Source organism: Callospermophilus lateralis, chromosome 6 (genome assembly GCF_048772815.1).
Source record: "Callospermophilus lateralis isolate mCalLat2 chromosome 6, mCalLat2.hap1, whole genome shotgun sequence".
NCBI classification, from domain to species: domain Eukaryota; kingdom Metazoa; phylum Chordata; class Mammalia; order Rodentia; family Sciuridae; genus Callospermophilus; species Callospermophilus lateralis.
In genome coordinates, this window is record NC_135310.1 from 13,124,343 (window position 1) to 13,268,521 (window position 144,179).

General features: G+C 43.6%; 1 protein-coding gene across 1 annotated transcript; it reads left to right on the forward strand.

The window, feature by feature from the left end:
- Positions 1-25,366: 25,366 nt before the first annotated feature.
- On the forward strand, positions 25,367-115,789 carry Cnksr3 (CNKSR family member 3). Its single transcript, XM_076858105.2, has 13 exons — positions 25,367-25,911; positions 79,187-79,350; positions 87,370-87,572; positions 88,070-88,157; positions 92,901-92,942; positions 95,478-95,597; positions 97,454-97,513; positions 101,295-101,363; positions 101,605-101,751; positions 106,782-106,906; positions 108,013-108,206; positions 108,670-108,759; positions 114,401-115,789. Exons 1-13 carry the CDS (start codon positions 25,860-25,862, stop codon positions 114,688-114,690), a joined length of 1,644 nt encoding a protein of 547 aa, XP_076714220.2. The 5' UTR covers positions 25,367-25,859; the 3' UTR covers positions 114,691-115,789.
- Positions 115,790-144,179: the final 28,390 nt, after the last annotated feature.

Below are 144,179 nucleotides of genomic sequence, written 5' to 3' on the forward strand. Positions count from 1 at the left end.
CTCTTTTAAGTTCTGTTTTCATGATCACAACAGAATCAATGACAGCACATTAGCCTTTGTAAAGGACACAGACTTAGAACAGAAAAAAAGTGTGAAATAAAAGCACTAAAATTCAGGTTTTCTAGTCACTAGTAAATGAATTTGTTCTATCTGGTGACAAGAAGAAAATCTGTGTAGAAGTCAGGGTTAGGGAAGTGCTACATTTCTAAGCTATGGAGCGTCTTAAATTCTAATACAATCAAATCTAACTCTCCTATGTTTATAGATCAGGTAAGCAGAAGAAGAGGGAGGGGATGTGTCTGCACAAAACTTAGTAGTTACAGACAGGACTAGAACTGAACTCTCTAGCATCCAAACTCAGTGCTTTGTTTTACTCTACAACAAATCATGAGGTCAAGGTAGGGTGATAAAGAATTTTGTAAACCAGTATTACTGAGTTCTCTTTGCTGATTCCTGCCTTGATTTCAACCAGGTGTAGTTAATCAAGTCATGTCAAGAGAAAAAAAAAAAAACAGTTGGGATTTTCCTGTATGTCTTACACCTTTGAAGTCTGCAAACTAGAAGTATTGTAATTGAAGTTGAGATTTGGAATCTAATTCCACTTTTGACATTAACGATTCTAGGCAATTTGTTAATCTTGCAGGGCTTGGGAGACTTCCATTGTCAAATAAGAGGATTTGTCTGAATCAGTGGGTCTCATGCTTTAGCATGCACTGGAGGTACCTGAAGGGCTTGTAAAACAGTTGTCTGGGTCCAACCCCCAAGATATTGGTTCAGTTCACCCAGATGGGGCTTGAGAATTTGCATTTCTAAGTATGCATGTTATCTGAAGACCACATTTTTGAGAACTAGTGACCTACAGACTTTCTTCAATGTCTTTTCCTATGTAAAAAATTCTTAAAGTCTTCTGACCTTATTCTTTTTGGAAAAGGTTAGTTTATACTTCTGTGGCACTTGGAAAGGGTAGAGCAGGGAGGTATAGTCACGAAACCAAGTTTTGTAAGATCTTCAGATGAAAGACACAGTTATTTTTTTTCAATATAGTATTATGTTGAAAACCACAAAGTTGTTAAGAGGAATGTCTGATATTCTATGTATAATCTGGCAAAGAGAAATCATGGAAGAATGGGATTTTACTGAAGACATCACAGAGTTTTCAGGAGTGCCTTCTCACGGTAGCCCATCTCAAAACAAACCTTATTTATTTAACAAGGAGTCTGTGGGAGTTCCCAACAAGCAAAAGTAGTTGGAAGACCAAAGCACTAATGAAAAAATATGAAATAAGGATTTTATGTAACTGCTATCTAAAGAGTTCTTCTGGTAAAACTTTTCAACTACATTTTTTTTCTTTGATGTCTTTTGTAGTTAAAATGGCATGAAGCCATGTTTTTCAATTGCACTTTTCTCCTTTCTTGATCTTTAATACAAATATACTTGGTTGTCCTATTGAGTGAAAAGCAAAACATTATCAGAACAAAGAGAAATGGGGAATTCCAAATGTATGGTCAGTTCCTTGTTCTTATTAGAGATAGTTTTGCCTGGAGCACTCTTTTTTCAGGAATATATTTTGGGTGAGGTCAGCTGTGCCTGGGGGCTTAGATATTACATGTCACTGAATTGCTACCCGGGTGTATGGCTTACTTTTAACACACTGTTTATTTGTTGTAGGCCAGATTTTTTTTAAATCAAAATTCTCAAGAGTTAGAACATATCTTTTAAAAGTTGCATTTATGTTTGAAAAATATGTCCCCAATACATAATTTATTATTTTACATTTCTTTAATTCTAAATGACCCCAAATCTACTTTCAGCCACTTGGAAAGAAATGGCTTTCTTTCTCTAGTGAACCTTTAATGCGTTGGTGATCTACTTTTGTCTGAGTGAGTTATGACACTTGTAAAATGTAAATTTTTACAAAAGAAAGAGAAGGAACACATGCCCCTGGGCTGGCTTGCTGTTGTCCCATAACAGAGTTAGAGTTTTACCTTGTTTTTTTCTGACACAGCAGGGAGGAAGGGACTCTCCATGAAAAGGAGCCTGATTGATCATTTAAAGACCATCTGGGAAAGTTGTCCCCACATAGCTGGTGGGTGTCCTGGACACTGAGTGGCCGGCTGGGCTGGCCCATTGTCTGCGGAAACACAAAGGGGAGCTCTGCAGCCAATCAGCTAATCAGGGCTCTAAAATTGAGTACTTTCTTTTTTAACCTGATTGATTTCTTGTTTTGTTTTAGAGGATGTTACATCACATGTCAGAAATTTAAAAATGAAACTCGTTATGGCTTTATTAATTTTAAAAATTCAGATATTAACAAGGGTTGGTGTGCGTGTAGAGAAAGAAACGGAACACTTTGCTGGTGGGGTGTAAGGTGGTGCAGCCACTTTGGAGAAAAGATTGGCCGTTCAAGCAGTTAACCATGGAGTAGCCATAGAGAAGTCCCGTCCCTCCCTCCCCTCTCCTCACCTGCTCTCAAACCCTTCACCCTAGAGTGTAGGCTCAGAATCTAGGCCTGGTCTGTCTGGTCTCTCCTCTCTCTCCATCACCTGGAATAGAGAGGCACACAGCAATTGCTTAGCGTATTTTTCAATTGACTAAAATCAGTGAGGCCCAGGAGCATGGCGAAATGGTTCAGAGCCTGTGCTCTGGGGTTACCCTGCCTTGCTGAGAACTCTGGCTCCACTCTTCACTGTAGGGCATTTGAGTCTCAGTCTGATCATCTGTGAAATGGGATGACTTTGGCATGTGCTCAATTTTTGAGAGACAAGCGCTAGCAAAAGCTTGTTAAAAGTCAAGAAAATTAATTTAACAAAAATTTATTAATAATCGACCACATGATATTTTAATGCCCCAGGTAATACAGAGTATCAGCTCTATAGATGAGTAAGTTGTGACCCTGCACTCAATATCTGAAGGAACTTTCACCCAGTAGGGAAAAGATTTATAGAAGTTCCCCCTCCTCAAAGGCCTAGTCTATGAAGAATATACCATGTTACCAAACATCCAGAACCTACAGATTAGAAAAAGCTTAAATGCTCCTGAAGGTGAGCATGCAGGGCAAACAATAATTTTGAAATGAGTTCATTTTTCTTGAACATTTAGTACTATGTGTGAAAATATAAACTCCTATGTATTTCAAGTGGATACATTCTTGCCATCATGAGAAAAGTTTATTTCATTTCTGATTAACTTACCTCCTTAAAAAATCTAAAAATTATAACATTAAATATAACTCTTAGAATGTTATTGAAATGCAATTTTTCAATAGATTTGACTCTTTTGCAATATATTCAGTGGGAGCATTTTCTCCTCTGCTCCTGAATCCTAACTTGGGCAGGCCTCCTGATCTTGAGGCTCACTCACAGAGCATCACCGTCCTGGTAGGTTACAATCACAATAGCTCTATCAGGTTGTGCCTTTCTTGACTTGAGTTTCTTCTAGACTTAATTTCTAGAAAACCTCATAGTACAGAATTCACAGTTAAGAAACTTTATGCCTTATGAGGGAACAAAATAGAGACAGGAACGGAGACTATGATTCCGTATATTCTATCCTCATTCTTGCTGACCAAGCTGATGTCAATCTAATTAGGAAGAGTAATCAGATCAAAACCCTGCAAGCTTCTGTAGGAGCTGGAAGATCACTGATAGTCGGAAACTCCAGTTAGAATAGTTTACAGAGCTTCTCAGAAGACCACAGTGCTGTCTAGACGTGTTTGGATGTGGTGCAAAATGGAATCTCCACAGCACCTGCTGGTTGGAGTGCTCGATATCCCCTGGTGATTCTCATGGGAGGAAAGGGTGGGAGCAGGGGAGGTAGTGTCTTTCAATTCTTAGAAGATTAGAAACTTTCGAGGAAAAGTTCCTACAAAAATCACAAATGTGTTTTACCAGCGAATTAAAAAAAAAAAAAATCTGTTCTGGGAAATGGCTGCAGCAAAGATTGGTTATTGTTAAGAAACTTGCTTAACATCATAGAATGTCCTCATGGTGTGTGTGTGTGTGTGTGTGTGTGTGTGTGTGTGTGTGTGTTTCTTTACTGCTGGATACCAACATTCTGCTATCAATGTAAACAGTAGAGGTATTTTCACCATTATTCTGCTAAAACTGGATAATCAGTGTTTGCTGTTTATGTATAAAGAACCCAGAAATGGATTTTATGTAGAAAATTAAAATAATTCTGGGGAAAACAAATAAAGATCCAATTAGATAAGTCTTTGCGTGATAAGAACTTATTTAGAATTTACAAAGTCCTTTATGCGTATTTTTACATATAATAAAAATAAGAGTGCACTAAATGAAAATGGTTTTGATGGATCTTACATATATGAAGACAATGAGTAATGAACCACTCCTTGTCATGTACTATTTGTAGCCAAAGGTCTTTCTCTAAGTTCTTCAGTAAATTCCTTTTACTTTATATATATATATATAAAAAATAGATCCCAGAGTAATTTTCCCCTTTCTGTTGCCCCATGCATTGGTCCAGCGCCTCTCTGGCTTCCTGACCCTGAGCTGTTGGTGTCGATCTCTCAGGCTCCAGCCTTGTCCCAGGAGATGCAGATCTGAATGCCTAAGATGGGAAAAGTTCCGAGAAGACTTTACTTTGGCTGTTCAGTGAGGTTAAGCTTTTCCAGTTTCCCAAAGCCCTGTCCTGTGTTGCTAAGGGACACAAGGTGGTACAGCCTTCCTTCTGCTTGTGATAACTCGGTGCCAGCATCTCTCTAGCTGTCCTCATAAAAAGGACGATCCTTTGAATATCAAGTCCCATTTCTCTTGCATTCCTCCCAGGAGCTGTGTAGGGCTTTATTACAAAACTCTAGGCTTCTGTTTTACTATTTTCTCTATTTTCACTGTACCTACTTTTCTAATCTTTACAGAAGTGATTTCATGATTCATGAGTAATGCACCCATTTTTTTGTTTCTGTGTGAAAGTAAATTCACTAGAAGTAGGCATGAGACAACCTGTGGTTGGGAAGGAATTTAGTAACTAAGACCTAAGAGCAAATAAACATACAAAAAACTTACATAGCTTTTTAATGTAGTGTTCGCTACTTAAAAAATTTCTTATAGATTTTTGTAAAATCCGTACAGCAGATTTTAATAACATGTTGTAACTTAAGCATTTTCTTTTTCCTTCACCTTCTTTTTTAACAAAAGACTTTCATGAAAACACAAAAGCTTTTGTTCTGCAACTTCCTAGGCCATCCTTAAATGGGCAAAGGCCCTAACAGCTCCTAATATCACAGCGACAGTGTTCATGGCTGCCTGACCCTCGCACCGTGTTGTAATACCTTTGAAATTAGGGTTGAATTTTATTGATTTTTGTACTTTCCCTGGCTTTTAACCTGTCATATAAATTATTCAAGGAAAAAATCTTTCTCAGCTCTGCTTTTTTGTTCTTTTGAAAGATGATTTACAAAATGTATTAAGATCATTGTCTGCATATCCCCTCCAAAGGGAAAATCGAAAATTTATGCTGAATAGTCGTTTATTTCAATTTTATGAAAGATTGAGGGAAAAAATGAGCAATGGGAAATCAGGCCCACCTTCCTAGATTCCTTTATAGCTAACACATCACACAAGGCCCCCTTTGTTTAAGTGTTTTCATTTGCTGCTGCCTTCAAAGAACTCTCAAATCACTCTCCAGATGCGGTCATGGTGGCAGGCATTCAAAACCAGCCAGGGTTGGCTCTTCTTTAAACTCAAGCAGCTCAACAGAAGACAGAGATGGAAGAAGCCATGGAAGACACACACACACACACACACACACACACACACTGACAGGGCGGCGCAGTGTCTGGAATAGCCTTGCAGGCTCAGTCAGTGTTTTTCAGCCTCTGCTGGTCTTCCTGGGGACGGGAAACTGATGACCAGTCTCATGGGTGTTGTGCGCACCAGATGCAGCTGTTTGCTATTGTTGTCAAAGAAAACAATAGGGGTGAGCTCATACCTACCTAATAAGCTGCACCATCATCACAGAGATGCAATCACAATGGATGCATATATGCTTAGCATTTCGTAAAAATCACTGTAATTGTTATTATATTTTAACAAAATGACCCGCAGGTTTTTAATTTCTTGCTCTGGTGTATTTGTAGTCCGTCCAAATGTTCCTGGTGAAGTCTGCCACTCTTCTTTGTCATTGCTGTCACCATCAGCCCCACCACGTCCCACTCATCCAACTGCATTAACTCATAGGGTATGTGGGATCCCCATCTTCCATGACATTCCCCCATCTGCCAGACCTTAGTTCTGCCCTCTCACACCTACCCAACCTCCCGCACTACTCCACTACCCAAGCCCCAACACGGTGATCCCAGCCCCCCAGAATCACAGGGTGGACAGCTGCAGGCTGAAGAAGGTCTAAGAGTCGGGGTGTGGATGTCAACAATGGTAGCTAGAAAGTGATGATCCAGTGCTGAAAAGAGAGGGAAAGCCAAGTTCAGGGACTGCCACACAGGAATAAGAGGGTCCATCAGGATCAAATGGCTCCCCTGAACCCTTGAGCTGTGATCAGTTATGCTGAAGGAGACGAGGGAGGAAGGAGAGAGGCACTTTAATAACCCAGAATGTCCACCACTGACCCAAAGCCACTGGACTGCTCAACTGGCCCACCTTCGGGAGACGGAGTGTCAGGGACATCTCCGATGCCACCATGTAGTATGGGTTCTATCTCGTGTCTGTGTAGATATCAATCCTAGGGGCTTAATAATGGGCCCGTTTGGTCTGGAGCTATATCATTTGCAAAGAGCATTCTCCTTTGAGTCTAACGACCCTGTGAGGTAGGTGTATCGCCACCTTAGATTTCTAAATGAGTAAACCGAGGTCAGTGAGGAGGTGTGGTGTGGCTTGGGCCCTGCTGCCAGCTGGTGGTCAAGCCAGACCCTGACTCGAGTCAAGAAAGCAGAGCACCCTGGGGGCTGGGTAGGCAGTGAGCTCAGGGGTAGACGTGGGAGGGGTGGGGAGAAGAAGCTGCCGACGTTTGGGAAAGAAATGGGACAGAAGACCTGGAGGACAAAATGTGTCTTTGCCCATTTTGTTGCACTGGACAGTTTATGGTCTTCTCTCTGCACTTAGTTAAAAGCTAGGCACACAGGGATCTGAGCCCTTGAGGGGCTACTGTCTCAGCTCAGCAGGAATTATGGGCTGCCATTTTGAAAACCTGAAAAAAATCGACCCTACATTTGGACATCCCTTCATTCTTCATCCTTATCATCAAATTCTGTTTAAAATGAACTTGAAGGGATTTTAAAATCCTCCAACTGCACTGACGTCTGGCATCCGATGATGGTTCTCTGAGAAACCTTGGGAAGCCGTCTTCCTCTGGGAATATCTGAGTTCTGTGGTTTTCATCTTAGTGTCACCTATAAAATGTTCTGCCACAGATGACTAACATGGAAGGACTTCCCTGCTAATCCTCTTCTGATGCTCTGTGCTGTCCTTGGGTTGAAAGCAAATAGGTCAAGTGAGCAAAAGATGCTTTATGGGGCTTTCTAGAAAAATATATGTTAAAAAATGCCGGAGAAAGTGAGTCCTCTTAGCATGAAGACGAGGGAACAGAAAATCTGGTTTGGGGAAGAACGATTGTCCCTCATTAATAGTTCATGTTGTGTTTTATTTTGTTTTCCCCCCAGATGCATGTATTAGTTTCTCAATTAAAATATGTGGTGAATACAGGTTGAATAGCTCTTCTTTGAAATGCTTGATGCCAAAAGTGTTTTACGATTGTGGAGATTTTCATATTTTGAAATATTTTCATAGATTTTATTGGTTGGGTATCTCTAATCTGAAAATCCAAAATTTGAAATGCTCCAAAATCTGTCATATGGTCAGAACAGTTCAGATTTCAAAGCATTTTGGATTTCAGATTTCGAGGTCAGGGACACTCAACCTGTGTGTTATAGCTTTCCTTTGTCACATCTTTCCGTTGCTGTGACAAAATACCCGAGAAAACAACTTAAAGGAGGAAAGGATTTATTTTGGCTCACAGTTTCAGTTCATAGTTTGCTTGGTCCCATTCCTGTGGCCTGAGGTAAGAGGGTGTGGTGGAGCAAAGCTGCTCACATCATGTGGGTCAGGAAGCAGGTGGGAGGCTGGGGACAAATTATGCTCCCCAAGAGGGCACCCTGATGGGTCCATTACCTTCGAGTGGGTCCCACGGCCTTCAGTTTCCATCACCTCCATTAACCCATGCTGCGGTGCGGCCATCAGTGGATCACCCAAGTGATGGGGTGAGAGCCCTCAGGATCCAGGTCCCCACCTCTCAGCATTGCTGGATTGGGGACCGAGCCGTCATCACACGAGCCTTTGAGGGACACTCCAGACCCAAACCGTAACAACCTGTAATGACAAGAAAAACAACCACAAAGCCTTGGGAATCGGTGACTCAGGTGAGGGCCTTAGTCTGTCACCCCTTAGTCACATAACCTTTGTCTAGTTACTTAACTTCTTTAATCCCCATTTTTCAACCTTAAAATGTGATTATTGTTAGACCCACCTCATAAAAATATTGTATGAAATGAGAAAATGAAATAAAACAATGTTCTACTTATTACTATTGCTAGTCATAGTTATCATCACTTTGTAAGTCAAAGTTTCTTTTTTTTTATACAAAGGCTTATTTTGAAAGTCAATTATCATTTTCAAGTTTTCCTTTTCCTGGGTGATTCTGAGTGTTCATCAGGTAGATGGAGTAATGTGATTATAATCACAATCTGCTCACTGAGGTTTGCTCAGCAGGTCTAGATTATTCTGCCAGTTTTGACGATATCTTCTTATTTTTCTGCCTCACATTGTTTGGGTTGGGCTTCCATCATCCCACCTTTCTTCCTCACATCTGGTCATGGTCGATCAACCTAGGCTCTGGCTCCTGGGTCCGTGGTCCCTTCACAGAGGGCAGACTCCCTGGCTCAAGGTCAGCCAGTCTGAATTGGCCAGGTGTCCTGGCTTTTGTGTTTGTGTGGGCCCTTGTGCCCTGTCATTTCTTTATTGGATTTAGAATTATCAGTCTTCAGGAAACTTCTTATCTCTTGGATTATTACTCTCAGCTGGCGGGGATAGACATGGGCGCTGTGACCCTCACTTGGGTCCTGTGCACACCACTCCCCTTCCCGCATCCAGTGGCTGTGAGGTTGTCTACTGCGCGTCTTCTCTCCTCTTAGTTGAGTTTGATCATCTCAGGTCCAAAGGCTTATTCTTGGTGCTTAACAAATCCAAAGGCTTTCATCTCAATAAGTGTAGGTTCATGAGACACAAATTACTTAGCTGGGTGGACAGTGGAGAGCATGAAAATGCCATTCTCTGGTCCATGGGAGATGGATTCTGTACAGGGTGCTGTTGGTTGGATTTTGTGGGGATCTTCATACCAATTGTCATGAGCTCAGTTCTTACAGACAGCATAAAATAGTATGGCATTGTTAGGAAGACAAATACATTGGGTTTGAAATGAGAAATATGTGCTCTTTTCTATAAACCTGTGGGAAACAAATTCTAGTAACAAATTGATGCGTTCAGGCATCAATGTTCAGGTCCTTTTCAATGAGGAATGGTGATGTAGTATACTGAAGAAACAGCCTCTGTTTTAGCCTAGTCTGAGAGCCAGGGCACTCTTGCCTTTTGAATGGACAACTCTGTGCTGCTGAAGGCCTGTCCTGTGCTCTGCAGGATGACCTCTGTCCCGTACCACTACAGGCCGTCAACACCTCCTTAGTTGCGAACATTGGAAATGTCTTCAAACCTTGCCGAATGTTCTGTAGGGGGCATTATCACCCCCTATTGAAAACTTCTGATCCAGTAATTTTTTTTTTTTTTGGATGAGGGTGCCAGGGATTGAACTCAGGGGCACTTGAACACTGAGCCACATCCCCAGCCCTATTTTGTATTTTATTTAGAGACAGGGTCTCACTGAGACCTCACTTTTGCTGAGGCTGGCTTTGAACTTGTGATCCTCCTGTCTCAGGCTCTCCAGCCCCTGGGATTACAGGCATGAACCACCACTTCTGGCCTGATCCAGTCTTTATAAACTGATAACAACGTAGCCTGACTTTTGGTTTATTAGTGGAATGAATATATGAATATTGGTCTAAATTTCCTCGTAGATATTTAATAAATATTTATGGAGAGAGTGAATAAATGAATTCTTATGCTTAAACCAATAAGGCAGAAAATCATTGTTGATGGAGGACTTTGAAATCTGACTTGAATAAGAGTCAGAAGGTCTGAATTCTAGACTTGGTTCTGCTGTGAGAACTTTGACAAGTCTTTTACTTCACTGGCTCTTGATTTCCTCCAGGTTAAAAGACAACTAGGAGCTGGGCACAGTATGCAGGCCTCTAATCCCAGCGACTCGAGAGGCTGAGGCAGGAGGATCCCAAATTCCAGGTCAGCTTCGACAACTTGGTGAGACTTTGTCTCAAAGTAAAACTAAAAAGGACTGGGATGTAGCTCAGTGATAGAGCACTCGCCTTACCTGCAGGAGTCTTGTGCTCAATCCCAGACCATTGGGAGGGGAAAAAAAAGACAACTCATGAAAGATCTTGTATTAGTTTCTAGTTGCCTGGTTTGTCAAAACAAAGTACCAAAGTATGGATGGCTTAAAAGAGAAATTTACTGGGCTGGGGATATAGCTCAGTTGATAGAGTGCTTGCCTCACAAGCACAAGGTCCCAGGTTCAATCCCTAGCACCAAACAAACAAAACCCAGAAATTTACTGTCTCACAGTTTTGGAGTTTGGAAACAAAGTGTCTGCAGGGCCTACTCTCTTTGAAGCCTATAGGGTAGAGTCCTTTCCTACCTCCCCTAACTTCTGGCCTCAATCCTTCCTCAGCTTGGAGAAGCCTCACCAGGGTCTGCCTCCCCTGTCACAGGGCCATCTCTCCTGGGTGTTTCTATGTCTCTTTGTTGTTGTTGTTTTATAAGGACATTAGGACCCCCCCCCCCATGATCTCATTGTAGTTTGTGACATCTGTGAAAAATGCTATTCCCAAATAAAGTCACAGTCACAGGTGACCGTGGATTAGGAGTTCAGTCTATCTTTTGGGGGTATAAATTCAACTCGTCCTATTCAACCTTGACTGCCTGACTATTGCTATGACAGTGTCTGTCTTTACTATTGTTCTTAAATTATCAACCCCAATCAATATTCAGAATGGAATAATTGAATTTAGTTTGGCATCGAGAGCCTTTGAAAGCAATGGCTGAAGACTCACATGCCAGAGAAATGCCTGGGGAGAGACTCTGTTGAACTGTCACCTCTACTACAATGAGCACACCACATTGCTTTGCCCACATCCGGCCAGCACCAAGCTGTGGCCACCAATGAGACCTCCCTGAACAGCAACACTGGCCGGTGGCAATGCCCATGTGCTCTCTGCTGGACTTCAGGGCTGTCTGCAACGAGTTCCTCTAAACACTGAATATGAGAGAAGATTATAACAGTTAAGTTTATATGTCTGCTTGACTGAGACACGGGGTCCAAAATATTGGCTCAACATTATTTCTGGGTGTGTTTATGAGAGGATTTCTGGAGGAAATCGGCATCTGAGTCAGTAGATCTAGAAGACTGTTCTCTCCTGTGGGCCTCCTCCAATCACTTGCAGGCCTGAGTCGAATAGCAGGATGAATACGGAAGAATTCGTTCTCTGTGCTTGACTCTCACTGAAACTGACAGCCCTGGTCCTCCTGGTTGTCAGGCCTTTGGACTTGGACTGAAACTGCACATTGCTCCCAGGGTCTCTGGCTGACTGACTCCAGAGCTCAGAATTTCAGCCTCCATCACACGAGTCAATTCCTTCCAGAAAGTCTCTCTACATATAAATATAAGGAAAACACATATGTATATAAATATATATTACGTATTATATATTGTACTGCAATCTCCTATTGATTCTGTTTCTCTGGAGAACCTGGACCCATACGAGTATGTAATAAAATGTTACCTGACATAGTTACGAACCGTGTCTGAAATTGGACATGGTCTTGTCATTGGAGAGTTAAAACAGTGTTGAAGAGGTCAGGCTTTCTAAACAGACTGCCTGGATTTTAATTCCAACTCCATCATTTATTGTGTGGACAGAAGCAAAGCACTTCATCACACTAAATCCACTTGTAAAAAGGAAATAAAAGTATCTCCTCAAAGAAATTCTTTGAGGGCTGGGGATGTGGCTCAAGCGGTAACGCGCTCGCCTGGCATGCGTGTGGCCCGGGTTCGATTCTCAGCACCACATACAAAAAACAAGATGTTGTGTCCACCGATAACTAAAAAGTAAATATTAAAAAAAAAAAAAAATTCTCTCTCTCTCTCTCCCACTCTCTCTTTAAAAAAAAAAAAAAAAGAAAAGAAAAGAAATTCTTTGAGCTAGAGATGCTGCCAAGGCTCACTGAGCCCATGGGAAGAAGCTCTCACTGGCCAAAGGTGGGAAGTCTGAGCTTCAGTGACGATAAGAACCACAGTGGATTTGAACCTATAAAATGTGCCTTTGGAACCTGTGACTTTGGAAATGGGTATAATAAAAATGAAAGGTAAAAAAGTTAGCCACCCTGTGAGGATAACAAATACCCAACACATTATCTTGAAAACTGCACAAAAAGAAAAAGAGTCAAGCATGGATCCTCTCTTCTCATGCAAACTATACCACCGGGTATCTAAAAAATAGATGAGAAGAAGACTTATTTTGTTAAATTATTTCATTTAATAAATAAAGCAAGATGGTAGAATCAGAACATCACCATTTTGCAACCCTCAACTAATTAATAGATGTAAGCATTAAGTGTCAGTAGGTGCTTACAGAGTGAAACCAGATATTCCTCCTTTTGGAAACCCCAAGGTCAGCCAGAGAGGAGAGAAGGTCAGCTTTCACAGGGGAGGGAAGGATACGGGATAGAGTTCAGATTACTTGGGATGAGGACCTTCAATATTTTATTTTGTTTTTAAAAGGATCTTTCTTTCCCCCAATATTAAGATTGGGAGTGGTCTGTACCTGGTTTATGACGCTTATCAATATTTCAATTCCCAAGATACTGACCAAGAGAGACATGTGGTTGTTGCCCCTCAAGCCCCAGCGTAGTAACTACAGCCATAGCCTCCTCCTGCTGCCATTCCTCCCCACCCAAGACTGCCCAGCGATCTAGCTCTCTGTTGCCCCAGGGCCAATAATACATAAAGCATTCTCCGCACGGTCTCCATCACAAGTGGGACCTTATTTTTAATATTCAGCTTTTGTATTCTTTACTCACACACCATCATTTTCCTCGGTTCATTCTCTTTTTCTTTTCTTTTCTTCCTTTCTTTTTTTTTTTTTCAAGTTTTCTAGAGTGTTTCCCTCAGGGCATGCCAGCCAATCTGGTTTTAGCTCAAACAATGCACACAAGACCTGGCATTGATTTTTCTCCTGAAATGCTGACCATTTCTGATTTCCCTGAACTTCCACAGTTTCCTTCTGCGTGACACACTTCAGCCAGGAGGCTGAACCAGACATCATTCCTCCAGTCTCTTCACCCAAAACTAGTGTGATGATCAGGTTTCTGAAGGTAACATTTTCTGAAATGGGTTATGTTTTCTTTTAGAAAGATGTTCTAATTTTGAAAACATAATCATGTTTATCTCATTTGGGCAGGAGAAGCTGGTGGAAGACACGCACTTCCTTGTCAAGTAGCTACTGAGAGACGCACAGGCTTTTTGTAGTCGTTTTAGACCTGAAGGGTAAAACACAGGACAGCCACTTACTGAGCATTCTTTTAATGACCAGCGAGTACAAAGAGAGTCAACAGATATCGACTGCTGTGGGTGGACTCAGAGGAGATTGCTACTTGCATAAAGAATCAATTTATTCAGTTGGATGTGGCAGAAAATAATTAGATTGCGGCAGAAAATAATTAGATTGCGACTTTAGATGCAAATGAGGAAGCTGCTGAAAGAAATGTACACTACTGCTCTGTAGTGTACACAGAAAGCAACAGTTCTGTAAGGAATGGAATGTTCATTGCACTATTTATTTTGTCTTTTAAAAGACTTACCACAATGTACTCATGTTACAGTCTCAGCATGTGCAAGTTATCCATGGAGTTAATGGTGCCTGGAGACCATTTAGTCCATTCTTCCACACTGGATGCCCAGGTATTTGTGTGTTTGCACATGCACATGTGTGTGTGTGTGTGTGTGTGTGTGTGTGTGTGTCTGTGTGTGTGTGTGTGTGTAAGCATATGCACATGTTCATATGTGTATGTGTCCTTGGTTATTGTTTTGGTTTTATTTGTTTACGGCACTTTCCCTTTTCAAACTTCGTTGTTGGTTAACACCATGTGCAGAAATTATAAAATTTTATAAAAGAGTGAGCCTTTTCATTTGTTAACAAATAGATTTTACAGATACTTTATCTCCATAATAAAATTGTAACATTAGAATGGTTATTCCACCTTTGCCATACATATTGCCATTTAGCCTCTCCGCTGAAGTTTATTAACTTCACCTCGGGTAAAGCATTAGTCAAATGCTATGCACTGTTTTCCCTGTCAGTGTACAACTCTAAACAAGACAGAAACTTCCTGCCTTTGTACAGTTTACATTCGAACCAGTGGGGATGGGCAAGGGTGCTGAGAGCCATTGCCAAGTAGGAATGACGCATGGCAATTTCTTTGTCAGCCTGCCCCATGTTGCTTAGAGGAAGGACTTTCCATAGTGGACCCAGGTCATTTGCAGTGACTTTGCATGAAAGGTGACCTTGCTCAAGGACCAGGGCGGATCCGGGTTTAGGGTGGATCAGGGTTTAGGGCGTTTGGGTTTAGGGCGGTTCCAGGTTTAAGGTGATTCCTGCTGGGAATAGGGTGTATCCTGCAGCCTCAGGCGCCTTGAGTTCCCGTTGAGTTCTCGTGGGTTTCAGAGACTATTTGGGATTCAGAGCCCGGTGGAGAGTGTGGATTTTGCCCAGAACGTGTTTGTAGAGTGCCGGTGTGAATTCGGGAATAAAGAATTACTGTTTGAATCTACAAGGCTGTGAGTGGCTTGTGATTTTGTGCCCAGCCAGACTGCGGCACGAGGGATAAATTAATATATCATGTTTGGGGTGGTGTCTTATTGTATTTTTTAAAAAATTATTTTCTTAGTCATTGATAGATCTTTATTTTACTTATTTATACATGGTGCTGAGAATCGAACCCAGTGCCTCACACACGCCAGGCAAATGCTCTACTGCTGAGCCACAGTTCTAGCCCCCTATTGTATTTTTATGTTACAGAAATCTTAATGTAGAAATGGTTGAAATATTTTATATTAGTCACCTATTACTTCATAACTTACCCCCAAACTTAGTAGCTTATAACAAGAAATATTTGTTAAGATTTGCATCTGGAACGTTTCCACAAAGGCCCATGTGCTGCAGGCTTGCTCCCCAGCTTGGCACTATTAGGTGGTAGTAGTAGGAGATGAAGCCTAGTGGGGCATATTAGATTACTGGGGTGTGTCCTCCAAGGGACAGTGAGAATCCAGTCCCTTCTGATCTCTCTTCTTCTTTTCCTTCTTCTTCCATCCTGATGAATGGAAAGCGAATGGGTTGTTCCACCATACACTCCCCACCATACACTCCCCAGCATACACTCCCCACCATACACTCCCCACCATACACTCCCCACCATACACTCCCGCTCCACCATGATTTGCTGCCTCACCACAGGCCCAAAGCAATTGGGGACAATTGATCATGGACTGAAACTTCCAAAAATGTGAGCCAAAATGAACATTTCCTCTTATAAGTCCATCATCTCAGGCGTGTTATCATAGTAACAGAAATCTGACTAACTCAATCTTTTTTTTAAAAAAAAATCTTACCCTGTTTCTGTGATGTAGGAGCAACTTAGCTGGAGGTTTGACTCAGGCCCTTTCGTGGGCTGCAGTTGGGGTGTTGGCCAAAGCTGTCGTCCTCTGAAGGTTGACTGAGGTTGATGGATGCTTCCAAGGCTGCTGAGTCCATGGCTGGCCAATCATTGCTGGCCACCAGCAGGAGGCTTCCGTTGTTCACCGTGTGTCCTTCTCCCAGGACTTTACAACAGGGAGGCTGGTTTTCTCCACTGGGGGCTGATGCACGGGATACACAGGCAGGAGCTACAACACCTTTTATGACTTGTTCCTGAAGTCACATATCTTCACTTCCATATGTCACACACTCAAGGGAAGGGGGATAAGACTCTCCCTCTCAAAGAGCAGATATCAATAAATTTGTGGACACATTTTAAAACCACCATATTTATCCGGATACATTTGAAAAAAAAAATTAAATGGTATGCTTCAGAGAATTTAAGATTAGCTTTTCCTCCCCCACCCCCATTGTTCTTTAGTGTATCATGCCTTCTTTTATTCAGTTGTTTATTAACATTGTTGTTGGGCAAAGAATCATTAGGGTTTTTGAGCTTTGCCCTTCTTATTATTCTGTCACTGCTGTTTAAGAGTTCCCTGAATGAAAACAGGTGAGGTTTGTTCTTTCTCATTTCTGAGATTAGTTGATAAATATAACTTATCACTAACTCATATTTATATCAAACACGAGTTGCCTGAATGATAGGGATACTGTGTTGAGAGCCACAGTTGAGTCAGAATGACACCTGGCATTTTGTTAGAGGGAATGGTTGGAAGGTGACCCTGCTCCAGGAATAGGGTGGCTCCGGGATTAGGGCGGATCCTGCTGCCTCAGGCTCCCACTACTTTGAATTTCCCTTTGAATTCTCGCTGGTTCCGTTCTGGGAGAATTGGCGCTTGGAGCCTGGTGGAGGGAGTGTGTTCCTGGGAAGTGTGTGTGGAGTGCCGGTGAGATTTCGGGAATAAAGAGTTGCTCTTTGAACCTACAAGGCTTTGTGGCTGCTCCGTTATTTTGTGCCCAGCCAGACTGCGGCAATGCTGGAATTACATGATCTGGAGGTAAAATAAAATCTCCTTAGCTTGATTTAGCAATTCCACAAAGTGCTCAAATGTCAAAACATCAGATTGTACACCATAAAGATAAGTAACTTTTACCTGTCAATTGAAAAAAATCCCCTCTGGTTACCAAATAAGTTAATTCTGGTTGTGCATCTTCCATCATCTGTACAAGTAGAGCTCCTATGTGGAATTCACTACCAATCATTCGCACATAAATACTGTAAGATAGAAAGAAAACCTGAAAGTTTGGTCAGCTACGTTTTAACCTGACAATCGGTGAGAGATTATGCCTGGTGTTCAGGGAACATACATAATTATATAGAAATGTGGGTAGAGGAGTCGTTCTGTGGCCTTGGCTATAATATTTTTATGCTTGGCTGGAACAGATGAGAGATTCTTCCTCTGTGGCCTGGATGTGTTGACAGTCTCAGGGCTTATCTCTTAGCCTCTGAAATGGTACATTTGGAGTCTGTCAAGCTCAACTTTTTCTCCTAACTGGCTTCCCCTTTGAGAAGTTAGGGAGTCTTAAAGGAATGTCCACTCCATTGGAGATTGACACTGACTTAGCCTCTGAACCTTTAAAGATAAAGGACTCTTGTCAACCACATAGGGCTCCCTTTTCCCAGAAGAGAATGCTTTTAAGTTTTTTAGTGGATTAATTAGTAATTGAAGATAATACCATTCCTTGAATTGTTCCCATTTTTTTTTGTAACTAGTAACCACAGAATCAAGTTCTATACGAAAAAGGAAGAAAAAAACATAATGAAAAACAATCAGCCAACCTGCAGACCCTATCAGTTATGGGGAGAGTTTGTTTCTTCTAGATCCTGCCCTAAATGGAAGAAGCTGTTGATGGATGCAGAGATCAAAGAGAAAAGGGAGCAGGAGAGGAACTTTCTCTCCCTTCGCATGAGTGGGGGAGTTTCGCATCTTGGATTAATTGCTATGTTTCTAGTTAACCAGTGGCAATTGGATGGAGGAGGATGGATTCTCATTCTCTTAGAAAGACAATATTTTATAAAGTGATAAACACAAAGAAAAGGAAGTACTGTTTCAAGCCACGCTGGCATTCAGGAACTCTTTTGGGTAGCCTTAGATGTGTATGTTTGTGTTGATTTTTACGTAATGCTGAGCAATGCTGTCATGGTTGAATTTTTGGTGACATGAATCTATAAAGATTTATAGATGGTCTTATTCTGACTCAAGAGAGATTAAATGATTTGGTGAATCATTACTGGGTGAAGGATGCTGGTGGAACTACTGGAACCTTGTAGCACATTACTCTAGAACAATAAAACCAACCAATGATCTTGAATTTCATTGTGTAAAACAGAATTCAGTCAGAGGTCATTATGTGTGTGTGTGTGTGTGTGAGAGAGAGAGAGAGAGAGAGAGAGAGAGAGAGAGAGAGAGAGAGAAAGAGAGAGAGAGAGAGAGAACATGTTTTAATATGGAGGGGGGCATATAAGAGCCTCAGAACTAAACAGAATATAAATTTTAAAAAATTCACTGAAATGAAATTCAAACACCTTTCCTGGGCAACCTCTGGGTTGTGGTGCATGTAGAGGGCAGGTACCTGGAAGTGAGATAGCAGTTTGGGTCCTGTGTAAAATGAGGGTGCTTCACTGCACGACGCCAGCTGTATTGGTCAGGGTTCTTTGGGGGAAAGAACCTGTGGGAATTATGGCAATTGACTCCTGTGATTACGGGGGTCAAGGAGTCCTAAATATGTTGTTGGCAAGATGGAGATTCAGGAAAACGAATGGCACGATTCAGTCTTGATACAGAAGCTGGAGAACCAAGGGGAGCGGATGGTGTGACTCCTTGTTATGGTTTGATGTTTGTCCCTCAAACTCATGCTGAAATTTAATTGCAAATGTCACGGCATGGGGGGGGGGGAGTGTCCTTAAAAGGCAATCAGGTCACATGGGCTACATCCTCATGGGTGATTTTAATGCCTTAATGCCTCAGTAAAAGGGCTCTTGGCTATTCTTTATGGTTTTGGGGTGGTACTGGAGATGGAATCCACCAGGGGTGCTTTCTCCCTGAGCTATATCCCTAGCTCTTTTTACATTTTATTTTGAGGTAGGGACTTGCTAAGTTGCTAAGGCTAGCCTTAACTTGCCATTGCTTCAGCCTTCTGAATTGCTGGGATTACAGGCATGAGCCCCTGTGCCTGGAATAAAAACGTTCTTAGGAGGGGACTCTCAGCCCTTCTGCCCTCTGCCATGTATGGACACAGTCATCCTTCTTTCTGGAGGACCAAGGAACAAGGAGTATCTTGGAAGTAGAGAAACTGGGCCCTAACCTGCTGGCACCTTGGTCTTGGACTTTCAAGTCTCTGGAGCTGTGACCCCGTAATGTTTCATTTTTTAGGAATCACCCAGAATGTGGTGTTCTGTGCTATCAGCATAAGACACTTCTATTGTGAGACCAAAGGCCTGAGAAGTGGAGTGTGGAAGGCCTGAGGACCTCCCATATCTAAGGACAGGCGATGCTGGGTGTCCCAGATGACTGCAGGGAAATTTGACCTTCCTATGCCTTGCTGTTTCCCTTGGGCTCTCAGCGGAATATGTGATTTCTGCCCACAGGGCCAGGAAAGATCTTCTTTGCTCACTGTACTGATTTGAATGCTCATCTCTTCCAGGAAACGCCCTCAAGGGCGTGCCCAGAAATAATGCTTCACCAGTGCTTTGGGGATCCCTTAGCCCATGACACTGACACATAAAATTAACCAGGGGACGTTTCTTTTCTGGGGAGACATACCCTCAAGAAAGATCCAGTTTGCCACCTGATGGCTAGTGGTAGCAGTAAATGTGTGTGTGCGTGTTTAATACTTTTGCTTATTTTACTTTAACATTGACAGGAGTGAAATCCTTAATCTGATAAACAGGGTATGATTTGCTACTATTATATTTATAGCTTCTGATAAATTGCATATCTTCATTTTGTGTTAAAATCCATTTAAAAAAAAAAAACCCAAGCAGGATTTGGAGTTGTCTTTTTTCTCTCATGTTATTATGTCATTTCCTATTGTTGAGGCGAATACCTCCAAAACCAATTCAACAGGTGAGTTAATATGACCATGGCAAGCTAGGTAGACTTATGGAGACAGAAAAGCATTGTCAAGACCATCATTGAAAAAGGCCTTCTCCTCCGCTGCACCCAGCAATTGATATTTCACTGTTGGAAAGGAGAATTTTAAAGCTAAAAGGATCCGTAGCGTTCTTTTGGACAAAAATCCTCAATAGAGAGGCTCAAAGAGGCCGACTTGCTCAAGGTTACACAGCTAGCGATAGACTGGTTGAGGCGTTGGGATAATGAAGTTAGTCGGGATCTCATAAGAGTTCCTTTTTACAACTCAAGTTTTTCCAGGAAAGGGGCATCTTAGGCCAGCGCCACAGAGGAGACCAGGTTATCTGACGAAAGGACAAGGAAATGAAGAAGGTGGAGATGACTCTGGAAGAGAAGGTGAGAAGGTAGGACAACCAGATCTCCTCCCAGGTGAGGCGGGCCTCATATTTGGATATCATAGTCTTCGCTCCACCTGACTGGCCAGCATGTGACACCCATAGGGGACACAATTGGGGGCCTGATAGGATGAAGAAGGCCTGAGTTTGTCTCCACTCTTATTCAGGACACACCTGGATTTCTCTCCACCCTGCAGCAGAGCTTCCCTGGAAACCAGGCACCGAGGTTTGACCTCCACAGCGCTTTCCCTTGGCCCTTAACTGAGGCTCCCCCAGTTCCTAGAATCTCCCTGCTCCCACCAAAGCAGCTTCCTTGGGGCTAAGTCCAAGAAAAGGGGGGAAAAGTAGAAAAGGAATGGAGATAAACCCATTCCCCTGTCACTAAAGGCACAATTTATATGAGACTTATATGGGGGAAAAAAAAAACTGGAGGAATTTTTCCAGAATGGAGAGCACGTGGATTATAACAGTTACTGTTGCCATCTCTTGTGAGCTGGTTGTGGGTCTCAAGCACCACATTGCTGATTTTTTGGCAGCAAGTGTGAGTTCTCCTGCTCAATTAGACCTTTGGGAATACTCTCAAAATCCTAGGGAATTCTCTGACTCCTGAGAGTAAAACACTGATTGGTATTAATTTTAATCCTGTCCCTTCTGATGCTGGAGTAGACAGAAACCCTTGCTGCTTTTTTAATATGTTCTTTTTCTTTCCACTTCTCCCCAATCCTAAATGAAGACAGTATTTCTAAATGTAAGGGGCTATTTTGGAAAATTAAGGAACAGAGTCCTGTTACAGTAGGCTCTTATGTCTAAGGATCTGAAATGGGAAACATAAATGAGCTTTGGGTGCAAATCTGGATGTGTTGATTAGTAGTGGCGGCAGAATTTAAATACTCCCAGTGTAGCTTGAAACTAGAAATTTCTTGCTCTACATACAATTTTAGCTAAGCAGTAGGAATACAAGCAATGTTTAGACGGAACTCAGGGTTTGTTAAAGCTGCTTAATTATAGTTTAATGTATTTGAATGTATATTTCTATTGATATGAAATGACATAAAATATTTCCGATATGCCAAATTCAAGTTAGAGAAATATAAAAGACAAATGTAAACAGTCATTTTTATGTCTTTTTTGTTAATACTGTAGAGAACTGAAAACAATTTAGCTTAGTGTGTTTACTGCACTCAAAGCTGTGTTTTATTCTAAAACTTCACTTGGCCTAATTGAATGACTTTTAATTTTAGGTCTAGAATGACTTTCATTAATCTTTTTCCACTCAATCCTTTGTCATTATCAACACAGAACTCTTGGTATTTTATTTACTTGTTCAGAGATTATGAGTTCCATAAAGTTAAATTGAAACTATTAGAACAACTGATGGGAATAGCATTCCGTTCTTTCTGGACACTCTGCAACCTGATAGCTGCAAGAAGAGTGCAGGTCCCAGGTCCCGGGGGAGGGATGCAGGGCTGATTGTTCTTTCTTTGTCTCTGCTGTGTGCTCCTCAGCTGCTTTAGCACTTGACCCTTAAAACTCAACACTCTCTGTAGATATTACCTTCTGTGACAAAATACAGCTTCAGATCTTTGAAAATAGGATTGAACACGCCTGTGTTTCTCCTTTTATTATAAAAGTGTAATCAACTTCTGTAGGTATGATTTAAAATAGGCGAGATTTTGGAACTTTATCCAATTGACATTGATCTTTGAGTTGCAAACTCAGTAAAAGAAAGACAAAATATCAGTTTTCCTGCTGCAGAATGACTTCATTAAGGGGCCTGAATGATCAAAAGAATTCAAATAAGTAAGGCAGCATTTGTTTAATGAAAACAAGTTTGAGAGCTTCACTACCTGAGTTGTCTGATGGAAACCTGGTATGTTTAGGGAGATAACTCCATTACTCCAGCGTGAAGAAGCCAGACCAAATGGAGTGGAAGACAAGATCATCTGCAGCCTGGATAATTTAGTTAACTGATGACTTTGTAGTGAGGTAATGTCATAGATAAGAATGCTAAGCTCCAACTGTAGGATATTTCCCAGGCAGCAATTTGCAGAATCTGTTGGTATCTCTCAAGTTAAAAGATAACAAATGAGACATACGTGAGGCCATTTATGTGTGAAAAAAAATTAAATGATTAAAAATGTTCTTGAAAACAACAACAACAAGCAATACTGTGGGGAAAAAATGATCATCAAGAGAAGGGCCCTAGAGAAAACGTTGGCCATTAGAGCAGCTTACATTTATTTTATTTTTATTTTTTCATTCTGAAAAACATTGCTTTGCTGGGGAAGGGGCGAGGTCTTTTGCTATTCCTGTATATTTATTAAAAAAAAATTATAGTAATAGTCACTAATCCAAAAATGCTCCATTCCTAGTTCTCAAATAAAATAATAATAAATTTTAGACTGGCTCACATTGTTAATATCACGTCTGTCCTCAAAAACTTCTTTTCTGAATTTCAAGGCAAGGAAAATCAGATTTCCTCTGATTGAAGAAGAAACTGCTCCTCCCTCAGAAAGTCACGTCATCTATGAAAGCCACTGGGCATTCGTTTCTGACCTCCTTGTGCCCCGCCCCTTTGAGTAGATGCTTTACAGATCCTTACAACATATTTGATTGATTGAATAAATGACCTAAATGTGCAAGGAAGCCCAAGGTCAGAAAAAATAAAGCAGCAGGAAAGAGAATTCTAGGATACCTGGGTCCTAGCATTAGTTCTTTTATTCATACAACTAAAAAAACAAACAAAATCCCCCCCCCAAAAAAACCCTGCAAAACCCCAAAACCAAAAAACTTATGCCATTCTTTGTTTGTGCAAGGAATTGTGGTATCAAGGTGTAAAGCAGAAGAATTCTGCTGCAGAGAGGCAGTTTGGTACCATGTGCATATACAAGGTAACATTGTAACTATGATTATAGTTAGCAGAGGGGAAAAAATAGGCAAATTATAAATGATCATTTTTTATATACTTTAATTTCCAAATCTACTTACCTAGAACTCTGTCTTTATTGTATGCCTGTAGTGACTTTCTATATTTTAAAATTTGCATTTCATATATAAAGTCAGTCATCCCTAAAACTTTCACATGCTAACAGCTGTAATTAAGGTAGAAGTTCTTATTTAAATAATAATTAGCCTGCAGGACTTGAAGTGTAAACAGAATGTTAATTCATTTAGATAGTTAATTGGCTTTCCTCTTTAGCTATGCTGGATTGTGTATTGAGGGTAGACAGTGTGTTGATTCAGCCAGATAAAATCCCGAATTTTAGCCTTTTAACTCTTCAGTAAAGACTAGTGTAAATGAATTTGAAAACAGTTTGAAAGTATTAACACTTAACAAAAGCATCAACACTATGGCGAAATCACCAACACTTGACTTCCCCCGCCTCCCATAATTACAGGGATTATATGGCCTAGCTTATCTTATTCCAATCTAATTATCAATAACTTAATTATCAATACCCAGGAATATTTTGATTTGGAGATAAAGTATGTGGTCACCCGAATCATAATCGCTGATGGCATAGCATGTAGTGATTGCTGGAAATAAAGGCATGGATGAGATTGGTCATATCTTCCAGTGAACAAATGTCCAGGTGCATCTTCCTACTTAACTGCCATAAAGTTAACAATGGATGATTTCAAAGATCTTTTTTTTTTTTTTTAAGGACAACTACTCTTTCAGGAATCTTATCATTGACTTTGCCAAGTTTCCCGGTCTGCCTATCACTCTTGCACAAAACAACAACCTTATTGTGTTTGATAGCTGTATATCTGTGTTGCTGTGGTTCCTCAGTCCTATAGATACACTGCATGAGAGGGGGTCTGATGTTTTTCTTCCTTTAATGTGTCTTCTGCTTTATTGATCTAGCTCATCACACTGTACAACATGCCTAGGTGCTAGCCGTCTTTCCCTCATGGGCTAAATAGTACCTATTATCCTGCTTCAACAAATAGTGAATTAATGCAGTGGCTGGCACATGGCCAGCATTCACAGATATTTACTGAATGAATAAATATTAGCTATACCCTTGTACTAGATGTTAGGAGCTAGTTGGTTGGAAGAGGAAGAGGAGAAAAAGCTCTATATAATGTGAAGGAGGTTCAACCTTTAAGGGATTACAGTTGCCAAGGCAAAATGTAAATCAATACCTGTAATTGAAAGGAAGAATCACTAAGGGCCAAGAAAACTTCTATGCATATTTGGAAGGTAGAATAGGGAGGGCTTGAAGGAGATATAGGCAGTAGCATTTAGAATTTTCACAGTTTAGTGTTAGCTCTGGTCCTAGATTGAGTACTCATGAATGTGGAAGGGCTCTTCCCTAGTCGTTGAAACTATGCACACACTGTTTTTTTTTTTTCCCTTGGCTGGCTAACAATTTCTTCCCCCTCAAGGTTAATGACTAATCTAAATGAGCCTTAGCTCACTTTGCAAATATGAATACTATAATATGGCAAAGTGTAACGTGAAGAGCTGCCAGTCTGCCGAGATTAATTTGAGAAATTGAAATACTGCAATAGCGTTAAGCGTTACATTGTCATTTTTTCAAACAATAAATAAAATAATTCCACTTGTAACGAGGTCAGCGGAATGGAAAAGCAGTATTGTGATACGAAACATTTTAAACGAACAGAACGTGTAGACCATACTTCTTCTTCTTCTTCTTTTTTTTTTTTTTAAGTGTACTGTTGTTCACGTTCAGAGACTGTTCTGCTCCAATAGGACCAGGGCCTCACGCGAGCCAACCGGCTCTCCAGGATGCACGCTGGAGCTACAGCCTGCCCCTTGAAAAGGAAAGTACGGCCGGGACGCTCAGGGTGTGCGCTCTCGGGGCTTAACCAGGGAAAGTAACCAGAGTCGGATCCTCCCCCTCCCAGGAGTGTCTCCCGGGTCTTTGGCCCCGCCTTCTCTTTTATTCGGGTAGCGACACCGGGAGCTGAAACTTTGTAATCCGAGCGCGCACGCTCTGCGCTCCTCCCTGCCAGGGCGGCCCCTGAGCGCGGCGCAGGAGGTGGGGCCCGCGGGCGGGAAGGCTCCGGGCGCCAGCACACGCGGAGCGGGGACCCAGCAGAGCACACGGCGCACCGAAGGAGCCCAAGGGGAGCGGAGCGCGCGTTCTGGGAGCCGAGGAAGCGGTCCCAGGCCGAGAGAGTCCCGGGCCGAACTGAGGCCAGGCGTCTGGAGTCGCAGCCCTGCATGTCCGCAACTGCTGTCGCCCAGGAGCAGCAACTGTGCCCGGGGTCCCGGCGGCGGCGGCGGGGAAAGGAGCCGAGCGCAGCTGGACTGTGGCAGTTGGAGGAGGAGCTGCGCAGCTGTCCCCTGCGCTGGCAGCCGGGCCGCACTCCCCTGACTGAGCCGCGCCGGGATGACCCGTTGACCGCTGCCATGCAGCCTTGACGGGGCGCTCTGGCGCGCAGGGGACGAGCCGCGGCGCAGGCAGCACTTTACCGCTGACTCCCTTAGCCCAGCGGGTAGCGAAGCCCTTTACCATGGAACCCGTGACCAAGTGGAGCCCCAAACAGGTGGTGGACTGGACTAGAGGTGAGCGGACCTGGGGGGCCCCCGGTGTCCTGCAGCCCTGGAGTGGGGCCGGCTGGAGCTGGGGAGGGGATGCCCAGCCCCTCCTGCAGGCGAGACAAGGCGAGAGCACAGCGCGGTGACAATGCAAACTTCTGCCGAGTGGCCTTTGCGCCCCTTTCGTGTGTGCCAGCTCTGAGCTGTTCCTTTCGGGGGTGCGGATGGTGGCAAGCCGAAGGGAGCCCCATTTTAAAAACAGGAGTGGGGATTGCCTTTCTCTGGGGATAAGGACTGGGGATTCGGGGCTTGGCGCTGGGGGCGCCCTCCCTGCCTGTCCGGGTGCCATACCCGGGAACCTGGCTGCCGGTCCGCGAGCGCAGAAGCACAAGGCGCCTTTGTGTGGGTGACTATCGCTGGACCTTGTAAATGCTGCCTGCCCAGTGCAGTCCGCGGGCATGACCGGGCGGTTGGACAGGTAAAGGGAGACCGCGGCCCTGGCCCAGCCTGTCTGTTTTGGTTGGAAAAGACGATAGAGCCCGCAGCACGGAGCCAGCATTGTGGCGTTTGCGCTGGAGAGAAACCTAGAGCCAAGGCTCCCGGGGAGGCGGTGACTTTAGCTCGGGAAGGCGCCAGTACCCCCCGGTGGCGCAGGGTTTTCAGGCCACATTTCTCCCGGGAAGGAGAGATCTGTTTTGAAGCCCTGTCTTCAGTTGTGCGGGGATACGCAGTGGGTGATGGGCGGCGAAACAGGGCTAAGGGTTTACTCCTCGTTGTCTGTACTTTTTAGCGCCTCCCAAGATTCCCAGCAAAAGGTGCTGGAGGCTTCTCAAACCCCTTTGTACTCTTCCAAGAGAACAAAGTCCACCAACGACCAGCAGATTTTCAGGGGTTCCCCCTCCCCACTTCAGCACCTCTGTTTGAAGTTACTGTCTTTTTTCTTTTTTCTTTTCTATCTGCTCTTTCAGGTGAGGAATGGTGTCCTTTCTCAATATTATAACTAGAATTGTATAGCGCTTCACAGTTTGCTAAGAGCTCTATGTTATTGCCCTTGGTCGTCCCAGTAGGCCTGTGAGGTAGGTGATGCTGGTAAGATCAGCTCATCCTCAAACTCTCACCCATGGCTGCAGCATCATGGAAACCCATCATCTCATTTCTCATGCCTGTGCCTGTCATAGACCACTGGAATGGGCTATCAGGTGTGTGGGTTGTGCTCTGGGTATGTCTGACCATTTCCTGCTCCTCTGGGAAGGGAAAGAATACATCCTCCTTGAGAAGGGTGACCAGGATTTCCTGGATTCTTGGGTGAAACAAGGATGAAAACAACAAATACTTGGATACTGTGCCTCCATTTGTCTGGACAAATGGTAAATAGCATTGCCAGTGCATGGTAGACTTAAAAGCTATATACTTGCCAGTGCCCTAGTTGGAAATGAAGTATATTTTTCCATTCAAGATGCTACCAAATCCCCACCTAGCAACTGCTGAGACTAAGCTGGTGATCATTTCACCTGTATGTCCATCCTCAAGGACAGCATGAGAAACTGGTGATTTCAGCAACTTGGCCTCTTGAACCTCTCTGTTCAGTAATGGTAGCCAATAGCCAAACTGGCTCTTGGGTTCTTGAAATGTGGCTATTCTGAATTATGAAGTGCTCTAAATATAAAATGCATGTCACATTTGAAGACTAGGTATGAAAAAAGAATGTTAGATTGTTAATAATTTTTAAACTTATTGCATGCATGTTGATAGTATTTACATTTATTTCATATTGATAGTAACCCAATAGATTTATATTGGGTTAAATTTGTCATTAAAATTAGTATAACCTATTTATTTTTATCTTCTTAAGTAAAATTTAGTTATCCATGGTTCATGTTTGTGGCTTACATTGTATTTCTATTGGACAATACTGCCCTAGAGGCACGAAAGGGTTACATCTTGACTTTTCTGAGTCTCTACCAGCCTATTTGATAATGTACAACAAGAAAAATGGTAATGGGCATACAAGAAGCTGTGAGTAAGATCTTCACACCCTTAAGATTTGTCATTGGTGTTTTTATTTATTTTTTTCTTTTGGCCCCTCTTGGGATTGGGAGAGAAGTGTAAATTCACAGGCTGTTATATTTGTTTAGCATTTAAAAGGAAGAGCTGATTAAAATGTGTTTTTGATATCCAATTGCCTTGACATTGTGTCTGAGCCAAGGTTGCTTTCATCTAGAAAGAGTTTTCTACTGACCTGAAAGAGTCAGTGTGGGTGGCTGAATACCTTTGATACTTATTAGGTTACATACCTGTGGCTAGCACTTGGCAACTTCATACAAAATACTTGTGCACTTTTGGACCCTTAAGTACAACCTCATAGAAAGACCTGGATATTTCCTTTGTTTGAATCTAAAAAAAGATGAAAGGATCCAATGTATGACTGACGTAGGTGACAAGAGGCCACATTCTTCCAGACTGCATGGCACATGAATGTTTTTTAAAATAACGATGTTCAGGTATTGACTTTTAATAAATTGTTGACTTATGCAAAGTTGTTTGCTTATAGGACTATTTTTAGTGGTCTCTGCTAATCTCTCCTTCCAACCCTCATTTTATAAATACATCCCCAGATAAATAGCTCTTCATGTAGACTTTGCCACTCTTGGTATTGTGTGAATATGAGTGTGGTGATTATGAGCCCTGGAGAAAGCCTGAGGTTTAAAACTAAGCCTGGCCACATCTGCAGCTGAGCTCATGTTGATGTTGTAAGCCAGCTTCATGCCTTAGAAAAGAAGTTGCTGTCTGCAGAATGAATTAATTCATCTAGTTTTTAGTTTTCTCATAATGTTAATAAATGCTCAGTAAATATTAGCATTGTATCAGGCATAGGTCTAAGTGTTGTATGAATGGCAACTCATTTAATATGCACAACCAGCCTTAGAAGTAGGAAGTGTTCTTTTCATCTTGTAGTTGAGAAAACCAGGACACTAGTGTCACCCAGCTGGCGGGTAGCAGAGCAGCATTTGACCCCAACTGGTTAGATTCCGCCTCAGTCTGTCTTCTCAGGAGTTTCTTCTAGACACACAGAGACTCTTCAGCTTAGCCATCTGTAGGCCTTTAGGATTCTCATGATTTAATTATCAGATTATGTGTTAGTGGAGGAGAATCCTCCTTTGTGTGTATGTTTCATTCTGTATATTCTGTGTATACGAATATGCCAGAAAGTTATTTATAAATCAAATTAATTCATAGCTCATGGCACCTTGCCTTAGTAAAGACTTTTGCAAAACAAATGGATCTTTTACAACATGGAGAGTTGGCTGCACAGAAGAGCCAGAGGATTAACCAAATGAGGGTTTTGTTGTTCTCTGCTAAGAGTCTGGGGATCACTGGCCAGGCAGGATAAAATGGGGGCTCTGGTGCAGTCTGCAGCCCAGGCTCCTATGTCTTCTCTGACACTCCCAGCACATGGCCAAGGGGTGGCTCAGCATGTCATGTCCATTTCATACTTAATACCTCAGTGTAGGTGGCGTCGCTACCCCCTGTATTGTGCTCCTATTCCAGGGAGGAGCAAGGAGAACCCACAGAGGCTCAGCCTGGTGGCTTGGAGTCTTCCTCTTAGAGTTCTCTGAGATTCCATCCAGGGTCCCTGCCTCCATTTTAGTTGCAGAACTGTCCCGCGGCCACCTCATGCTGTCAGGGAGAGGTCACTGTAGTGTTTTTTTTTGTTTTTGTTTTTTGTTTAAGTGTGGTATATTGTGGCCTTGGAAAAAACTGGGATGTGGTCAGTAAGGAAGAAGGGGAGAATAGACAGTGGTGGGCGGCCTGTGCCTCTACCACACAGGAGCTCACACACACTGATTTTCATAGATGAGCTTGCATATTGTCAGTACCCACCACCTTTCCTGTTTCATCCAGCCCAGGAGCTTAGTTTTAGGAATAGTGTTATGACTTCTTCCTGGTAAGTCTTCTCAGGTCAAAACTTTGACTTATCTGAGGTCTTTGTTTCCAAACTTAATTTAAATGTTAGGAGATTTGTTAAATGCAGATATGCAAGTAGTCTTTGTTTTCAGGCCATTGGGGAGTGTGCTCAGCAAGGAGGAGGGGGACTGGTTTGTCCCAGCAGGCCTGTCCGACCCTTGGCCATGATCAGCCCAGTTTTCATTCTAGAACAGAAGTCTTCCTGGCCAGAAGGGTCTGTTACCTTTCCCATCTCCATTCAAAGTGCAAAGTTTTTCCTCCTGGATAACTGAGCCTGCGGGATTGCAGGCATTGGCCTGTGCTCTTACCTTGTAATGTCTACTAGTAGACGGTAGCCAGCAATCTTAACGTGGCTCTCTGTGTGGTCACGTAGGGGCTGGATTTCCATGTCATCTCTAGAGGGCTGGTCCACTGGAGACCCTTGAGCATACCACCTTGTCCTGTTATGCCCTTCCCACCACCACCTATATGGAGGCCAGTTCTTTTTTGTAACCTGGTTCCAGTTTAGCGAATAACTTTTCTTTTAGCTTCTGTGGTCACTAGAACAGAGAGGACTTTTCATTTTTACTGCAGTTGTAGGTCTACCTTTCATCCATAGGTTAAAGTACTTTTTTCATCCTACTCTGTCTGGTTCTAGTCTAGTTCCTGACTCCAATGATAGGTTTTCTGGATCATAATATTGGAAAAACATTGATTGAATCATTTATTATATGGCAATGTTGATCTATGAGCTTGATTTTTGGATTCCCTCATTTAACTCTCAGGAAACCCAAGGAGCTGTAGGAACTATGTGAGCACATAGGGAGGAAACCGAGGCAGAGAGAGGATTTGCTTAGGGTGGCATATTGTGAGTGGTGGTGCACAAACTGTCCCCGGCTCCATGGCTTCTTCACTTGGTGCCTTGCACCAGGGCAGGGAGGTTTGGTGGTTGGGAGCGTGGGCTTAGGAGTCAGGCTCCATTTGCATCCCAGTTCCGCCTCTGTAAATTACTGCTCCTGTTTTTATTGTTCCCTCTTTTCTTTTATCCTATAGCTCCAGGACATGAACTGTTCTCTCTGAGCAGTTGGGTCTGTCCTAAGGTGAATTCCAACCATCCACGTTCATCAGTCTGTGCCAATGAGATTTCTCTAGTGTTTGCCAACAAGTCAGAGGGTCTGGGCAGGAATTGGAGCTGATCCAGAAGGTTCTTGAGTAGCTGAATGACAAATGTCTCTTGCCAACATCATGAATTTTTTTTTTGGGGGGGGGTCAGTCAATTCAAACCATAGTTCAATATTAAAAAAAAATTTTTTTTAATAGTAACTGGACCTTAGACAGGACAGCATTAGGATAGCTCTCGGACATCTGGTCCCTCACCAGGGGCATTGACATCTCCTGGGGGCTTTTCAGAGATGCAAAAGCTCAGGCCTGTTAAATCGCAATCTGTGTTGTAACAAGGTCCCCTGGTGATCCATGAAGCCATTACAAGTTGAGAAGACCAATTCTAGGACATAGCTGCAGAATGTTTTTGAACTTTACTGATAGTCTTGCCACTGTGTCATTGAGTTATCTGATCAGACATGTGCTTAGTCTGTTTTACTTAAGTTTTGGAGTAATGACATTTAATTTGAGGATGCTTGACTTAGCTACTCATTAAAACAGAAAAGCAATCTTAGGGCGTGTGCTTATATTTATGTAAGCACCACCTAGCAACAGCATCAGCTAATTCTTAGCAAACGAAATGAGACATTTCCCCTGAGATTTCTTACCTATCCCTTAGCACTTCAAGAGTTTCCACAACATCCTGTTTATTTTTTTGTTCTTAAGGCAATTAGGAAGGAGGAGTTTTGGGGTGGTTGGTGGTCACTGTGGCTGCAGCTTGTTCTCAAGATCCTCAGCGGGACTTGGAGGACAAGGTGGGCTTTTGGCTAGTTGCATTGACCCGTCGACTGTGACTACTTGGGATTCTTCACGTTTACCTGATTTTGAGGGGAGACTTCATTGATGATGGGAAATGACGTGGAATGTCACTTCGGGAATAGATAACCAGCACAGTTCTCAAAGTTTGGAAGGTCCTGTTGTGTTCAGGAGACCTCTTCCTGCTGGTCTCATCCATCCGACTAGCTTTTTGCATCTCATTGGGTGTAACCGTGAATACCTCTCTTGTCTGCCTCACCACTCCAGTGTCCCTGGCTTTCCCATGGCCGTCCCTAACCGGTTGTGCTTGGGGACATGCATGTTCTCACCTCACTTTCCCTTTTCACTTTCAATCCTGCCCTTCCTGGAGTCGCATCCCGGCTTGGCCTTGACCTAGGCTTTGAATGGATCGATTGAGTCTTACTTCCATGAGTTCAGCAGAGCACTTCCAACAGATTTGTTCTTTCCGATCTTTTCACAGGCCTGGAGGAGGCCAGGACAGGCACATCTGCATTGCAGATGAGCAGAATTGAGGCTTTTGGAAGTTAAATGGGTTGTCCAGAGTCCGAGGGGGAGGTGCCAGGACCAGATTTCACAGGCTTCTGTTGGGTTCCTCCTCTGGTCACGGTGGGCACCTCCCAGTTCCTTCCTGATCCCAGGTGTGGGAAGGGGCAACTTCAAGGAACCTCTTTCCTGATTGTTTCTTTGGGATTCACAGTCACGGGACTTGTTCCTTTTCTTTTCTTGCTTTCAGTACACAGCTTATGGAGGGTCCTAGAGTTTTTGAACTTGACCTTTTTGCAGCTGGGGTGTTACTAGCAGTTCCTTTGTCGAAGTTCGTTGATTGTGTTGTATTGTTTCAGAAGGCAGCTAGCTCAGTCAGGGAATGAATGATTCTTTGAGGTTCAGCCTCTTATGAAAACTGACACAGTGTTTGCACACAACCTGCCCGTATCCCACACTGTATTTTGAGTCATTGCTGCATTACTTAGACTATCCTAAGACAAGGTAATGCTATGTCAATAGTGGTTATGCTGTATCTTTAGGGCATAATGACAGGAATAAAAAGTCTAAACGTGCCCATTCCAGACATTTTTTTTCCAATCTGCAGTTTATTGACTCTCCGATGGGGAAGCTGTGGCTATGGAGCACTGATGGTGATTCCTGAGGACTGAGTCATTTCCAGGTCTTGTTCCAGGGGCAGGGATCTGGGTGGTCCCTGCTTTAGTGTGGTAGGTGTGGGAGATGACAAATACAAAGCATATGAATGAGCAAATAGAACTGATCCGTGTCAAAAGGAAAGTGAAGCATAGATGTGAAGGAGGGTGGGTGGGTAAAGGGTCCTTTGGATGGAGCGATCAGGGAAGCCTTTCTGAGAAGATGACATGTAGGTGTGAATGGCAGGAAGGAACCAGCCATGGAAAAACTAGGGAGAAGGGCATCATAGGAGAGGGCATTAATAGCGTATGCAAAGGCCCAGTGGTAGGAGCTTGGAGGGTTTGTGGAATGGAAGGTTGTGGAGTCCTGAAGACTGAAGGTGGTGGGGTTGTGGGGTGGTGGATGGAGAGGAGGTGAGAGACACAAAGAGACCAGATCTTGAAGGGTCTTGTATGTCACTGTCAGGTGCTTGCCAGTTTTTTTTTTTTTTTTTCCCTGATGGGAAGCAGAGGCATGACATTATCTGATCTGTGTTTGGAGAGATCCTTGTGGCTTCCTGGGGCAGCAGTGAATTCAGAAAGCCCTGCTGAAAGGTGTTGCAATATTGTGGAGATGATGGTGTCTTGGACTCCCGTGTTGGTGGTTCCAGCTTCTCGGTAGCCAAGATCTAGGTACAGCCGCAGCTTCAAGTTTCAGGAACTGAATATTATATGGGAAATTGGAACTTCTGTTTCTTTTTCTCCCCCTCGTCCTGATTGCTCCCTTGCCATGAAGATGGTCATTTAAAATAGAGGCACACTCCGACTCTGCCTCCACATGCTTTTCCACGTCACTGTTCTTTTCCGGCACATTTTGCTGGAGCTACAGTTTCTGAACTGCTTATTCATCTATGAATAGGGTTTTTGTGAAAGTGGACTCAGCCTAGTTTGTTTTCTTTGACATCAACTGGCTAACTGAACAGTTTTTAACCTGCGACCAGAAGGGCAAACGCAGTTGTGTTTATTAGGACAAAGAAAGTCCTTAGACTACAGATCAATAGGTGGTAAAATTAGAAAGCCTTCTACATGAAAACTTCTGGAACTTTCTATTTGAGTGATGGAACTGGCAGATCTGACTTAAAATATTTTGCTCTGCTGACAGACTGTCCTAATTTTTTACTTTAGAGAATATAGCCATTCTGGTTGAATAGATGCTATTTTGGGAAATTACCAGCAAGTAAGAATTGGACACTTTTTTTTTCTTTTTTCTTTTTAGCACTTGGTGCATCAATTCTCAATAGGGGAAAGCAAGTGGGACAGGGAATTGAAGGCTTGTCACAGAGCAGCCTGGAAGCTTTATCCTGTGACACAGGCTCACCTTCTAGGCCACCTTTCAGGAGACCATCTGTAGAGACCTGTTGGAGGAGAACCTCTATGTGTTATTTGCCAAAAGGCAGGATTATCATAATCTCAGTCATGCTTCCCCAGGAAAACCTTTTAGTGAAAGAAGCGTTCTATTTCCTGTTTTCAAAGATAGAAGAGAGGGGAAATTCGGTGCTTTGGGTTTGGGGGAGTGTGTGTATGTGTGCATTTCCAAACTGACTTAAGTATGTGTTAATGGAACCGTCTTGCATGTTCTCAGAGTAGCTTTAGATCACAGCGTCTTTAAGAGATGCAGGGCAACGTACCAGCTGGCACGTGATCTGTGAAGTAGCAGAAAACTAGCGCACTGTGCAGGGTGGACCCGCTGAGGGACACCTGTTGGAGCTGGCAGCACCATCTTAGCACGGATCTGGCTGGAGACTTCACTAACCATGAGCAGATGACAGGTTTGGGAGCAGCATTTCTGAAGACGGCTCTGTCGACACAGAAGCTTAAAATAGTCACTAATAAGATATCAAAAAAACAAAAACAACTCTTCCCTGCTAGTGAGACATCTGAGACTCACGGGATGAGGTGGTTTGACTCTTAGCACCCCAGGCCAACTGGAAGACATTTCTGGGGAGCCAAGCTGTAAAGGGTGGCTTTTCTGAGGGCTTTCTTCATTCTTGTTTGAATGGTAACAGAGATCAACTGTCCCTGAGGAATAGGGAAACTGAAGGGGCATCTGTCAATATGTTATAAATGATTACTAAAGATTTTTTCTTTTTTAACAATTCATTTCTCTTTTCTTTTTTAAAATTTATTCTAATTAGCTAGTTTTTAAACTAAGCTTTTCAAGACACCTAGCCACATACGGGTGGTGGCTCCCAGAGACTTCTCACCGTTGTCCTTGAACCTGTTTCCTCAGCACCAGCCTCCCCTGGGAGCACAGACATTTGTGTTCTCAAGCCCAGACACACAGAAACTCCAGGGTGGGACCCAGGACGCTGGGTCTTAACAGGCGCCTCAGGTGATTCTGGTGGAGGCTGAGAATGGAGAGCCACTGGTCAGAAGCCTTCACATGGAACACACACAAGTCAATGGCAAGAGCCAGACGGTCCCATAGCTTCTGCTCACGGTTGCCTTTTAGCTGATACATGATTTTGGTCAGGAAGGAGGGCTTTTCCATAGGGATGGTGTGGCCTATTGAAGTGGAGGAGCTCAATGTGCCTGGGTTGGTTAAGTGTCCTTGCCACAGTACGGGCAGGGGAGAGTTAAGGCTGTAGTTCCTGGGCTCCTGGCCAGCTGCTCAGTGCCAGGCCCGGGGCATCCTGCTCTGTGCCTCTGTGAGAGCTCAGCCCCACTCAGCCCCAGGAGGCCGGCAGCGTTTCACAGGTCGGAAGGGACCTGTTTAGGTTGCGTGCGGAATTTCCAGACTGTCCTCAAATGGAGGAGCAGAATGTAACACCTCCCCCATCCACCTGGGGAAGAGAATGGACGGTTGTTCTTCCCCACTCAGCTCCGGGATTTTGGCTTCGAACAAAACGCAGAGATGCAGAGAGAAGTGGGGGAAAGACAAAGCCGAGAAGAGAAATACTGGCAGGGACCACTCTGTGGCACTCCAAGGTCAAGAGCTCCTTTGTCTCAGTACAGGGATGTTGAGTCAGTGCAGGTGGAGTGACAGCCCCACAGCCGTGAGCAGAAAAAGGACGCCGCAGCAGTGAACCTGAGGGCCAGGATGGTGTGGAGGCTGCAGCAGGAGCCGCAAACTCAGGCCGCTGCAGGGGTGATCAGGCAGTGCAGAGATGGAGTGGGCTGGTGTGATGTGGGCCTTACAGCTCGGCTTTACAGAAACGTCCTCCAGGTGGCCCCGGGTGCTGAGAGTCACACCACCTCATCCTGTGTCTCACATGTCTCACTAACAAGGAAGAATTGTTTTTTTTTATTTTTATTTTTTATTTTTCCCAATACTTAGGGCAGACTGAGACCCACAGACACAGATATTGTTCATTTTCTGCTGATCGTGGACCTAAAGTTTCCAGATCTTTAGATTTTTTTTTTTTTTTTTTTGGTTGTTGTTTTTCTCTTTTCAAATGAATCCAGAAATCAATTTCTATGTGACATTTCCCAGGTTTTAGAAAACCATCTATGGCTTTTCGGCATAGGCCAAATAAAAACCTCTCTGGGCCAGTTTGTAATTCCCTCTGTGGATAGCAAGCACCAGGTATCTGTTGTCTGTGTTAGTTAGCTTTTTGTTCCCGTGACCAAAATATCTGACAAGGACAACTTAGAGGAGGGAAAGTCTATTTTGGCTCACTGCTTGGGGGGTTTAGTCCACGGTGGGCCAACCCCATGGCCGTGGGCTCAAGGGGAGGCAGAACATCATGGTGGACGGGTGCAGTGAGGAGCACTGCTCCGTTGTTCCTGGTGACCAGGAGGCAGAGACAGGAAGGGCTGCAGGAAAGATGCTGCCTTCCAGGGCAGCCCCCAGGGTCCCAGCTCCTCCAGCCACACCCCACCTGCCTACAGTTACATCCCAGTCTGTTCAAACTAGGATGGACCGACTAGGTCACGCCTCTCATCACCCAGAAGATTCCTGCGTCAACACCGGGGCTTTGGGGGGACACCCGACATTTCTAATGAGAAATATTCTAATGAGAACGATTCCTGTAAGATGTGAATATAATTGTCTACAGAATAATTCATCAGCTATTTAGTGATTTTTTTTTAACCTATGATTTCATTTTACCGTTTACCCAGCTCCATTGTTTCTAAAATCACAACGCACAATTCCAAGCAGTTGTTGTTAAGCCAGAAATATGGATGTCTTGCTGGACCCAGACTGTTGGCTAGTCACTCTTCAGTACCAGCACAGGAATTGGCATGGGTTGAGGGACTGTCTGCAGGACTGGCTTTGTAGTGTTGGCCTGTTTCTGTTGGTACTGTCGGATTTCATGTGTAACTTAAAATAGAGTATATGTCCAGATTTTGCTGTGGGTCTGTAGGGTCCTGTTTGAATTACTGTACCGTGAATTGGCTCAAGGTTTTTATTTTTAGTTCTTTGTATCTCATGGTGCTATGATTGGCAAACTGCTCATGAAAAATTATGGTTTATTTTAACCTTTCAGTCTGCCTCATAAGCACACAGGCTGTGTATATATGTATCATATACACAGATTATACACATACACAAGCAGACACACCTGTGTGTATATTCATAATAAATGATGTTTTGTTAAACCTTCATTGGGTTTTCATTTCAACCATTAATTTCTTTTTAAAAGCTTTTGAAAAACAGATATAGATTCTCCTTTTTGTGCCAATTACTAGGCTTCACGCTAGGGACAGGAAGGTGAGTGGGTTTAGTTGAAGCCTGTCTATGGGAAGCTCATGGTTTCGTAGGGAGACAACATTTATTGAGAGTCTAGCAAGCCTGCCCTTGCTAAAGCTCTTCATGAATTATCTCATTTAATCCTCACAATGTGTATTTGATGCTGGGACTTTTATCATCTTTATCTTAGAGTTAAGGAAAGCAGGCTCTCATGTATCTGAGGTCACATGGTGAGTAAATGGGGCTTGAATAAAAAAAAAAATGTTTGATTCTAGGATCAGACATCTCCCCTTGCTGCTCTTTGATAGGGACTTACATAAGTTTGGCCTATTAAGAAGTTTCCAGAACAAGGGAAAAAAATACGTTATTAAGAGTCTCGAATTGGCCTACTTCAATTTAACCTGCAATTTACCATTGAATTAAAAAAATCCAGAGAATACTGTGTCTGTTCCTTTTCTCTCTCTCACTTTTTTTAAACTTTATTTTGTTTATTTATTTTTTATGTGGTGCTGAGGATTGAACCCAGAGCCTCACATGCGTGAGGCAAGCGCGCTACCACTGAGCCACCTTTTCCTTCTCCCTTAAACATTCGACTGGACTGTGGTAAATGGAAAAAAAAGATAGATTTAAATACATTTAACAGGGATTGAGCGACTTTGGGTAGACACTTAATATTTTAGGTTCTAATGTGCTATATGTTCAAATTCTGAGATGCTGTGACTCTGTGTTTAAAGGACTGCGAGGGAATCCATCAAGAGGCCCCCGCTGGTTATCTGCAGGTGGTGGAACCGAGGCGCATTTCATTCTCTCCCTGGTCCACTTCAGGCACTCAGGTGGCTTTTCTCCTGTGCTCACTCAGAGCCCTGGGCGTCTTCTCCTCTGCCTCTCATCTGCCTTGGAATCCGTAACAGCCTTCAGGCAGATGTGACTCACCTTCATGTGGTCTCTCCAGGGTGGTGGCCCCTGAAGTCCTGGCTGCTGTGGCACACCTTCTAACTGCTAGCCCATATCTTTAACTTCTTCTGTGGTTTGGCCTGGGTTGGTTGGATGCATGCTCGTCTGTCCCAGCCATGTTGTCTGAGGACACATAAAGGATGTTGGTGCCCAGATTTTCCTGGTCATAAGTGTCACTGATAAGGGATCAGGTAGGTGGCTGCTGGCCCCGACTCGCAGAGATGCTGGCAATGTCGTCATTGTGCCCTGAGGCCCAGGGGACCGGTCTGTGTAACAGGTGGTGGGGTAAGTGTTTTTAGATGATCTGTGACCCACTGACTGTTAGAGTTTGTTTTTAATTTACTGGATCGTGGGGAAATCATACAGAGGTCTGAAAGGTGGTGTTGCGGACAGAACTGAACTGTGGGAGGGAGGAGGGCCCTGGAGTCCGATAGGGCAGCGCCTCATACAGAGGGGTGGGGAGCCATGCAGAGAGGTGCCTCCCTGGATCACCCTCGAAGCCTCGGCGGGTCTGAACGTGGGAGTGGGAGAGTGGGCACTCTGAAGTACAGGTCTCCTGCCTCAGGGACTTGGCGTGGCTGTGTCACTGAACGTGTGTTGGATTTTGGGGAAGAGCCGCTGTGTGGGTTTGGGGTGAGCACCCCTCATGGACACCCACCTCCACAGCAGTTCTGGTGTGTGGGTGACGCAGCTTGCTGAGCGCCACCGTCTTGCCGGGTTCTGGCATTTCAGGAAACAAAATGCCCTCTCTTACTGCAGCGCTCTGATTGTCTCCTGTTTTAATGAGGTGCAAATAGCATGCAGCTTCGCAGACGGAATGTGTTAAAGGGGGCTAGCGTTCGTTGAAATTCAGGTCCTTGAACTTGAGTGTGAAATGATGCAATATACACGACTATGTCACCCTGAATTATTCCTGCAGAGCACACCCTAAGTCACAGACGACAGAATACAACCCGGCGGCGCAGAGGCCTGCAGGAGGCTGTGAGTGGAGGTGTGAGGCTGTGCTGATGAGTGCCCCATGCACGTGGCCTATCCCTGCAGCCCTGTGCAGTGCTCAGTGAGATGCCCGTCCTGGCTAACCCAGCTGGCCACAGTTGCTGTGTGGTGGGTCAGCCAGTCCCTGACAACACTGGCTACTCAGAGCAAGCGGGCAAGTAGAAGACAGGACAGGGGAGAACCAAGGGTGTGCAGGGCCCCTCAGGGCCTGCCACTAAATGAAGGGGTGGTAGGTCCTTCCTGAATGGGTGTGACGTGGCCCGTTTTCCTAGTCATTGGCCCAGCCCTTAGGAGCAGGTGTGATTTCTTCTATGATTTCTCTCAGGGAAGGTGAACAGACCCTTTACTTTCAGCTATAAAACTATAGATTATTTTTCTTGTGTGCTGACTGGTTTAATATTTCTATTAAAACTTGACAATTTCTCATCTCTGATTTTTAAATGAAGACTAACCCCACCTACATGAAAATGAAGTTTTAAACTTGGACATATATTGCTGGAACACATTCGGAGCCATTGATTCTAATTTCCTCATCCACTGTCTGTAACTGGAGTTAACTGGCACCTATGCCAAATCTCAAGATGGTTGATATTCATTGTGAAAACTTTTGCCGGGCACGGTGGCACGTGCCTGTAATCCCAGCAGCTGAGGAGGCGGAGGCAGGAGGATCAGCTGAGGAGGCTGAGGCAGGAGGATCGTGAATTCAAAGCCAGCCTCAGCAAAAGCGAGGCGCTAAGCAACTCAGTGAGACCCTGTCTCTAAATCAAATACAAAATAGGGCTGGGGATGTGGTTCACTGGTCAAGTGCTCCTGAGTTAAATCCCCAGTACCAAAATAACAACAACAGACAACAACAACAAACATATCGAGTGCCTACTGTTTGCCAGGCCCTGTCCTGAGAGCTGAAAATATAGCAGTGATCAATAGCTTCTGTTTTCCAGGAGCTGATATTATAGTGGGGGTTGACAGATAATCAGTAAAATTCAGAGCATGAATTAGCCATGGGGAAAGACCACAGGTGGATGTGGAAAGGAGGTAGGGATACAGTTTTAACTCGAGTGACCAGGGAAAGATTTCAGTGAGAAGTGTGGCCACCAGGTGGAAGAGCGTTCTTGGCAGAGGGAGCACCCGCCATATTGAGGAGGTGAGGAAACCAGAGTGGCTCAGGTAGAGGAGCGAGGAAGAAGGGCAGAAGGAGCCAAGATGCAGGAGGAAAGGGGAGGCCAGATGGGTGGAGGCCTGTGACGTATAGGTGCTTTGGCTTTCACTCAGTATTTTGGGAGCCATCAGAGGGTTTTGAGCCAAGGAGTGACATCAGAGTCACATTTTAAAACAGATTATAATGGTGGCTGTGTGAGGGTGGAATTGGGGAACTGGATGAGGGGCTATGGCAGTAATCACGTGCAAGATGATGCTTGGTCCAGCTGGTGGCCGCCGGGAGAGGTGCTCATTCTCCGAGTGTTCTGAAAAGCCAGTGGAATTTACTCAGGGGTGGGGTGTGGGTATGAGAAGGTGCCCCTAAAGTGTTTGGTTTGAGGAACTGGAAGAATAGAGTGGCCGTCTACTGAGAGGTGCAAGAATGTGGGAGAAGCAGGCAGGGGAAGCTCTGGATTTTAAGGTTGCTGTTCCTGTGAGCCCACCAAGAAAGCAGGCAGTTGGATATATGAATCTGGATTAATGGGTGTGTGTGTGTGTGTGTGTGTGTGTGTGTGTGTGTGCTGGTAATAGAGAGAGACAGTTGGCGGCCATCAGAGTAGCGGTGGCTTGAGAGACTGAATGATATGGCCGAGTGAGCTACGACAGGCAGACAGGGGAGAAAGGCCAGCAGATGTTCTGTAGAGGACTGTGGGATGAGGAACCAGCACGGATTGCTGTGCACTTGCTGCCAGTAGGTAGGAGGACAACTGGGAGCTGGCAGTGTCCCGCGGCAAGAAGATGTTCCCAGGAGGAGGGCTGACCCGCTGGGCAAGAATGCTGCCGGCCTGTGAGAGACTGGCCAAGAACCAGCCTGGGGGAGGTCCTCGGAGAGGACAGGGGAGTGTTGGTGATTCGGTCAGGGGCAGGTGTCTGATTACAGCAAGTTTAAGAACAGATGTGAGAAGAGGAACCCATGTCCTGAAAACGCACCTCCTGCAATGAACTTGGCCCTGCTGTGTTCTCAGGATGATTTAAGCACTGAATGCATTTTTATTTTAGTTCCTTTTAAACTCCAACTTTTGTGATAGATAACCGTTTGGTAACTAGATATTGAATAAAATGGACATGTGAGGTCCTCCCTGACCTGGGAAACAGGACACGGTAGATGATGCAATCTCTCGAATACGAACAAAGCCATTCACTTAGTGAGCTGGCGAGGTACTGGTGGCTTCTACAGAGACGCGTTATTCAGCAGAAATTCCCTCTCTCTCCATTTTTTTTTTTTTTTCCACATAGGTTTTGGAAATGAAAATTTGGAAGTGAGATTAGATAGTCTCTATTTGGGTTCTGTGTTATTCCATAGCTCACTCAATTGTGTAGAAAAGATTGAAAATGGACAGACCCAAAGCCTTAGAAGAATTCCACGTGGCTGAGTTACCTCCATATCTCATAGGATTATCGGAAGCATCCAGAATACCACGGAATCAGATAGCAATAATGCATGTTGTAGCCCATGGGTAGAAGCCATTTGTTAGCAGGAAAATTGGTACAACTAGTGGAAACCTATCAACTTTAGATACAACTCATCAAACATTATTGAGCATCTGTCATGGGTAATGTTTTCTGCTAAGCACAGTGAACAAGACAGGGTCCCTGTTTCTTTGATACCTTTGGCCAGTTGGTGTGGAGTGGAGACAAGTCAACAGGCATTTAAGCTGGGGCCATCGTAGCTGCAGAGGAGGGGTATCTCACTCCAGGTTTGAACGGGGGCCTCCAGGGAAGACTTCTTGGAGGAAGAAACATCTAGATGGAGACCTTTCAGGTGAACAAGAGCTAACCAGGCCTTGTGTAGGGGAAAGAATGTTTTTTGGCTAAAACCTGTGAGGCAAGAGACAGCATGGCATTTGTTAGTGACAGAAAGAACTCTCCTGAGCTGGGTCTGATGTGAGGTGGAGAGTAGAAAGAGATGCGGCCAGAGAAGTGGGGCCTAGGGTGCCAGGTCACCAGGCCCTTTTTATGCCTGTACTAGCTGAAAACCCATGGTGAACTCTGCCCTCCTTGACGGGCACCTGGACCCACAGCACAAACACATCCTGAGTGTATCCATTGAATACTCTCAGACACATTTAAATGTGTATTTGTTTATTTAAATGCTTCTATTGTTACTATTGGATTCAGAATTCTATCACACAAACCCTGGCCTCGTTCATGGAGCGTGGTACCATACTGGGCTTGCCACCTGGAGAAGACTGGTCACCCTATTATGGGGAGCCCCTGGATCTTAGGGGAAACATCACTTAAGGGCTCTGTGAAAAAAGAGCCTTGATTTTGTGGTGGTTATTTATTTCCTTTGATTTGTGAAATGTAACACTGATCTGACTTTAATTCAGGAAACAGAAAAAGTCTTTGTTAAAAAATGGAAGGATCTACCGCATACTGACTTGAGCTAAAAGAAGAGACAGGAGTTCTGAGTGACGGGATGAGAGAGAAAAGGAAGCCGGTGGGGAATGGAGAGGTGTGAAGGTGGGGTGGCCGGAGGTGAGGAGCCTGGACTACCTAGGTTTTGAGGGGGTGTATCCTGGAGGTCACACCCTGGGCTGTGGGTGTTCTGTGTTATCACCCGTGATCTGCTGCTCCTTGCTGATTAATGATTAATAATGCTTTGGGCATAATGCAGTCTTTGTATGTTCAGAGACTGCAGTCTGGTGGAGTCAGCCAAAGCGAGGCAGTGTTTGGAATTGATTCTCTTAAAGTGGGCAGATATCATCTAAGGGCTGGAAAGGAGGACTCCCAGTGCCAACAAAGGGGTGCTCGGGCACATGAGTACCCCATTATTTACAGCTCTGCCTCTCTGCCTCATTTCTACTTGGTAAACCTCATGCTTAGTCTCTATACCCATAGACCTGCCAGAGTGGAGCGGTTTTTTTACCCGAGTCCTGAAAATAGCTACTATGAACACTTCAGACCCAGACCCCAGTGAATGCTGCCCTTGGCACAGCAGATGCAGAAGCAGCCACGTGGGTCTTCCTGTCTGACTTCCGGACCCTGCAGGATCACACAGTTTACACTTAAAACTGATGGGCTTGATGGTGGCAGGAGGAAAGGAAAAGAGGAGAACCACCTCTGAAGGGTGTGGCTGACCCCTCTCTCTCTCTCTCTCTCTCTCTCTCTTTCTCTGCATTGTTTTCTGGATGGTTATGGTGGTTGACATTGTCACTTCTTTCCCAGGGTTAAACATATCCTGAGTTCTGGGAAGGCTTCCATTTTCAACAATCGAAAGTTATAATTCAGAGGAATGTGGTTTTCAAATAATTTAACGAAGTAAATTTTTTGTTTTTAAATAGTTACTCTTTAAAAAAAAAAAAAAACAGCCCCAATTTTTCTGCTCCTGTCCCCCTTGGACACCCTCCCCCATCATTTCTGAACACGTGGTCCCTTGGAGGACATATACAGATTTTTTTTTCTTTCAATTTAACATCTCTATCTGCATGTTTTAACAATTTGAAATTGATTTCTGAGTTCTTTTTGTGTCTTTAGGTTTATTTTTACATTCTGAGGTTGTTTTGTTTCTCCTTTATTTTTTAAGAAAAGTCCCTAGCAGGATATTGCAAAAATATTTTAATTGCCTGGAACGTGCAAAGCCTTGGGTTCCGTTCACACCAACACACACACACACACACACACACACACACACACACACACAAACACACACACACACACACGATTAAGGTATTATGTATATTGGGACCTTTTTCATATTTTTTAATTTAAAAATTTAACTTGAGATAATATGTAACTTTCTGACCCTGCTGTAAAAGTTCCATCTCCTCAAATCATGGTCTCATAATCAAGGAGAAAAGGGACATTTTTTAAGAATAATAATGAAGAAATAAAAATATCAGTGCCTGTAAGCAATCTTAGGACTTTGGGGGAGATCTAGGAAAACTCTGTCTCATAAAGTGCAATTGTTTTAGGCTTCCTGGAAATGATAAACGAGGTGGGATCAGTCTTTCATAATGACTCATCAAAAGATCTCAATTTTGTGGCTTAAGGTAGATAATTATCATCGTTAGTGGTAACTATATAACCCAACATTATAAGAGCTTCGTAAGACTATCACATTGTTCTTATAAAAGCAGATTGCATAGTACAGATCTTGTTGATTTTGTTTGCTCTTTACAGACCCACAGTTGCAGTGTGAGTGACATATTGTGACAGTGTGATGTCAGGCATTTGGTTTGTTTCCTATTCCACATAGTGAGTGTCCTTTTTTCTCTTTGAATAACCATCGTTTTCCTCTGAAAGCCAAATATCCGTGTTAGCATTCCTTCTTGAGATGGTCAAGGGTAGACTCTGTTTATCTGCTCAAGTTAGAACCTGGAAGTGAAGGTCTTTGGTCAACACTCGATAGGGAGGAAGGTGAAACCTGAAAGTCTCTAACCAAGTTGGAATTAGCTTTAGAAATCATGCCTCTCCCTGGAATGTGTCTGTGTGGGGTGAAGGTAAAAGCCCAGCCCTCTAGTTAATTGCCTGCAGTAGAGGAATGATTGTGTTCCTCTCAAGGATTTTGCCTGGAGAGAAAATACATTCCTGCCTTCATTCATAATCTCTCTCTAGTGTGGTTGTACAAATTTGTGTGTTGGTGTGTGGGCCATTCCTCATTCTAAAACTCTTGTGGCTGTTGCAGTATGGCACAGGGGTTATGAGCCAGCCCCGTGGAGTGACTGCTGGAGTTTGGATCCTTGTCATTTACTACGTGTGCGATGATGGGCAGGTTATGTACATTGCTTAGTCAACTAGCTTATCTTCAAGTTTCGATCATGCTCCGACTGAACTTCCAGAGCTTGTGGGGAGACGCTAGGGAGATAAAGCAGGGGAAGCTGTTATCACGGCGCCTGCCATAGTGCAGGCACTCAGTGAAACGCCAGCTGCTGTTTCCGGTGCATGGACTACAGCACATCTTGAAAACTGCTCATCTCCAGTAGGATGTGGGATGGGTCGACTTCACATTAAGCAAGGCCACTCTGCCTTTTACAAATACGGAGTTACATATCAGCAAGAGGGATGGTAAGGAGAAAACTGGGTCACAAGTCCTTCCCAGGGTAGGTTGACATAAGATGGCATTGGAAGAGAAACCAGCTCTGCCTCTTACCCTTCACCACGTGGAGGAGAAATGGCAAATGATTTCCTAAATTTCTTTCCTTGGTGACTCCCCCAGCCTAGTGTTTTGGGACGTGGCAGTTGCCTCTAGTGAGATGTGGGATGCAGTCACTAAGTGACAGAGGGGAGCAGCCACCAAGCGCACCTTCAAGGACATGTTCCTTGCTTTATCATGGTCAGTGCCCTGGACTTACTACATTTCCTGCTTTACCGTGGCTTTTGATTACAGGTGGGTGTGACGGTAATAGATGGGTGTGTCCTCTGTGTAGCATGTTCACCACTGAGTGATTGTCCCAGCGGAACAGCCCTAGGTGGAAGGTGCTCTGTCTCACCAAGCCCAATTAAGGAAACCAGCCTGGTTTCTTCTTGGGAGCCAAGAGATTATTTCGTAAGATCTGCTCCTATAAGCACTGTGGGAAAAGCTGTCAGAGGGGCCCTGGCCGGTGTTCCTTGTTCACTGAGTTGCTTCCTAGTTTCCTAATCACAGAAAATCACAAGCTTCTCCGAGCAAGTTTAGGTTGCAGGTGTGAAGAGGGAAAGAGTGATCGTCACAGGTGCTGGAGAGGCACCTTCACCGATAGGAACCTGGAGAGATGTTAAGCACACCAAGGGTGTCCAGGGTGCGCTGGGCTTATGCTGAGCAAGATTCAGGCTGCTGTGAGCTGGGGAGGCCTGGGGTGTTAGACAAATAGCTCCAGAGGTGATGTGGTTTTTCTGTCTGGAGACGAAGAGGACTCCACGGGCGAGGCCTCTTAGAGCCAAGGGAAACACTGTGTATTTTATTTTATTTTAGTGTGTAGCTGCTTCTGGAGCAGGACTTCAGCAGAGACCAATGTAGAAAAGGGGTCCTGAAACTGGAAAAATCTGTGTGAGCCAAAGAAGATGCTTTCCAACTCTCGAGAAATTGCCATATAACCTTTTCTAGGTTAATTTCCAATTGACTATATTTTACAAAATATAGTTTATTTGTAAGATATCTATAGCCACCTTCCTCCCCCAACATCACACTTGTTAGAACTCTAGGTAGGGAGATGTAAGCCATAATTAAGAGATTCACAAGCAGCATATTTTAGAGGCTGCCAATTTTCAAAATTGTCCTTTTAATTTAAAGGTTGAAAAATATTCCCACCAAACACCCCATAAAGACTTGAAACCCAAACTGGTCGGTAGCCCTGCCTTCAGAGGAATTTGCTCTGTTCCTCTCTGTGAAAGCAGGGGTGAGGAGCCCAGATGAGATCCCTGTCTCCAAAGCCCCGGGACAGCAGCGGCCTGGCTGGTGTGGCTGAGTGCCTCTGTGTGCTGGCCTTAGGATCCTGCTTGGCTGTGGGTGTTCCTGCGAAGGTCACATTTGCCAAGAGGCCTCGCCATCAGTTAGGATGGTAGCAACTGCCTTTTATTTTTAAAATGTCTATTTTATTTTGGGGAGCATGTAGAGGAGAATCGCATTTAGGTTTAGGATGAAGGACACAAGGGAGACCTTTGTGGTGAAGGGGCATTAGCATCAGGCAATGCCAAGATGCTCATCTTGTGTAGTTGGTGAACTGGAAGACACCCCGTTTAGCAGGTGCTTGGGAATTTCTTGGCTCCTGGTGATGTAAGAGAGGGAGTTTTTCCTGAACTGCGAATTCAGCATTATGATTTTCTTTTTTTGTTTTCCCCCCATCACTGACTATAATTTTGAGGGCTGACCATGACCTTAGATCATCCAGGCCAAAAGCATGTTCGTTTGAGGGAGTACGTTGTTTCAGGGTATACTTAAGGACTGCGGTGGCTGAGACGGAGTGGCGAAACCTGAAACCTAGGTTAGAAGCGGATTCTCCAGACTTCCCGTCCAGAGAGCTTATGATTTTACTGTTTCCTCCAACCTCCCCCTCGCTCATCAAACCACGGCTCTGGAGGCCCCGCCCACCAGCCGTGGTATTCCTCATCCCTTCCCCTGACCACCTAGGATGTGCTTGGGCCAGTGTCTGGTTTGGGGACCCAGTGCTGGGAGCGTTCAGCCCAGCGGGGAAGAGAGCCCAATGCTAATTATTGCACAGCGCAGTCTGATTCGTCCAGTGACATGATTCGTCCAGTGGCGTAATGCCGTGCTTATAATGGCCAGGAGGTGTTCAGAGGAGCCCAGAGTGGTGGTGTGTGTGGCTTAGGAGACAGTTCCATGAAGATGGTTTTAAAGGATAAAGGTGACCTTGCTACCAGATCTGAGATAGGGGAAGGGGCCCTCCTCGGCAAAGCACCTGAGAACCGGTTGGGTACTGGTGGTGCCCGAGGGCACCGTGTGTGGCAGGTCACCGCAGGGAACAGGTTGGACTCAACACCATTCACCTTCTCCAGCCTGTTGCATGAGAAAACGTGTCTGGAAGTTCATGGGTAAACCTCTGCTTGCTTTTGTGCTGAAGAACAGTGACTGTCTTTGAATATGGCGGCAGATGTGACCATGTCAAGGTCACTTGCTTGCATGGTCACTTGCTGTGAGGCTCTGTGACTGGGGTGTGACCCTGGAGGCAGGTTCAGGAGTAACGCTTTGCCTTGGACTCAGGAACAGACGGCAGCCCCTGGCCGGAGCCTTCTTGTCCTGAGTCCCAGATGCCCTTGGGGTGAAGGTGTGGATGCCGCTTTGCCTGTTCAGTTTCTGGAACCAGATAGAACTGCCTTTCAGTTTCCATGGCCTTGGAGGAAACCAGGATGAATGATAGGAAACAGCTGCTGCTGGCGTGGCAGGCAGCCGCCGCGGCTCCTGGAGCAGTTTAGTAATCACAGGAATATTAATGGGAAATCCTCCTGAGGAGGCAGGGGGCTGTGGAATGCGATTTGTTTTCCTAGGTTCACCCGCCCCGCGTTGTCTTTCTGTTGCCTGCAGATTTTATTTTATTGTATTTATTTTTTGGTACTGGGTATTGAACTCAGGGGCACGCAACCACTCGGGAGGCTGAGGCAGGAGGATCAGGAGTTCAAAGCCAGCCTCAGCAATGGGGAGTCACTAAGCAACTCAGTGAGATTCTGTGTCTAAATAAAATACAAAATAGGGCATGTTAAAAGTACAGAAATACTTTCTTGTAAAAAGTTTAAACAATGTAACTTAAGATCCATTGGAAAAGATGGCCACATGCCCCTCCCTGCCAAACTCTCCTGTCTCAGAGCCGGGTGTCACCCCCTTTCAGAGCCTTCCCCAGGCCTTGGCACTAAGCTCAGCCTTATTCATATATCATGATTTTTTTTTTTTTTTACATCATGGATTCACACAGATCTTGAATCTGATCTATAGTTTCTTTTTCTTTTCTTTCTTTCTTTTTTTTTTTTTTTTGGTACTAGGGATTGAACTCAGGGGCACTCAACCACTGAGCCACATCCTTAGCCCTATTTTGTGTTTTATTTAGAGACAGGGTCTCACTGAGTTGCTTAGCGCCTTGCCATTGCTGAGGCTGACTTTGAATTTATAATCCACCTGCCTCAACCTCCTGCCTCCACCTGCCTCAACCTCCGGCCTCAGCCTCCTGAGCTGCTGGGATTATAGGAGTGCGTCACCAAGCCCTGCTGACCTGTAGTGTCTATTTATGTTGAATAATATCTTATAGATCTTTCCACATTACTGTATTTCTTTATTCATTTATTTTTCTTTTGTGGTGTTGTGGATTTAAACCCAGGGTCTATCACATGCTAGGCAAGTGCTCTACCACTGAGCTATATCACTGAGCTCTACCCTTAAAAAAACAAACTAGCATATCAGTATTAGTGTGAATTAATTTCTCAAGCCCCTAAAGAACACAATCGTTTTATTTATTTATTTATTTTTGGTACTGGGGTTTGAACCCAGGGGTGCTCTACTACTGAGCTACATCCCCATCCTTTTTAAAATTTTTTTATTTTGAGTCAGGGTCTCCATAAATTGCAGAGGCTGGCCTCGGTTCTTTTTTCAGAGGTGAGCCTCTTGCCTCAGCCTCCTGAGTTGCTGGGATTATAGGAGTGCACCTCCATTACTATATTAAGATAGACCTAAAACTTTTTAGAAGTCATTTTTATATAATCAAAATTAACTTCATTCATAATTTAGGAATGACTGTGTGCAATTTTGGGTCAGCCTCTTAGGAAGAGGAGGGTGCCATGGTCCACCCACAGGGGGCTGGACAGTGGGTTCAGGTTATTTTATGGCAGGCGGCTGGCAGCTGGCTAAATATTTTGGGTCAGGCTGACAAGGAAGAACTGATCTCCTGCTCTGTGAGCTTATTACTGTGGCACCAGCTCTGCTTAAAACAAACACTTCATCATTTTTAAGCCAGGATCATAATAAAGTGAGATATACAATGATATACGATCTTTGAGATCTCTGACAAGACAGAGAAAGAATGCCGGACCTTCTCCAAAGCTTGCTTTATAATTTTGCAACGTCCACTTTAGAGAGGTTCATCAATTTTGGATCCAAAGGACAAGCTAACTTCTTGAGTTCTAGTACTGAGAAGCTGACCCAGAATTGATAAGGGAGTCTCTTTGGAGAGGGAAATGAGGGTAGAACGTTGATTCATCACATCCAGGGACTGGGGGACTGGTGAAATCCTGGGAAGCATTCGATGGCAAATTGCTAAAATTGGCTTGTGCATTTGAGCTTGCCCCGCCCCAGCAGACCTTGACTAATCCCTTAAGTACAACAGCAATTGTCCCCTTAGCAGCGCAGTAGTGCTGGCTGTTGGAATGCTGTCATTAGGACCTCAGTGCCTGTTGTTTAGACAAAGGGGGGAGATGCCCTCTCAGCTCGACAATTTGCAAACCACCTGTTGTCATTCTTTTTCTAACTTGTTCTGCAGATGAACAGAACCTGTGGTCAGGTCTCCTTTAAAAATAGCAAAACACAGATTGTATAAAACGTACGTATAGGTCCTATAAAATCGTGTAATGTGGTGATGTAATTAGGAAGGAGATGTGGCAGTAGATGCTCTTGAAGGCACTAGCCTTCTTACATTTCATATTGCCAGTTGCTTCCTCGAAGAGGGACATTCGACTTTGGTGATCAGGTACTTCCATATTTTGTGACCTGTTACTTAGATAGCTTATTGGAATTACTGCTCTGAAATAAGCACCGAAGGGACCTTCAAAGTTCTTGAAGATGTGGACCATTTAGTAGCTTTCTAAAGAAATCCTGATCACTAGACACAGCGGCACAAACACAGCTGACCATCTTATTTTGGCCTTCAAGGAAGCTGAGTTTGTGCGAAATAAGTGGGTAAGAATGTGGTGTCTCTTCAGTTCCATGTGAAATTACCTTTTATAATTGGTGTTATCACTCCTCTACGGTGGACAAAAAGGGACATGCGCACACAGTGATTGATGGGGCTCCTTCAGACACTGGATTTAAATTCCACACTTGTCTGTTTACTAAGCATTGATTGATTGGATCCCTTGGGGAACAACTAGAAAGACAGCTTTGTCTCTCTCGGTATCCATCCTGTGTGTGAGAGCCCGCCACAGTCAGATATTTCACTTGTCTGAGAAGGACGCACACCAGAACAGGAGCCACCCCTGTTGTGTTTGTTAGCTTTCTATCACTATAACAAAATAACTGAGGTAATCAACTTTTAAAAGAGAAAAGGTGTATGGGAGTTGCAATCCAGGATCCTTTGGCCCTATTGCTTTTGGGCCTGTAGCGAGGCAGCACATCACGGTGGTAGTTTGTATCACGACTGCTCACCTCATGGCTGGGAAGCAAGAGGGTGAGGAGGGGCTGGGATCTCACGGTCTCCTTCAGGTTCATACCCACCATGACCCAAAGGCCTCCTAGTGGGCTCCACCACCTGCTAATAGTCAAGCTGGGGACCAAGCCTTTAACACCCTGGCCTTTGGGGGACATTCTAGACCTAAGTCTAACCCCTGCTTTAGGGAGAGCCCTGTCTTGACTCCTCCCTCAGCACTTCCTGGGAGAGCGGCTGGAGCCCTCCTCCCTGTGGGGCTTGGCCTCCTGCCTGCCCACGGGGCAGTAATGCATCACGTGGTTGTTGTGGGTTTGAGTGGATCCCGGGGAGCTGCAGAATGGAGCTGAGTGCCCGGCATGGTGTCTCCCAGGCTCCTTTGGCGTCCAGTGGGATGGCGCAGCCCTGCCCTTGCTCCTCAGCACTGTTCAACAGAAAGAAAGGCTCCTACCCCCAGACTGCCCTTCTGCAATTGCAGCCCTTCTGTGATCTCTGCCTCTGTTTGTCCCCCCACCCGCCATGAGCACTGCGCTAGAGTGAACCCAGACCCCGTTCCAGGGCAGAATCAATCTTCAGCGCAGCAGGCTGGGGTCTGGGGTGGGGGCAACCAACAAGATCCAGTCACGGTTAGCGGCAGGAATGCCATCCCAGATGACATTGGCTCAAGTTTTAAATTCGAGTCCCTTCCACGTGCTTCCTTGTGAACAAAAACCTCCACTCCCATGTTTACGTTCTACTTTTTACAAGGCCGTCTTGAAACAGGCAACACAGACACCTCCCCGTTGGGACACCCATGGTTGGCGTTCTGCGTGGCACACTCCCGTCTTGATTTAGCGGGGGCTCCGCGCCGCCGTGGTAATCATTGTCAGCCTTACGGTCGACTCATGTGGACTCCTGCATTCCTGGCTGTCGCCGTCAGACCTGTGTTTATGTGAAATATGGAAACCATTTCCCCCTCTTTGTTTTGTGCTTGAGTTGGGCTGCAGCAGCTGGACCCTTTCCTCTGCTACTTTTAAGGGGTCTCCAGTTTTGGAGCTGGACAGGGACTTGAGGAGGGGCAGCTGGCAGCGGGTGCAGGCCGGTCTCCCTGAGGTCTGGCTGACGTTTCTGCAGCACTAACCTTGCTCTGAACCCAGCGCCTCCTACGGAAATGGGAGCCTCTCACTTCAGGACTTTCCTTTGCCCAACGTGGAAAACTAAATGGACACTAGGGCCGTGGTGGAGGCATCTGCACAGAAAGATTCACTCTGAGTTCTCGTCTGCATCGGGAGCCACATGGTGTCCTGGACACTTTTCCCACCCCCCAACTGATCTTCTGAGGGGGGATCATAAGGCTGGGGAGGCATGATCCAGTTGCTAAGGCTCAGAGTTTAGCTATAGAAAAAGAGAGAGCCAAAAGGGGACGTGTCCCTCCCCCACTGAGAATTTGTCCTCAGAAAGAAAGTTTCAACCTGCAGGATTGAAGAGGTGCTTTGGGAGAACCACCGCAGGCTGTAGAGGACAGTGTCAGCTGCTTCCCCCGGCGTGGGGGGGGGGGTCTGGCCTGGCATCCCCAAGGCTCCAGAAGTCCTCAGTGCCTTGGCAGGTGGAGCTTTTCCCTTTACAGCATGATGTTTTTCCAACTGCAAAGTTAGAGCTGCTTTATGCGCCATGACACATAGCTGTGTGTCAAGATCCTTTTACAGGGGAAAGAATCCAAAAGGATCTTAAACACGTGCAGCTTTCTGGGGGGTGGGTGGGTGGGTAGGGAGGTGAGTTATTTATTTTTTTATAAAAGGAGTTTTAAATAAAAGGCATGTGTGAGTTTGTGCTTTCTCCGTGGCCAGAACTTTTCAGAGATGGGATCATAAAAAGAGGATGCACATTTCATTCACTCTCTGAGCCCTTGGAGGTGCAGCTGTCCGCTGTCAAGGACTGGGAACGGTGACAGGCATGTGTCAGCGCTCCAGCCCTGAGGTAGCTCCGTGTATCCAGACACATGAATACACAGTGCCTGGGCCAGGGCGGCAGAAGGAAGAAGGCCCTTGCAGGGGAGGGCACTGGGGTGTTGGTGGTGTCCAGAGAGGGCCTCTGGAAGGAGGAGGATCTTCAAGCGGAGCCTTGCAGGATTTGGTGTCAGGTGTTCACCAGACCTGACAGGGTAGGCAGCACTGTAGACAGAGGAAGAGCCCCTGTGAATTCCTGAACCTGTGAAGCTGCAAGATATGCTGGGGGAGGGGATCCAGGCTGGCCTGCAGGATGTAAGGGGAGGAGACACAGGAGAGGTGCTTGGCTGCAGTCCTGGGGCCAGCTTTTGGAAGCCTGTGAGCTGTTGGCCTGTTTTCTGTCATTTGAACGGAGCCCCATGAGAGCTTTGGTTATAATTCCGCCAGTGTCTGGTGTTGAGTGTTAGGGAGTTTGGGCTTCATCCTTTGAGTGGGTGGGGGAGCCTTTGAGGGGTCTGATACGGGGAGTCACATGAGTAACTGTGTGCTGGGAAGAACAGTGTGAATGGCAGAGACTGATGCCAGTCTCCTTGGTGCATATTGAGGGGAAGTGACCTTGGGCTGCCTGGTGTGGTCCCAAGCTTGCTGACCTGGTGAATCACCAATAGCTCGCATCAATACCGTTCTGATAGAGATATTTTGAAACCGTGCTGAAAATTACAGCAAAGCTCTGAGAATATTTTATTTTTTTTTTTTTTGGCAGCAAAGCCAACGGCTGCCCAAGTGCTCCAAAAGAAGGCACCACATTATAATGCTATAAATCATCGTTGTTGGTTCAGTGATTGAAGAATCTTATGGAATTGTCTTTGAAATGCACTGAATGCTTTGAAATATAGTGGGTTCTTTATGTAGAAGTAGGTTTTATTGGGCTCCTAAATTGGCATCCAAACAGCTGACCTCATAGCCACCTGAGTCTTGCAGTTGGGTTGTTTTCAAAGTCAGAAAAGATTAGAGAGTGGACATTCTGCACTTCTTCTGAGAGATTTGATATAGTGTATCATCCTGTTTACTGGGCTTGCTGAGGGAATGAGCTGTTCTATTCATGTTTCAGATTCATGAATTTTCCTGATAACTGAACTTCATCACTTAAGACCAGATATTTTTATTTTCCCTTCAATTTTGGGTGGAACTCTTTCTAAAACAATTTTTAAAATTTTTATTGTGCTCACAGAGTGCATTCAGAATGCTCACCAGTTAATAATTTCTTCATTCATCATTTAACGAGAAAATGAACTAGTCACAATTATTGCACTGTGCCATTACTCTAAAGATAGACTTGGGGGACTGTTTTGCTGAGAGACCTTGGAGTGCCATATTTTCACAGTGACTGGGCTTGGTCTTTGGGTGGTAGATGCTTCCAGCAGCATTTCCAACCTGCCTGTCTTCAGCCTACTCAACTTGTCCCTCTTGAGGACTAGGAAACAGAGTGAGCAGGCTTTGGGTGGGGTCTGAGAAGTCCGGTGTGATATCGAATGAATGTACCTTATTGTATAATGCGTATCCTATCATTTACGTGTCAAAGGGGGGCTTCTTTTATGTTTTTTCAAGTGTTTCAGCCAGTGACCATCCATAGCTTGGAAGAAAGATTATAATACTATCACTTCTGTTGGCATGCTGTCGGATTTGCAGAAGGGAAACGGTCCCGAGCTCTCTGGTATTGTGTGCCAAGAAGCCTCTTGGGGTTTCTTATGGTTCCAAGGTGCCTGAGGGGAGTTTGCTGAAAGTGATACTGTCCTAAAGGTTTTTTCCACCATCTTTGACCAAAGTGATTATTTATTGGTCATCTGCCATGGGTGAGGTAGTGTGAGGAACACCAAGAAATGACTTCTTCTTTCTGGAAATTTAGATTCTGGTTTGGAGAAGGAAGTAGTGGAGGAGAGACGGCGAGACTACTTGGAATTTGTGGAAGGGTACTTCAGAGGAGCTCAGTCCCAGGGAAGCTCGCGGGTGCACAAATTGGATATTGATCATGCAGCGTCCAGGGCTGCTTGGGCGGAGCTGAGAGGAAGGCAGAGGCCCCAGGAAAGGCTCCCCAGCAGGATCAGCCATGGGTGTTGGAGGGGTGGAGTCGGGTGGCCAGACCCCCGCACCAGGGCTAATGTCTGTGCAGGCGGAGTGGGTGGGTGATAGCAGTCTGCAGGAGATGCAGCTGTGAGGAGGTGAGCCTTTGTGCCTGGGGCAGGGGCTTGGCACTCCCTGGGTGGGGGAGGATTAGGGCTGGTGCTTGTCTGATGAATGAAGTTGCTGAGTTGGAGATGGTGAGGAGGTCAGCCAGGAGGGCTGCCCAGGAGGGTGGGGACGGGCCAGGCGTCTGCAGGGTACTCACTCTTCTGGTTTTTCTGTGACGTGGGTTGGATGAACCTAGCCCTTAAGACCAGCTGTGCCACTCTCTGGTCATGTTGGCTTCAGCCGTTTCTCTGTCTCCCTGCATCATTTCCTCAGGAGCAAAGGGAAGTGGTAAGACCCATGTGGTGAGCTCTTCAGAAGAGCAGGGACGCTTCTTCTAAGCCACACCAACACAGTGTGTGCTCAGTCAGTGGTGCTTTCCTTGGGCCAGCCCTTCCTCAGGGCCCTGCTGCGGAAGCTTCCAAAGCCCAGGGGCTCTGCCTACTTTCTGACTCACTGTAGCCACTGTCAGCTCAGCAGGTGCAGGAGGAAATGCATGACCTCATCCTCTTCCTACACTCCTCTCTTTCACGTCCCCATTTTCTGCCTGGTGTGGAGTCTTGCCTGGTCCAGACCCTTGGCGTCGTCTTTGGTTAAGTTCTGCCTCTTGTGCAATGGTTGCAGGCTGCCACCGAACACTTCCTCCTCTTTCTCTTGGGATCCATAGTCTACATCTGTGCCAGGCTCACACCCTGCCCATGTGGATTGCTCAGCAGTTTTTCTAAGGGCATCTCTGACTTGTGTCAGTCTTTGCCATCTCGCACATTTGCCAGATACTACAGGTTTCTCCCTTCCCATAGTCCTCTGCTTTGGCTATACTGTTCTTAGTCGTTTTCCCTTAGTTCTCAGCATCATGCTGGTGTTCATTTGTGCTGATTGTGTTACAGGTGTGTTCTTTTTTCCACATTTTTTTTTAATGGGTGCATTATAGTTGTACATCATAATGGGATTCATTGTTACATGTTTGTACATGCACACAATATAACAATATCATTTGGCCAGTATCATTCTCCAGTATTTCCCCTTTCCCTCCAAGAGCCAGGTATGTTCTAAGAAATTTATTTTTAGCTCGCCCCCCCCCCCACCTTTTTATGCCAGCCTCATGAGGTCTAGGCAGTGTCACCCCTGTCATTTTATAGTGCAGGAAACTGAGACACAGAGAAATCACTACCTAAGCTTGCAATGCTAGGCAACGATTGAATCCAGATGGCCTGACCTCACACTTTATGATACCAAGGATTGTACCCCCGGGTGCTTTACCACTGAGCTCCACCCCCCAGTCCTTTTATTTTTTTTATTTAGAGTAAGGGTCTTGCTCAGTTGCTGAGGGTCTTGGTAAATTGCTCAGACTGGCTTCAGACTTTCGATCCTCCTGACTCAGTCCCCGAGTGTCTAGTGTCACAGGCGTGCATCACTGCGACCCACAGACCCCGTGCTCTCAGAACTGTGCTGTGTTCACTGTCTCCTCTCCAGCCACGTGACTCCTGGAGAGCAGAGGCTGCCATTCACCCTACTCCCTGTGCTCTGTGCCATCTAAGTGCGAGCACTGCGAACGGCCTCATTCCCTGTCTGGGTCTCTGTGCCAGTCTCTCCAGCAGGAGGGAGGGGCACATGCTCCAGATGTCAGCTCATGTGCCCGGGCCTCAGATTTCAGGCACTTACCAGCTGCTGGTTACCTTGCCCAGGTCACTTCTCTGGAGCCAGTTTTACACTCTAAAATGGCCATCACAGCAGTGCCCACCTCCTAGAATTTACCGGAGTAGATGAAATAGCATGAATCAAAGGCGCCAGTCCTATGTCTTGCACAGAGAAAATGGCCAGTAAACCTTAGCTCTTCTCAGCAGTTTTACTATGATGCCCTCCTGCTCCTTCTCCTGCGTTGTCCGTTCTCTGAGGCCAATTTCAGCTTGGCCGTGCTCTCTGATACTGGCCTGACTGGTTCAGCTCATAAAGAACTAGATTCTTGTTCCTGTTGGACCATTTATTAGCTGTGTGACTTTGACAAGTCTGACTGGTGTCTTGGTAATAGCACAGGGTTCCTGTGGATTAAATTAGAAATGTGTGTGAGCATTCAGGAAATTTTAGTCTTCTTCCTCCCTCATCACTGGCTGCTTCTCCCCTGGGCAGCAGGCCCGCTATAAAACTTCACTAGAGTCAAGTCTCCAACTCAGTTGTTTGGAAGTTGCATCAGAAGAAAGGGAGGCTTCAGCTGCATGGAGAGGTGCAGTCTGTTAGCGGGAACCTTTAGGAGATTCTGGAGGCCTGGCCCTGCACCCTTTTGCTCTTTTGAAATGTCCTTTTGGTCATAGTTCTTAACATGCCCAAGCTGTATACGGGCTGTTTTAAGTCTGTTTCTGTTGCTAGTGCAGAATACACCAGAAAAGAAGTTTATTTAGCTCAAGCTCCTGGAGGCCTGGAGTCCATGATTGATGGCTGCATCTGGCAAGGTCTTTGTGCTGCATCATAACGTGGTAAGAAAGTGGAAGGGCAAGTGGCATACGCAGAAGAGGCAAAACAAGAGGGGCGTCCTTACCCTGAAACAGCCCACTCTCCTGGTAGCTAATCCAGTCCCATGAGAACTGCACTAATCCATCTTAGCTTCCTACCCATCCACTACCACAGTGGTGACCAAATTTCAGCAGAGTTTTGAAGGAGACAGGGCCTCTTCAAGCCACAGCACTGGCTAACCTTTGCGGGAAGCCTAGCACAATTTTGACGTCCTTTGACCTCATACCTACACAGATAATTCTCGAATCCCTAGTCTGTCCCGAGGGCTGTCCTAGCTGTTGGGGGAATGAGGTGAACAAGTCCAGTTCTTGTTCTCCTGGACCTTGTTGTGTTGGGGAGACACACTCACACCAGCCACGCAGGGAGATGTGCTGGGATGGGAGGTGCCCTCAGGTCTGTTTCTGGGGTATGTGGTGCTAAGTAGCAGGGACATATTCCCAGTGGGAAGGACTGGTTGACTGAGACCTGAAGGCTGAGTGGGAACACCCAGGACAGAGGCAATGGGATTCCTTCAAACTCAGTAATTGCTCTTTTTCTTTTAACGTAACATACTGTTTAGTGTTTTATTGAGCTTGGACGATGACAGATGATGATTAGTCTCCAAATCTTGATGTACCCAAATGTGCTGTCCCTGACTATTTTTTCATAGGTGGTACCTGTGCTGGGCGGCGTCAGGGAGGCTGGGTTGGATTTAAGCACAGCCAGTGTATTGTGTTTTTTTATTACTCTTGGGGCCAGTTCTGTCAGTGAAGCCCGGGTACTCTGTCACCTCCCGGAGAGTGTTGTCTGGGCTTGCCTGCCCAGGGCAGGTGCTCTTTCTTTTAAATTGTATTACGCATATTTGCTCTTACAGTTGTTTTTGTTGAAACTTGAAAAGCCAGGTGCTTGCAGCCAAATTATGGGCAGATGTATTGGAAATTTGCTGAACAAGGTCGGTGAACGCACAGAGGGGAGAAGGGCCCTCCCTCAGCCAAGAGCTGTGGGCTTCCATGATGGGACAGCAGGTTAGAGGGGTGAGTGTGAGAGTGCCCCGTGTGATTGTCACTGTGGAACTCAGGCTCTGACCCCTTCAGGAATGGTAGCTCCTCATTGCTAAGGCAGGTATCCCAAAGCCTGTGACGGTCCCAGAGGTGATACTGAAGGGCTGTGGGCATGGCGCAAGCTGGCCTCTTTCTCACAGTGCCACACCTGTGTGTCCAGTCTGGCGCAGTCAAGGGAAGCGTGCGTTTGTAGTGCCATCTCTTCACACCTCACTCGCAGAGTTCTCTTTCAATATGAAGAAGTAGTCCTGGGGAGTCCTCGTTGGCTTTATTTTCACAACATTTATATTTATGATGCTTTATCTATGACAAACGATCCACCGTCATGATTTAGGAGGTTTTCAAATGACCTTTAAAGTGAATCGATTTTTAATAATCAGAAATGACACTCAGGTCTGGCAAAAATCCCAAGGGTCATTATTTGGATGAGTCTAGATTGGAAGTACTTCCTTGATGTAATCTGAAATTTTTTCTCCCCCTGTCTGATAATTGATTTCAGTTTCTGAAGGCCTATTTAGAATTTGTGTGTTAAGATCTGATAACAGAATCATGACACTATTTCACATCTACTAGGGTATCGATAATGAAAAAGATGGATGTTGGTGAAAGATGGTGTTCGTGAAGCCATGGAAAAATGGAACCTTCATTGGCTGGTTGGAATGTAAAGCACACGGTGTCTCTGTTTCGGAAAAGTTTGGCAGTTCCTGCAAAAGTCAAACATATAGTTACCATGTGACTCAGAGAGAACTGAAAACATGTGTTCACATAAAAACCTGTACAACAAATATTTATAGCAGTATTATTTATAATAGCCAAAAATGTGGAAACAACCCAAATTTCCATCTGATGAATGGCTCAACTATGTGTCATGTCCACACAAAGGACATGAGTCAGCCATGGAAAGGACTGGAGTGTTGACGTGTGTGGAACGTGGATAAACCTCGAAAACATTGTGATACGTGAAAGAAACCAGATTCAAAAGGCTATAGATTGTATGAGTCCTATTCATTTATTTATTTTGTGGTGGGGTCGTGTACAATGCCATTTATATGAAGGATTCAGAACAGGACAATCCATAGAGTTGGAAAGTAGACTAGTGATTTCCAGCGTTGAGGCGAAGAGGGAAAAAGGAGTGGCAGCCAGTGGGGAGAGGGGTGCTTTTGGGGGTGATGGAAATGTTCTCTTTAGCAGTGATGGTTGCATAGCCTTATGAAAGGGGACCCGAGTTCTTATCCCTCTGTTATCTCGATGGTTCTTTTCCTAGTGGTACCATGTAGCCTTGGGAGCTAGAATCCTAACTTGGGCAGACAGGAAGCTGTCACCTGCCTTGCAAAGCATAACATGATGTCACTGTCACAGAGGTATGATGGGATCTGTGGATCATTCCATTCCTGTTATTTTCCATATGTAATGGGGAGAAGACTTTCAGAAGTTGGGTGGTGCCGAGGGGACTTGAATCCAGGTGTTTGCATGCTACTGTAATTTGTAAACAAACTGTCATTCACTTGAGAGGTAGCCGGTCAGTTTTGCAAAATGCAGCCGACAGTGAGAAAGTCAGCTCTTGTCAGGTTTACTTGCTATTTTAAGGATTTATTCTAAAGAAACTTTTTTTTTTTAGTTGCAGATGAACACAATATCTTTATTTTATTCATTTATTTTTATGTGGATCCAACCCAGTGCCTCATGCATGCTAGGCAAGTGCTCTGCCACTGAGCTACAACCCCAGCCCCCTAAGGAAACTTTTCAATGCTATCCCTAGAAATAGTGACTCAAATTGTCCTTAACAGCCATGGTAAAGTATCTCACAGTTTGGAAAGTACTTCATGTTCTCTTAGTGAAAGCCGAGGAAACTGAGGCCTAGAGAACCACTCTAGATGCAGAGGAAATGTTGTCCGCTGACTCCACTTGCCTGAGTCCACATCTGCTGTTTTTGTCTCTCTCGGGTGCCCTCCTGTTGTTCGGTACAGTTCCATCTTCATCCCTTTAGTAGTTACCTGCAGAGCACCTGCTGTGAGCAAGAACCTGCAGGAACAAGGGGCCTGGCATCCTGCTGGGTGGTGCTGCTGACCCTGTGGTTTAGAGGCAGGAGTCAGGATCCGTTAGCCTCATGAACAGCAATTTCAAATGTGATGTCTACAGAAGAAAAACTTAAAAGGTGGTGTGCCAGAGTGACTGTGATCCTACCAGGTGCACCCCTGTCGTCCCAGCTTCTTCGGAGCCTGAGGCAGGAGGATCTCAAGTTTGAGGCCAGCCTGGACAGCTTAGCAAGACCCTGTCTGTTTTAGGCAGTTTTTTGCTGCTGTGACTAAAGGATCTGACCGGCACAACTGCAGGGGAGGAAAAGTTTATTTAAGGGCTCAAGGTTGCAGAGTGTGATGGTTTAGACGGGGTGTTCTAAACACCGTCCATAGGAGGCCAGCTCCATTCCTTGGGCTCCAGGTGAAGGTGGAGAGGGTGGCGGGGCAAAGCCGCTCACATCATGGTGATCCAGAAGCAGAGAGAGAAAGATTCCACTCTCCAGATACAAATATATACCCAAAGCCACGCCCCAATTCTCACCTCTGCCAGCCCCACCTACCACTTTAGTTAATCCCCTCGGGGTTAAACTCAGGGATTGGGCTAAGGCTATAACCCAACTGTTTCTCCTCCAGACCTTCTTGCATTGTCTCACATGTGAGCTTTTGGGGAACACCCCGTCTAAACCATCACACTCTGTCAAAATAAATAAGGACGGGATGTAGCTCGTGGTAGAGCATCCCTGGGTTCCATCCCCAGTACCAAAAGGAGAAAAGAAAAAGCCATGAGTGTGATATATGGAAGGACCTGTTAAAAAGATTGAATGGTCAAGAAGTACCTCTGCATGTATGTACGTGTAATAGATGTATGTATGTTTATAACATCGTATACATGTGTATGCTACAGTATATAGATATGTAAAAATAAATAGAAATTAATGTCACATTAAATGCATCCTTTTCAGTGGTAAACGCTCATCCTAGATGTGTGGTTTTCCTATCAAGCATAAGCCGTGTGCAAACCTTTTTGAGGGGTTTTGGTTTGTATGTGTGACTGAACAGCTGAGATGGTCGTAGGGAGGTGGCATCCCCATCTTCAGGATCACCCATTGCTGGTCTTTGGTGAGAAGCCCTGAGGCACCGCGAGTCCAGCGAGGCCTGTGCTTGTGTCTGCGTGGAGTTGGAGCGTCTTTCCTGATGACCTAAGTTGACTCAGATGGAATCAGCTCTTTGGGGGAAAAGGCCGTTCATTTTGGACTCCCCTGCAGGAAGCTTTGTTTTGTGGGTAGTGCCAACAAGAAATAGGCAGACGAAAGGGTGGAGGTGACGGAAACTAAGTATCTGGAGTTTGAGGGGTACCTAGGAGGACGGGACAGGAGGCGCCCGAGAGGGGTTTCTATGGCTGTTTCATGTAGGCACTGGTCTGGGATGATGGCAAAGGTTACCTGGGCTCTAATTGGGTAGCCAGCTAATCTGCATTTTTCTCTTCCCCTCCAAATGTATCTCCCTCTTTGCTGCCTCTGCATTCCTACTTGTTTGTTCTCTTTGCTTAGCTCTGTTTTCCATGGAAACATAGCTTGATTCTCCTTCCTTCACCTTCAGGGATTGCTCTATTGTCTCCTTGAAGTCCACGCTTGGCTCAGTGATGATCAAGTGCAGCCTCCGGGTGACAGTAGTACCAGGCCTCCACCAGCGTGGTTGTTCATGCTCCTGTGTCTCTGCGGGGCAGGTGCTTCCTTTACCCTTTGGGTGCCGCACCTGTGGGTGCACGAGCTGGTGCACTGGGCTGCTCTCTGCTCAGAAGCACCATGGCCAGGTGTTTGGTTTCTGTAGCCCTAGGATATACAGGTAGATATTGACCTGTGCTAACAGCTGCTCGTCTTTTCCTCTCTCTCCCCTCCCCCCCTTTTTTTCTTAAATCTGAGATGCTAATGGTACACAGAAAATGTGAAGTGCACAGCCTAGCAATAACGTTATTTTTATTGGGTCCCAGAAAGAGATAGCTTGTCTTTTTCTAAAGGAAAGTTTTGGAACATAAGTTTGGGGATTATAGGTAGGGAGTTGATAGAAAAGAATTTTATCCAGAGTTCCTGGAAAAAAGATAGAGTCCATCTCTCCTGCGTTTTAGAGTGTAATTAAGAAACCTGGGAGACCCCCTCATTGCAAACTGTTTTTTATTCCTTTCAGATTAAAGTCATTTCTTTTCTGGCCCATCTGCGTGGGAGAGCCTTTTCTATTGACCAGGCCATTAAAATTTCTGAAGGCAGTCACAGACAGTAAGCTAAGGCCGCTTAAATGACGTGTGTAATTTCCTGTTCTGCAAAACTGTACTTTCCTTAGATCAACTAAGGGAGGTCTGAGAACATTCCATATTGTAGGCATCTGGCAGGGGAGCAGCAACCCCTGGGGGTGAGCTGTGGTTCTCGGTGGCCCTGGGCATGCCACCCTCTGGGTTCCTCAGCTCCTGTCTCCAAAGGGGGATGGGTATGTAACACAGTTGTGGGGCATGTTCGGACAAAGGGCTCATATCCATGAAGTCCTGGAAAAATACCTGCCATGCAGAAAGTGACATTAAACTGTTTGCTGTTACAACGTGACTTTATGTATTCATTTTTTCCAAATTCTACTCCATTCTTTTGATTTCATGTCAGAGAAAACTTGAGTTCTTTTTAACCCTAATATTTGGTAAGATATCTCAGTTCTGTTGCATGTTGCATTAATGACTTTAGGACTTGACCTAGGCCCTCAATTTTGCAGATCTTTTGATGATGGAGACTCTTGAGTTTGTTCCACAAACACAGACCATCCCCGGGTCTATCCCCTGCATACCCACTCGCACTGTGACATCGCTGATGAGAGGGTGCCTGCGCCCGGGGTCCAGGACTTTTCACTTCTTTTATTGCTCATACCTAAATCTGCACTGTGCGCTGTGTGTCAGTGTGGCTGTTTCTGGTGTAGAATTTCTTTTCCTCTGAGAAGCTCAGATAGTTCCTTGAACTTAGTCTTGTCTACTCTCTCCAGCCCTGAGGCAGGGGTAGCTGAGGGGCATGCTCTTGGAGGCCACTATCCTTAGGAGCCCCATTGCCCTGCATCCTGATCGTCCCAGCTGAGCCAACATAAGACCTGGTTTCCTGTAAGTGAAGTTCACAGAACATGCCACTGTGTCTTAAGTATGATGCAAAACCCAGGAGTGTAACGGGGCTTTAAGATTTTGCTCTAATTCTGGGGCTGTACAATCTTACGACTAAGTGACCTCAGAAGTCCTACTTCTTCACATGTCAGTTTGCTGTAGACAGATGGTGTCTGTCCCTGCCCCACTGTGGGGCTCTGGCTTTGATATTAGATGACCTGAGCTTTCTGTTCAAGGGTGTGGGATGAAGCTGTGCCTTGGTAATGTGACGACAGGAAAAAAGCAGAGCCCCAAGTACAGGCTCAGAAGTGCAGGGCTGGTGGGACCACAGGGCCATCCTCCCAGGCCCTGCATCTCACGGGTTGGTGAAGAGGCCACGTGATCTGCTCCAGGTCCCACAGTCGGGAAGACCTCAGTGCCCTAACCTGTCAGCAAAGGTGATAGAGTAAGAGGAGGGGACAGTGAGATCAAGTCACTCAAGCAGCATGACATTTGTGTTGGTCCCTGGGGGCAGTAAAAACTGGGTTTTCTGGAGAATGAGGAGAAGGCTTGACTAGAGCCAACACCCATCCAACCTCAATCACAGCCAACTGGTGGGAATGTTGTGTTGAAGAAGCTGAGAGGTTCTCCCCCTGCCACGTCATCTGTTGTAAGTGTTGGGACTCTTCTGATTTCTCCTTTGGAGTATCCACAGCTCTGGTCCCAAGGGGAGTGGGTAAGGATGTTTGAAAGAGGGGTTCACCCAGATGCATCTCAAGAGGTGGGGGGGCCATCCGACCTTATTGATTCATACCCATCAAGACCATGGTCTTTAACCTCAGCTGGGGTTCCCTTCTTTCTTTCAGCAGGTGTTTAAGCACCCCCTTTATGACATGAGGCATCATGGGGAGTGATGAGGCACCTGTGGTCCCAGCCCGAGGGAGAGAGGTAAATGCAGGCTTGGGAACAGAGGTACTTGCAGGTGGGTTGCAGGAAGGGAACATCAAGACACCTGCTCGCTGACCGTCCTGTGATCTGCTGAGGCCCCTGAGGATGCGAGATCTGAGTTTAGGCTGAGGGATAAGGAGGCAGGGCCATCCTAGGGATGGGCTCTGGGTGGACAGGTGCTTGGCCAGGGTCCAGCATCGTGGGGCGGGGAGAGTGTGGCTCACGGTGAGGCTGGGGAGGCAGCCAGGCAGCTCACTTGGATGTTGCCGGCTGTGGACTCCATCCTCCAGGCAGGGGAAGCCAGCAGGGCTGGGAGCAGGGAGTGGCATTTATGTTGTGTGCTAAGAAGGCTTCGGAGGACCTCGGGCACATTCTACTAAGGCTAAGAAGCCAATCACCAAGGACCATGAATTGCGGTGCCCGCGGAGGGACAGCTCTGTGGATATACGAAGACCATCGAGTTGTGCATTCCAAGTAGGTGCGTTGTATGGTGCGTGCATCGTATCTCAATAAAGCCGTCATGAAAATACCTAACGACACTGCTGCTGCCTGACACAGCAGCGGTTTGGGCCTGTCTCCACCCTCCTGTCTGCCCACCCCTTCCGCCTCCTCTCCTGCTGCCTCAGAGAGTGCAGGCCATGCTGGGGACACAGGTTCTTGCCATCCAGCCTGCAGGTGTCCCTAGCCTACGCTGGGTTCCTGCTGCCCTTCCGCAGTCCTGCAGAATGGCCTTTAATCCTGACCCAGTCTGTTGTGGTTGTGTGACTTTAGGCCAGTGACTAACGCTTCCTGAACTCCAGTTTCTTTTCTTTTTCTCCAAAATTTAAAATTTTTATTTTCACAAATACTACGTGAAATCAAGCATTTACTGTGTTTCTGGCACCATTTCTAAGTGCTTCAAGAATACTAACTCATTTAATCATGTTAAATCCAGTTGACCCCACAAGGTAGGTACTGTTAACCTCTCCATTTGTAGATGACCAAAGGCACAGAGAGATTAAGTAACTTGCACAAGGTCACACAGCTGGGAATTGGTAGAACTGAATCCAGACAGTCTGACTCCTGAGGACATATTGCCTCTCCTGGCTAATAAAATAGGCTTAATAACTCCTTGCTTTGCTCACAGTTCTTTAATCTTCAATTACTTGACTAGTGACCTATATCTTTGGCCATTTTCACGATGCTCAACATCATGCTTGAGACGTATAACTACTCATGTTGGAAGGTCTGTAAATGACTGTACTTGGTTAAGCCATTTCCTCTACGTCTGTTTCTTTGTTGACCACCTCAGGCCCTGCAAGGATCTGGTTGAAGTCCAGGGTCGGGTTCTATCTTAGCTTTGCCTTTTACCTGGTACTCCTGAGTTTTCGTTTCCTTATCTGTAAACTGTTGATATAATCCCCTGACTGGTCCCTTCCTGGAATCATGGCAAGGATCAAGATGACACTGTGTGTGCAGGTCCTCTCTAGACACGGCAGCCCCCATTAATGCAGGGGTTTGATTTAAAGTGCTGTCTGGCCGTTTGGGCTGTGTACTTTGGAATGACCGTGATGGAGGGTTATCCAAAAACAGTTTTTCCATGTAACTCCCAAGGGCTCAGACAGAACAGAGGTGATGGACACATCCCAAGTGGGACTTTCCCCAGTGGTGTTGACAGCCAGGCAACCGGGCAGCCGAGGCCCAGCTTCCAGGCCTGTTGCTGTGTCCGCCTGTGGTCCATGTGCCGGGCTGATTCTCCCCAGTGCTATAAACTTATTAGACTTGCTGCTTGTGCAAGGAGCTAGTTAATTCTTCCCTAGATTCCTTATAAGCGTCCCAGTGACAGCAGTTGTAGTAGTGTTTGGTTTTCACACAGAAATCTAACTTATAACTTTGGCAAAATAAGCTGTGCTAGAAGGTCAAAAAATGCAACCTAATGGACAAAAGGACATTCTTTTCTTCAGTTTCATATGTTGAGTCTCACCCCCCTTCCCCTCCCCACTTCACACCAAGTATTGCAGAATTGGACGCTCCACTGTGGGTTTGGTTACTGAACCGTTAACCAATAACTCCGGAAAGTACATTTTTCTTTACCAGAGTATTGTGGTATGCCATGTGTTCATCTCCACAGTTTTGTTTTTTGCTTTTAGAATTTGAAGCTCCTTGTCCCTTTTTTGATTTGACACGTGCCACAGGATATATGTGCGTGTAGGTACATATGTACACGTGCACACACATACATCTACAGACAGATAAGTCAAATGCTGTGTTTTTTCCTTGTCCTCAGTATTATTTTTCAGGTTCATCATACAGTTTTTGGTGGGGCGGGGCAGGGCCGAGGGGAAGGCTTGTGGAGGAACACTGTTGGCTTCTGAATTCTGATCATCTGCTTAGACCACGGATGTTCAGTTGACTGATTCTCAGGGACTGACATCAGTATACATTTCTAACCCTCAAAATGATATCAGATGGTAACTAAGTAGTAACCAAGTTAGTAAACTAACTTCTGTCCTTTCCCCTGTCCCCACCTTGGGCTGTCTGCCCTCCACAGCCCGGCTTTGCCCAGTGCCAAGTGCTGGGAGGGTGGGGAGGGGTCTCTTTCACAGCGGCCAGAGGTTGGGCAGAATCTGTTGGGGGTGGGGCAGAGTGGGCTTGCAAGGCCTACAACTTGGAAGAAGCCAGAGTTTCCTGGTTAAAATTTTCAGCCAGGATGTGTTACTTACCAATTCAGAAACCTCAGACGAGTTAGTGCTTCTTACTGTTTTCTGAATAACTTGGATCCTTGAGCTAAGGTTTTCCTTCTTTAAATTTTCCTGGCATGGACCTGCTTCCTTGTTCTCAGTTTTGTTTAAGTGATGTATCTTTTCCTTACGTGGCGAACCCCAAAAGGGGGTTGTTTCTTGGTTGCATCTTCTAGTGTCTTCAGAGTGACGTCAGCCTTAGGGGACATTGGTTATTAGTGAGACAGCGGAGTTGGCTGTGGGGCCATGCACTAGGGACATGCGGGCGCCTTAGCACTCCCTGTCCCGCTCTGCGTGTTGCTTCTTGTGAGGAATGTGAGCGGTCAGTGGGTTGCTGCATATCTGGAAGCTCTTCACTGATGTGCAAACCAGCTTTTCCCAAATGGTGAAAGGCCAACCATTATCTTCAGCGTTACTGTTCCCCCCACCCCCAGGTTGGTACCCTAAAAAATGGCCAGTTGGGATATTCCTCCTTCCCAAAATTCGTTTCCCATTTCATAACCAAAGGGAAAGAGCTTTGGTGGCTCTTAATTGGGCTTCCAGGGTCCTTGCTGGCGGGTCCTCCATTATGTGCTTGGAGTTCCTGCAGGTTCTGCTGGGAAGGGAGCAGCAGCCCCTCCCCAGGCTTCGTTGTGCACTGAGATGCGCAGGGTAGGAGACCTGACCTCACAGAGCTTTTATGTGTTTTCTCAAAACCAAGTTCTTTCGTTTTTGCTAATGACTTTTTAGCTGAGGACATTTGGGGTTTAGTTCCTGGGCACTTTATTTCCTTTTTCATACTCTTGTCGTGTAAATAAAGGGAAATGGTAAAGTTTAGGCATCATGCAGAAACAGAGGTTTTTCAGTCCAGCTTCGAGACATTGTATTTAGTCCCGGTACTAAATTAACTGTAACCAGAAGCCTCTCAGGATGACTAATAAAATCAAAGCTGCAGCTATTCCTTGGAAAACCGGGGATGGCACCACCATTTGACCCAGCTATCTCAGTCCTCGGTTTATACCCAAAGGACTTAAAAACAGCATTCTGCAGGGACACAGCCACAACAATGTTTGTAGCAGCACAATTCACCGTAGCTAAGTTATGGAACCAACCTAGATGCCCTTCAGTAGATGAATGCATGGGGGAAACTTTGAGATATATATATGTATATACACACACACACTTACATGCATACAAACCACACACACACACACACACACACACACACACACACATTCCTCAGCATTAAAAGAGAATAAAATTATGGCATTTGTAGGTAAATGGATGAAGTTGGAGAATATAATGCTAAATGAAGTAAGCCAATCCCAAAAAACCAAAGGCTGAATGTTTTTTTTTTTTTTTTTGATATGAGGATGCAGGCACATAATGGCAATTGGAGAGGGGAGCATGGGAGGAATGGAGGAACTTTGGATAGGGCAAAGGGGAGGGAGGGGAAAGGAGGGGGCAAGCGGGGAGGAATGATGGTGGAATGAGTTAGACATCATTACCCTGAGTACATGTATGAAGACACAAAGGTGTGAAAATACTTTGTGTACAACCAGTGTCTTGAAAAATTGTGCTCTATATTTGTATAATGAAATGAATTGCATTCTGCCATCATGTATAACAAATCCAAATGAATGAAAAAAAAAATCAAAGCTGCAACTAATGAAAGCCTAATGCAGGGGTGAGGAGCGTAGGAGCCAGAATTGGCCATTCACAGGCAGTGGGTGGAGGTGAACCGGGGTAAGAAACCAAGTTCATTTAAACAGAAAGCAGGTTGGAGTGGACACGAGAGAGTGTTTGGAGATAATAGGAACACTTATACCATGACTGTAGCGTTACACAATTATGTATTGATTAAAACTCAATGCATTGTACACTGATGGCTAATTTCATTGTGCATAAGGTATAACACTGACCAAAAAATAATAATAATAATAATAATAAAGTGGGTAAAAAGTTGTAAGGAGTCTCCCCTAAATATATTCACGTATTTTACTGTGGAAGAAGAGGGATAATATTTTTCTCTGCTTTTAAATTCAATGTAACTATAGAAAACGATTCTTCCAAACATATAAAAAGAGAAGAAAAATTAGGATTGCACAATGTCAGAGTAGACTGACTTGTCTAATTGGTTTTTTAGGTTGGCAGGTTTATCGTCACCTTGACTCACTTCTGGCATAGCTATGCTATGCGAGGGTCTGCAGCTCTTTTCTGTCAGGGGCCAGAGCTCCATATTCTAGGCCTGTGGGCCAGACAGTCTCTGTCACAACTACTGAAAGCTCTGTTGCTACCATAAAGCAGCCAGAGGCAAATGGGAGCACCGTGCCTGCGTTCCAATAAAACTTCACTTATAGATACAGGTACAGGTTGGATTTATCCTGTGAGCTGTATTTGCAATCTGGAGTGATACTTTTTGCTATTTTGGGAAAAATGCATTAGAATGGGCACTCTCCCCTCTTCTCAGGTTAAGTGTGATGGAAGGTGGGACTGCAGAGGACTTTGCAAAAGGGCAGGCCCTAAAGAGCTTGGGAGGCTATGCTAAGCTAATGGTTTTGGGTCTGTGAAGTTGTGATGTATGACTTTGCTCAGATGGAATTATAGAGGATTATTTAAGAGGAAGAAGTGACTGAGCATGGCAGTCTGTTTCTAGATTATTGTAGAAATCCGAGTGAGGGAGAAGTTAAATTGTGACAGTATAGATAGAAAGGAGGAACCGAGTTCTGCTAGTCAGCTTTCATTTCCTATAACAAAATACCAGAGATAATCAACTTAGAAAGAGGAAAGGTTTATTTTGGCTTACACTTTTGGAGGTTTCAGTTCATGGTTGGCCCATTGCTTTTGGGCTGGTGGCAAGGTAGTATGTCATGGTGGGCAGCACGTGAAGGAAGAAGCTGCTCACCTCATGGTAGCCAGGAAACAAAGAGAGAGGAAAGAGGAGGGTCTGGGGTCCCCTTATCCCCTTCAGGGGCAAGCCCCCAGTGATCTAACTTCTTCCCACTAGGTCCCACCTCCAGGAGGTTCCAGTAGTGCCATGGGTTGAGGACCCAGCCTTTAGCACATCATCCTTTGGGGATGCTTATTCAACCACAGTGTGGTGAGGGAAGTTCAGCAGGTGCAGCTGATGGTACTTAAAGACTGTCCTCCGTGAGGATAAAAAATGTACAAGAAGGGGAGTTCCCTGTCTGTGGCTTGGAAAACTCCAAGTCCCAGGGTCAGTGTCCAAAATAAGGAAAACAGGAGAGACAGGCTTGATGAGAGAGGGAAGGGAGCAGGACTGTGTGTGCTGAGCTTAGATTAGAGAGCAGGTGGCGGAAGTCCATGGGGTTTTGATAATGCTTTCCTATAACTAAGAAGCCTATCTGCACACAGCTGCAATCAGTAGGCATTTATCTATGTGCAACATGTATCCTCTGCGGTACTATCAGGCCTCTGCTAATGAGTAACTTCAGAAGCAAATATTTTCAAAAGATGATTAAGGATTTAAAACTTTTTAACATCACAAGGCAGGTGGACACTTAGAGTGTTTCTTCATTAATATTAGACATCATATTTCAAATGGTTCTTGATAGATTGGATCAGGGATTCAGAGTGTTGGTCTGCTATTTTTTAGTTGCTTACCCTTGTATTATCTTCGATGTACAGTTCCAGTGGCAGGAATCTCTTTAAGGACTCTGCCTGCGTTAGGAGAAGTAGTTGAGCTGAGAGTTGATAATAAACTACATCATCATCACCATCATCATAGGCTGGGTTTAGCTCCTCCCCTTTCTCAGTATAGGAAGGGCCTTTGGGTCCCTGGAGTCCGTAGCAGGACATCGGACTCAGAGTCACGGATGTGCCAGAGTCAGGTGCATATTGGTAAAGTTGAGATACTCTTACATTTTTGGATAAAGTAGTATAGCAAAGTTCTTGTGTTTTCTTCCCATGTCTTACAGGTCCTTATTCGCCTGTGGACCATTAGGACAAAGTTTGGTTAAGTCCTTGCTAGTTGATAAGGATTTTTTTTTTTTTTTTTTTCCTAGAGAAGAGGACAGATGATCCAAGGATGAAGTTAGCTATTCCAAAATCAAGGGACAGTTTGTAGGGAAACCAGTTAATGAAGGAGCAGAGGATAAACTTTCACCAACCTGGTGAGAAGCCCAGGAGAAAAGACGTGGGGCAGACAGAGGAGAACACTTTCTAGAATGAAGAAGTTGGCAACAGCATCAAAACAGCAGAGATGAGGACTTCAGATTGCCTACGGGGCTTGACAGTTTCGGGTCCCTGCAGCCCAGTACAGGGCAGCTTCTGTAGTCGGAGGAGGCCGAGTGTGGTGACCTGGGCAAATGGGAGGTCAGGGACGGAGCCCAGGTATTAACATTGAATAATTCCTCTGTTACCAAAGCCGTTGAGAAGGTGGAAGGTTCAAGTTCAAGTGTCGGTGAGGATAAATTTAGGTCCTAGAGGAAGTACGAGGGGATAGGTTTGAAAGTGTAAGATGAAGGATTGGGAAAAGGAAGACGGTGTGACCCCAAGGTGCGGCTGAAGTACGTCAAGAGCTCCTGTGGTACACAGGAAGAATTCCGGTGCCTGGACGTCCAGGGAGCAGGTGGCGTGAGTGGGCAGGAAAAGGGGACTAGAGCAAACTGGAGCAGGTTGGACCTCGTCACTGTGTGGGACTGGAGAGGTGACCAGCCAGAGAGCCCCCAAGCAGTGCTCATGCCCAGCTGAGATGGACAGTGCCCATTGGACGGGGTCCACCTCCCACTGGCCACTTGGGACATTTCTGTTTTGGGCTCTTTGATGGAGTACAGGAACTGCCATGGACTGTGTTAGTCCAAGAAGGAAAATTGGCTTAGTCCACGGGTTCTTTTCTCCTCAAAGCAGGAATTCCAAACCAAGGAAAGGAGAACAGAATAGTGAGCGTCCCCTGCTGAGCCGTGGCCTGCTGAGGTCTGGGAGTGCAGTTGGATCCTGAGCCAGAGAAAGGTGGTCTTGGCTGCAGTCCTGGCTGTAGGTCCTCAGAGCAGACACCAGTATTCCAGTGGGAGATGATAGGGGAGGGGTTGTTCCAGCGACCTCAGACTTCTGTCTGTCCCTGCCGAGGGACTGGTTCGGCCTTCACGGGACCTGCTGAAGGCATAAAGGCTTAGTGGACCCTGTTGTCTCAGGCTGCCTCTGAGAAGAGGCTCTGGGCCTCCCCACCTGGCTCCCTCGAGGTGCTGCTTAGCATTTAGGAAAGGTCCGTCAATTTGGGGCAAAATCTTTCATCAAGGCTTTAAAATTACCTAGCTGAATGTCAGCGCAGTCCTGTGTTTCCAACCCAGACTGCATTCAAATCAGTGCTATCAGCCGGTTAGAGCGAGGGCCCGCAGACATCCTCAGAACAAGCGTTACGAAAGAAAGCCGTTCCCAGGTGGCACCACAGGAGTGAGAGGGCGCTGGGTCCTGACCACACGCCGCCCTCCTGAGTTTTGGTGTGAGGTGGGCTTCGCCCCATTCATCATCTCGTGCTTGTGCAGAAGCCCAAACGCCGAGCTTTGGTTCATTCCTGACCTTTTTATTCTGAGGAAGTTGTCCTGTTTGGGGGAAGTGATAACGTACTGGATGGGGGTGTCAGCAAGTTGGGAAGACAGAAGAGTCGTGACAGCACAGGAGCCGTGACGGCAGGACTGCGTTATTGAATGTCTGTAAAAGCGTGGGGGGTTCTGAGGACATTGTCGTCAGGCGCACAAGTGTCCTCTCCAACCTCGCCTCCTTTCCTCTGGCTCAACCACCACATGGGACCTGCGCTGAAGCCTCCTTTCCTTGGTAGTGGAGGTCCATCCCCACGGGGGTGTGCAGGGATGTTCGGTGTCTACCTGAGCTTTGTTGAATGAAATGGAATGTGAGCCTTTGAAGACTCTTCTAGTCGAAGAACACCCTTGATTCGAATCCTGTTGGACTGTGCTTTGGCAGCACCTGTCATTTGTGACTCTTCGAAGTCCCGAGTGAGGTGGGAGACTACAAGTTTTAGCTAATCTGATTTCTAAATCAAAACATTTCTTAAAACAAACAAACAAACAGACAAAACAGCAGTGATGACAACAAAAACCAGGTTAAAACATCTTTTAATGGATAAAGAAAATGCCCTACATACACACACAACGGAATACTATTCACCCCTAGAAGGACAAAATACTGCTGGGTGCAGAACACAGAACGTTCTCGTGCCAGCAGCAGAAGCGGTGGATGAGAGGCAGCCTCTCCTTTCATGCCGCTCATGTGCTGATGCAAATCATAAAGCACTTCTAGAAGAAACCAAGGCTAGTGCACCCTGTCACATCTGCAGACACTTTCTGGAAAGGCGATAGGGTGAGATTTTATCTCCAATTTACTCTGTTCCAGAGGGGGCACCTAAATTTGGGGGTTTCTTTTTCTCCCCAGCAGTTTTTTATTCTGAACACTTAGAAAATTGAGGGCCTGAATACATCACATTCTTTAAAAAATATGTAGTGCATTTATTATGTGCTGCGTCGTTTCTAGACTCTTTTATAAATATTAACATTAGTTTTTCACGGCACTTCTCTGTAGCGGGCAGTATTAGTTTCCCCATTTTACAAGTAAAGCAGCTGAGTAGCTTTCCCCAAGTTACCCAGTCAGTAAGAAGGGGGACAGAGAAGGGAACTCAGGCCTATACAGGCCCCTTGTGCTTTTGGGATTTCTTTGTGAGCTTAGGGTTGCTTGGGCCAGCTTCAGTCACAGTAGGAAGCTTGGTCCCTCAGGGTCCTGGGCCATCCTCCATAAATTCACATTCCGTTGGTGTTTAATTTGTGTAAATGGAATGTGTTTCACTTAATGTTACCTAATTACATGTTTTCTTAGTCCCGCTAGACTTTGTATAAGTCCCTGAAAGCAAGAAACTGGCAAATAGGTACATTTGGCAAATAAGTAAAAAGTACAGTTTATTGCAAATTCTAGAACTGCTAGATCCGTTCACTCAACATGCGGCTTTCCTCTTCCTTTGTGGGACTGCACAGGAGTGTAAGTTGGCTGTTTGTAAATGTCTACTTGTATTCAGAACCGTACGATAACTGACCAATAGGCCGTAATATATCGGGTGATACAAGCCTGGGAGCAATTCTGGTTTTAAACAGATAAACAGGGGATTATAATGTATTCGTCATCTTTGTGTTTGAGGGGGCAGCGTGTGAGCCACAATAGATTGTCTTCATATAGGTGGCACTGTGATATTCCTATTGGATAATTCTTTATCTCAGTGAACTTCTAAAAAGTAATTTAATTATTTTAATACTTTTATCATACATAACGGTTGAGTTTAGTTTGACATAATCATATATCATAGAACTTAATTCTCCATTTCTGTTCCCAGTGCCCCCACTTTCCTTCCCCTCTTCCATACTCTTATTGCCCTTCTTCTTATTTACTTCTTTTCTTTTTCTTTTTTTTGGTACTGGGGTTTGAACTCGGGGACACTGGACCACTGAGCCACATCCCAGCCCTGTTTTGTATTTTAGAGGCAGGGTCTCATTCAGCTGCTTAGCACCTCGCCATTGCCATTGCTGAGGTTGGCTTTGAACTTAGGATCCTCCTCCTGCCTCAGCCTTTCCAGCTGCTGGGATTACAGGCCTGTGCCCCTGTGCCCTGAATATTTACTTACTTTAATTGGTGCTTTATAAATATGCATGGTACAACCACTTTGAAAAACAGTATGGAGGTTCCTCAAAAGAACAGAAATGGAACCACTGTGTGGCCCAGCCATAGAACTAAAATCAGCACACTCTACTGATACGGTCACCAGTGTTGATAGCAGCACAGTTCTGTAGCTTTTGATGATTTGAGGTTACATTGCTTGTTGTCCCCCAGAATCCTCAAGGAGATTCTGGTCTGCTCTGTACCCTACAGTTCTTAGTGAATGATCACCTGCATCCTGACTCTAACTAGAGCCCTCGCTATACCAACATCCTCAGTCTCCCTCTTTGTTCCCCTCATATTACTTAAATGCTTCACTCCATGGTTACTCTGAAATCCTATTTCTTCCTTCCTTCCTTTCTTTTTTTCTTTCTTTTTTTTTTTTTTGGTTGATGGAAGAGGAACTCTGGTCACACCTGTATTTCTGTCTTTATTGAACATCCCTAGGACATGGTTTCCTAACTGTCATTCTAATGGGCTAATTTATTCTGCATGTGAAAACTTCTATCATTCTCCGAGTTTGATGCTTGAGTTTTGAGTGTTGAGCTTGCTTTGCACAGTGGACACCAGTTGCAGTTCCACTGGTCACTGGTCCTTGTTTATTAGAAAAACAGTTTGTCATATGGATGGATATGAAATAAAATAGGGCTAGGCTTAGATCTATTTGCCGGGGTTGCCATAGCAGAGTACCAAAGATTAGGTGGCTGAAATAACAGAAATTTATTTCTTACCTGTTCAGGAGGCAGGAGGTCTGAGATCAAGGTCAGCAGGGCTTGTTCCTTCCGAGGCCACTCTGGCTTATGGATGGCCGTCTTTCCTGCTGTGTCTTCATGGGGTCTTCCCGCCGAGTGCATCTGTGCATCTTCTTACAAGGACACCAGTGATGGATCAAGGCCACTCTCATGATGTCATTTAATTAAATATCCTCTTTAAAGATTCCTTCTCCAAACATGTTCTCAAGCACCGAGGGTTAGGACTTTAACATAAATTTTGGGGAGATATAATTGAGCCATAACAGTATTTAAATATCCGAGATAGCCTTCCTGACTTTTTGTGACTGATTAAAACAATAATTCTTTGTAAAGCTAAGAAGTGGGCTGGAGAAGACATGTCCTGAAAGAGGAACACGTAAACCTGCTGTGACCTGGTTTAGGGCTGGCTAAGGGATTTATGGTAGAGTTCACAGTAATTTGTCTTTGGTCTGCTCTTTCCCAATTTGGGACTCAGTTAGATCTAAAGTATCTTTTAAGTGCCTCTGAGGCTTTGTGATTCTATTTTAATAACTGTTTTGTACTTGGGCCTTGCTGCTTATTTAGGAAGATGCTTGGAGAGGAATTTCTGTAATCCCAGGTTATAATCCCCTGTTTATCAAGTAGGATGCAGAAGAGCAAAAGGCTTGTGACCAGTAGATCTTGGTTTGAGTTCAAGCTCTTTTCTTCTGTATCCAGCTGAAAAGAAGAGCTGACAGAATCCTTCTCCTGGTTTCTCACCAGCCATGTGACTTCCACGGCGTGCATGTCCTTTAGGAGCCTTAATTTCTTATTTATAAAGTGAGGACAGAGTAGTTAGGGGGCTGCCCTTGGGCCTTGTCCCCTGCCACTCTTGCCTGCTGCAGATGGGTACTGGCCTTCTACAGTGCACAGGCTCCTGGTGGCTGGGTGCTGAGACAGCCTGTTTGCCCCAGGTGTGGGGGGTATCATTCTCAGCCTCTGAACTTTCCTGCCCCACTGATCGCTTGACTCGCAGGCCAGAGGCCACGAGGCTCAAGGCAGTTGGAGAGGGTTTGTATCAACGTGTCCAAGCTCACTTGCTGGGACAGAGTCCCTCTGCTAGACAGATGTCAATTTGGAGAGGATGAGTTTGTTACTATAAAATTAAATCGTTCCTTTCCTATTTCTATATTTGATAGCAAGAAATGGTTATCACAAAACTCTTCTTCATATATATATATCTCATCAGGAGGCAAATGGTGAGAGTTTGTGGGGCTGAGATGTAGTTTAGCATCACACATCATCTGATTTTTTTTTTTTTTAAAGAGAGAGAGAGAAGAGAGAAAGAGAGAGAGAGAGATAATTTTTTTAATATTTATTTTTCAGTTTTCAGTGGACACAACATCTTTATTTTATTTTATGTGGTGCTGAGCATCGAACCCAGCACCCTGCGCTTGCCAGGCGAGTGCGCTACCGCTTGAGCCACATTCCCAGCCCACATCATCTGATTTTAAGATTCATGAACTTTAGTGTGACAAAAAGGAAGTGCTGGACCTCCTTTCTACTTTTTCCAATCCAGAGGAATATCCACATGACACAGTTTTTGAGAAGGTTAAATGTGTGTGTGTGTGTGTGTGTGTGTGTGCGCGCACGCGCATGTTCGTGCACGGTGGAGGGTCAGCAGCATGCCTTCCACATGCTTTGTTTAAAATTGAGTCTTCATCCTTTGTCTTGTAATTGAATTTATATAAATCTAGTCAAAAGCCACTTTTATTATTAGCTTTGAATAGATTGACTGACTCAGGGTAAGATTTTATTCCATTAAAACCATTATCCAGTTGACCAGAGAGTTCTTTGTACAGGAAGGAAGATTCCCAAGTCCTGTTTGGCTTACCCATTTCAGACATTGACAGAACTATCTGACCTGGAAAAGCTGCCCCAAGCTAATCCACTTCAGGTTGCTTTCTCTGACCCGCTGCTGGCTCCTCCCCCTTCAGGTTTGTGCTCATCAGAACTTTAGTTGAAGGGGCCAGAAACTTATCAGAGACGTGCTTCAGCTAGAAAGGGAATGCCTTTCAACCGAAGTAGAAAATCCTAGAAGTAGAAGAGTCTCTAGGAAGGTCGGATCCAGGGATTATAGGTTATTATCAGAGCATTTTTTTCCCCCTCTCAAATGGAGGTATTCTCAGAAAACCGATCACTTAGTTGTACCCGCTGACTAACAGCTGGAAAGGAAGAGAGAGCTGCTGTCTTGTATCCATGTGCCAAATGACAAGGAAGATTTTGATTGGTTCTGCTTGAGTCACATGACCATTCCGGTAGCTGTGACTGGCTGGTGCCTGGCCACATGCCAACCACTGTAGCAAAGGATTTTTCCCCGAGCTGAGGGTTGAGCACAGGGCCTTCCTTACACATGCTAGGCAAGTGCTCTATCACTGAGGCACATCCCCAGCCCAGCAAAGCATCTTGATTGGCAGGCCCACTGGGAGAGGCATGGTGTCCCCAAACATAGGTTATCTGTTTGCTGAGCAAACAGATAACCTATGTCTGGTATAGATAACTAGTGTTTCAAGTCAGCAGGGATTTAGCGTTTCCACCTTTAGTTTACAGGGAATGGGAAGGTAGCTATCACGAAATTCTGCTTGGTCCACTTTAGAATTTTGCACTGTGCACTTCAAACCTGTTTAAGATGAGAAGATGTCACATGAAGGATGCCCATCAGGTGGAATATACATTTAGAGACAAATGATTGCTGAGATTGATGTACATGTGAGCCATTTGGGGGAGTAAAGGAATGAAATGATGATAATGGATTTTTCTTTTTTTTGGTAGGGTTAGATGACTGTCTGCAGCCGTATGTCCACAAGTTTGAGCGGGAGAAGATAGATGGGGAGCAGCTGCTGCGGATTTCCCATCAGGATCTTGAAGAGCTGGGGGTCACACGAATTGGACACCAGGAGCTGGTGTTGGAGGCTGTGGACCTTCTCTGTGCACTGGTTAGTTCAGGAGGAGGTGATCCGTACTGTAATGACTTCCTTTAGAGCCTTATTCTGTCCAGTCCTCATCATGATCCAGCACATCATTATTTTCTGAGTGATCCATGAAGCATGAATTGAAAATACTATGAGAAGGGAAGAAAAATATCATTTTTCTAGAATGAGGGCTAGAAAATTATGGCCTGTGAGTTAAATCTGGCTCACTGTCTATTCTTTTTTGGGGGAGGGGGTGCGGGGGGATTGAACTCAGGGGCACTTGACCACTGAGCCACACCCCCAGCCCTGTTTTGTGTTTTATTTAGAGACAGGGTCTCGCTGAGTTGCTCAGTGCTTCGCCATTGCTGAGGCTGGGTTTGAACTTGCGATTCTCCTGCCTCAGCCTCCTGAGCTGCTGGGATTATAGGTGTGCACTACCAGTGACCAGCTCACTGTCTATTTTTGTAAATAAAATTTTATTGGAACACAGCTGTGTTCATTCACTCCTGTGTTGTCTGAGGCTGCTCTTTTGCTGCAGCAGCGGGATTCAGCAGTTGTAACAGGAACTGTGTGGTCCTCCAACGCCTGAGATATTTACTCTTTTGCCCTTTACAGAAAAAAGTTGCCTTTTATGGAAAATGTCTGTATTTGTTTTATTTTCTTATCTTTTGTAAAGACTGAAAGGATGGACCCTATCTTGACTGCAAATGTCATCTTCTAAATTGAAATGAGCAATGTCCCAATTTTCATGTCTGCTTTTGTGACTATTGAAAACATATTCAGTTTCACAGATATTTGTGGTGCTGTTTGAATGAATCGATGTTTGTGTTTGAAATAATCAACCCAGGAAATGGCAGCTAGATGGGAAAACGGTGAATTTCACTGCATATTATAGATGCTTAACTCTGGCTGTGTGTGAGCGGGTGTCATCCTGCTGGGCCCTGGTGCTGGCATTACACCGTGTAGTGGCTGCGTGCTCAGCTCCTTTAGGTGTGGGCCGAAAACACCTGTCAGAGCACTTTGTTTACAAACTGGCTGGTATGGGTGGGATTCAAGTCCATCTGCCGTGATGCCATGTTAAAGGTGCCGTTTACTTAACTGTAAGGATTTAGACGCGCTTGCCGGCATTCAGGCTGGGTTAGTAATGCTCTGAACCCCAGCCAGAGGTATATACAATTACATCACCCAGAATGTGGGAAAGAATGTGCTCGGGATGGGTTTGCCATCGATGGTCTGCGTTCCGTCGATTATACAACACTTGCCCCATTGTGCATATTCTTCTTCTTAAAATGGACAGAGCCGTGTCTTCTGCACTGGGATGCGCTGCTCTTGTTTGGGAGAGTAATGGGGAAATTATTTGTGGTTGATAAATGAGCTGCCACCAGGGAGACACTGAGGCCAAGTGGCCTGAGCATTGGCCGGGGAAGCAGGATTTTTGCATTCTAATCTTGGCTGGGCTCTGGAGATTCCTCCCTCTGTGGCCTCTGGGGAGTCTGTTTTCCCCATCTGTACAGTAACTCACCTTAGATGGGGCTGTGCACTTACGGGTCAGGGTTTTGCACTGCTGAGGACATGCTTAAGCATCCTGTTTATTATTCAAACTGTCTGGTTTTCACAGTCCAACATGTTTGAATTTACTTTTATTATACTTTCTGGGAACATGGCCTTTCGGTCTTTTCTGCTGGGTGATCTGTGAATTTGAATTGTCTCCTTCACTTTGCAGTAATATTTTGAGGGCAAGTCAATTACTTTGAAATCCACCGCCTCCGAGGAGAAGGGGTAGACCAGAGGCGCACTGTGTACATCCAGCAGGAGGATAAACAGCAGTTGCCTCTGGGCTTTCTCTTTGCTTTTTCCTCTTCCCTGCCTCTTAAAACACTAGAGTAAAATGAACAAAGCTGGACAAGTGCCAGAACCCAAAGCTGTGTTTTATCTCCTACAATTTCCTTCTAATTTCCTCTGTAGACCGGGCTTTGACCTCAGACTCATTCTGGACCTGCTCTGTGCAGTGGAGCCCCAGACTATGCTGGGCAGGAGGGTCCCTTGGGGGTTTGCAAATGAGCTTCGGAGAGTTTCTTAAGCATTTTAGTAAAATATCTCTAGTCTTCATAGCATCATTTTAAATATTCTTATCATAACACATACAATAATAATACAATCTGTTTAATTAATTCACTATCATATAAATCTTTGGATGCACAAATTGGTAATAGCTTTTTGCCCTGCATATTCATGTCCTGGGCAGTTGATGGGTAACTGTGATTGGCCCTGGTGTTATGAAAGAGGTTTCTGTGTAAACTCAGTTCAGTGGATGTTGATTTTATGATAGACAGGAAATGAATAGAATTAGAAGTAAGGAAGGAAGGAGGAAATAACAAAATCGCTGGAAAGTTTTGGAGCAAAGAGAGGAGTAGATAGAATGGATAGGGGTTGAAAATAAGGAAGAGCTATTGATTAATTCCCCCAAACTGTCTCACAGTGACTCACTGTTGGTTGGTCTTGTTTGAGAGCAAGGGGAGAAACTGCCTTTTGTGAACAGGGACCTGGGTAGCAGGAGTGGCTTAGGAGAGTGACTTGCATTACGAGATGGAGTAGGATCACCTGCCAGGATTGAGCTCAGAATCTGGGCCCATTGTTTTTCCTGCTATATGGGGCAAAGGGTAACTGGTACACACTGTAGAGCTGCTCTTTCCAGAACATAGCTATTACCACAGGTGACTATTTAAGTGGAAATGACTTAAAATGAACTAAAAGTCATCCCCTCAGCCACACGAGCTACGCTGCCCGTGCTCAGTAGCTGTGTGCGGCTCTGGGCTACCATACTGGATAGTGCTGATGAAAGTTCTGCTGAACAGCACAGGTCAAGAGTCTGTGGTCGATACTAAGAAAGTTCAGTGGAGTCCTGTGTTCTTTGTCAGATCAGCTGTCCTCTTAAGGTTGAAATAGGCTGAGTAGTCAACAAAGTTGGAATTAATACACGTGCTCAGCGACACTGCCTACATTCATGGTTCAGTGAAACACCTGTACTGAATCTACCTGTGTAGCATGCTGATGTGCAGCCACACCCCCGAGATGATTCATTATTCATCATTTACCATGGAAAATCTGTGGTTAAGTTTCTCTCCTTCTCTTTTCATGGGCGGTATCAGGCAGAAGAGGACTCTTTGTCATCAAGTTGCATTGAACTTGATCTTGCTTCGGAGCTTATCAAATACCCTTAGGAAAACCATCAAGTATATTCTTAGTTAGTTCATTAACTCAAGTCAATAAGATGGCTTTGATTGTGCCTCTGACATGCCTTTAGATCACGAACAGAGATTGTAGAAATGGGAAAAGAAGAAGGAGGAGAAGTTGTGTTGTTTGTCCTTGGCTAAAATGTGGGTAATTTTAAGGCTCCAGAAGACTGAGAATTTGGCCTTTTTCCTTTCCTCTTGCCTGGTGTGTGGTTTCCCAGCCAGATCTGGAAATGTTTGCTGCTGGCCAGACCGTAAGGAAATGGAGTGAGATGGCAGTGGGTGCAGTTTAGCATGTGTGTAATTTTGGGGGGACTCATTTTGGTACTTAATTTGTTTTGTCTCCTCCTTCCTCTTCCTGTTCTTTTTTTTTTTTCTTATATTTACATTTTTAGTTGTAGTTGGACACAATACCTTTATTTTATTTATTTATTTTTATGTGGTGCCTGCCTCTTTCTCTTCTTCAGCAGACCCAGGGCCTCTTGCGTGCTAAGAATACCCTCTACCACTGAGCTCTAGTCCCACCATAGTTCATATCTTCTGGATGCCTCATATTACAGCAATTTCAGATGGAGACAGGTTTTAGGGAAAAGACCCACGAAAATAATCAAATCTAGTCTGAGAAGTTCATCATTTTTCAGTTTTATTGTGGGGTACTGCATTCAATAATCCCTCCTTGCTTACATTCTCCAGCAGAGGTCCTTTCCAGCCAATATAATGAGTCTCTTGTTCTCTCCTAATTGTGGAATGAGGTCAAAGGGAACAAACTTTCCTCCATCCTTCCTCCTTTTAAAAATTATACTCAGTTTTAGCTGCATCTCTCCATCTCTTTCCAGTTCCATGATTTTTTTGTTAAAAAAAAAAAAAAACAAAAAAACCAGAGCCAATGGAATGGAAAATGGAAAGAACTGCTTGCAAAAAGCTACCCTCCCCCTTTATTTCAACAGTGACAAGATGGAGATTTTAAATAATAATAGATATGCCTAATCCTTTTGGAGTTCTAGAAGTAAATGTGTGCGGGAATAAAGCTCCACGTAATTGTGGTGACACTGCTCTGGACGGCCAACCTGGCTGCTCTCTGTCAACACCGTTGATGGGAGCAGGCTGAGTGATTGAACCCCTCTCATCATCTTCACAGGTCCTTCAAAACAAGCTGTGTCATGTGGGCTTTTAATCCACTCTCTTGTGAGTCTTTGATTGTTTGAATTTCAAAAGCCACCATGAAAGTACTTCTTTTTGTTTTTGTCTTCTCCATTGAAGAGAAATATTATATTTTAGTCTCTAGAGAAAAAAATAAAAACCACAGTGATGGGGAAAAGTGAGTGAATCTAAGATTTCAACAGGACATTGCTTTTAATGCAGAGCACATTTATATTTGGAAATTTGCATCTTTTAAGGTCTGTAAAAGATGGCTTGTAGTTCATTTATGCTTCCAAAATTTCTATCTAATTTTTTAAAATTTTAGTAGTAAACAACAAATTTAAATGTTCAATAAAATCTATTTAGAGTCAGACCTTTCCTCAAAGCCAGAGCCTTTTGTTAACTTACCATTGTTCTTGCTGGGGGCGGGGAAACTCCTGCAAATCTCTGAATGTATTTATGTGTTGTGCATCTTGATGCTGACTTGCCCTCTCTGGCCCTGTTGGCTGGATGGAGGGTGTCAGCATAGAATTTTGGCCAGTTGAGCAGCTTGATTGTTTGTTCCACCTGGGATCACTGGCTAATTTCCTTGTTCTTGTCTAGTGTTCCACCTACTTCTAACTTCACACTTGACCCTTTCTTGGGCAGATGTGTGCAACATCTGGATGAATCCACAGTAGACAGATAGAAAGTCTGTGCCTGGATTCAGATTAACCAGGCAAGAATCCCAATCCTACCACTGATGAGTTCTGTAACTTTGGAAAATTCATTGTTTTTGGTGTCTCAATTTCCTCAACTGTGAAATAAAAAACAAAGGTTGAGCATCCCTGATCTGAAAACCTAAAATCTGAAATGTTTCACAAGCTGCAACATCTTATTTATTTATTATAAATTTATTTATTTATTTTAATTAGGTATATAAGACAGCAGAATGTGTTTTGATTTATTGCACACAATTGAAACACAACTTTTCATTTCTCTGATTGTACATGATGTAGTGTTGCACATACGTGTACATAGGGTAATCATGTCCATCACATTCCACCGTCTTTCCTGCCCCTTCCATCCCCTGCCCAATCAAAGTTCCCCCATCCCCCACCCCCAATTATGGATCAGCATCCACTTATCAGAGAGAACATTTGGCCTTTGGTGTTTTGGATTGGCTAACTTCACTTAGTATTATTTTCTCCAACTCCATTCATTTACCAGCAAATGCCATGACTTTATTCTCTTTTAATGTGAGTAATATTCCATTGTGTATATATACCACAGTTTCTTTACCCATTCATTTATTGAAGGGCATCTAGGTTGCTTCCATAGTTTAGCTATTGCTAATTGAGCTGCTGTAAACATTGATGCAGCTGCATTAACGTAGATGCTGATTTTATGTCCTTTGGCTATAGACTGAGGAGTACAATAGATGGGTCACATGGTGGTTTCATTCCAAGTTTTCTAAGGTGGAACAAACTATCAAAAACTTGCTTTCCAGAATGGTTGCACCAATTTGCAGTCCCACCAGCAATGTGTAAATGTGCCTTTTCCCCCACATCCTCTCCAACACTTATTGTTGTTTGTATTCTTGACTGTGACCCAGCACATGATGGCAGCTTTAGCAATGCGTGTAAGTTGTATATGAAGCATGATTGAATTTTATGTTTGGACTTGGATCCCAAGATAGGTCATGCATATACAAATATTCCCCCCCCAAACAAAACAAAACAAAACCAAAAAACAGATCCTAAAGATTTCTGGTTCCAGCATTTTATATAAAGATACTCAACTGCCATTCTGACAGGCGTGAGATGAAATCTTGAGTGGTTTTGATTTTCATTTCTCTAATTACTAGAGATGTTGAACATTTTTTTTTATATATTTGTTGATTGATCGTGTGTCTTCTTCTGAGATGTGTCTGTTCAGCTCCTTAGCTCATTTATTGACTGGGTTATTTGTTTTTTTGGTGTTAAGGTTTTTGAGTTCTTTATCTATCCTGGAGATTAGTGCTCTGTCTGACAAGCATGTGACAAAAATTTTGCTTCCAAAATGTAGGCTCTTTCTTCACCTCATTGATTGTTTCTTTTGCTAAGAAGAAGCTTTTTAGTTTGAATCCATCCCATTTATTGATTCTTGATTTTATTTCTTTGCTTTAGGAGTCTTGTTAAGGAAGTCAGGGCCTAATCTGACGTGATGAAGATTTGGGCCTCCTTTTTCCTTTATTTAGGAAGCTGTAACATTTTTGAGGGCCAACATAATGCCACAAGTGAAAAATTCCACAGCTGCTGTCATGTGCTGGGTCATAATCAGGAAGCAGGCACATTAAATGTAGTGTGTAGAAGTACCTTTAGCAGTGCGTATAAGTTGTATATGAAACATGAATGAATTTATGTTTGGACTTGGATCCCAAGACAGGTCATACATATACAAATATTCCACCACCACCCCCCCCCCCAAAAAAAAAAAAAAAAAAAAACACCAAAAAACAGATCCTGAACATTTCTGGTTCCCAGCATTTTGTATAAGGGACACTCAACTGAAAATGACATTGCCACCGTCCTAGGCTGTTTCCCTGAGATAATACAAATCCAACACTTAGCACCCGGCATAGAGTAAGTGCTCAGTATGTTGTCCCCTGTTTTTAAATAGTACCAAGTTCTTGGTTGGGGGTGCCATCGAGAGAGTATAATGTAACCCCAGAAATATCTTCCATTTTTGCTAAAACCACAAACATCAATTTAGGATATGTATGTGCAATTGAATACAGAAATATACACTGTCCCCTCCAAAGTCAATTCCCATTTATGTGCTATTTCCTAGGATTTGGTTCTTTATCTGAAAAGGAGTCTAGGGACAATATTGTCACATGAAACTGATGTTTAAATTACCCCAAAAAGTCAAACCTTGTTCAAAAAGAACACAGGTTAGAAGTTCTGGAGAGGGCCAGTAGGTTCCAGGTGAAGTGACCCTTGATGTGGCTGTTTTGGGTGTCGTGACTGATGGAGATCCATCCACTCAAGGGCTACAGTGTTGCTTGCTGTGCTGGAAACAGTAGTCAGCCATGCACAGACCCCTGCTCCCCAGCTGGGGCAGGCCTGGCATCCCATTCAAGGAGGACAGCACAGACACAGTGGTGCAGATGGGGACAGAAGCGGGTGGTGTGTCCCTCTGGAACATGCAGCAATGTTGGGAGGCATTTTTTTGTTGTCATACTGGGGAAGGGATGCATCTGACATCTAATAAGGAGAGGCCAGGGGTGCTGCTGAACATCTGGCAGTGCCCAGGAACTTCGCCACCACAACCAAGAATTGTACAGCCCCCACATCAGCAGGGCCGAGGCTGAGAAAACCTGCCTGCTCAGGATTAAGTGGTCTGGAATTTTCACAGAGAAGGGGACACGTGGGCCAGCACCCGAGTGATGAGAATGAGCTGTCCACGCTGAGATCTGTGGGGAGAGAGAGAATAAGAACCAAGTCCTGTGGCAGAGCAGGCTGTGGTGGATGGAGCAGAGATGCCAGTGTGGGTGGGACTGGGTGAGTTTGGCCGTGGGTAGACGGTGTGGGATTCTGGGCTGGCTGCAAAAATCATTCTAGTCGCTCAGTGGGCTCTTGAGTTATTATGAGAGTCTGGACACTGCTAATCATTTTGCATTTTTCCCTTTGATTTTTATTTCCCATAGAATTATGGCCTTGAAACTGATAATATGAAGAACTTGGTTCTGAAACTGCGGGCATCTTCCCACAATTTACAGAATTACATAAGTAGCCGGCGGAAAAGTCCAGCTTATGACGGGAGCACATCGCATAAGCCCCCCAACGAGTTCCTGACGTCTGTGGTGGAGCTCATAGGAGCCGCCAAGGCCTTGCTAGCCTGGCTGGACCGGTGAGTCGCAGAGGGTCTCAGGGGCACAGGAGGCTGTCCTTGGTCTGAGGAAACTGAACCATCGTCCCTGTCAAGTCATTTCCCTGCAATGCGGGAATCTTAGCTCAGCGTAGATCTTCGGGTTCCTGTGGAAGTTGCTTAAAAGGTTAAAAACAGGAACAAATCAACCTCAGCCTAGAAGAGAGGCCAACTGCGGCTCAAGGTCGTGTCCTACTGGGTTAAACATTAAGGATCAAGTATTTGGTTGGTATGAAGGCTGTTGGTTCACTTCTGATGTGATGTTAACTTTCGTGGCTCATTTTTGGATGTGTTCTTATCCAGCCTTTCTCTTCTCCCATCCAGTTTCCTCTTGCACGTGTTCCTTGAGGAAACTGCAATGGGAAAGATACCCTGGGCTGGCCCCCTGGGTGGCTGTGCTTTCCAGCACAACGTGTGGAATGCCCATGGGTTCCTCTCACCCCCATTTTGCTCTAAGCAGCATTTCTGTTACTTTCTAGGGCTCCGTTCACAGGGATCACTGATTTCTCAGTCACAAAGAACAAAATCATTCAGCTCTGCTTGGACCTGACCACGACCGTGCAGAAGGTGGGTAGTACACCACCGTCCCTTTCCAAATATGTCTTCTCCCTCTCTCTTCTTTTTCAAAGGGGGGGTATCTGGTATGATGGATGCCTCCATTCCTTCTCCCAAACATTTTTTTTTTTTTTCCCATCAGAATCTGGGAGAGACAAAAAACTTAAAATTAAATGCATTGTGCAGACAGTTTCTGTGAAAAATAATCAGTGGCCTTTGAATCTGAGATGGCCTTCTTTTATTTTAAAATGGTTGAACTAGTAATAGTCTTATTCTTCTACCCGAATGTTAGAGCTCTTACTTTTTTTTTTTTTTTTTTTTCAATTAAATTCTGGAGTTTCAATTAAATTCTTCACCACAATCTTTGTTCTGAGCACTTTTCTGTATCTGCTGATTCTAACCTTTCATTCTGACTTCTGGTTGTTGGATTGACCCGTCAGGATAGACTAGGTTATGAGGCAGTAACAAACAACCCTTAAACTTTAGCAGTTTATTCCTTGATTTCTTGCTTCCAAATGGGTCAGCACAGAGATCTGCTGTGACTTTCCTCTCTTCAACACATAGACTGACAAGACAACCAGTATCCCATGCAGCTGGTCCTCATGGCACAGAGATAGAGAACCTGGAGGGTCACATGTTCTGGTTTGGAAGGGACACATGTCAATTTCACTCTTGGCTCATTGTCCTGACCTAGTAAGGGCCCAAGAAGTTTTGTATCAGCCAGTCTGTAACTTATCTAGCTTGTATGATCTTAACTTTTTTAAAAAAAAATCATTTGAAAATGAGCACTTAAGCTAGCCACCTCCTATTGTATACTTGGCATATAGTAGATACCTATTAATTATTTTTTAATTGAATCGAGGCTATAAAATATAAGGAAGAGTTTCCCCTACCCCATATGGTGCTTGGTTCTAAAATTCTGTGATTCAGTATTTGTTTCCACTACTTACTTGGCAAGAACTAAAGAAAATCCTCCCCTCAGTTCTGACCATGCTACCGCAGAGATGCAATCTGGAAAAGACACATGCTTTGTACATTTCTGAAACAAGAAGAGTGAAATTTGGCTTTGCCTGTGGCAGGTGTTTGAGATCCCATCCTGAGCAGCCATTGAACTTTGTGTAGGCTCTTTGGAGGCCAGGATGAGGAAGATGCTTGGAGCTACTAAGTGGCACTGTGTTTACGTGTTTCAATGATGCATAAAGTATTTTTGACAAAAGGAGTCTGGCACCAGGTGTGGTATATTAGTTATAGCAGCCGCCGAGGCCTGGCATGGGTTGTAGAAGGTGTTTTCCTATCCTACCTACCTGGAGTAGTCTCTTTCCTTCCTGTTTCCTTCTCCTCCTAATATTCTGCCTCCTACTTTGATTTTTAACTTGAGTTTTCTTGTAATCAATTAAATGAAAGTGGAAGAGCTGAACATTGTAATTAGGAAATGGGTCAGTTTTGCGCACAGGTCACCAGTGAAGGGCCCTACCCCAGGTAGCTGACTCAGGCTGCCCCTGCCAGCGTGGGGACAGGCGGGGAAGTGCTGGCAGGGAAGTGCGGGGAAGGTGGCGGCAGAGGTGGTTGCCTTTGTTTTCACAGCATGAGTCTGCTTTGTCTAAGAGGGTTGATGTTGCTTTGCAGGTATGGGGACAGTTCCTTCAGTCAATATTTACTTAGTACCCACTCTGTGTCTGCCCCCGGTCTAGGCACTGGGGTGCCAGAGGGAATAAACACCTGAAGAGGAAAGAGAAAATTAAGTGCTAAATGAGGAAAATCATATACATATATACATAGAGGCATATGTGATAATATATATATGTTATATGGGGCGGGGGGACACAGTGCCATGATGCTAGAGAAGAGCTGAGCAGGAAGCGCAGGACTGAGGGTGGAATATGACCTGGGATGCTTGTGTGTGGTGCGACTCCCTGAGGAGCTGAGTCCTTGGACCAGGTACGTCCCGTGTCACCTGCAGGGTGGACTGACTGCTTCGCTTCAGGGGGTGCCCTTCCTTGTGTTGGTGGAGGTGTTGGCCCTTGTGAGCTGCTGATTTAGATAGATCTCCCCATGGGAGTCTCAGTGCACACACACGCACACACACACACACACACAGAGGAATTTGGGACAGTTACCTTGATGAGTGAGTTGGATGTCATTTGCAATGTGTGGTATCATGGCGGCCACACGATCAACGGCTCCAGGGAACTGCCCACTCTCACTGCATCTTGACAGAGATCTGTGGACTCTGGAGGAAACCCATCTTTTCCATGTGCTTGTTTTCCCCAGGGAATGGAGGATGAAGGGTGCTTCTCTTTCTAGTGTTGAAGACCATGATTTCCCTCGTGTCTCCATTTGTGAAGAAAAGGGACATTTGCTTGTCCTTTTTTCTCCTCCTGCATAGCTTCCTTCTCTCCCTCCTCTTTCTTGCCACATTCTCTGTCTCCTTCCTTCCGATAACTTATCATCTGCTGATTTGGAGGATAAGCCCCTGCCTTGCTTCCTTAAAGACTGTCTCAGCTGTGGTCCTGCCACAAGCCCAGGGGTCCACTTCCCAGCCGGTCTCGAGGCGGTGGAAACCATGTGGGAAGAGATGTGGTTCCTATTCCCAGCCTGTCCTCCCCGTGTGAAAACCGAACGGTGATGGTGAGAGAGATGAGTGGCAAGGGCAGGTGTCGAGTGCCAGCCAGTCTGGAAAGAAATAGGGAAATGAAGATTTGGGCTCAAGAAATGGGGTGAACAATGGCTGTGGAAGTGAAAGAGGAGGAGTCCACGGTTGAGCATGCCTTGTGTGTCGGGTGTCCACAGCTTTGTTGTCATCCTGGGTCACAGAGAAGGAAACAGGCACAGGGAGGTTGCCCAAGGCTGCCCTGTTCCCGATAAGGTGCAGTGAGCAGCGCAGGCAGGGGCTGCCAGGCCCAGGTGAGTCTGCTCATCCAGGTGACCAGGGACTGCCAGGGAGGAGCTCTGCCCACTGTCTGACTCACCAGGGTGACTCTTCAGTCCCTCTTTCTCCATTCCATCACCCCCATGCCAAGCAGCCAGAAGTCAGGTCTGCAGCTGTTTCTTCCCAGCAGAAATGGGAGTGGGAAGCCACCTCACCCTGGGAGGAAGTGACACTGAGCCCTTTCTCATCTGACTTGAGTAGTGTGAGAGGCAAACTCACCCTTGTGGGCTCACACAAGGAACCTGTGTTCTTGGTGGCTTAAGAGCCATGTGGTCACATCACCAAGTTGATTCTCGGTTCTGGTGCGTGGAGAGGAGCTCTCCTGCTCAGGTTGACGGTCTCCCAAGGATGACAGGGCTTATGTCGTTTTGCAATTTGGAATGAAGGATCAGAAATACAGATTGTTAGTTATATTTCTACCAAAGCTCCATGACTGTACTGTTCTTCTAAATCTGGTGTTTATTAAATAACTCTGCCACTTAGAAATAACAGGGTACACTGCAAAGGAAGTTAATCGTCTAGTTCCATCAACTAAGAGCAGAAAAGCAGACATCTTTGATCTGTATTTATTATATTTTACTTAAGTTGCTCCTGTAGCTGAGATTCACATCAGATTCACACATGCATTTTAGGTTAAAAACATATGCAGTTCTAAAATTTCTTTTTTTGATTGTTTCCTCCTGAGTTGCTCTTTTCTGGAGTCTTTGTAAATTTGGGGTTCAGGAGAGTAGTTGTTTTAGTTTCCTACCCTTTTCTCAGATAGAGAGCATTCTAAAACATTTTAAGGAGACAACAAAAGTCTGATTATTAAATCACAGGGTGGAAATTGGTAGCCACCAATGATAGTGAAAAAAGGAAAGATCTAAAAATGACATATTGATTTAAGTCGAAATCGTTGCCTGATGATTCCAACAGAGTTGGAACTCTTCAAGTACCTAAAATTATTAGCATTGTCCTTACGGTTGTCCCCATTTGGGGTTGTGCTTAATGGTGCTGGCAGTTCATCTTGCTTTCCTTCCACATGCACCCCGTGGAGTAGGTTGAAATCCTCTGCTGTGGACAGTTCTAGAAGGTTAACCGTGCAAGTTGAAAGTTTTGCATTGGCAGTTTTTCTTTAGTGGCTTCTGCACAGGACAATGGCGATTCCCATAATCAGCTGGCCCTGTTGGTACAGCATCCCGAGCCTTTTGTTCTCAAGCTGGGTAAATAATGCTTTGCATTCCGGCCCTTCATTGAATGTCATCAATAGCATACCTCAACACCACTTTTTTGGCAGTGTGTTAATGAATGTTTTGTTAAACCTTTTTCATCTACCAAGGACTGAAATATCTGATTTAATCTCAGTGGTGCTTAAAATAAACTTTTGTGGCTGAGTTTACTCAAGCCCTCATTTGAAAACTATTCCTACAGGCGGCTCAGAGCTGAAGACTGCTGGCTTTTTGGCCCCCTTGTTCACGAGCCTGGGGTGACTTTGGGAGCCACTGTCAAGTTTCTTGGTCTTTGACTTCCGACTCGCTGTTCTCTGACAGGCTGGAGAGCAGGTGGAGTTCAGCTGGGGGGTTTTGTAGGTTTTCAAGTGAAGAACTTGATCAAATAGAGCTTAGATTGTAAGCTCTTGTGGGCAGGGAAGAGTGGGGTCCCAGGGAAGAGCGGCGTCAGTTCCGTTCTTGCTCTGCCCCTCTGTCCTGTCGAGGTGAGGGAGTGTTGCTCAGGGGGTGTGTCAGGTCCTCCTGGGCCCCTTGAAAAATCCAAAGAGCTGAACTGTAGTTATTTGGAAGTTTTCTATTCTTAGGCTGAGTTTTCACTTTCTTCTTCCCTTTCTTTAGGATTGCCTTGTGGCAGAAATGGAGGATAGAGTTTTAACTGTAGTAAGTATACTTTCTAAAAGTTCTTTTTAAAGTTCCTTTTCTGAAGGCACTGGGAACCACACTGATTTAAATAAAGGCGCTGGGGCTACTTACCTCAGGATGTACTTGGACATATTGGCTTTGGGGTTATGAATCTATTCCTCTACTAATTTAGGGGAAGAGTAAAGTTACTTAGCAAGAACAATGATTGTCAAAATCCCTGTGTTTGGATTGTATTGAGGGGGAGAGTTTCTGTTTTTGTTTTATTTTATATTTCTTTCTTCTGAACAGTTCATCGGGGTATAGCTTATACATACATTGCTAGCTTAGACTGGTAGTAATGGTTAAACTGATGTGCAGATTTCACATAAGGATCGTTTTGATTAAAAAAAAAATTCTTGGCAAAAACTTGATCATGGGAGCTGGGGGTGTACATGACTGTTTAAAGAGAATTTTGAAACTATTCCTCATCACTTCCTCCTTTTGACATAGGCCAGCCTGTGTTCTTTTGATAAGGCCTTCCTCCTACTGATGTTGAGGAATTTAGCAATTAAACTGCTATAAATATATTTTCCATAAATAGGGAGGCCAAATAAATTGGAGGAATGTAAAAAGTGTCACTCCTTGGGTTCTCCCCCTTGGAAAGAAAAGCCTCTCTGGAATTTCCTGATTCCACTGGTTATTTAACTTTGAAAGGTTAGATGAAGCTGATTGAGGAACTACCACATGTAACCACTGTGACTTCTGCCCAGGCAGATCCCAGTGGGCATGCTCACTAGGTAAAACTTCAGAGTTTTACCCTGTCAGTGTTTGGCATTCAGAAAAAGCCAGTGATCACTATAGATACCACAGACCTAATGCAAAATACAAACCTACAAGACTTCTAGGAGATGTCTTAGGAGAAAATCTTAGTGACATTCAGTTTGGTGCTGAATTTCTAGACAGAAAATCGAGCACAGTCCACAAAAGAAAAATGGATAATGTAGACTTCATTAAAATTAAAAACTCTTCTCTGTGAATGCACTATTAAGAGAAATGAAGACAAACCACAGAAAGCACAGACTGGGAGAAATATTTTCAAAAACATATCAGATAAAGGACTTCTATCTAAAATATGCAAAGAAGATTTTAAACTCAATCACAAGAAAACAACCCAATTAAAAAGTAAACAAAAGATCAGAATAACACCTCATTAAAGAAGACACTCAAATGGCAAATAAGCTCATGAGAAGTGTTCATCATTTTTAATTAGGGAATTGGAACTTAAACAATGAGATACCATTACACACCTGTTAGAGTAGCCAGAATTCAAAATACTGATAACATCAAATGCTGGTGAGCTTTCGGGGCAACAGGCATTCTCCCTTACTGCTGATGAACTGCAAAATGGTACAGCCAGTTTAGAGGACAACTTGGCAGTCAGTCTTAATCAACACTAAACATATTGTAACCATATAATCCACCAGTTGGGTTTATAGCTATTTATCCAAAGGAATCAAAACTTGAGTGCACAAATTCTATATTATATTGCACACAATATTTATAGCAGTTTCATTTATAAGTGCCCAAAATTGAAAGCAACCAAGATGTCTCTTTATAGGTAAACAGATAAACAGATATGATACATCCATAAAATAGAATATATTCAGCAATAACAAGAAATAAACTGTCAAGTCATGAAAAAATATGGAGAAATTTCAGGGCATGTTGTTAATTGAAATAAGCTAATCTGAAATGGCTATATGCTATATAATTCCAGTTGTTTGACAAACTGGGAAAAGCAAAACCGATGAGATTAAAAAGATCAATGGTTGCCTGGAGTTCTTGGTGAGGAAGAGGGAATGAATAATTAGATCAATCAACCACAAGCAATATTTAGAGCAATGAAATTATTCTGCAGACACTGAGTAGTGATGGATACACAGCACTGTCAAAACCCATAGATTGTGTAACATGAAGAATGCTAACATTCAATATGCACTTTATAATAATGTTTCAATATTGATTCAGTTATAGCAAATGTTCCACACCAGCACAAGATATTAATAATAGGGGAAGCTGGAGAAAAGGGGAATAGATAGAAGCTCAGAGTACTGGTTCAGTTTTTCTGTAAACCTAAAGCTACTTTAAAAAGTAAAGTCTAATTTTTAAAAAATGTTTCAGGCTAAAACAACAACAACAACACTTTTTTTTAACCTTGTCAGTATTTGGTGTTCAGAAAATGTGAGTGGTCTGTGGTAAGCCATTAAGGTGGCTGGGAGTAGATGTGTCCCCTTGAACTGAGAAAAGAGGGTTTCTTCCTGCATGTACTCTCCAGTGGTTGTAAAGGTGTTGTGGTTATAAAGTTGAACTTTTTAAACGGAGCTGAAGTAGTGGCACCACCTCCACAGATTGCAAATATGGAGTCCAAATGCCATGTGTTCATTGAGCAGAATTAACAGAATGATTGTTGAGCAGAGCGAGGAATGATAGGCGGATGCATTGCTTGAACAACCAGCTTGAGATGAACATGGTTAACCTTTGAACTCTCCTGACTATTGGCCTCTCCAATTCTAGGTCAAGGTTTTAAATGGCATCTGTGACAAAACAATCCGCTCTACCACCGATCCTGTTATGAGCCAGTGTGCATGCCTGGAAGAAGTTCACTTACCAAACATCAAACCTGGGGAAGGCCTGGTAAGAATTCTGATAACACTTGTTTATTTTCAAGTAATGCACACCAACTTTTACCATAGGTTTTTTTTCTTCTTTTTTTTTTTTTTTAATCTCTTATTGCTTTCATTATAATTCTGAATAGTAGAATTACATTACAGTTATACAGTTAGGAATTTGATATATGAAATTTTGTTGACTTTTGTTTATCTTCAAAGTATAAAAATAAATAGAATTTTAAAACTTTACACTCCTAACTTAATTATTTTATTTTTAGGACTTAGCAATGCAAGGAAATATAAAACATTTATGCAAAGGAGAGATGGTCTCTGGGTACAAAAACAACATCTGTTCTGAAAGTGTCTATTAGCACTGAGAATGAATGTGAGAACAGGCTGGTTGGAGGAAATGAATCCTGAAAAAACCTTCAGAAATGTTTCATAAGACAGAAATGTTTCATAAGACATGCGTGAGCTGTGTAATAACAGGCCCTGAGAATGCGTATTGCAGATTTCCTAGTCTGGAACACTCATCCCATAGGATTAATACACTGAACTTTGAGGGAAGCAACTGAGGCCCATTGATAAGCTTAGAGGCTTTGAGTCAGAGAGCACTCACAGGTCAGTTTCCTCTTAGGCTGTTGAAATGTGCCATTAGGTGACACATGCCAAGTGCCCAGTGCTGAGGGCGCAGAGCGGGTGCCTTCATTGAGGGCTGCAGCTGCCACTGCTGGTATTGGTGGTGGTGCTGGTGAAGACGAGCGGAAGAGGAGGAAAAGGAGGAGCCGTAGGGGTGTAGGCGGTCCCTGCTCTTAGAGGGGAAAACAGAACTCATATCTACAAGCTGAAATTCTTAGTGGGTCAAAATACACGTACTGAGACTTGGCTTCAAAGTAAATGATGGATTATGGCATATTAAGTTTAAATAGGGAGGAATTCCTGGAGATAAGTTCATAGGTGATACTGAAACAGATACATGCCCTGCAGAGGTGGAGCGGCCATTTCAGATCATAATGTTACACAGGCGGGGTCCTGGGAAGGGGAGTACTGTTCGGTAAGGTGGGGGGGGGCTCATGGACTCTGCAAAGAAACCAGATGAGTGGGGAATACCCAAGGGCCTTAGTGTTTGATGGGGTTCTCTTTCCAGTAGGTTGCTGAGCAGAGCAAGTTCAGGGCCAAAATCATTTCTGCATTAGTACAGGGTAGACACGCCGATGAGCAACTGCTTTTTGCCCTGTTCCCTTTTTGCTCTTCCCCCATCTTATAATAGTTTTAATAAAAAATATTTTATGCATGGTACGTCCTATTGACATGCCATTTCCTTCTGATTTTGCCTCCAGGCTCTTAGGAAGGAGCATAGCCTACTCAGACTTCAGCTTCCCTTCAGACGGAGCCATGCCTACTACTAATGTGCTATCTGTGTTGTATTATTTAACAATCTTCCTTCGTACGCCCCAGTCCAAGTTACTGTGGGTTTGAATAAGTCACACTGCTGTTACCTTGATACCAATTGAACTGGATGTATTGTGTCCCTGGACAAAGAAGTAGTCAGGAAAGAACAGTCCTTGTTTGAAATGCCTCCCTGTTTGAGCAGGTCTGAGAAAATTCCTACATCATAAAGAGTCGGGACGATATTCTGTGTGCCAGGTACACAGAGTGTCATATCAAAGAGATCTCACAGGTCTGATCTCTTTCACCAGACTTTTGATTTATTTAGTTCTCCTTCACTGCCCTTTGGATTTTGTTTCATGGTGCTTCAGGAGGCTTAAAAATGAGTATTGTTCTGTGGCGACTGTGCCTGATTTGTAAGTTTACATCCCTCTCTCTGCTCTTCTCTCTAAATATTGGAGTAACGAGTTAATGTATTTGTGAAACTTCTAGGGCATGTACATCAAGTCAACCTATGATGGATTGCACGTGATTACTGGAACTACAGAGAATGTAAGTGCATCCCTTAAAGTTAAAAGCCATTGTGTGTTTAAACAAATTGACACAGAGCTCTGTACTTCTCATTTAAATGTTTGAATGCTGCTATCGGCAGTGGGAGCTGGCGTGGGTGCCTGTTTTGTTTATGTCTGTTGATAGAGGGCTGTACTCTTATCACCTAGCTGCCGTCACTTTATTATTTAAATTGTCCTTTATTGCTCTTGTTCACAGTCATGCCCAGTTTTTACCCCCAGTCTTGTGGTACCTTTCTTTTTGCACTGTACCAGTGCTAAGCCATGAATACAAAAACAATGATCTCTTTGTTGTTATGAATCACTCTTATAAGAACTGGGTTTGATGGCCATATGTGTAAAATGTAATTTTGGGGGGTTAAATGGAATTTTTATGTCTCCAAAGCAGCTATTTTAGGATTTTTTTTTTTTTGCACAACCCAAATTCTTTTTACAGCGTTATATTTCATAATATTTGTCATGATTCTGAAATTTAGTCGTCCCCAGCTCCCAGTCCTGTGAATGGAAAAAGCAGGTCTGTTTCAACTGCGAGAGAGACTTTATACACAACTCATTTCCTTCTGGAAATGCGGCTATATGTAGGGTTGTATTTTTTTTTCTCTTCACTTTTCAGTTTGTAAAAAGTAGCTATTCTTGCAACTTGTGGTGTGGCTGGCTTTTGAATGACACTGACATAAAGCTAAACACATGTGAGTAGCTTCCCTGGTATGTGTCAAAGAAACGGGAATTAATCTGTTTAATCAACCAAGACAAGAGGAAATAATTTCAAAAAGCAGCTATTTTTCTAATCTCTTTGGAAATGCATGTCCAATTTTGTGCTTTGGCTGCTTTGTCTTTTGATAAAAGAAAATAGCATGATCTTTGCTGAGTGTTTGTGATAAACACTTGATTTTTGTAGTAAGAAAATTACATTGCTTAAGGTAGTTAATGAATCCAAAGTGGATTGCACAGTTCTGATCCACAATTAAATGGAAGACAGTTGTGTCTTTAATTATCCCCTGTTGAGGAAACACTGAGAATTAGAAGGGGTTTTTATATCATCTTACCTGATGGGTAATATCAGCACAGGAAGCTCTGTTTTTAGGCTGGGGAGGATGCTAAAGAAAAAGTGCTCAAGGCTTTTCATAATTCACCCTCATCCTTGTTGGAGAGTTGGTATATTGCGGTTCAACCATGACAGGAAGTGATATCCACGTATCAGTCAGTACATTGTTTTGGAGTCCGATGGATTTAGAAGGTGAGCATTGGTGTTTTCAAAGAGCTGAAGGTTTGCAGTCATGTGATTTGGTTATTATATTGTTTGACTTAACCAGACCTGGGGGGTTCCAGACTCTACCTGGCCTTCTTAAGCAACTTCACGTGGACTATTTCCCCATCATTACCAGCAGGCATATATTCCTTCCTTCTGCCCTGTCCCTTTTGCTTAAAGAACAGAGTTAATAAAAGTTTAAACAAACTGGTTTTGAATCAAACAAATGTCCAATGTCATTAATGATATATAGACCCCTGAATTCCAACCAAAATCATACTACTGGGTGACAGATCTAGGGTTGACCTGGATGTCATCTATTCTGGTGTTGCCATGAGAGAAGTGGTTACTATCTTGTTAAGTATCTAAGAAAGAAAACTTGTCTTATCCCATTGGGTGGTCCATTTAAAAATGTTACTCATTCTTCAGATTTTCAGCTTGTGTCTTTTGAATACCTAGGATGTGCTGGACACTGGGCTAAGTCTTACAGGTGAGGGTGGGAAGTAGGTAAGAGCCTGCTTCTCAAGTGGATCCTTTACACTTACTGGTGTGTATTTTATCCTTGAACGGCAGGAGAAAATGTCAGCTCCAGATTAGTTTTCTGGCTGTCACTTAAGGTCACAGTGATTTCAAGTCACCATGTTTTCATGGAAGCCTAGAAGGGTGAGTGGTGGTGGGTGGAATTGGACCATTGCTTTCCAACTGTGTTGTCTCCATGTTTCTCCATCTTGACCTCCAGGCTGGATGCAATCCAGTAGGCCCTTCTCAGACTGCCAGTCCAGTGTTTTGGAAAGTCACCCGAGAAGTCAGGATCATTTCACTGGGATGATCGTCTATCCGACTTCTTTTTTGATGTTATGATATTATTCAAGATCTTAATAAGAGTCTTGACCACTCTATCCTTACTCCTTTCCTCTACCCCCGAGATTCGGTGGGCATTAGGTTGGTCTCTGGAGAATGAGGGCATTATTCTTCAGCTCATCACCCCTCTGCAGGAAACCGGAGCAAGTCTCAGTTTTCAGTAGTTGGGTCATGGTGAAGACAGGCAAGAGCTCCTGCCCTAGGGAAAATTTTGGTATCAGGCTCTCTCTTTACCAGTGTTCTGCCAAACACAGCTCTTAATTGCTTGGTAAGATATTTGAGAAATGGCTGCAGGAGGATCCTTAGGAAGGGAAGTGAGTTCAGGACGTTTGTGCACGTGCTTTGAGATTGTAGGGCTCTAAACTGGGGCATTCTGGCCTCGGGGCTTTCTTTTATAAAATGAAGCTTACCTTACATGAAACCTTTGTGCAGGATGCAACGATGGGCTAAACATCTGACACGTGGGTGTGAAAAGGAATGTATATAAATTCATGTTTTAAAGAAAGCACTCAAGAGAAAGAGACTCAAGTTAGGCTTGGCCCTGTGGTACCCTTGTTGCAGGTTACAGGTGAGGCTCTTCTGGTTGTAGTGGAGGCAGGTTAAATGTTTTCAGTTATAACTGGCATGTTACTTGTGTCTTGTGTTGAGCCCAGCTAAATCAGAAGCAGAGAGTTTGTGTAGCTGAATTTTGCTCGCTAATTTCCTGTTGAGCCTATCACGGCAGTTGAGTGAGAAGAATTCAGCAAGTGTGTTAGGGTTTCATTGGTGCCCCCTCCCCGTGTTCAAAGGTGCTATTTAGTTTAAGCGTAGCTGTAAATTGTTTGAAGATTCAGCTAGTTACATAAGATGTAGAATTAAACATTCAACCCTAGATAATGTTGACTTAGAATCTGAAAATCAGAGGCTTAACCTTTTTTCTTCTCTTGGTATCTTAAAGACTTCTCGGTTACTTACATGAACCAGAGTGCCATGGACAAAATATTGGACAAATGGATTATCTTCTTTTCAAATGTATCTCTTTTGTTGCAAATTGCATTATTTGGGAGAAACAAAGTCTGAACTTTTTCTTGACACTGAAGATTCACTCATTTTTAATTTAACCTGAAAATGAAAAAAAAAAAAAAATTCATTGTCTTTAAGGAAATAAATCTTCTGTTTGCTACCAACTTTCTATTTTAATAGAATCATGGTAATATATAAAACAGGATTGAGGGAAAACAAGATTTATATTCAGGAAGAAAAAGGGATGGCAGAGTTACAAAGATGATTCCTACAGGTTAAGCGGTGGTTTTCTTTTACAAGACTAATAGGCATACATACGTACAAGGTGTGTTTTAGATGAAATGGCTTTTAGCAGCTAATCATTTTGACAGTGTGTCTGGACTCTCCCTGTAGGTTGGATGAACCAGCTGTTCTGATGGAGAGATTATCAGTGACAACCAACACTAATAAAATAGATGATATGGTGTTTATATGTCAGGTTCCATGCACAGCGGCATCTTGAGACTAAAAAGCATTCTTTTTCCTGAGAAAATTTTATTTCTGTTGCTTGTTGTCTATATAAGAATGAAAGAAAGTGAGAGAGAAGAAATAGAAACAGAAATAGAAATAGAAGGTGTAAAAAATTAAGACAGGTTCCTTTGTTTCTGTGTAGTCTCCTGCAGATAGATCTCAGAAGATTCATGCTGGTGATGAAGTCATTCAGGTTAACCGGCAAACTGTGGTGAGTTTATTTATTGAGACCTGATTTTCCCTTTTAGAACTTTTTAAAAAATCAAAAGTCTTTTTTGTTTAATTTTTTTAAAGCTTTTCTGATTCTATCCAGTTTTCCACTGTTTTAAGCAGTGCTAAGATGAATATATTGATAGTACCTATTTGCTCTCATTTTGATTTCCTTGCGATCAATTCATAGGCTTGATTTTTCATTATTCATGAGTCAGTCTCCTCATTGCCTTTGTTTGAAGGTGGGATGGCAGCTAAAAAATCTGGTGAAGAAATTGAGAGAGAATCCCACTGGAGTGGTGTTACTGCTCAAGAAGAGGCCCACCGGTTGTTTTAACTTCACACCTGCCCCCTTGAAGAACCTGCGCTGGAAACCACCTCTCGTGCAGGTAGCTGTTGTCCTAATGCCTTCACCCAGTATCTGTGTATGAACAAGGCTGAACGTCAAAAAAAAAAAAAAAAAAAAAAAGATTACCTTTGAAGGCGACTGGTTTTAGGAGTTGGTTTGTGTATGCTTAGATAATCCTGCTTATATGGAAGTATAAATTCTAGATGTACTCTGAACAGTATAGTAGCCACTAGCCTTTTATAACTATTTTAATAAATTAATTAAAGGAAAAGTTCAGTTCCTCCCATCTTCCTGGCCTCATTTCAGATATTGAATATGCTCACATGTGGCTCATGCTGCATATTAGATAGCGCAGATATTGACATTTCCATCATTGCAGAAAGTTCATCTTAGATCTTTTCCTCATGTTATAAACATACACAACTTTGCACAGTTGAACACTGAGCTTGGAGAGTCCACATGGGGTTGAGTCCTTAGTGGCTCCTACAAAGGCGTGGTGGGTGCTGTGGATGTGACCTGTCCATGGAGCCCCGCAACAGCTCGATAGCATTGTTTAGGTGTCAGTCAGAACTGACAGTCTTTGGTGATGATAAAAAAACAAACAGACTTTGAGTTTTGTTATTTAAATTCTCTTCAAACAATACAGGTCCTTGTGTCTATACCTGGTACAAGGAGCTCACTGCTGAGATATCCTAATAATGTGATTGATCCTGAGCATTTACTTCCTAAGCCAAGAATGTAAAGAAATGACATTTTATAGCTTTTTATAAAGTTGAGATTATAATTTTATGTGTAGCTGCTTGTTATTATTATTATTATTTTTTTTTTGTACATCTTCACATCGAAGGTGGATAGTCTCAAGCCATCAGTTTGGATACTTTGTGATAGAGGACACTGCAAATGTATCTATAAGTCTAGCCCATGGGAGGGTGGGGAGGTTTAAAAATAAATAGTATGAAGTGGAGGGTAGAGTTAGAGGACACATGATTAAGACTACTTTATTGGAATATGTATACATTGTGCAATGGCCAAATCAAGCTAATTAATGGATGCATTACTGCACATACTTATTGATTCGTGGTAAGAACACTTAAAATCTACTCAGCAGTTTTAAGTGTGCAATACATAGTTATTAGACATCATCACCGTGTGGTATAATAAGAACTCTTGGACTTCTTCCCCCCACTGCCCCAGCTCACTGAAAATCTTGTCCTTTAACCAACATCTCCCCCACCCTCCTTCCCTTCTCCCTGGTCACCACCTACTTGTCCACTCTTGGCTGCTGAGTTTGAGGTTTTCAGATGGCACATAGAGGGGTGACCGTGGAGTCTTTGTTTTTCAGTGCCTGGCTCATTTCACTTAACACAGTGTTTTCTACGGTTCTACAATGTGGAATGAGTTGTCTCTTCATTCTGTTGATTATTTCGTCTGCTGGGCAGAAGTTCTTAGTCTGATGTGATCCCTTTTGTCTGGTTTTACTTTAGTGGCTTGTGCTTTGGGGTCGTAGCCAAGATATCACTTCCCATAGCTGAGAATATCGATCATGCCCAGATGCTTTTGTTTACTGGCTCAGTATAAAAATTTAAACCTGTTTGGATTTGAATTTTGGGTTCTCCGAATGGGACACTTAATGTCTTAGAAGTGCTTTATTCCTGGCAGAGAGCTGATGGAGTGCCTCCCAGCTGCCAGCCCTGCCAGCTCGCTGCTGCAGGGGAGATGCGGGCTCTGAGGAAGAGGCCATGTGGACTGTGACGGGGAGGGCGCCTCTTCCTGATGAGCTGGCACTTTGGAGCTGGGAGTAGGTGGGACCTGCAGTGGCAGGTGAGAGTGTGTGTCACGGAGGTGAGCGCTGCTCTTTAAACACACTCGCCCACACGAGCTGCCATCAAGGAAGGGCAGAGTTTGTAGGTCAAAGCATCCTGGTGTCACCAGATAGCTACGGGCCTTGGTGGCCCTGCGCAGGAGAGGCCGCTATCCTCTGGAGAAGGGACAGCTGTGAGCTTTTAGGTGAGGTGACAGCCACAGCAGACATGGGTGGTCCTGGTTGGTTTAGGGGCTCTGAGTTGGCAAGAAGTGAGTAGTTCAGACTCCCTGAAGCCAGAGGTGGTGGATAAAACGCCTGGTCAGCGGAGACTGTGTGGTGCAGGTACAGAGGATGAGGCTGAGGGGCGTGGACTTCACCCACAGGTGCAGGTTGGCCCCTGCTTTGCATTACTATCTCTACTGTTGTGTAACAGTTGCCATAACAAAGCACCATAGATTGGGAGGTTGAAGTCCCAGATAAGGTGTTGGCAGAGTTGATTTCTTCTGCAACCTTGCCCTTCAGTTTGCAAACAGCCATTTTCTCCCTTTGTCTCCACGTGGTCTTTCCTGTGTCTGTGTCCTAATCTCTTATAAGGACACCAGCCATATTGCATTGATCCCACCCTAGTGACCTCATTTTAACTTAATTGGCTTTTTTGGGGGGAGGGTACCCAGGATTGAACTCAGGGGCACTGATACACTGAGCCACATCCCCAGTCCTATTTTGTATTTTATTTAGAGACAGGGTCTCACTGAGTTGCTTAGCGCCTTGCTGTTGCTGAGGCTGGCTTTGAACTTGCGATCCTCCTGCCTCAGTCCCTGAGCTGCTAGGGTTACAGGCGTGCACCGCCGAGCCCAGCAGCTTCACATGATCTGCAAACACAGTTACTTTCTGGAGTGCTGGGGTCAGGGCTTCACCGTCAGAACTTGGGGGGACCACAGTTCAGCACACTGCAATGTCTAGACACGAGAAACTCTGGCCAGGGAGGGAGGAGTCCCTTGTGGAGGTCCAGGTGTGGGGCCAAGGGGTCCTGGGCAGTTCGGATGAAAGGTGGACAGTGTCAGGGACTTCTTGGGAAGCAGCCACACGAGGGCTCAAGGAGCAGCACAGCCTGGTGGCCCGAGGGTGGCTCTCGTACTGGATCCCAAGTCCTCAGCTCAGCTCTGTCGCTCATCACTCTGGGCCTTTGGCTGGTGTCTGACCTTCGCAAGCCTCATTGTCCTAGTGTAGTGCCAGCTCTTGGAGAGGGCTCTGGGAATGCCAGCAAGACAAGGGAAAAGCAGGTGTCCAGGGTGAGGGGAAACCTACGAAGAGACAGCAATTAGAAAGTTAAGAAGCCACCTGGAAAGCAGAGATGGCAGGAGTCTGAGTTTGAGCTGGAGGTGACAGAGGGAAGTCCCCATGGATGTGTCCAGAGCACAATGGAAAATCGTGTTTAAGTACAGGCTCCCCAGCCCCCCGGTGACTCCTGGAAACTCCCGTGGAAGTCTCACTCGTGCATTTTCTCCAGATTTGCCTTCCTGACATGTTTGGGAAGAGCCCACGGCGAGGAAGAAAGGTATCTAGTTTTGCATCTGAGCCACCATCACAAGGCAGAGCTGTTGAACAGCTCAGCTACCAAGTGTTCTTGTGAAGTGTCCAGGATATTCAAAATGTGAATGCTGGTGGACGAATCCTCCGTGAGCTCGCCCGGCCCGGCCCCGGCCCCGGGCCTTCCTCTGTGTTTCATTCTTCCCTGTTCTTCAGGCCTGGGCGCTCACCACTCTTAGGAGGCAGCTCTTCATTTTTCTTCTTCTTCTTCTTTTCCTTCTCCTTCTCCTTCTTCTTCTTCTTCCCCAGTGCCTCACCTGTGCTGGGCAAGTGCTCTACTACTGAGCTCCAGCCCCAGCCCTCCTCTTCTTGTTGACTCATTAGTGTTACTCTGTCACAGAAGAGGTGTTTCCTTCTGCTTTGAGGCCACAGTCCTGGTAGATGAGGGTCGATAGAGCCGTATATCAGCACCGTGTGCAGAGTTCAGGGAATATCTGTCCTGTGGAAATAATTCCAATCTACTTTTGCTTCTGAGGTTTTAAGGGTCTGGATCCTGGCCCCGTGTGTCTTCAGATATGGTCCAAGATTGACAGACCGTGAAGTTAATTTTATACTGAATAGAAGTGACAGATTATGCATTCATTGGTGGCAGTGTCTGCAAGCGGGGGTTGCTGTAGGAGGCTGAAGACTGGGCCTGGCCTCTGTGTCTTGGTGTCTCTGTTGAAAATAGCCATCTCTCTGTGAAATCTCCTGGTGGCTGCTGCCATCTCCGGCCACACCGGCTCTTTGGCCCTTTCAGGCTTGGAATCTGGTTCACAGTCTTCCTGCAGTGACAGCTTCTGTTACCACCCAGGCAGAGGGGGTATAAAAGGTAGCTTTTTGTACCTGGCACAGGTCCAGCACAATTCTCTCTGGTCCCCGCCAAATGTTTGCCCATCTTGACTGTGAGGCCTCCTTGCGGTTCTTTATCAACCAGAAAAGTCTGTCATTGTCATTGTTACGAGTGCAGAAGGATAAGACTGGGGGACTCACCCAAAGTTTAAGAAGAAATAGATCCTTTGAGATTGGTAACATAATTGAAGATTGGTAACAAAATGAAGCTGTATGTACTTTAAAAATTTAATTAACTTAGGTATATGAGTATCTGCAGCATGTGTATAGCTAAATTCATACACATGAAATTGTGTGCTTACTTGGTGACAAGCAGTGTCCTAGGCTCTTTGAACAATGTACAATCTCTTGATTTTTCATAGCTACCCCCGTTGAGTACTGTTCTTATTCCCATTTATTGCTGTCTCATAGTTGAGGCACAGAGGGGTTGAGTGCCTGGCTCAGCGATACACAGAAATCCAGGAAAGCCAGGATCACACCCAGAGTTCTGAGCCCACACTCAGTACTAGCGCTGCTAGTGAATTCCATGAATGAACTCAGCCCCCACTGCAACTCTCTGCAGCAGTGTTCTCAGTGTCGCTGTTTCACAGAGGAGGAAACTGAGGCTCGGGTGTTCAACGGATTTTCTCAGAGCTCGACTTACACCCTGGCACCTGCCTTTTGAAACCCTGCGTTAATTCCGAGCGTCTTCCGGAAGCTGAGTACTGTAAATAGCTGTGAACCTGTGGATGACCTTGGCCTCTGCTTACTCAGGGCTGGCCTTGGCTCGGGGAGGGAAAGGTGTGACCAGGGTAATCTCCTTGCTGACCTCTGCCCTTTTTTGCTCGGTGTGGCTGTCACTGCAGACCTCGCCCCCACCCACGACGACCCAGTCCCCTGAAGGCACCATGGACGCCTCTCTGAAGAAGGAGAAGCCAGCCATCCTGGACCTTTACATTCCTCCTCCGCCTGCTGTTCCCTACTCTCCTCGGTAAGCGGCTCCTGTTTTCATGGTGTGCTGGCCCCCATGTGGGCGGACGAGCAAGAGGGGCGTGAAAACCTCCAGGGTCTCGAGAGAGCAGGTTGCTGGGCTGCAGTGTGGCCGGCTGAATCTGGAGGCTCACTGATCTCACGGTGTGGGGGGTGCAGAGGGAGGTGCAGGGGGAGGTCTAGGTCATATGGGGCTTGCAGCTGTGCAGTTTGGTGGGGGTGGGGCTTTAAGAAAAAAATACAGAAATACCTTACTTCTGAAAAGTTCACAAAACGATATACTCCTGGGGCCTGGTAAGGGCCTCTGTGAGGGGTCCCAGGGAAGAAAGGGGTATGTAGAGGATGAGGAAGAGAGGGGGCTGGGGCCCTTTCATCTACCTTGCACACGCGAACACACATCACTAGGACACACCGGTGGCAGCAGGGTCTGTGTTTTGTCCAGTGGTATTTTCCTGATTGCCTAAAGGAATTTGCTAAGTGCTTATTATTATTATTATTAATTATTATTATTATTTGCCATCTGATAACTTGAGATAGACCAAAATTAAGTTTTATTATAAACTGACATTTAGATAGAATTAGGGTGGAGTCCTTGATCCAACTTTTTCCGGTTTCTTTATTCAGTTCAGAAATAGTCTCCACTGGTTACTATAAAGCATCCTTTGTCTCTGTGGCTTAATCTTCAAATCTAACAACTTCATTATACATCAAGAGTCTTATTTGCTGAATCTTGACAAAGATACTGCTCTTGGTGCAAGAAAAGTGGTTCGGTGGCTCACGCTTCAACTTCTGATTCTTGGCACGGGTAGGAACTTCAGCTGCAGGACAGGACACAGGAGCACCAGAGCTCTCTTTGCAAAAGCACTTTTGTACCATTTAGGTATACGTGATCAAAAAACTGCCTTTACTGTGATTCATTAGGGTCCCAGTACTTGTTCTTATTTGATTAGGAGCTGTGTGTTTGGGGGCCACTGGGGTTGAGTAAAGTGACACTTTTCCTCCAGTGGAGAGAGGAGTTTTCTCACGTGTGCTCGAGGGGGTACGATTCCCCTGATTTTGTGGTAGGAGACCAGGTGAGCATCTTAATCGGTGCACATGATCTTCCAGGGATGCCTACGGCGGATTCAGCAAGTGTAAACAGCCATTGCCTGGCCCCAAGGGTTCGGAGTCCCCGAATTCCTTCTTGGACCAGGAGAGCCGGAGACGAAGGTTCACCATTGCTGACTCTGACCAGTTGCCGGGGTACTCGGTGGAAACCAGCGCACCGCCCACGAAAATGAGAGAGAAGACACCATCTTACGGTGAGTTTCCAAGCGTTTGTCTTGTTCTGCTGTTTTGCCTGTTACTTCTCCTCCCACCCCTTCCTTATTTGGAACTGTTGGGTGAATATGGCAGGTTCAAAGGGTAATCCGAGGAAAACATAAACCTCAATGAAATTTTAAGTATGAGACCTTTACTCAGCTCTGGAGCGCGGCCTCGTGAGTCATTGCTCGGCTGGCCTCGAGGCCCAGCTGGCTGAGCTCACATTTCAGGGTCAGCTCTCGCTGCCTGGTTTTAACTCGGGAGTTGTGGACTCAGAACTCAGGTTTAGCCTGCCTGTGTCCCAATTGCTATGGAAACACACACTTCCCTTATTTCAAAATCTGTGGTTGCTTCTGCTGAAGGGGCTGTGCTTATGTGGGGATCGAAGTTGGAAATGAAGGGAGAGATGCCGAAGTCCCCAACCTCTCCAACCTGGTCACTTTCCTTCTTGTCCCCTTGAAGGCAAGCCCCGGCCTTTGTCCATGCCTGCCGACGGGAACTGGATGGGGATTGTGGACCCTTTTGCCAGACCTCGAGGTCATGGGAAGAAAGGTAGGTTATATCTAAGCAGACCAAAAAGCACAGACCTGGGCCTCCGCTCTATTCCTGAGTGTGTGACGATGACTGGAAAGTCGTCAGCCTCTCCGACTCCCAGTCGGCCATCTGTTAAACCAGGTCTGCTGAAGCTTTCTGGGATGGAATACAGGGAAAGATTACATAATCCTAGTTAGTGAGTGTACATCTCCTGATTAGCATTGTGGGCTTTAAAAAGGCTGTAGACCTTTTAAAAAGGTCTATTTATTTATTTATTTATTTATTTATTTATTTATTTATTTTTCCAGACCAACAAAAGCTGAGATAATTTATTACAAATATACCTGAATTATAATAAAGGTCAAAGGTAGTACTCAGGCAGCACAAAAGCAATACCAGAGAAAAATTGGATCTACCCAAATGAATGAAAACATTAGAAATGGTTAATGTTGGCAAATACAAAAGAAATTATTTCTCATTTTATAATGTATAATCTCTTTTAAAAGCAATTGGCTGCTTAAAGCAAAATAGTAATATGCAGCAGCAAAATTATGACATTAGCACTTAAGATGGGAAGGGGAAATGAAAGTATAGTGTTGCCATGTTCTTACACTTCACATGAAGTGATATTTTTATTTATTTATTTATTTATTTATTTTTATTGGTTGTTCAAAACATTACAGAGCTCTTGACATATCATATTTCATACATTTGATTCAAGTGGGTTATGAACTCCCATTTTTGCCCCGTATACAGACTACAGAATCACATCGGTTACACATCCACGTTTTTACATATTGCCATACTAGTGTCTGTTGTATTCTGCTGCCTTTCTATCCTCTACTATCCCCCCTCCCCTCCCCTCCCCTCCCATCTTCTCTCTCTACCCCATCTGCTGTAATTCATTTCTCTCCCTTGATTTTTTCCCTTTCCCCTCACTTCCTCTTATATGTAATTTTGTATGACCATGAGGGTCTCCTTCCATTTCCATGCAATTTCCCTTCTCTCTCCCTTTCCCTCCCACCTCTCGTCCCTGTTTAATGTTAATCTTTTTCTCATGCTCTTCCTCCCTGCTCTGTTTTTAGTTGCTCTCCTTATATCAAAGAAGACATTTGGCATTTGTTTTTTAGGGATTGGCTAGTTTCACTTAGCATAATCTGCTCTAATGCCATCCATTTCCCTGCAAATTCCATGATTTTTGTCATTTTTTAGTGCTGAGTAATACTCAATTGTGTATAAATGCCACATTGTTTTAATCCATTCATCTATTGAAGGGCATCTAAGTTGGTTCCACAGTCTAACTATTGTGAATTGTGCTATGAACATCGATGTAGCAGTATCCCTATAGTACGCTCTTTTAAGGACTTCAGGGAATAGTCAGAGAAGGGCAATAGCTGGGTCAAATGGTGGCTCCATTCCCAGCTTTCCCAGGAATCTCCATACTGCTTTCCAAATTGGCCGCACTAATTTGCAGTCCCACCAGCAATGTACAAGTGTACCCTTTTCCCCACATCCTCGCCAGCATTTGTTGTTGTTTGACTTCATAATGGCTGCCAATCTTACTGAAGTGAGATGGTATCTTAGGGTGGTTTTGATTTGCATTTCTCTGACTGCTAGAGATGGTGAGCATTTTTTCATGTACTTGTTGATTGATTGTATGTCCTACTCTGAGAAGTGTCTGTTCAGGTCCTTGGCTCATTTGTTGATTGGGTTATTTGTTTTCTTATTGTTTAATTTTTTGAGTTCTTTGTATACTCTGGATATTAGGGCTCTATCTGAAGTGTGAGGAGTAAAGATATGTTCCCAGGATGTAGGCTCCCTATTTACCTCTCTTATTGTTTCTCTTGCTGAGAAAAAACTTTTTAGTTTGAGTAAGTCCCATTTGTTGATTCTTGTTTTTAACTCTTGTGCCATGGGTGTCCTATTAAGGAATTTGGAGCCCGACCCCACAATATGTAGATCGGAGCCAACTTTTTCTTCTATCAGACGCAGAGTCTCTGATTTGATGTCAAGCTCCTTGATCCATTTTGAGTTAACTTTTATGGATGGTGAGAGAAAGGGATTCAGTTTCATTTTGTTGCATATGGATTTCCAGTTTTCCCAGCACCATTTGTTGAAGATGCTATCCTTCCTCCATTGCATGCTTTTATCCCCTTTATCGAATATAAGATAGTTGTAATTTTGTGGATTGGTTTCTGTGTCCTCTATTCTGTACCATTGGTTCACCCGGCTGTTTTGGTACCAGTACCATGCTGTTTTTGTTACTATTGCTCTGTAGTACAGTTTGAAATCTGGTATCGCTATACCTCCTGATTCACACTTCCTGCTTAGAAATGCTTTTGCTATTCTGGGTCTTTTATTTTTCCATATGAATTTCATCATTGCTTTATCTATTTCTACAAGAAATGCCTTTGGATTTTGATTGGAATTGCATTGAACCTATAGAGAACTTTTGGTAATATCGCCATTTTGATGATATTAGTTCTGCCTATCCATGAACAGGGTATATTTTTCCATCTTCTAAGATCTTCTTCTATTTCTCTCTTTAGGGTTCTGTAGTTTTCATTGTATAAATCTTTCACCTCTTTTGTTAGGTTGATTCCCAAGTATTTTAGTTTTTTTGAGGATATTGTGAATGGGGTGGTTTTCCTCATTTCCAGTTCAGAAGATTTGTCGCTGATATACAGGAATGCCTTTGATTTATGCGTGTTGATTTTATATCCTGCCACTTTGCTGAATTCATTTATTAGCTCTAGTAGTTTCTTTGTAGACCCTTTTGTGTCTTCTAGGTATAGGATCATATCATCTGCATATACTGATAATTTAAGTTCTTCTTTTCCTATCTTAATGCCTTTAATTTCTTTTGTCTGTCTAATTGCTCTGTCCAGTATTTCGAGAACTATATTGAATAGAAGTGGTGAGAGAGGGCATCCCTGTCTTGTTCCAGATTTTAGAGGGAATGCCTTCAGTTTTTCTCTATTTAGAATGATGCTAGCCTGAGGCTTAGCATATATAGCTTTTACAATATTGAGGTATGTTCCTGTTATCCCTAGTTTTTCTAAGTGTTTTGAACATAAAGGGATGCTGTACTTTGTCGAATGCTTTTTCTGCGGCTATAGAGATGATCATATGGTTTTATCTTTTAAGTCTATTGATGTGGTGAATAACGTTTATTGATTTCCGTATATTGAACCAGCCTTGCATCCCAGGGATGAATCCTACTTGATCATGGTGCACGATCTTTTTGATATGTTTTTGTATCCTATTTGCCAGAATTTTATTGAGGATTTTTGCATCTAAATTCATTAGGGATATTGGTCTGTAGTTTTCTTTCTTTGAGGTGTCTTTATCTGGTTTGGGAATCAGGGTGATATTGGCCTCATAGAATGAATTTGGAAGTTCTCCCTCTTTTTCTATCTCCTGAAATAGATTGTGGAGTATTGGTATTAGTTCTTCTTTAAAGTTCTTGTGAAACTCTGCTGTATATCCATCCTGTCCTGGGCTTTTCTTGGTTGGTAGTTTAAAAGGTCTATTTAAAGTTTTTTTTTAAACAGGTGAAATAAATTACTTATTAAATAATCTCATCCTGAATTATTGACTTATTATTGGAGTCCATTTATTTATTTTTTCTGATGAGCCAATGTGGAGTTTTTTTACCTCCCCAGTCCTTCTTGGGTTAGAGAATGGTGACTATTTGAAAGAAATTTGTGTTGAATTCACCTTGTAATCAGGGTTACTGGTTATTACTGCTAGTCTTAAGGGAAGTGTTTTAAAATGTTCGGGGTTTTGCTGGATCCCCTTTGGTTATCAGCATCAGCAGGGCATGATCGTGACCTAGCTTGTGCAGTGTGGCAGCAAAGAACAGGCGAAAAGTTAAAGCTGCGTGATCCTGAGGTTGGTAAAAGGAAGAGGAAGGACATTCTGGAGGCTTAAGCTTCCAAAGTGATCATCCCCTGACATCAGCTAGGGCCTTGGGAAAGTGTCTTCTGAGTACTACTGACACTAGGCTTGTGCTAAAGTGACAAAGGGTCAGGATGCCAGTCTGTGGTTCAGGATACTCTTGGTTTACTTGTGAGACTGAGGAGCAGTCAGCAGGTGGCAGGCTGCGCTTTGTTTAGATCTGGGGATGCTAACATCTTCATTGTCATGGTTCTGAGCTCTACACAGCCTTTTTTGTTTTGTTTTGTTTTTTTGAGAGATGCTCGGAGCATAGGAGTTGGGGAGTATGAAAATGGGAAATGGGAGTCCCCTCTACTCTTTCTTCTGCATTTCTTGTGCGATTGATCTAGAGTTGCAGATGTCTGTTCGAATGTAGCCAATGGTATTATTGGGATGTAACTCACAGAGCATGAACTTCACTTTTCAAATGTGCAACTTGGTGGTTTTTTGGATATTCACATTAGTCACCACAATCTTATTTCAGAACGTTTCCATCATCCAAAAGAACCTCTGTGCCTTTTAGCCATCCCCCTCAATTCCAGTTTTCCCCGGCCCTGAGTGACACTAATCCACTTTGTGTCTATTTGCCTATTCTGGACATTCCATATAAATAGACTCATACAATGTGTGGCTTTCTGACACTTTTTAAAAGTGACTTTTCCCCTTTGGTTACAAAAGCAAAACAAGTCACAAAAGCAAAACATTGGAAAACATCTAGAAGGCACGAGAAGATAAAACTCAGCTGGAATCAACTTCCATAACCTAGGAGCAATTACTGCGAATGTTTTGTGTATCTTCCAAATAATTCCTATATTTACATATTCTACACTTGGAAAAATGTGGAAAGTGGAAAAAACCCAGACGTTCAGGAACACTATGTAAAACGAATCCTATCTAGAGCATTTTTTTTTCCTTTCTTTCTTTTTTTTTAACTGCAGCTGCATTAGTGTTCCATCTCATGACTGGACACATATTTATTTAGTTTGCTATTGTTGGACATTTAGGATTTTTTCTGGGTTTTTCACAGTTACAAATTGTGTTTCCATAAGCATCTGTGTACATAGATCTTTGCACATTTTGGGGAGTGGAATTTCCAAAGACTGCTATGTGTTGCCAATGTGTCCTGTCTTAAATTCCTGTTTAGTTTCTTGAACACCTCCTCCATCCCAGGAGGTCTGCTGGCATTTAAGACAAAATCATCCTTTGTTCTTTTTGCTCATCGCTAAAGGTGAATGGTGCCTGACCTTCATTCAGGGTGACATCCAAGGGCACCCCCACCTTGCTAAGGCTCATTGGGGGTGTTCCAGGAGCAGGAGCAACGTCAGCATGTACTTGATGCTCAGGTGCTGAGCCAGGATGGCTGGGGAAAGAGTGAGAGAATCTTACCGCTCTCTGTCATTGGCTTGTGATTTTACGTGAATTCTGAGCGTTTTTCCATGGGTAAGGAAGTGCATGCTCTTTGGCTCTGCTGGGCCTCATGCTCCCTGTTCAGTGCAAGAACAGCCTGAAGCAGGAGGGACCCGTCCACTTCTGCTTTGTGAACACCCACCAGGTGGGCCTGCCCAGCCTTTGGGCCTTGGAGCCCATCCAGAAAGGAGAGCTGGGTAGGGGGCCCCCTTTCAGGGTGTCATCCAACCCTGGGGTTGGCTGAGGACCCCCCATGAGGCACCGTGCCAGGGATTGCTGTTTTAACAGACGTGTGTGCTCTCTCTGGACACAGGGGAAGATGCCCTCTGCAGGTATTTTAGCAACGAGCGGATTCCCCCCATCATCGAGGAGAGCACCTACTCCCAGTACCGCTTCTCCAGACCCACGGCCGAGAGGCACCTGGTGCGGGGTGCAGACTACATCCGAGGGAGCAGGTGCTACATCAACTCGGATCTCCACAGCAGTGCCACCATCCCATTCCAGGAGGAAGGGACCAAGAAGAAATCTGCCTCTTCGGGGAAGTCCGCAGAGCCGTCCCTGCTGGTCAGCTGGCTCACCCGCCTGAAGCTATTGACTCCCTGAGGGCTGCCCTGGGGGGACCCCTGCCTGTCTCCTGCTACCAAGTGCCTCCTTCCTCCGCGGACAGACCCTTGGGACTTCACCCACAGTGTTATGTAGTGACCTTGTGTGATTTCACTTTTCCCTTTTGGAGAGTTGTATGCTGCCTTTCTCGGAATTTTGAAGTAATGGGATGGCAACAGTCCAGGGGACCGCAGGTGCTGCTCGTGGAGACAGAAGGAGGGACATGGAGAGCCTGCTTTTCCTCCTGTCCCCGGCATTGGAACCCGGAGACGCACTGTGAATCCACGCGGGGGCCAGAGGCTGGGGTCCTCATCAGGAACTGGCAGCGTTGGTTCTTGGTTTCCTGGGGTGGGGGTGGGGCTCATTGGTGGCTGTTGCCATACCCAGGTGAGGTTGGTGGTCCATCTTCTTTTATCTGAAAAAGCCAGTGGAGAACACATTTTTGTTCTGATTTTTTTTTTTTTTTTTTAAAGCTATATACCATACTTTAAGTACAGCGACTTTGACTTTGACATTGGCAGGCACCTGTGACGCTCTTCAGAGCAGAGTTTACATGTAGACCTGTGGCCCTCCGTCAACCCCCTGTGTCGTAGTGGTCCCCGTCTAGGTCGGTTAATACGGAAACACACGAGCGCATTCGGATAGGGCTCCTCACACACCGAGAAGTGTGTGGTTGTTTGTGAGAGGGCTGTCGTCAACGTTGTCATGTATTGTCTTTAGGGGAAAAGAAGCTATAAGATTTGCTGAAAGCCAAAGTATCATTCAGGAAGGTGAAGCAAGATGTAGGTTTATGAGAGATACATCAGTTTGCATTTTGACCTATTCAATGTCTACTTTTGGTTTTTGATTTCCAGTGAATTATGAAAATTCTATGTTGGTTAAAAAAAACCCTACAGTTCTTCAAAACTGTATACGTTTTGCTAATGAGAAATATCTTGAAAAGCCTCATGGTCACTAATTTTCAACTAGCATCAGGTATTTTGAAAAAGTGTCTGGATATTAACTCTTGTTTAAACTGAATGTATGATATTTTGTTAGAATGGAAAAGTACTATCTTGTTAATTTAAGTGTTTTAAATATAGTTGTATATTTTTTCTTACTCTTAGTCACCTGTAATTGAAATATTTCTGTTTTGCGTCATACACGAAGCTATTGAAGAAGAGTGGTCAAGGTGTTTTCAGATTTACAAGTGACCGCCGTGGCTACCACCAGCGTGGGCACTAATATTAAAAAACTGCAATAAACCCTCCCAAGCATTTGAGGATTTCACAAATTAGCGGGGGGAGGCGCAGACACAGGGCGCAGAGTAAAACAGGAACTTTTCCAAGTGCTCTCCTGGAGGAGCTGGTATTTCCTACTCCAGATACCCTCCTCACTTCCCTGGAGTGGTTTATTCTGCTGAATGGCCTGAAATTTAACCCCTGAAGGATTCACTGGAGATGGTGAACCTCTTGTCTTTGAAAGGCTTCTGGGGGCGTCAGGTAAGGGAATTGGCAGCCAGTGGCAATGAGTGTGGCTGAATTCACTCAGACTGTTCACCTTCGCCTCTGCGGGACCTGCAGGCAGACAGGGTGTGTGCACCACTCACAGGAGGGATAGAAGAGGCTGGAGAGTGTGATCAGGTGGGTGTACCACACAGGGCAGGAGGGCAGAGTGTGCTGACAGGCGCTGGTGGCCAGGAGGCAGCCACATCAGAGGAGAGCCAGGCCCTGCTGGTGTTGCTGGTCACCTGAGCTGGCTCTGTGTGTAGAAGGGTGGCCATGTTTCCTTTCACTCCCTGGAGTGAGGGGAGGGCTCTTAGTGTTGTAGTTCCACAGCGTCATGAGTTAAAAAGCTTTGAAGGGCTGAGCGTGGTGATGCACGTCTGTAATCCCAGCTGCTTAGGAGGCCGGGGCAGGAGGATTGTGAGTTCAAAGTCAGCCTCAGCAACTTAGTAAATCCCTAAGCAACTTAGTGAGGCTCTGTCTCAAGGAGTCGGGCTGGGAAAGTGGCTCAGTGGTTCAGCACCCCGGGGTTCAATTCCAGTTACCAAAACAGACAAACAAACAAACACAGCTTTGGAGGTATTAGCCCTTTTCTGTAGAGAAGATGCCACATGTGCATTGAATGACCATCCTAAGAATGGGTTTTCAGAACCAGTCTTCACTGTATGCAGTGCCCAACTCAAACTACTGTTCCAGATTCATACTTCTCAGACTCTTTCTGCAGCCATATGGAAGGCCAAAGAAGGTTCTGGCTTCTTCTGCCTTCAGTTAGTCTCTGCAATTTTGTTTTGGTTTGTACTTATATCTGGATATCTCTTATAAATTGTGTTTGAAAAATATATTGCTGCTAAAAAATTGTAAACAGCTCCTTTTGAATATATCCAACAGTAGTTCATATGAATTTCTTAGACCTGAGTGGACACTGCTTGCGTCAGTCCAGGTATCGTGGTGGACATGTTAACATGAAGATGCAGGATGACAGCAGGTAAAGCAATGCTCTTGGCACTACCTGACACCCACAAATTTTTGTAATAAAGGTTTCATATCATCACTTTCCAACCATCAGGTGAAAATCGTGCTGATAAAATAGATTCCAACAAAGGCCTCGCATCTCTTGCTGTTCTGAAACGAAATGAACAGATTGACAAATTCACCAGTCTCTAAACATACCCACCGAACTAAAATATAAACAAGTGCAAGCTGAATAGCGAAATGGCTGTTTTACTGTGTAAATGCTGTGGGGGAGACACCTGTTACAGGGTGTAATGGAATAATGGGGCCAGGCCGCACCTGCCCATGAGGTGGAGAAGAAGAGGGCGGAGCAGAGAGAGGAAGCCACCTGCAGCTCCTCAGCACCTGACTTAGGAAGGAAGATGGCGCCTCAGCTAGGTGAGTACTCAGGGAGCCTCATGGAAATCTAACGCTGAACTGGAAAAAGAGAAAATCCAGAACCAAGAAAGTTGGTAACTTGAGCTAAGAAGTGATGTCTCAGAGATGAATCGCGGGCCACCAGCCCAACGATTGGGGAGTGTGGAAAAGCAAGGCACGTGGCTGGGGGTAGAGAAATTGAAAAGTAAAGAAATGGACCCAGAGAATCCTGGATTCACAGAGGAAGGCTGATTTCAATGGACAGAATTTGTTGGGGGGGGGGGCTCAGAGAAAACAAATCCAAAGGGTCCACTGGGGTGAAGGTGTCCGTGGGGACAGCTCTAGGTGAGCACCGCGTGGGAAGCCCTGGAAAGGATCCTCTAGGTTCTCGTTTTTTTTTTTTTTTTTTTTTTTTTTTTACTTTTAAATTTTTAACTTTTTTCAAACACTGTTTTTGTATTGTATCATTCTTCACATTTCTACCTACCTACCTACATACCTACCTATCTATTTACCTACCTACCTACCTATCTACCTACCTATCTATCTACCTACCTATCTACTTATCTACTTACCTTCTATCCATCCACCTACCTATCTACCTACCTATCTACTTATCTACTTACCTATCTATCTACCTACCTATCTACCCACCTATCTACTTATCTTCTTACCTATCTACCTACCTATCTACCTACCTACCTACCTATCTACATACCTATCTACCTACCTATCTACTTATCTACTTACCTTCTATCTATTCACCTACCTACCTACCTACCTACCTATCTACCTACCTATCTACCTACCTACCTACCTTCCTACCTACCTACCTATCTACCTACCTTCCTACCTATCTATCTACCTACCTATCTACTTATCTACTTACCTTCTATCTGTCCACCTACCTATCTACCTATATATCTACCTACCTATCTACTTATCTACTTACCTATCTACCTACCTACCTACCTATCTACCCACCTATCTACTTATCTTCTTACCTATCTATCTACCTACCTACCTACCTATCTACCTACCTATTTTTCTATCTACCTAACTACTTACCTATCTACTTCCCTATCTACCTATCTACCTACCTATCTACTTATCTACCTATCTACTTACCTATCTACCTACCTACCTACCTATCTACCTACCTTCCGATTTATCTATCTACCTACCTATCTATCTACCTCCCTATCTACCTATCTACCTACCTACCTACCTATTTATCTATCTACTTACTTATCTGTCTACCTCCCTATCTACCTATCTACCTACCTACCTACCTACCTACCTACTTATCTATCTACCTACCTACCTATCTACCTATTTATCTTCATCTGACTTACACATCAGTGGCTCCCCCCGCATGCCTTCATTATTTAGCCTAGCTTAGACTTCCGTGGGTACAATTATGTGAGGGTTTGAGTAGTTTTGATTTTGTTTGCTGATTCATTCTTATCTAGGTTTGGGCCCTTCCTAGCTCCTATTCTTCACTGTCTGCTACCAATAACAGCCAAAATCTCTTATTTCCTCCTCCTCTCTTGTTTTCATTACTTTACAAAACTTATTCCTTCTTCTTTATAACTGACACGTGTTCTCTATCTCCTATCTCTCCTCTCATCACCTTTTCAAACACTTCAGCTTTTTCTTGCCTTCCTACCCTATTTCCTCTTACTTAAGAAACTGTAACCCTACTAAAACTAGAAATTATATAGATTAGGTAATTCCTCCTCCATTCAAGTTTTTTTAATTTGTTCTTTTTAGATATACATGACAGTAAAATGTATTTTGTCATATTATACATACAAGGAGTATAATTTTCCATTGCTGTGGTTATACATGATTTGGAGTTACCCTGGTGGTGTATTCATGTATGAACATAGGAAAGTAATGTCCGATTCATTCTACTGTCTTTCCTATTCTCAACTCCCCTCCCTTCCCTTCATTCCTTTTTGTCTAATCCAATGAACTTATATTCTCCCCCCACTGCCCCCTGCCATAATGTGTTAGCATTCGCATATCAGAGAGAACATTTGGCCTTTGATTTTTTGGGGATTGGCTTGGCTTATTTAACTTGGCATGAGTCTCCAGTTCCCTACTGGCAAATGCCATAATTTTATTCTTCTTTATGGCTGAGCGTATTTTTTATCCATTCATCTGTTGAAGGGCACCCACATTGGTTCCATAGCTTAGCTATTGTGAATGGAGTTGCTATAAGCATTGATGTGGCTGCATCACTAGAGTTGCTGATCACATTTTTAAAATTATTTTTATCATTTGTACTGTTGTTAAATGCTGACCCACCATTCCTATATAGTGGCAATTAGTGTTATCAATGTCAAAGTAGATACCAGATATTTATCTTAAGGCTGTACATCTGTTGCTAACATTAGTGCCATCCCTGGATCCCTCCTTCCTCTAAGAGGGGCTGGAAAGAGATTAAACACTTCAAGATTTCAGAGTTGAGATCCTGCTACACAGAAATACATCCCAACCAAGAAACAGTGAATCTCATCCCATTACATGATCTAGCCCCACTTGAGCCTTAACATTACTCCAAATAACCCAAAGAATGGAAGCGACAAAACCCTAAACCAACAATGATCCAAGGAGGAAGAACTAGAGAGTGACCTCTAATTGTCCCACCCTTTGACATCTACTCATATATTAAAAACAGAGAGAAGTCCCAGAACAAATAAGATCACTACACACAAGAGGACATGAATATACAAGAGGAAGGAGGACCCATCTCAATTGATGTGCAAGTTTAAGACCTCTGAAAATATGAGGAAACAGGCAAAAAATTTATCCCCTAAATTCACCATTCCTCTTTAGGATACCACTGATATAAAAGTGGATGAAATCGCAGAAAAAGATTATAAAAAAGATTATTAAAATGTTAACAAAAAATGATGATCTAAGGAATGAATTCAGAAAGTAAGTACAGAAGATGCTTCAATAAAGATATAGAAAAGAAACCAAGTAGAACTAAAAGTGAAACCAAGTAGAACTAAAAATGAAAGATCAAACTGAAAATTCAATTGAAAGCATCATCAACAGATTAGATTGTGTAGAAAATAGAACTTTAGCCCTCGATGACAGAACCTCAGGCCTTAAAGACAGACTCTGTGAACTTGAGTATACAGAATGCAGTAAAAGAAAAAAAAATATGGAACATGGTGAGAATATACAAGAACACTGGGACAATGTCAAGATACCAAACCTGAGAATAATTGGGATAGAGGAGAACATGGAGATGCAAGCAAAAGGCAATTAAGAACATTTTCGATGATATTGTTATAGAAAATTTTCCCATGTCAGAAATGAGATAGATATTCACATACAGGAGGCCTAGAGGACCCCCAAATAGACTTAATCAAATAAGAAATTCTCTAAGATACATCATAATCAAAATGCCTAGCAGAAAATAAGGAAAGAATACTAAAAGCTGCAAGAGAGGAATCTCAGGTCACATTTAGAGGCAAAAATTAAGGCTCACTTTTGGTTTCTCAGTTCATACCCTAAAATCAAGGAGGGCCTTCCAAACTCTAAGAGAAAACAACTGCCAGTCAAGGTTACTATGCCCAGCCAAGCTCATTTTTAAATTCAAGGAGGGGAGACCATGAAAATTTTCCATGCAAAAATAAAGAATTCATGACTTCCAAGCAAGTGCTACAGAAAATACTCAAAGATAAACTGCACACAAAGGAACTCGAAAGCAAATCCTAAAACTCCTAAACAGAGGAAGATCAATAGAAGAGAAATCCACTAAGTGAGAATCAAGACAGTATTAAATATAACAAAAAATTGTAATGGCAGGAAACCACAAACACTGATCCATACAAGCAGTGATGTCAATGATATGAACTCCCCAATTAAAAGAGACAAAGATCAGCAGAATGGATGAAAAAACAAGATCCAATTATTTGCTGTTTATAAGAGACTCATAGGCAAAGACACACACAGGCTGAAGGTAAAAGGATGGAAAAAATATCCCATGCAAATGGACTCTGAAAACAAGCAGGAGAAGCTATTCTTATATCAGACAAAGCAGATTTCAAGCAAAAATTAATCAGAAGAGACAAAGCCACTACATTCTGATAAAGGGAAAAATACAACAAGGAGCTATAATAATAGTAAATATTTATACCCCCAAAGTGAGTGCACCAAATTATATATATAAGCATTTTTTTTAATATTTATTTTTCAGTTCTCGGCGGACACAACATCTTTGTATGTGGTGCTGAGGATCGAACCCGGGCCGCACGCATGCCAGGCAAACGCGCTACCGCTTAAGCCACATCCCCAGCCCTATAAATATATATATATATATATATATATATATATATATATATAAAATACTCAAGGACATTAAATCTCAGATAGTCCCCAACATAATAATACTGGGTGATTTCAACATACCCATATTACCAACACACAGGTCATCATGACACAAATCAATAAAGATATTTCCTACTTAAATAATACTATTAATCAAGTGGACCTAATAGACATCTACAGAACATTTTACTCCAAGCACTTGAATTTATCTTTTTGGCAGCTTATGGAAATTTTCCCCAAATAGACCATATTCTAGATCACAAGGTAGATCTTAGCAAATACACAAAAAAATTTGATATACTCCCATGTATTCTATCAGATCATAATGGAAAGAAACTAGAAATAAACATCAAGGAAATTGAACAATACTCTTGAATGAAAACGGAATTAAAAAAGAAATGAGAGTAAAAATCAAGAAATTCTTCAGAACAAATGAAAACAGATATAACATCAAACTCTGAAAGCAGTTTAATTTTTTTTCTTTTTAGTTATATATGACAGTAGTTATTCATGACAGTTCATTGTCTAATTTAATGAACTTCTATTCTTCCCCTTCCCCCTTGTTGTGTGTTAGCATCCACTTACCCGAGAAAACATTCAGCCTTTGGTTCTTTGGGTTGGGCTTATTTCACTTAGCATGCTAGTCTTCAGTTCCATCCAGTTAACAACAAATGTCATAAAATCATTCTTTTTGTGTGGCTTAATAATATTCCATTGTGTATATGTAGCACATTTTCTTTATCCTCTCATCTGTTGAAAGGTACCTAGATTGGTTTCATAGCTTAGCTATGGTGAATTGAGCTGCTATAAACATCGATGTGGCTGTGTCATTGCAGTATGCTCATTTTAAGTCCTTTGGATATATACCAAGGAGTGGGATAACTGGGTCAAATAGTGGTTCCACTCCAAGTTTTCTGAGGACTCTCCATACTGCTTTCCAGAGTGGTTGCACCAATTGTTAGTCCCACCAGCAGTGTATGAGTGTACATTTCCCCCCATCCTCACCAACATTCACTGTTACTTGAATTCCTGATTATTGCCATCCTGACTTGAGTGAGATGGAATCTCCATAGTTTTAACTTACATTTCTCTAATTGTTAGAGATGATGAACATTTTTTTCATACATTTGTTGACCATTTGTATTTCCTCTGTAAAGTGTCTGTTCAGTTCCTTAGCCCATTTATTGATTGGGTTATTTGCTTTATTTGGTGTTAAGTTTCTTGAGTTCTTTACATAGACTCTCTCTTCACATTCTTGATTGTTTCTTTTGCTGTAAAGAAGCTTTTTAGTTTGATACCCTCCCACTTATCGATTCTTGATCTTACTTCTTCTGCTTTAGGAGTCTTGTTGAGGAAGTCAGTTCCTAAGCTGATATGATGGGATGTTGGGCGCACATTTTCTTCCAGTAGGTGCAGGGTGTCTGGTCTAATTCCTAGGTCTTTGATCCACTTTGAATTGAGTTTTGTGCAGGGTGAGAACAGGGGTTAAATTTCATTCAGCTACATATGGATTTCCAGTTTCCTGAGCACTATTTGTTGCAGAGGTTGTCTTTTATCCAATGTATATTTCTGGTGCCTTTGTTGCGTGTGAGGAAAACGCAGAAAACTGCGTCTTCTGTTCTGTTCCATTGGTCTTCATGTCTGTCTTTATGCCGATACCATGCTGTTTTTATTACTGTAACTCTGTAGTATAATTTAAGGTCTGTTATTGTGATGCCTCCTCCTTCACTTTTCTCACTAAGGATTGCTTTGTATATTCTGGGCCTCTTATTTTTTCTAAATGAATTTCATGATTGCTATTTCTATGAAGAACATCACTGGAATTTTAATAGGAATTGCATTAAATCCGTATAACAGGTTTGGTAGTATGGCCATCTTCATACTACTCCTGCCCCTTCAAGAGCATGGGAGATCTTTCCATCTTCTAAGGTCTTCTTCAATTTCCTCCTTTACTGTTCTGTAGTTCTTATTATAGAGGACTTTCACCTCTTAGATTTATTCCCAATTTTTTTTTATTTGTTTGTTTTGAGGCTTTTGTGAATGGAATAGTTTTCTTAACCTAATTTATCTTTCAACTGATTCCTTGTTGGTATATAGGAATGCAATTGATTTATGGGTGTTAATTTTATGTCCTGCTACTTTGCTGAATTTGTTCATGAGTTCTAGAAGTTTTCTGGTGGACTTTTGTGGCATCTTCTAAATGTAGGATCATGTCATTGGCAAACAGGGAGAGTTTGAACTCTTCTTTTCCTGTTTGTATCCTTTTAATTTCTTTCTTTTGCCTAATTTCCTCTGACTACAGTTTCAAGAACTATGTGGAATAGAAGTGGTAACAGAGGGCATCCCTGTCCTGTTCCAGGTTTTAGAGGGAATGCTTCAATTTTTCTTCATTTAGAATGATGTTGGTCTGGGACTTAGCATAGACAGCTTTTACAATGTTGAGGTATGTTCCTATATCCCTAGTTTTTCTAGTGTTTTGAACATGAATGGAAGCTATATTTTGTCAAATGCTTTTTCTGCATCTATTGAGATAATCATGTGATTCTTGTCAGAAAAAGTCTGTTGATGTGATGAAGTATGCTTATTGATTTCTGCATATTGAACTAATATAACATCTCTGGGACGAACCTCACTTGATCATGGTGCACTATCTTTTTAATATATTTCTGTACATAATTTGCCAGTATTTTATTAAAATTGTTTTTGTATCTATGTTCATCGGGGATATTGGTCTGAAGTTTTCTTTCCTTGATGTGTCTTTGTCTGGTTTTAGTATCAGGTGATACTAGCTTCATAGAAGGAATTTGGAAGGGATCCTTCCTTTTCTATCTCATGGGATAATTTGAGGACAATTGGTGCTAGTTCTTCTTTGAAGGTCTGGTAGAGCTCAGCTGAGAATCCATCTGGTCCTGGGCTATTCTTTGTTGGTAGTCTCATGATGGCATCTTCAATTCACTGCTTGAAATTGATCTGTTCAAATTTCCTATGTCCTCCTGATTCAATTTGGGTAGGTCATAAATCTCTAGAAATTTGTTGATGTCTTCAGGGTTTTTTATTTTTTATTTTTTAATACAAATTTTTGAAATACTTTTGGATTATCATTTTTATTTCTGTAGTTTCTGTGGTGATATTTCATTTTTCTTCATAAATTTCAGTAATTGGAGTTTTTTCCTCTTTCTCTTGGATAGTTTGGCTAAGTGTTCATCAATTTTATTTATTTTTCACAAAGAACTAATTTTTTCTTTCATTGATTTTGTGTAGCAGAATGGCAATGATCAAGAACACAAACAACAATATATGCGGGCAAGAATGTGAGGGAAAAGGTATCCTTGAACACTGTTGGTGGGACCACAGGTTAGTAAAAGAACTCTGGAAAGCAGTAGGGAGATTCTTCAAAAAAGTAGGGATGGAACACCATATCTCCCCAGCTCTCCCACTCCTTGTTTTTTTTCCCAAAAGAACAAAAAATCAGCATACTATAGTGATAAAGCCATCTCAATTCACAATAGCTAAATTACGAATGAAACCAGGTGCCCATCATCAGACGAATGCATTAAGAACTTGCAGTATATAAACACAATGGAGTTCTATTCAGTCAAAAAGAAAAATAAAATTATGGCATTTAAATGGATGGAAATAGAGAACATCATGCTTAGTGAAATAAGCCCGACTCAGAAACTCAAAGATCAAATGTTTTCTCTCATACGTGGAAGCTAGAGTAAACTAAAGGGAAGAAGGGGGAAAGAATAGGATATCATAAAGATAAAGGGACAGTCAGTAGTGTTGAAGAAGGAGATCGAGAGGCAGAGTGGAGGGATGGAAGGGGGAAACCATTGGAATGAATTCTTTAAAAATCATGTTATATGCACATATAATTATACCAAGTGGACTTTTATCCTTATGTAGAAGTAAAAAGAGCCAAACAAATGCAAACATGTGAAGGGATTCTAGCAAAGCAGAGGAAGGAGAATGGGGTAAGAGAGGGAGGATGGAAAGGAAAGTAGAATCGTGATCTGAATTCGAATTCTGTGAATGTGCCTGTATGATTTTGTCAGGATGAACCTGACTGTTATGTGTAACTATAAACCTCTAATAAAAATAAACTCGACAGGAACATGGCAGGTATACACGCAGACCAGACAGGCCTGTGATATTGGCCACCTAATACCAGAGATGTCAGCAATGTGATTTTCTAAAACATGGCCAATCTCTGGTAAAGTCCTACACAAAACAGCATCTATGATAAATGTCATTCAAATAGTGCTTACTGTGTGCCTGTCACTATTCCAAATACCGTCTTTCTAAGGTGAGTACCACTGTTGCCCCATTTTGCACATGAGGTATTATCCAAAGGTTCTCAGCCAATAGTGGCAGAGCTGGGATGATATGGAGGCAGGTGGCTCTGTCATACTTGCATATCATCACTGAGGCACAGGCTTCCTTTTATTTGTAGAATACTCAAATTGCATTCCTGAAAAATCCAAACCCTATTAAAACTGACAAAATTTGGGCTGGGGCTATAGCTCAGCGGCAGAGCCCTTGCCTAGCACGTGTGAGGCACTGGGTTCGATCCTCAGCACCACATAAAAAACTAAACAAATAAAGGCATGCTGTCCATCTATAACTATAAAAAAATTTAAAGAAAACTGAGCAAATTTTTTCATGTGTTTATATATAAAATGAAATTATAGACTCAAGTATTGTAAACTACATTTCCATCTACATGAATATTTAGGGAGCAAATGAAAGTTGTGCCCTTTGGGGCTTGTTCTTTACTGTCAGGGTTCTAACCTGGAAGTCTTCTGCATTCTCCATTATCCCTCCTGGTAAGCCCCAAGCCAGGGCTGCCCATTCCTGGTACCTCCAATGCCACCTGTTCCCAAAACTGCCTATAGGGGGCAGAACTATACCTTTCAGAACAAGCATTTTGAAAGAAATTGTGTCATCTTTAAGTAGTGGTTCAGTCTATATTCAGTCTGTTTTCTTTCACTACTTGTCTCTGCTCAGTTCTTTTCCCACCACACCTGAAGTTTTAGAATCTGTTTTGTGGGGGTTCTTTGTTTTCATTCCCCATCCCCAAAGCAAAGCACTTCTTTTTTGCCTCTGATCCAAAGACCATGGACAGACTCAAGTTTCGTTTTGCTGGCCTTCAGAAAACCCTAGGAGGTATTTACAGGTAACTTCATCCCCTAAGGAGTTCTAGTAAATATCTTTAATATTTTAATATTACCAGTAGAGAAAAATCTCATGGTGACTTTTTTCACCCTGGACATGAATGGGATGGAGATAGCTAGTTCGGATGTTTTTGCCTATTGTATACATGATAAGTTTTCACAGACCGCTGTTTCACATTAGCTTCTACACCCGTTAACAAGTGCACTGCGTCATTTCCTTTGGGATGAGTCTCCCACAGGCTACTTCCTTGGAGGTTATGTGAAAAGTGAGCATCCTAAAAGGATTCAGCGGTTTGTAGTATAGCCACACCTTGGCTTGGTAAATGATATTTTATTTTACTTTCTTCTGGAGTTATTCTGTGTCTTAGTTAGCTCAGGTTGCTATAATAAAATACAGAGTCAGTGGCCAAAATGACAGAAATTTATTTCTCACAGTTATGGAGGCTGAGAAGTTGGAGATCCAGGAGCTGGCAGGTACAGGTCTTGGCAGGGCTCTTGTTCTGGTTTGCAGATGCTGTCTTCTCACTGGAATCTCACAAGCACAGAGATGAAGCAAGCTCCCTCCTGCCTCGTACAAGGGCACTAATCCCATCATGAGGGCCCCACCCTCATGACCAACCACTCTCAAACCCCCACCTCCTAACACCCTAATATTGTGGATCAGAATTCTAGCATTCAAACTTTGAGGGGGGCACAAACATTCAGTTAACCTCACTCACATATTTATTATTTCATGCTAATTATCTAGGAAAGGAAATTTTTAAAATCTTTTGCTTAAAAACTGCCTTAAAACGTTCTCCAAAGCTGACCTTTTTAATGTTCCTTCAAACATGTGGGAGTCCTTGCATGACACACCAACCTAGTAGGACCCTGTGCATGTTTGGTGAACTATGGGGACTTAAAAATGTATTTTGTAACTTGTAGGCTATGGAACTATAAATTACTCTTACTGTGAAGTTTACCTTGTCATAATTTGGGAAATTCTCAATTGTTATTTCACCCTAGGGCTTCTATTTGTTTCGGGCCAGAATGATTGCTAAAATCTGCTGAAGTCAGAGGGAGCCCTCAGTGTGGAGTTTACTGTCAGTAAAGGAAAAGGGGGTCACAGCACATCCAGGCTTGTTGAAGAGCCTTGCTCTTCTCCAGCTGAGGGAGTGGCATCTGTCACAAACTGTGGGGAGAGAGAATGTTCCCACTACAACATCCTCCTGAAACAATGGCCTATGACCTAGTGATTTGGAGAGAGGAGAGAAATGTTGACCATAACTAACCAAGTAATGTCACATATCCAAGAGGCTGCCAGGCCGAGTCTCTCAGAACCTTGGGTCACACACTCCACTCCCTTTACCAAGAAATGCACACTGTGGGTATCACGGTGTAGTTCCTGGTTGTATCCTGGTCATCCCTGGGCACATTCTAAGATCCTGTGGCACTGTTGAAGTTCACCTTTTAAGCCAAGCATCTGTTGTGCTGCTGATTTACAACAGACCTCAGGGATGAAGACACAAAGGGCCACATATGAAGAAGGTGGGCACTGATCCTGCCTTCTCTGCTGCCCATCACTGGCCCTTTTGGATTGATGCTCTCTGAGGAAGACAGCTTACAGCCCAAGCTTTTAGGTCATATTGGCAACTAGCTTGTTATGCAGTTATTTTCTATGAAGCTTCACATTTCTCTGAAAAGTTGTGCAAACTGAAGTTGGAGGGGAAAAATAAGAAATAACCCTCAAAGTTTATTTGAAACAAGAAAAGACGGTCATCACCCTTTGTGTCTAGGGATGCTGATATGCTCATCATTTTCTCTCTCTTTGCTCATATTTTTGTGAAGGAGTGATTACCATGAGAGCAAATATCAGGAGAAAAATGATTAAAATGAAAGAAATGTCTTCCACTCAGTAGACTTGTTAAAAGGAATTTATAATTTAACTTTATTATTAGGGGGATGCAGATGAGGTTTTATTTTAAGATCTCTCTCGATCATTTTGACATTCCTTGGTCAGAACATTTTGATAATTTTAAAGAGTCGTGAAAGAGCTTTAAAAATGAAGTTTAATATAAAATAATATTGTCTCAGAAGTAAAAAAAAATGTTCTTTTAATTTAGTGAGCATCAGGTTCTATTTCCATACTTTTATCTACGCTGTCCGTCATTCCAACTGAGTCTGTACTGGGGTAAGGGAGGAGGGACTTGGGGGATTATAACTGTCTCAGAAGTCTTGACTTTTGGAAATTGGTACCAAGTAGTTAGTAGCTGAAGTCAAATAATCTGGATCTTTCCACTCATGAGCTCTGGGACTTGAAGCAAGTGACTTATCTTTTTGTTATCAGTTTTTTTTTTTTTTTTCTGTGAACTGGGGATAACAATGGAATCCCCTTCCTAGGCCCAGGGTGGTTGGATGAGGTCCGTGGTCAGGATGGTCAGGCGAAGCTCAGCTGCCGTCTCAACCTCTGGTGAATAAAGCGTTCAGAGCCTGTCCGCAGGGAATGACTCATTCTTTTGTCAATAACCAGCAAAATAATGCCACTGTCACTGTAAGAAGGCCTCTGTGGCGTCTGTGGCCCGGCAACGTGCTTTTTACTGGCACAAATCCCAATTACTCAGATGTTTTGAATCAACTCAAGAAATGGCACAAGTCTGTCCCCAGTGGGACACACTCAGAATGAGTTTTATTTTGATAAATCCACAATGGCTTGATTTATCATCAGTGTGTCTTCTCTCTTCCATGCCCTCAGCTGTTCTTAACAAGAGAACATTGAAGCAAAGGAAATCTGAGCATGTTCCCCTGCTCCTGGTGGGCCAAATGGCTTTTGCCTCCCATCTCCATCTTACAGTGGTACCCCCAGGCTCATCCCTGTGTTTTCTGTGGCTTAAGAAAAAGAATTATGTAGAAGAAATAAGGGGGGCTGGAGATATAGTTGGTAGAGGGCTTGCCTTGCATGCACAAGGCCCTGGGCTCAATCCCAGCACCACAAAAAAAGAAAGAAAAAATAAGGAAAGAGCAACTGTGCATGTCAAGAACAAAGGTACTGAAATATGTTTGTTGGGCTGGGCTCTCTTGTTTGGCTCTCTGAGCTGGGCACGCCATCCAGCCATCTCAGCAATGTGCAGTGTGTCAGTCACACTGCACTCAGAGCATGCAGGTCATTGGCACACAGATGCAGTGGTCCTGAGTGTCAATCTGCAAGGACTGTTGTCAACAGTGGTTGTCCACGGTTGCAGTTTATCAGTGCCACTGTGCTGGGGTGGGGCTCATGGCTACAGGTTTTATGGTGAATTTCCCAGCCCCTTCTGCTTGAGTTCCTGTGCCTGTCTCCTCCATCTGTTAGATGGAACCCTATGACTTTGTGGATATTGGGCCACCTGTGTCATCAGCAGTTTATATGACTTAATCTAAAGGATTGCAAATGACCCAGGGGCAGAAATTGTATTTTCGTTCTATTTTTTTTTTAAACAAAACTCAATTCTGTTCTTGCCCAGTGTCACATGCATTTCATACTAATTATCATTCTCCCTGGGTCCCTTGACCCAGTGAACGTCTCATGATGACCTCTGAGGCTGGGCCTACTCATCTCTTTATTTCCAGGCCCACCATTGTTAATGACTAGGAAGAAGGAAAGACAATCATGGACGGATGAATACGTTTGCACTTTATGTTATTTGTGTTCATGGAAAGTGTCAAGCATAAACATGGTCAGCCTTGGGTTTTGAGATCAAATCAAAACTCCTCAGAAGTAGAGCCCTGCTTTTGGAGAAGAAAAGAATTAAGCCAAGACTTTTCAAGATTTTGCTCCAGCTTTACTCTCAGAGCATTTAAATAAATGGAAGAACCTTCACAGGAACCTTGTTGGATGTACTGTATTTTATGTGGAGGTGGGCCTGCCTTTTTCAGATTTTTTTCTCAATGAAGGAATGCCTCTGAAGCCCCCTTTACAGGGTGTCTAATAGTTTCGCTGAATTATACTCCTTAGACACAGCCAATACGAAGGCCAGGTGTAGATTTGCTGTGTGTGTTAGTTTTAACTAGCAACCAGTTGTATGATGCATTTTCTTAAACCCTTCACCTAGCTCTCAGTTCTGGATTCTTAATCCTGACAATGATCTCATTCTTCTAGACTGAGGTCACCCTGAGAAGCTTGCGCTGACTCTACCCTGGACAGAATTAATTGATCCTGCCTCTCTTTCCAGAGCATTGACTCATCTGTTGGCTAGATGTTTTGCTCTCCAGCTTGGATTGTGAGCCTTTCTACCGCTCACACGGTAGGCAGAATAAACATTATTGAAATAAGGGCATGGTAAAAAATAGGAAAAGATTATTAAAATATCATAAAATATAAAAATATTTTATGTTAAGGTATTTTGCAGATTGTTATGCATAGAATTTCATTACATTGGCTTTCATTTTAAGGAAAACATACTAGCTGTCAGAACTCAACCTTGGCCATCAGTGACAACTTCTTTGGGTCTGGAATTACAGTGACTGCTGAGAATGGGAGCACTTTCAGAAGTCTACAGAGAGCTCATTTAAGGTTTTTGCAGGCAGTTTCAAATTATCCATAGAAAAATTAATGGTGGGAGTAAAGCAAAAGAATGATTGTGTAAATTTAGGAAGGTGGAGCTGTGCTCATAGTCCTCTTGCCAATTCCAGTTATGTGATGGTTGATTGAAGGACATGCACTTCAACCTGAGAAAACCCAGTGTAAAAACACTAAGGCTGCTGACCACATGGCGAAGCGTTACTAAGAGCTCTTATCTTGAGGGGGTTGAGTGAAAGAACCACTGAGACTACTGTTGCATCTGTCTTGGATATAACAGACTCCACTGCTGAAATTGTCTCTGATGTGAAAGCTTAGTTTTTAAATAATGTTGTCCTTTGCTCATTGCTACCAAAGGATCGTCTGAGTCTGTGCCTTTGTAGTTCATGGATATAAGAAAATAAGCAGAAAGTCTGCTTCCTATGAACCCCACACTTCAAAAAAGTGCTGAGGCACAGGAAACATTCAACTGTGATGTAGTTCAACAAAGAAAGAAGTTAAAAGGAAGAGGTACTAGGTCATTAGATGAAGAGACTCCTTTGCAAATAGTGTTTAATGATGATCATATTAGTGGGGCTCTATATGGTTGCTTTTCCCCGAGTTATACTTAGGAGTACTTTTGTCAAAAGCACTCTTAGGATAAACTGAAAATGCAGAATACTTCTCACTAATTACATGGGAAATGGGATTGAATTCTATTCTTGGCTATGGAAAATACCTGGCGCATGCAAATTAGAAAGCTCTGCTGCCTCCACCTTCTCCCCTTGCATAGGAAATACTGGTTCTGAGCATCCCAGGAAGCCCTCCTCCTCCTCACACTGGGTGCCTTTACTCCATTTGGCCCTTTCCACCTGTTTCTCCTGACTTTAGGCCTTTAGGCTTCTTGCTCTGTTCTTTAGTGTGTGTGTGTGTGTGTGTGTGTGTGTGTGTGTGTGTCTATGAAGCTCAAAACAGCTGTCTGTATTTCCGGGATCTGCTCTCTAACCTCAGACCGTCTACCACCCTTTTCTTAGGTTCCTGTGATGGGAGGAAATTTATTTGGCAACTGGAGGAAGAAGCAATAAACCACCCGCCTATGCCGCTTGCGATGTGCGGGCTCTCAGTGTGCTCTTTGAACGGTGGGGAGATGAAGGCACACTTGGCAAGAGGACGAGGAGCACAGCTGGGCATTACCTACGGCTTTCCTAAGGTTCAGGAAGAAACAGTCTTCCCTCTGGTGGGCCTGTTGTTTACTGGCTTTCTATTTCATTGATATCTGCTCTATACTTCCTCCTTTCTTCTTTTTCCTTTATATTTATTAATTTTTTAAAAAAATTCTTGTATTTAGTTTTTGCCATAACAACCAACCTCAAAACCTCAGTGGCTTTGCACACCGAAATTTTACATTTCCCTTATGCCAAGTCTTCTTTGTATGCCCCGGATTACTAACACTCCATAGAGGATGACTTGACCCTATTTTATGACTTCACCAATTTGGGTTTCAAGGTTTCTCTGGCATTTATCTGGTCCATTCCCCTAATCCTTGATGTACCAGGAGGATGGGTGGGATCTGGTAGGCAATGGTTAGTATTGAATATCTAAATACCCTGTGACACAGCAGTTTTACTCTTAGGTAGATATGCTGGAAAATAAAATGTTAACAACAGAAGACATGAATGCTAAAATGTAAAGGAATGATCCTTAAAACTCCCCAAATAGGAACCAGACTCCTGCAGAGCTCTTTGGAAACTGACTATGATCCATTACTTAGGATAATCAATCTGATCAAATGCAAGACTTAGACCCCATTTTGCTGCTGCTGCTGCTGCCAGGGGAGGGAAGAGCTGGTTGTTCCCCAACCACAGATGCTACGGAAGCAAATCCTGCAGCTAGTTAGCAGTGTCACTCAACTGCAAACTTGACCCCTGACCATGCCAGGAGAAAGACTGGTGCTTCCTAAATCATGTAGCTTAAAATCTCCAAGAATTTTAGAGACTTCCTGGTTTCTGTGGTTAGGCTCTGTTAGGATTCTACCTGCTGGGGCTGGGGTTGTGGCTCAGAGGTAGAGCACTCGCCTAGCCTGTGTGAGGCACTGGGTTCCATCCTCAGCACCACATAAAAATAAAACAAAGATATTGTGTCTACCAATGACTAAAGAATAAATATTTTTTTTTAAAAAAAAAATTCTATCTGCTGCTGTAGATGGAATGAACAACAAGGAATTTATACTCTATCTATTGCTTCTTTTCTAGGGAGTATCTGTAACAAACGGGCTTCACAGGGCCTGTGGTGTGTGCTGCATGCCATCTGGCTTATTATTATTATTTTTTGCACATTCTATTGATAAAAGAATGTTTACATTGTGGTATATCCTGATGATGGCATATTCTGCAGCAAGTGAAAATGAAGAAGAGATCATAGCTGTTTACATCAGAGATTATTGATATTAACATAACATTGAGTGGAAAAAATGAATGCCAGAAGATGACATATGACATCATTGAACTCTTTTTAAACATTCAAAACTGAAAAAAATATATATTATTTAGACACATCATATAAGTGAAAGGCCAAGTTCAGGATGTTGGTTACCTATGGTGAGAAACCAAATGCATGAGAAAAGAAGGAACCTGAAGGTATGTAATGTGTAGCTGCATTAGCCCCAAATCTCTAAAAACAGAGGCTGTATAAAGAATGAAACTGTTGATGCTTTATTGTGAAGATAAAAATCCAGTGCAACTAGGGTGAGAAAAAAAGAAGTAAAACTAAAGAAGAGATGAAGTGATACAAAATATTGTGGGATGAGTTTTGTGTTGAGGTCTTAAATTTAGTTCAGATGTAAGTGTTTTAAGATTAGGTCTTTTTTTAAATATATTTTTTTTAGTTGTCAGTGGACCTTTGTTTTAATTTATATGCAGTGCTGAGAATCAAATCCAGTGCCTCACACATGCTAGCCTGGAGATTAGGTCTTAAGAAGATAACTAAGTCATTAGAACGTCCTCAATCCAGTATAACTATTGTTCTTAAAAGAAGAGGATATTTGGACATGGAATGTATACAAAGGAAAGACCATGTGAAGACAGAGGGAAAATTTTCCTAAAGAGGGAAAATGGACAGCTACAAGCCAAGGAGAGTGAGGTTAGAATAAATTAAACCTAGAAACATTTTGACCTTGTATTTCTAACCTCCAGAACCATAAGAAAATAAATTTCTTCTGTTCAACCACCCCATCTGTTGGTACTTTGCATGGATAGCCCTAGTAAATTCATACTCAAATAAATGCATAGCCTCGAGTGCTACTATTTCAAATTGAGATACAGAGGATGTGTAGGTAATTATGTCCTATTTAGTGGGACTTCTCTGGAAAGATATAAAGAATGGTCCATATGAGAGAGGAAGAAGACAGGCTTTCCTCCAGGTGTCCCCCATTTCCTTTCTCACATTGGTGAGTTTGCTCATGGAAAGTTGATACCTTTACATTTTCATGATATATCACTTAGTCTTTGTGGTGGCTGTACAAGATGCCAGAGCTGTGCCCTGCAGAGTGACCTTTCATCCAAATCCATAAATGGCAGGATGTGTTAGAAACTCTAGATGTACAGATTGTTGGCTAGGCTACATAGTTGACAGATAAGGGGATGGCTCACCAGGGGCTGGGACAGAGCAAATGGCTGAGAATCTGAGACATGGGTGGTATTGAGGGAACTAGAGCAGACACATGGGACATATGACTAATCAGTAATATTCTTATTCTTGGGTAGGTTAGGGAATACAGGGGTATTCATTTTAGCATTTTCAAAATGAATTAAAATAAAATAAATGCATGTATAGATGAATGACGATGATGTATAATTAATTAAATATTAAATTGTGATTGGCTAAATTCTGTTTTCATGAGTTTGCTTATTTTTCTATAGAAAGAATAGAAATGTTAAGTTTCCTGGTCCATAAACATGGGATATCTTTCTTTAATTTCTTCCATTAATGTTTTATAATTTTCCATACACATATCTTTCACCTGTTTATCTAAATTAATTCCTAAGTAATCTTTTGTTTTTGTATTATTGTGTGTGGAATTATTTTCCAGATTTCCCCTTTAGATAGTTCAATTGTATACAGAAACATAACGGATTTTTGTAAGTTGATTTGGTATCCTGAAACTTTGCTGAATTCACTCATTAGTTTTAACAGTTTTAAAAAATGCAATCTTAGGGCGTTCTACATATATCATCATGCCTTTTGAAAACAGGAATAATGCAATTATAAAATTCATATGGAATAACAAAAGAATATGAATAACCATATCAATATTAAAAAGAAGAACATGGCAGATGCATCACACCTTCTAAGTCCAGAAAAAATATTATAAACATACAGTAACCAAAACAGTATGGTGCTAGCATAAAGATAGATATATTGACCAAGGCAACAGGATAGAGAACACAGAAATAAATCCATACATATATGGTCAATATGTCTTCAAAGAGTTACAAGAATACATGGTGGGGAAAAGGACATCTACTTCAACAAGTACTACTGGTAAAACTGGATATCTACATGCAAAACAATGAAACTGGACCCTTATCTATATCACACACAGAAAGCAACTCAAAATAGATTAAAAGCTTAAACATAATATTCAAACCTGTAAAACTCCCAGAAAGAAACACAGAGGAAAAGCTTCCTGACAATTGTCTTGGCAATGATTTCATGGATTTGAAACTGAAGGTACAGGTAGAAAAAAATAAAATAAAACAAGTGCAACTACACCAAACTAAAAAGCTTCTGCACAGAAAAAAAAAATCAACAGTCAACCTATTTGAATGGTCGAAAAATATTTGACAACCATATACTTAATAAAGGGTTAATATCTAATATGAATAAGGAATTCATGCAGCTCAATAGTAAAACAAAACAAAACAAAAACAAACAAACAAACAAAAAACTGGTTTGAAAATGGGCTAAGAACTGGAGCAGATATTTCTCCAAGGAAGACATACAAATAGCCAGTAGTTACATGAAAATGTGCTCGTGGTCACTAAGCATGAGGGAAATGCAAATCAAAACCTCATAAGACATCAGTTTGCACCTGTCACGGCTTTTTTCAAAGAAACAAAAGATGGCAAATGTTGATGAGGACGTGGAGAAACTGGGACTCTTGCACACTTGGTGTGAGTGCAAAATGGTGCAGCCACTGCAGAAGATAGTGTGGTGTGGAAGAGCCTCAAAAATTAAAAATTGGAACTATCGTACAAATCTCACTTCTGGTTATTTACCCCAAAGATTTAAAATCAGGACCCTGAAGAGATATTAGTTCTCCCACAGGCATCGCCACCCATTCACCATAAGTAAACTGTAGAAACAACATCGATGACCATCAGTGGACCACATAATAGAGAAAAATGTGTGTACACACTATGGAATACCATTCAGCCTCAAGAAAGAAGGAGACTGCAATAGCCAACAGCACGGACCCTGAGGGCATTAGGCTAAGCCAAACTAGTGATGGTGATTGCAGAGGCTGAAGGGAGGGGGAAATGAGCAGTTACTGGTAAAAGACTAAGTTCTAGAGATCTGCCATACAACTTGGTGCCTCTGTTCAATAACATTGCAGTTTACACCAAGACATTTCAGAAGCAGATCTCCTGTTAGGTGTCTTGCCACATTACAACAAAATAAAATAGAATGGAAGAGATTAGGGCAATAGCTACAGTGTTAAATGCATTTTTTTTTTAATATTTATTTTTTACTTTTTTCAGTGGACACAACATCTTTGTTTGTATGTGGTGCTGAGGATCGAACCCGGGCCGCATGCATGCCAGGCAAGCATGCTACCACTTGAGCCACATCCCCAGCCCCATGTTAAATGCATTTTTAAGAATCCCTTTTCAGTGGACTTCTACAGCCACATCAATGTTTATAGCAGCACAATTCACAACAGCTAAACTGTGGAACCAACCTAGATGCCCTTCAGTAGACGAATGGATAAAAAAAAATGTGGTACATTTAAACAATGAAATATTACTCAAAAATAAAAGAGAATAAAATCATGGCATTTGCAGGTAAATGGATGGAGCTAGAGAAGCTAATGCTAAGTGAAGTTAGCCAATCCCAAAAAACCAAATGCCAAATGTTTTCTTTGATATAAGAAGGCTGATTCAGAGTAGAAACGGGATAGGGAGTGGGATAGGGAGAGGGAGCATGGGAGGAATAGATGAACTCTAGATAGGGCAGAGGGGTTGGAGGGGAAGGAGGGGGCATGGGGTAATTAATGATGGTGGAATGTGATGACCATTACTATCCAAAGTACAGGTATGAAGACACGAATTGGTGTGAGTATACTATGTGTACAACCAGAGATGTAAAAGATTGTGCTCTATATATGTAATAAGAATTGTCATGCATCCCACTGTCATGTATAAATAAAAAAAGTTACATAAGAAAAGGAATCCCTTTTCAACTAGAATGACATATCTTTTTTTTTTTCCTGATATTTACTACATTTATTTTGAGGCTTTTAATTTTTTTCCTTTAAAACATTAGGTTATGATGGTTCCATTTCAGAAGGGGAAAGCTCCGTAGGGGACACTCACTCTGTGCTCTGGGGAGGTCTATTGTCATTGGGTTCTAGGGAGAGACTGAAGAGGCAGCGGAGGGGGCCTTGTGTGCGTCCTGTGAGGAAAGAGGGATGAAGGAGGTCCAAATGCTAATGATTTCGTGTGAATCTTTAGATTTGAAGGACCCCTGAGTGTTTTTAAATTGCTTCAATGTGGAAGGTTTCAGGATTGTTAATCCATAATGTAGAAAGTTTTCTTTAGGAAGCTCGAATGTTGCTCTCTCAAGGAGTAGACTGAACGCTGTGCTTCATAAATCTTGCTGTGTGTGTACTGTGTCGTGTTCTCTGTAAAGAATCCCGAGTGACTTGATGACAGTGAGAGGAGGAGGAGTTCAGGCATCTAAATAGGATAAAGTGACATACTGAGTCTTTAATTGGATGGGGCAGGATAAGTATTTTCCTTCCCAAGAAAAGCAGGAAGACCCCAGAATGGATAAAGAGGCCAACTGGAAAAACCAAGGCTCTGTCACTTCCTTCCCTGGGAAGGTGGCTGTCTCTGGTTAGCAGGGGAGTTATGCTGTCCCTGGCTCTCCAGGTCCTGTGCAGCCCTGGACATGGCTCTGTGGGGCAGACCACCCGGGCCGGGGGGGGGGGGTGGCGGGGGGACTGAGATTCACCCCTTGTTGCCATCTTTTACCCTGAAACTGGAATTGCCAGCAGGAGGAAGGTCTCAGTGAGCAGGTTCATAATTCATGTTGATTGGATCTGGGGAAAACAGACAGAATGGGATTCTGAGTAGGATGATTAGAAGGGAGAACACTCCCAGAGCAGGAGGGTAGAGGGAGAGGAGTGAGGAAGAGGCTGAATGCCCGTCTCACTGGATTTGATGTCTCCTTGCAGGTTCACAGGGGGACGCAGGTGGCAACCCACTGCTGAGCCTAAACGGTTTTCAGTGCTGAGCAGACAGAGCTCTGCAGCTCCCTGAGGGCAGGATCTTGGCTTTCTTGATGTCTCCTAGAAGTCTAAAAACATGTCTATCATATTCTGATGGTAGATTTGCTTACAGATTTCTCTTGAATTCCATTGTTCATGAGGGACAGAGGGCTAAGGAAGTATGACTCAGGGATGCTGATGCACCTTGAGAAAAATCTGCTGATTCTTTAAGGTTTGGCAACTAAACGAAGATTGACATGAATATTTTAAAACCACGGTTTAAAAAATGTTGAGCTTTGCCAGGTTTCTGGCTTGCTCCCCTCGCAGCAACAAAGGTAACATTCTTTTGTCATTAGACTTATGGCTTACTACCTCCTTAGAAGATTGAAAGGAAATGCCAGAAATTCTGGGTGCTATCATTTCGGGCATTCCAGAAAACAAAGCAAAACAGCATAAAACAAAATGTAGCCCAGCATTATTCTGTGATGATGGTTGTTGTCAGAAGTAGAAGGGCAAGAAAATCTTTCATTGAATGGAGCTTATTGTCCTGTAGAAAATACCAAACCAAAGGACTCTCAAGAGGGATACTTGGGAAGCTTTGAGTATCAATTTCTGCCACTTCCCCCTTGTTTCTGCCCACCCTGCTGCTCCTCAGCCTTCAGTCAAGAAATATGAGATTATTTTTAGACTTTTAAAAAATATGTGATATGCCCCAAAGCTATGAGATTTCTTGCAAAAATGTGAAATCCATCTTCTGCAGAGGATGTGTAAAAGTTCTACTTTTTGTTCCTTATGGAGGGCTTTGGGTTCAGTTTGAGGACTATTTGACTTCACGCTCTTTCAGATGACGGTATTTGCCACAGTTGGTGATCGGCCTCTAGGAAGACTCCACCACTACCACACATGTACCACGATGCCAATGCCATTACCTGGTGTTCATTCCCTCCTGCAGTTTCCTTCCATCTCCCTCGTTGAGTGGAGAGGGGTCTGTGATAGTAATAGGATGCTGTAGAAGGACAGTGTGACTTTCAAGATGCATCAGAACTTCGCTCTCTCAGATCATTGACTATGGGGGAAGCGGCTGCCATGTTGTAAGGACACCCAAGCAGACTTGTGGAGGGGCCACCAAAGAGGTGTGGTGCCCTGCCTCACTCCGCTTTGACTTGCCAGTCGCGACAGTGAGTTAGCTTGGAAGTGGACCTTCCCAGCCATGCCTTCTGCATCTTCTCATGGATGAGATCCTTGGCTGCTCACCTCAGTCATTCCTAGATTTCTGACTAACAGAAATTGGGTGAGAAAGGAACTGTTTAATGCTTTTACAAACCCCTAAATTTTAGGGGGTTTGCTGCTCAGCAATAGACAATTAGTATACCAGGTAATGATCACTTATCTAGAAATCATAATTTGTCATTGAGAATGATCAGACAGGAGCTGATGTTGGGCACAAGTTCAGACAAGAAAACGTGTTTTCATTCTATAGTTTTTGCTTGGATTTAGTAAATCAAGGAGATTTAAGGAGGTCGAATTTGAAGAGACTGGTTTATAAGCCGTGTGTGAGATACAGCAAGTCATGTGTTAATGAAGGAGAGCGGGATGGATCCTCAGGGGAGAGGAAAGCGAGTGTTCTCCTGGGACCCGGAGACTAAGCCTTACTCCTACAACACAGACTCCCACGAAGACTCGAAGGAAGCAAAAGTGGCCTGGTGGTCACTGAACTGTCAGCAAATGTGAGCACATGTCCTCTTTGGAAGAGGTTTGGAGGAAAGGAAGGAGATGGGATGAACATGCATGCCTGAGGCTATCAGAACATTCTTGCTCTTCAGTCGCAGGGAGGACTGTGTTTGTGTCTGCATCATGACATGGGTGTGCCATGTTTTTGTTTTAACCAAATATACAAATATAAGTAGACAAAGCAACATGGTCTTCTTCCCCTACTGGTTTCCTCACACAAAGAACCTAGAAGATGGTTGGAAGATCTGGGCAGAGGAAAGCAGGTGCAGGGAGTAGAGTCACCTGGGTCAAAATGCCAGGCTTTAAAATGACTTACTTGCTACGATGACTACTTCCCTTTCAGTCCCAGGTGTCCAGGGGAGGAGCTGGATGGAGTGAGACTGGACTCCCCAGTTGAAACTGAGGATTTTGAACACTTCTGGGGTGAAGTCTGGAGTTGTGACTTCACTAGGAAAATGGAGCTGGGAGCTGAGGAACCTTGGATGAGTAATAGCGGGTGATGTCCTACTTACCTCCTTCCGCTTCCCCTTGCTAGACAGACGGGCTTTCAGTTCCTCACAGCTGTCGGAAGCTGGGCGTTAGTTTCTTCTGTTATATGACAGTCAAAAGTTAATGACAGACTTTTTTCATTTTTCTCAGTTATCCATTCAAATTCAACCTCTACAAGCTTGACTTCCTTAGTGCTTCATACTGTTAACTGTGTTCTTTCTCATGGACATGGATAGAATACATTTTTTAAGTGTTATTTGCGCATTTATTTTTTATTGGTGCTTTGTAATTACACAAAATAGTGGGTGCATTTTGCCATACTCGTACATGCACAGAACATAATTTGACCTATCTGATTCCCCAATACCTTCTTGTTCCTTTTCTCTTTCCTCCCCTTGATCTGTTCACGCTACACCACTAATTTCCCTTCTATTATTATTTTTATTAGTGAAGCATGATCACATGTTTAATTGGGATTCTCTGCGGGATAGCCATATATGGACATTGCATAATTCGGAAGATTTCAGCAAAGTATATTTTAAAGGTTATGCCTACCCTTTTCAACTTCAACTACCTTTGGTGAGTGAATTCTGACTCGTTTCTAAAATTTACTATAAACATTGGCCTTTGCAGGGGGAAAACTTCTTTCCCACTTGCTAATCATTAGGACCTCACTTTTGTGATCAAACCACATTGTCCACATGCCTCTGGCTGTGTTACTGCCATTGTGCCATGTTTATCTGTCTGGGTGGGTGGTAGCTGGTCCACATGGCTAATACTTTGATAATAGGACCCTTGACTTGCTCATAACATGGCTACTGGTAAATCATGGAATGAAGGAATGAACAAACAAAGGGTGTCAACTAAAGAATAAGAACTGAGGTACTGGGGATCCAGGAGAAGATTTTTATATATTTTTTAAAGAGGGCGATGATAGTACTTGTTTGAAAGATTACAAGGTGTTGATCAGAAGAGGAAGAGAAAGGAGGAGAGAGTCCTGTCCATTGGGTGGAGACAGAGAAGCCACCTTGACAGAGGAGTTGCTGGAGAGAAGAGTTGAGGATTGATCCGTTTATTCGAATCGGAATGTGCTGCCAGGTGCAGTGTTGCATACCTGTAATCCCAGCAGCTCAGGATTCTTGAACAGATCAAGGGGAGGAGAATTGTGAGTTCAAGATCAGCCTTAGCAACTTGGTGAGGGCCTAAGCAAACCAGTGAGACCCTGTCTCTAAATAAAATATAAAAAGAGCTGGGGATATAGCTCAGAGGTTAATTTGATACCTGGCTTCAATTCCTGGCACCAAAACCAAACCAACCACCCAACCGAACAAACCAGAATGTGCTGGGCACCTAGTATTTGATAGGTGCTGTGGTGGAGACTAAGGATCTAAAGGTAATCAGGAAAGAGAGGTCTCCAAGTTAGGCAATCAGGTACTGGGAGCAGGGGAGCCGCTCATGGAGGGGAGATGACCAGCTGCAAACACTGGCTGTGAGCGAGCAAGGCGCCTGTCTCTTCAGCTTAGAGGTGTAACAGGGCCAGGTGAAGTAGGCAGACCACAGTGGGTGGGGAGACCCTGCATGTTCCTATTTTCAGGCTGGAAATTGGCATGAAAGACCTGCACTGTCGGTCTCTTCAGCTCGCTCTGGGGCAGGTGCTTACTCTGTAGAGCACTCACGTTTTAGGAATCAGTCTTTGAATTACAGATAATCATTGTGGAGTGGTCACTGAGGTAATCATCTTTACAAGTGAAATAATGATGACTATGAAAAAGAGGTGTTCATTTTCAGTTTAAAAGTATCTTCACTGGGTGAAGTGGGCATGATATCTATTTCCTTTTGGGTGAGACACATGGCAGTGGGAAGTAGACGGGAGGTGACCCTGCTGTGTGCTGTGGTTTGGATATGGCCTGAGTGTACCCCACGAGCAGGAAGGGCCCCTGAGTCCCTTGGTCACAGTTTGGCAGTGTCAGAGGTGGGGCTCGTGGGGGGGTGGTGAGACCACCGGGGGTCTCGCTTCAGAAGGAATTAGTGCTGGTCTCATAAAGTGTGGAAGCTCCCAAGAGAATGGGTTGTTATAGAAGAGACCCCTGAATTTCTCTGGCTTCCTGTTCTGACCACGCAATCTCTTTCTCTCACACTTGCTTCTCCCTTGATGTCATTCACCATGTTGTGAAATAGCCATGAGGGCCCTTGTTGGAGTGTTTATGGCTTGCTCCTGGACCTTCAGAACTGTGAGCTAAAAGAAACCTCTTTTCTTTACAGGTTATCCAGCCTTAGGCACTTTGTTATAGCAGCAGAAAATGGGCTAATACATCTTGCAAGTTCTAGTTAAGAGCAGACATATTGGTGTCTTAGGTAAAGGGAAGTCAAAACTCTGGAATTCATGCTCCTATTAAAACAGAGCCCAGACTGCTAGAGATGGTGAGCATTTTTTCATGTACTTGTTGATTGATTGTATGTCCTCCTCTGAGAAGTGTCTGTTCAGGTCCTTGGCCCATTTGTTGATTGGGTTATTTGTTTTCTTATTGTTTAATTTTTTGTGTTCTTTGTATACTCTGGATATTAGGGCTCTATCTGAAGTGTGAAGAGTAAAAATTTGTTCCCAGGATGTAGGCTCCCTATTTACCTCTCTTATTGTTTCTCTTGCTGAGAAAAAAACTTTTTAGCTTGAGTAAGTCCCATTTGTTGATTCTTGTTATTAACTCTTGTGCTATGGGTGTCCTATTAAGGAATTTGGAGCCCAACCCCACAATATGTAGATCGGAGTCAACTTTTTCTTCTATCAGATGCAGAGTCTCTGATTTGATATCAAGCTCTTTGATCCATTTTGAGTTAACTTTTGTGCATGGTGAGAGAAAGAGATTCAGTTTCATTTTGTTGCATATGGATTTCCA

Bases quoted from the DNA above. Each gene is read 5' to 3' on its own strand.
- Cnksr3 (XM_076858105.2), top strand. From the start codon at position 25,860: ATGGAACCCGTGACCAAGTGGAGCCCCAAACAGGTGGTGGACTGGACT. The intron at 79,351-87,369 runs GTTAGTTCAGGA...TATTTCCCATAG, and splicing joins TGGACCTTCTCTGTGCACTG to AATTATGGCCTTGAAACTGA. The intron at 101,752-106,781 runs GTAGCTGTTGTC...CTGTCACTGCAG, and splicing joins GGAAACCACCTCTCGTGCAG to ACCTCGCCCCCACCCACGAC.